Below are 144,179 nucleotides of genomic sequence, written 5' to 3'. Positions count from 1 at the left end.
TAACGGGTTGGACGGCGGCGGCGATGGCTCGGCGTTCTCAACAACGATAGCGGACAGGGTAGCCAACTGGACGGATGAACGTCACTAGTTGGTGGGAACAGTCTGTGGCATCACCGTATCTGCCGGTCATTAAATACCGGCCGGCTTCTGCAGACTGGAGGCAAGGCGCTGTTCTATTGTTTGGCGGAAGTTCCCGTGTCTACCGGTCACAAAGTACCGGCCGGTTTACTAACTCGCCGCACTCAGCGAAGGGGACGAAGGTTGCTGTTGCTGTGCTCGTTGGCCCATACTTATGTTAAGTCTGGCCGTAGCGATAGGGGTGGTGTTATGGTAGCGGTTTTGGTCTCTTTGGGTGGTCCGGTCGTACCTAAAACCACTTAAAATATCCTGGGAGATAGCTCTATTGGTCTGGATTCTGGATTACTTTCAACTTTGGTTTTAAGTTGAGGGGTTTTTATTTAATCAGTGATTTCCCGGAGGGCGGCAGGCGTCCGGAAATCGGGTACTGCATGGGCGCTATCTGTGGCTGTGCGGGGCGGTTGGGTTTGGGCGTTCGCCGATGTTTCGCCGACTCTGTAATCGCACGAGCGCGCGGTAGTCTTTGCAGGTGACGGTGGGGTAACGGGCCACGAGAGTGCGCCACCTAAATGGGCACTCCGTTTTATCCCGTTACAACTTAAATTATGTTTAGTTGAGTTGAGTTTGATATTTAACTATATTTAATTCCTGTAATATTATTTTTATTTTTATTGGATTATTATTAAAATTCCTTTAAAGTAAAATAAAATTAATGAATAATTTCTTATCAATATAAGTTTTGATAACTATAAAGTCATATTAATAATAAGTAATAACATTTACATTCCAATTTAAGTTTAAAATAAATTGTTATATAATTTGGTTTAATAAATTAGTAATAACCAACCATGTTTAAAAAATATGTTTATAGGTATATTTAATTAAACGACGAAAAAAGTTCAAAGTATAGCACAAAAAGTATCCCATTTTTTTTTAATTATTAATTTATTCAACTTCATACTGAATATAAAAATCCTAAAATTCCAACAATCTCAAACCCAAATTCATTCCAATACTCTATGTTTCACATTCATTAACGTATGAAATTAATTAAAACTCTTTTGAATAATATTAAAAAAGTTCATATCTTCTATTTTCTAAAAATATATAGTATGGATTTTGAATATCAATTTCCATTTATAATTAAAGGAAAAGGAAAATATGCAATTCATCGCAAATCGACTTGTACGGTAGATTATTTCGTGAATCGTGAGCACTTAAAATGTTTATATGGATAATGTGTCATGAAGTAAATTTCTAAGTTTTCTTCTGTCTGTATACTTTTATGATTAAATTCCCACCAAGTGCATTAAGTAAAATCCATTGTACTGTTTTACATTTATAATATTTTAATAAATAAAAGCCTCATCGTAATCCCTAAAAAAAAAAACACCGTCCGAGATCAGTGATAACAGCCATAACTCACAATCACGTCTGTGTCGTGTATTGTTTGAAGATAAAAATTAATCACTTGCCGTCACATTAATTCAGTAAAGCGGAATAGACCGAGCGCCCACGGAAAAGCAACAACTGTTCTGTAATGTTTCATTGTTTTAACTTATGAGTTTCGAGCATAATATTTTGGCCACTATCTGATGTCTGAATACCGTGACAGGATTAAAAGTATAAGTTATATTAGAATTTAAAAGCAAAGCATTTAAATGAAACAAAAGTGCGGTCAGCGGTCGCTTTGAGTATCCAGAACGATTGCGTTTTGAAATCACAATAACGAAGAGACGACGATACATTTTATTATTTGTGTCCACAGTTTGATTTTTAGACTTTTCACACTACCGTATAGTGTATACAGTACCTATATACGGTTAATACAAGAACGCGATGGTGAAATGGGTTTCTTAGGATATTTATTACATAATTTATTAACGTATGTTGTCAAAACGTATTTTTAGTTTTCTTTCTTTTCCACTTTACAAAAAAAAAAAGGGCCATGAAATAAAACAAAGCATTCCCAATAGAGTAGTTGCATAATCTGAGCATGTAAATAATGGCTACCTATATGATATGTATTATTTTATGAACAAATCTAAGAATACCAGTGATTTAATGTAGGTATATAATGCATACAACACGTGTTGTTTTTACTGTGACTTACTTTAAAAAAAATATTTAATAAAATCATTATGTTGACACTTTCTTATAGCCTAACGACATAGCTATATTTATAATTATTATTATCTTAAAATGCTTAACGTAAATTGTTAAATAATATGTATCATAATGTAAATTATTTACATCGTACCATAAGTAATAAAATATACGAAATATCCACCTGATAATTAATAAATAAAATAATAATGATAATACGATTACGTTTAGTGAAAAAAATGGAAACCAAAAACAAAACTATTTAAAAAATTAAACTATCCTATGTAGGTACCTACCTAATGTTAATTATGAAAAAGGATAATGGAAAAAAATGCACTTAAAATGTAAAAAAAATGGACTATTCAAAAAGAATGAGTGCATGAGAGGATTAGGATGGTACATTTATTCTACAACTTCCCACTTGGTTAATAATAACAATTCGTTTTGAATATTTAATATTGACCATTTACACTGCGAGCACAAATTATTAAATTAATGTCAAATAAAATCGAGTTAGTCTGTTGTTATAGTTATAAATTATAATTGTTCAATGTGTGTAAATGTAAAGGTGCACTGTACACTACCTTCGTTAGAATAGGTTGTATACTTTTTATAAGTAAATGCAACATCGTTTGATGTCAAACATAATATTATGTCGTTAATTTTGTTTTTCTATAGATGAAACACAATTTTATGTCCCAATAGCTTTCAATACACGATTATGCCTCTACGAAGTCCAATTCCAATATATGGCATGTATTGCAATCGTTCGGTGTTGTCAACACATTCACTTTTTAACATTTACCATTTGATGATTTTTTTTTATGGCAGCCTGACAAAGTTTATTTAAATTGTATAGTTTCTAGGGTTTCTATAGGAGTAGTCAAAAATCCAGATTATTATATAAAAACAAAATCATACGATCGTACTTAAAACTTATATAATATATAATAGTTTACAATGTAAAATTCACTTATATTTAAAAGTCAAATTAAATTATATGATTATTTCGTTGTAAACTCAAAAATTAAAATATGTATTCGTTGCACAGTGTACATTGTACGTACATAATGCAAAAGTTAAAATGACAAATATGTATTTTAGTTGCAGTGGCGTAGGTACCCAGCATTTTTCAATGCTGGTGGAGGGTAGACAGTTATAAGCTAATATTTTCCGAATAGTCGACATTGTCATGTCCGTCAAGTTGGCACCGGCACATAGTGCTAGAAAATTCGTAGCAAATTATTGATGTATGGTTTGAGGTTGTAGCACCAAGTGCCGGTGCCAACTTGACGGACGTGTTATTGTCTAGTAATAGGTAATCAAAACCAAAAATATATATAATATGTCGCTGTTGTTTATTTATTGTTTGGTATCCGACAAATAATTGGTTTATAGTCTCGGAAAAAAAATAATATGTATTTTTTAAAGACAATTATTATATATCTGCAATGATGTCAAACAAAAAGTTAATAGTATAAGGTTATGAGGTTAACTGAAAATAAAAAAATAAATACTCAAATACTTATATCCTACATTTTGTAATATTATTTATTAAACGTTATCTCTTAAATGTTTTCTTTCTAGTACTGTTCATGGTCCAGTGCATATTAAACTTGAAAAAAAGTTTATTTCGTGAACTTGTTTATGATTTAATAGATAAATTATTAACAGCGTGTTTCTAAAGTTTATTTCAAGACATTTATTCATATAAAATGTATACACTACACATATAATATATATAGGTATTATTAATATTTATTTTTATTCTTAAGCTTAGATAACTATCATATAATTTTGTTATCACCTTTACTATCAATGTCCCAACATAGTTTGACTTTTTTCTGTTATTTAAACTTTTCGTATACAACATATTTTTAAATTTTTTTAAATAATGTCGGTGACGTCTTTTGACTATCTAGTTTCTAGAAGCACGCGAGGAATTTTTATGTTATTATAAATCTTCATTAAATTAAAATACAGTGAACGAAAATATTGGACAATTATTGAGTAACATATAAATATATTATCTTGTCACAATTTATTTCGTAATGATTTTTTACATTATCGGTTCGGTAAGAACTTAACGGTTTTACACAATCAGAGTTCCTAAATGTTTTTTATTAAAACTCCAGAAAACGTTGTCTAACAAATCGATCTTTTCCACATATTTTCTTCAATTTTCTTTATGTAGTACTTACAACATACTTGGACCAAAGTTCATACGTCTACTAAAAACTTGCCGGCCAGAATTCAACAGTCTTCGAGATCGCAGACAACACGTTGGGCTGCTATCCTCTTTCATGATTTCATTTAGGTCTTATTTGAATACAATATATTGTGTATTAGTAGTTTCTACATCGACACAGTGGTGGCAGCTTGTTATAAATAGGCAGTGTTTCAACGGGTGTGGCATTCACTTGGTAGTCTGGTAAGACCTTTAATTTGATAACAACGTACACAGATATACACATTATACACAGATATTTTTTATTTATTTTTATAAGTAACCCGCGGCGACTTAGGTCATTGGGTGGTTTTTAACTGAGGGGAGGGTACTGTAGGTTTTCGCAAACACGTGTGTTTTTAGTTTGACAGAATTTTCAAGATGGCACCCGTAGGTATATGCAATGCCCGGGTGGGGGTTGGCAGCCTCTCTCACCACACATCGTGACTGCCCGGAGAGAAGTGACGCCCGAGACCTAGATTCGAACCAGCGACGGTGCGCTTCGCAACCGACGCCTTAGTCAGCTCGGCCACTCCGTTCCTCACACATATATTATTGAATCTACAAATTATATTTCTAAGGGTATCTAACGTTACATTTTCCGTTATTATTTTCGCCCATTGATGGTATTATATAGGTATCCACTATTCAATAAGGGATGTTTTAAATATCTTTTCACCATATCGCAGATGTCAATCTGAACTTATTATATTGCATTAATTGATCAATCATCAATCGATGTATTTTAAACATCACTGTTCAGTTATATTCTGTTTAACCTCATCGATTACCTGTATGGGAGCTAAGACATTTGCATCATTGAATAGATTAATTTTCCATTGATATCTTGAATAATTTTAATTTCCTATGACGCAAAACTACTTTTGAATACTAATATACTATACTAAACTAAATGGTTTAAAGTCCAAATAAATAAAACATTTTTTTAAAAAACGACATACCCAAGAACTTGCAGTATTCTAAATCGAAAATAATATTGGTGTGCTCCAATGTGTATGTGTATATGTGTATTGTGTATGCATATATTTTTTTAACTTGGACCCTGCACTAATACATGTTTTCTAGGATATCAGAAGGATTTCTTGTTCGTTTGATCGTATTATATCTGTGGTACTCCAATACTCGGTTACCACCAATGAAATCATTAAAATCGTCTATTTCGTTTGGAAGATTTTTTCTTAACTGTATTGGATTTTCACGGTACAATTTTAAGATGGTTATCCTGTGCTTATACCGTAAACATCCCTTTTGTCTTCCACATGGGTACACGTATATTCTTATTGTACCATCATCCCCAAATTATTGCTATCGATGCTTTAGTTCCTTTTGAATAACTTTCCATTGAATTAGTTTTAAGGTTTCTTTACTCTGTATAAACTTTCAAATTACTTTCAGTTGATTCAAATAATGTGTTTGATAAAATAACACGATAACTACAAAAATATTATTGTTTATGTTTACATTCATCCAAATAGGTACATATGAATTTAAAAAAAAAAAAATCTTTCACATACCTATTAATATGTTTAAAATTCGAATTGCTTTCTTTTATTTTTAAACATACTTCCATGCTATATAGGTAATTATATTAAATTATGATTATATATAAAACATAATACTATAGAACTTTATAGTAGGTATTTAGTAGGCTTTAAGTAGGCTATTTAGTTATAATATAGACTTGTTGAACGTATATTCTGCAGGTATATTGTTAATAAGCAAATATTCGTTGTGAATATGCAATATTTCAAACTACTTACCTAATTATTACTATTAATATAAAAATTTCCACGACCACATCGAAACCACGAGTGAAATATATTGCTTCCAATAATTAGTGAACTATTCTATTATGAGGTGCTTTGAAGCATTCAAACTTTACTAACCTATAAGGTTAGTTATCTATACCTATTCTAATAAAATTATTAGATTTGTTTCTGTCTTAAATGTATTAAAACTATGAAATGTAATTGACTATTGTTATTTTATTATTATAAATGACAACGCGTAGCATACCTATTTAATATTTTAACATGGTTAAAATGTAATGTTTTGGCAACATCGGATAACATTTAGGATAATTATATTAATATTTTGTAAAATGTGAAAATTATGTAATATTACAATATTTAGATAAACACGCACATGTGTACATAATGATTATTATTGATAATGTTATATAATATTATAAAAAAAAAAAAACATTTTTTAAATAGGTAGTATTATATAATTTTTAAAAATGAAAAATAGAACAGTTTTCATTGTCTGTGTGACTTATATACTGTACATAATGCATTAGTTGTTAACACCATGGTGAAATAATAAATCTTAGGCCCTCTCCACCTCGTGACGGAAATTTAACCAAGATATTTTACATGTCCAAGAAGGGTGTTGAAGTTGATGATAGAGGCTACAAATTAAATTTAAAATAGTTTGTGTTCTTTGGGGATAATCGTGGTCATAAGTGCTCATATTAATAACAACAGAGACACAATTGTGGACACACATTATAAACGAAAATTCCTACAAGAAGACTGTATCCCGGGTTGAAAATAGTTATCTTAGTTAAAGATCAGAGAATGGTTACATTTAAAGTCATATACAACCTCTACCGTGGAATAACACTATTTTTTAATTGTAATCAATATTTTCTTTTATCTTATATATTAAGTATGTTTTAAGCTGCATTAGGTACTACATAGAATGAATATAATTAGTGAAAAGCGATTTAAAATGAACGATCCTGTTAATAAAAAATAACTATTGTTATTTAGTAGGATTAAGAACAATTTGTATGTTAATACAATGTAAAAAGTTATAACTTATTAGAGTATGTTCCACATATTTTAAATCTGCATGTATAGGTACTAATTACTAATACATTAGGTATAATATAATATAATCTTCTAACTGTCGTAGAACATAATTGTTCGTGCATTTCCAAGTGGCGGTCAATATCGTAAAATATGTACTACAAATTAAGGTCGCCCAATATTATGAGAATATCTGAATATATTAATAGTTTTTTAGGAGATCGACAACATCAGTTTCCAACCTCAGTTTCCAATCTTGTTTAGGTATACTTTATAGCCAGTCATAGGTCTGATTAGGCAAGAAGAAAAATGTTGTTGATCTCCTAAAAAACTATTCATATATTCAGATATTCTCATAACATCTTCAATTTCACATAGCCGTGTGCAATGATATCACAAACAGAACAATCATTAACTTTGTTAGGTTGCAAAAGAGTTGCAATATTTTTTTTTCTGTAGTCAATACCATGCATTAAAATATATACAACACGACATTTATACCAATATTTTTGAAATGTATTGTGATAATAGTTGCTCTTATATAAAGATAGATAATGTGTAATTTGCACCATCTCAGGTAGTAAAAAATATTATGAATTGTAATAAATTTGCACCAAAATTCAAATCGATTATTCTTTAAATAGTACGTACTATTGTATGATAATTGTACTAAAAAGTACAAAATCTAAGAGTAATAAGTAATAACTAATAACACAGAATACTTAATTTTAATTTCTTATTTCACTAACCTATTCTCGCCGCCAGCATGATGTACGTGGAATACGTCAGTATTGAATTTAAAGCTCCCTAATAACAATAATTATATTATATTATATTACGATAAGCATAATATAATATAATATAATAATTATAAATATGGGTAAGAAATGCATTGTTTATGTCAAATATTAATAAATGTCATATGTACTGTGTAATAACGTGATTACGATGGATCGGACGTCAAACTTTGTAATGATTACCAGGTAAGGCCGTGGTGGATAGTTAAAAATCCCTAAAAAATATTTTTGTAATTTCTAGTCCGTCGAGACTCAACGTCAACGAAGGTGACGTCAAAATAATCGAATACACAGATATTCATTTTTGTACAAATTACAAACTGCCCATTTTTTTGAGTTATTGTAAATTTCAATCAAATTCTTCTATGCCTTCGTAAGAGATACATTTTAAGTTTGAAAACCCTTGTAACCCATCATGACTACAATTCGGGTATACCTACGGTTTAAATGGTATGACCGAAAATGTTTACACGTTATATACCTATTTGACGATACCTACCCTTAATTACACTAATTGTCAGTTCTCGATATTATCCCATAATTAAATTCCAATTAAATAAGTAAACCCTATCGTAACTCTGTTTATTAAACATACATGGTTCAGCGAGAGATATCGTGAATGTTATTTACAATATTCAAGGATATCGTTGGTTTATAACAATCCGAGATTATAAACGTAATATTAATATATGTAGGTACCAAGTACCTACCTATGATGTTGTACCACACACTGTTACACCGTATATATACTTTCATAACAGATATACCAAGGAACGGCGATGCATTAGTAATGGATATATTAAGTTCCTACATGAATAATTATTAGAGAATTATTCTTAAATTATAGTTAACAGGTAACTGTAGTATAAGATAACAATAGATTGAACCAAACGAAATGTCCGTTATTGTCGAAAACGTAATCAGCTAGTAGAATTACAGAAAAAGTGCAGGCACTGAATAGTGATAATATTACTATTTACTAATTAGTATTTAGTAGACATTCATAATGAAGTTTGCATTGTATTTTACACCAATAACACAGTGTTATGAGACTACAAAGAATGCATTGTATATAACAGCACATATCTTAATATTCTGATTATAACACTGGTTATAATGGTAGTAGGTAATCAATATTCAATCAATTTCTCGTTATTGTTGTACTGATAAAAACATTTTGTTATGTGAGCAGAATCACATAAGACATAACATGGATAAAAGTTGACAAAAATTGTTTTTTTTTGTAATATTAATGAATGTGAATTATTGGTACAAGACAACCAGATTACGGGGTTGAAACTTGTTAACATAGATTTTTAAAAATATATAACATACATTTGGTTATGAGGGTATATCGTATATGTTATATAATAAAAAAATTATATTATATTTAAGAATTTAGTTTTAAAAAAATCAGTTCAAATATAACATTAAAACTATTCAAAATATTTCATTTATATTTATGCTTGTAGTACTACAGTTGTACCTATTTCATTTTATCTTTAAATCGTTAATAACTTTGTCGGGTTTTTACTTGAATATAAGTACTATATATAAGTCGAGTTTAACTATTTTACTATACTAAAAAAGTTGATTTCTAACAACAAACTTTTTGAAAATTGTGATGAATTTTGTCAAAATTTGAACTTTAAATTAAAACAAAATTAAAAGAAGGCAAAAATAACTAACAATAATTTTGCAACATAAAAATTAATCACTGAGGAAAATCTAATTAATTGTAAATTTATTATAGTCACCATTCAATTAGTGATTTCGATGAGAACCATCATATATTTGGGTCTTAACGTTTAAATTCAGTTACCAGATTATCAACTAGATTTCAAATAAAAAAAAAACCACTCAAGTTTCCTTCTTGTTATAACATAAAAAGCTTTGTAATATTTAATCTGTCCTATATAGAAAAACGTTATTAACTTATTATCAATGCTGTGAATTTAATATTAGTGTATTAAAGTTTAAAAAGTGACAAAACGCTATGAAATATACATTATACATGCACTTATAAACTAAAAATGTGTGTACTGTACTACTGTGTATCCACTGCAAATTCGAAATCATGCTAAAGAAACTAAAACTAAACTAAACTAAACTTAAACGCATTGTTACCATCCAGGAACCAACATATGTTGTGTAATTATTAAATTCGTACTAATTAGGAAAGTGTAAGATATGAATATTAACGTTTTACCACACAACTGTTGCAGTGTGGCCTCCTTCATGACTTTTAATAATTTTTTTTTGTCAAGACTATATCATTTATCTTACTAAAAAATACATGCACCTACATATTAATGTAATGATTGATGAAAATCTTTGACATATAGGTAACAAGATGGAATGATAGTCCTTAAGAGTAATGACTATTAGATAAGTGTCTAATTAATTTTAAATGTATTTGTATCCTGTACCAAATAAATTATTAACTTTACTCATACTGACAGAAATTGGAAAGTTATCTATCACAATATAATTTTAATCGCTAATTAAAAGGTTAGAAAAATCTTCTATAATATACAATAATAAGTAGGTATCTATTTAAACGGATCACTGTGATGGATGTGTTAAATTTGAATTCCGCCATAAACCATTAGGTCATATACTTACGATAAACTATTATAAGCGGCGTTAAGTTCTTTATTGGGCTCTTTGAAAAATCAGATGTATTGGAATTAAAGTTTTTTTGGCAATGGATATTTAAGTATATACAAGTTTGACGAGTTGAGCAGCATTTGTAATCATCTGGTTGACTGTATTATTATTGCGAGACCTGAGTATCCAGTAATTTGAAACTTAAATGCAAAGTTTGGTTTCAAAAACATGGTATTTGTTTCATTTATCAGACACTAACAATCATGTATCTTGTCCATGTAGATAATGGATTATCACTTGTAATGAACGAACGGCTTTGGATAGTAGCCAAATAGCTTTCGATTTATAATCTAATTGGACTGAAACAAGTCACAAATGTGTCGTATTGTTCAAGAAAAGGCACACAGGCAATACAACTAGAACATTACCTAAATTAAAGGCATTGACATTTATTTGAATTTATTTTTTTAAAACAAAAGGAGCTATCGACATGGTCTTGATTTCTTGAATCTCGGTTAAAACAATTAGCTTTTTCCGTAATATTAAAACTTAAAACTAACTTTTTTGATGAACAGGTGATGTGATTACAATCAGTTTCTAGTCCTATAAATAGTATTATTCAGCGACGACAAAATGTTCTTATTATATTTAATCAATGGAGTATGAATAGTAAAGACAGCGAGTATCGTGATAACTATTTTTCGGTCATATGAGTCAGTATAAATAGGAAATAAATAGCCAGGATACCCATTATGTTATATAATTTGTGTGGAAACTGCACCTCTTTCTCCATTTACATGTACAGGAAAAGAATTGGACGCTGGAAATGTACCATTTGATCAGTTATTTAAATTTAAACCTTATTCGGTATATAGTTTAATATTAACGTGCTATTAATATAAAAATAAATTAATATATTAATAGCTTACAATACTTCCGAATAGGTATGGACTGATAAAATGGCTGAAAAAACAATACATTTTGTCAATTTCTCAACAAATAATAATTAATATTGAAATAAATATTGTTCAAGTAAAACAGTATACAGTGAAAAACGTATAAAAGGCATTTTATTACCATTGATACTTTAAACTAAACAATTTTTAATCATGGAAATAATAATAAAAATTGATACGATCAATAAATTAAAGAGTGCTATTTTATTAAATTTTATTTAGAGTTCATTATGGATAGAATAATCTGAGCAGCATGACTACATGGGCTTATAATATTTACATGATAATTTATCGTTAAAGTATAGGTACTTATTTTTAAAGTTTTTCATTACTTGAAAAAAATTTTAAGCCATCAAATATAATATTAATTGTTAGTGTATTTTATTAAATCATCAATTTAAAACATCTAATTTATAAATTAGGTACAGTATTTAGAAGGAGAAGTAACTAATATTAAGTAATTAATGTCTCTATAACTCGTGGTTATTTACATGTACACTTAATTGTTGATTTATTATTAGGCGATAATATCGATACGAATTCTAATCTAGGAATGACTATTTTATATCAGTATATAATTTTTGTAGATTTCGTAAATTAAATATGAATTACTGTATTGAATAATAATCATTGTATACGAAAAACGATTCTGAGCAGAGACAGTATCTATTTCAAAAAGATCAATATTAATATGCCAATACCTACGACTTACCGTAGAATTGTGTAAATAGATTCATGGTGTAAGAAGCTAAAAATTAGTCTAAATATTTTGAAAATTGTCAAACGAGCAGTTAGGTAGTTGGTAGTTTTCTTGTCATTTGATTCACCGAATAATAAGTAGCATGCGACACACTTTACTTACTATGTAAATATATAAACACGATTGATTTTCCTCTATCTTCGTTAATGTATTAGTATGTATATGTCTAACCTAGGTACATTTCGTTTGTTTAATTATAAATATTGTGTCACCTCCGTCCGCTCACTACAAGACCGCCTTGTTTCATGACGAACCCATAAAAATATTATCCCGATGAAGGCACAATTTATTGTTTTAATCTAATTATTTCAGATACAAAACGTTTAATTTCTCTACAATCAGAACTAATTAAGGCTTCAAACTGAAAGTTTTGAAAATAAAAAAAAACAATATAACATGAGTTGGTCGAACTGATACTTTTTAAAAATGTCTATAATCGAAGATTGATTAACTCCAAAATGGTCAAGATTATGTTGAAAACCTTTTTTTTTATAACATGGTATCGTGTCTTTCCAATTTATTACTATTTTATCAAAACCTGTACTGGGATATTTGAAAAATGTTCTCTCTAAAGTATAATTTGTGTTCATTCCCAAGGTATAATACAATTCTATAAAACATTTACTGGTATTTTTATAACCCTGAGAATTTTTTTCAGAAAACTGCAAAATAATTGTAAAATCAATAACTTCTTATAGTTTTTCTTATAATAATCATCATGTATACCTACCCAATATTAATATAAAAAATATGTTTAATAAATAAGATAAATAATATATTTCAAGTTTTGACAAAGTTAAGACTTATTGTAGTCCTAGTATAAATATTATCATAATGACCATGTCGTTTTAGCATGAGGATCGGGTAAAATGGCGTATGTAAGTATCTACTTTCATAAATAATATTTTTTTAACTATTATTTAATTTCATTAATTTTTTGTCAATCAAATAAATTAAAAACCTGTCACAATATTCAACCACAAATTTTGATCACTAATAAGTAAAAACACAATTTTCATTAATGTTACCTAGATTAAATACTACCGTGTCGTTTTGTCCAATATTATAAAAGTTTTATTTACTACCAGCAGGCAAGTTTATTGTAGAGTTAGATCATGGCTTATATTTTGTTAACCAACTTGAGCTCGTAAAAAAGTTGAATAAAAAAATTTTAATATAATTAAATTAATTTTATAATATGATAAAAAAAAACTGTATCATAAAAAACTCAATTTGTATTTATTATTTCTTTGAATGTTGCGTATGTTAACCTATCGATGTTTTTAAAAATATCTAAGAGCTTATAACTCATGTAGCCCACGTATTCAAATTTCTTTGGTCGTAAAATAACAATAGCTGTATTTTCTGTCAAAATACGAGTGTGTCATATTATTATATTAAGCTGGTCTTCCCTAGTTCTCTATACCTACATACCTATACGGCTATACCTATAAAGGCTAAAAGTATCACTTATAATTGAGTAAATTAATCTTAGTAATATTATTATTACAATGTCAATGATCGTAATTAGTAATAACCTTAAAATAAATTAATAGGTTATGCTTATGCAATCAACACAAAGCTAAAACTTAAGTAATTTAATGTCGTATACGACAATAATACTCAGGTATAATTTAGGTACAGCTGGGATAAAAAAAATTATACAGCACATCGTTTATTTTTAAAAAACATTTATAGAACTGAATATTTTTAACAAATAATTATAAATTGCCGTTGCTCGGGCGTTGCATTGAAAATTGCTTCATATTTACAGATAAAGCTAATATAATTTTAAGAGTCGTATAATAATATATTCCAATACTTACAAATAAATATTTTTAATAATTAATAATTCTCTATGTACTCATTAACCAGTCTATAAAAGTATAAAATCGATTCAAACTTAGAAATCACAAATTTAATACATTTTACAATGTCAAAATAACATTTTTTTAAATTCTTTGAACAATAAATAGGTACCAAATATATTTTCTTGTATCAGAAAATGTGAGAATAAATACTTTTTAACTGTAATTTTTTATTGTTTCAAAACAATCCTGATCATTTAATTGTGTTTATTTCGATAGAAGAAAAACTTTTAAAGGAATTAAGTTTTCAGCCAGGGTCAATGGGGGAATAGAAGTAATTTTGGTTTGAAAATTGCAGTACTATAATAATATAGTATATGGCTATACAAAATCCAGTTAAAATTTTGGCTTCCATCTTGTTTAGAACTTCGTTCAGGATAAAACAATTATTAACACTGAATACTACTGTAAAATAATAGTAATATATATACCTATATTTAATATTGTATATATAAAATAAAAAACATACCAATATGTATAAAATGTTATGCATCAGCATCACGGACTTATAATCAAATAGTATAGATAATAATAATATGTATTAGTTACTTTTTACCTATATAAGTATATCTATACATTGAGACTAACTTTATTTCTGTGCAAATACTTCGAAACAATCATAATAGTATTATTTTAGTAGAATAACAAGTCTGCTACAAATACCAATGGCATTACATTTTTCACAAATCAAACTTTAGATACTACTCACGTATCTTATGTCCCCTCTGGCGTATCTATATGTTATTTCGTATTAATAAACGTCACCTCATCCGATTTTTCTTTGTGCATATTGTTTGCGGTGCTCTTTGCAATAAACAATCTATTATTTTCCAGAATGCACTAATGCACATATTTTTTTCCATACGAATTCACGACGCATGACAACATTAATATGGATTCTAATACATTGGCGCGACCAGAAAATAATTTTGGGGGAGGCGGAGGTACATGTTGTTCAAATATATATTATAAATAAGATAAAATACTCGATAGTTTATTATATTATTGTATTACAATAATAATATATACACTTTACCTATACACTGATATGATCAATCTTTTATACTGTTTATGCTTTATTAACAGACATAGTTCATAGTTGGGTGGCTGCGATCGGTCGTGTTATAAGGAAATTAATAAAGGCAACATAATATAATGAAATTAAAGTGACTTATATTTGTGTGTAAAGTAAATTCATATAAATGTGTGTGAGTCAAATATATAATCATTTTTGGTCGATATTTCCCATAATACCGTTCGTTATAGGTCGGTCGTTATTCGCCGCGTTAATTAACTTACGCACACGCAGGCATTGACAATGGTATTAAATTAGATAAGCTTTTTTCAATTTAAAAATGTGGCTGTTAGACCAAAAAGCCAGACAAAACTAAAAGAATTCGTTTTGACAGATTTCAATTTTTAAAACTGATTTTAAGTGATTAACAAGTTTACAAGGTAAATATAAAGGTGATTTTGAATAGTTGTTTTTCAGCTGTGAATCATGATATCGATGAATACAAATATTTATTTATATTATTCATCATAACACTAACAATATTCAGAATATTAAAAATCGACCAGTTTCAAACCTATAGTAAATTTGTTAATCAATCACAATCCGTTTTCAAAATTAAAATCCATCAAACCAAATTACTTCAATTTGGTCGGACTTTTTGATATAAATGCCACTTTTTTTCATCAACTGCTGCAGCAGCCCCCTAAAATAGAATGTGTAATAATAAATTAATAATTCCTTTTTATATTATTATAAGTCATAAGAAAAAAAACTAATGTCACAATATAAAAAAAAACTAACAAAACAACTTAAAGACTAATATTGAGTCTTTGTTTTGAAGTGTTTGCCGTTCATCAATTATCATCATTGGATCAATATTAATATAGTGAAACTTCTGAATAGCGGATACTCTCGGTCACCAACATTTTGTCCGTTATTTAGAGGGGATTCATTTTTGAAATTAATTTTTACACAACATATAATAATGTATGTACTATGTATGTAGGTATGTATGTATGTATAATGTTATTACTTATTATTTATTGTAAATTATTACATTTTTATATTTCTAAATTATTAAGTCATCGCGTCGAAAACCGTCACTAACTGACATACTTTTGTCATAACATATAACCGTTTCACCCATAACCGAATTTGTCGTGATCTTATCGTCTCATCACGAGGTTGTCATCGTAATTACATTATTACGAGAGTACATACGAATGTCAATACGTATTATTATCAATAAAGATTAGGGATTTACCATTATTTTAAAAATTCCCTATTAAAATAATGTCCGTTATTTGGATAGTCCGCTATTCGGAGGTTTTCCTATTGAAAAGTAGTGAAAATGTCCCCGTTCCCCAAAAAACGTCCACTATTGGGAGGTGTCCGTTAGCGGAGGTTTCATTGTATTATGCCGATGTATAATGATGGTTGCCAAATCGTTTAGTCTCCATTGACCTGCAGTAGTATTTCGGAGATAAGTTATAAGTTGACACAAAGTGTACAAAGACCTCTCTCCAGTTATTGTCGTGACTATATAATATAAACATGATACTCAACTGCTGTCTACTGTCGATGAGAGAACAATAGTTTCGTGCTAGCCGGTAGGCCTAACTATACGGTTTTATCACGTAACGGACGCATTTTACTGATATTTGTGAAAGGTGAAAATATAGGTATAAACCACATGGTTATAGATACAGGGTACCCACCTATTTTTATTTTCGGATTATCATTTTTAAACAGTGATAAATGTTCACTAATTTAACTAGGTATTTTAACATTTTCAATATTAATCATACATATTACATAATATATATTAACTATTAATAGCAGTTCTAGATGGGGAAAAAATATTTCGTGGGGGGTGGTCCCCCCACTCCTCTGGTTGCACCACTGTTGTAATATGACGGACAACGGTATTCATTTGATATTTTCGTGTGGTATTGTTTGTGAATTTAACATGAAAAACAATATAAACACTACTTTCCTGCAGGCTGCAACAAAGAAATCGCATTTTTTCTATTCATTTTAAAGTTTTATTTTGCACGTCACTCACTCACAAAATATAATAATTGTGCATCGTCTTAGCAAGCTGTCACGTTTCATTCACGAGACGTGTATAACGGATGATGTTTCGTGTCACGTTGCTAGCGTATGCAGATTTTTGTCCACGCACATTTCACTATAGTCGGATGATTCAAAAACGACGAGTGGATTTAGTCAGGATACCACTGTGAGTATCAACAAATTAAACATGTGCCATTGAATGAAAAGTGGTTGATGTTGAACTGCAACCACTGAACCACCTGACTCTTGCAGAAACCTACAGCTGTAGGTACACGATACTAATACGGTAGGTACCTACTCTGTTTAGTATCGTTTGAATATTAACAATATTTAGTTATTAGTCTGTGTTCGATGTCAGAATTTATTTGCGATTATCACGGAACTTTACACTACTAAGCGCGTTGAAAGTCGTAAATCATGCGAATGTGGATACTATGAATATCATTTAAGTCGCAATGTTATACACATTACATAGTTCGTCACGTACCTCTGATGCATGTCATACCAATAATGTGAGGATCGAGAACATATTAACTCACAGTTCTTATTAGGTACGACTTGGTATCAAACTTTCATAATATTTTGACATCAATCGGGGCCAACCACTCAAACTTTAGCCTTGTCAGCGGGTAGAGTGACTAGACCAACACTACGACTTCCTTTATAGGAATACGGTTCCAACCGACTTATCGTCTTACACTTGTATTGTATCTGTTCGACAAGTAGTCGGTATTCTGAAATTAGAACTACGTTAAGACCAAAGCTATTTTTTTGTTACTGACACTTCTCCCGATTAATTGTATTTTTAATACGTTTTTTTTTGTGTTCGATTAGAATATACTTATACATTATTTAAACGTACATAATTTATTTTATTAACTATTAATAAATTAATAACGAATAACAAATTAACATTTAATAAGCTAAAATAATATTTATATGAGTCAACGAGTTAACCGAAATTATCTATATATAAGATTATATAAATCAATTAAACATTATTATTCTAAATTTTAACAAGAATAAATTAGGTATACTTTAAACGATTCTTAAAAACCTTACACTAAACGTAGTCGTTTTCATAACACTTTTAGAACTATTAAAATATTATTATATTTTAGGGTTTCACAAACTCTAACTTCTATAAGTGTATTTCATGTTATATGTGATAAATTGAAATGTTTGATAATATGCATATCAACTCTTGAATATTGTATTTGGTTGAAAAATACCAAGCATTATGAAACTTTCACATCGGCTAAAAATGTAAAATATAAAACAAAATGAAACAAAATACTAATAATAACCTACGTATATATTAATATGATGTCATTTGAAAAAATAAAATAAATACTTTTACAGAATGTTAATAGAAATACATACCATATTCAATATCGAAATAAAATAATACCTAACTATCAACAATCAATATAAATGTACAAAATTATATTAACATGACCAAATAACTTATTATATCGGCATTATTTTACTCGGTTATGTTATAATTATTTTGTACTTTTATATTTTTATGTTAATTAACAATTATTATTTTAATTTAATATTCAATAATATATTTTTTCATTTTGAAAAACTATTTAATTTAATATTAATGAAATTAAAATGTAATAGATATTACAATCAATGTAATCACTAATCAATATGAATTATAGTTATATTAACTCAAGAGATAACTAGAAAAACCCGATGATAAAAAAAATTGGGTAAAGCAATCTCAAATAAAGACACTTTAATTTTATAAATTTGAATATTAAAACGACTGTATAATATTTCAAGAACAGCAGGAACGGACTGAAAATAATTCAAAGTATACTGTATAACAATACAATTCTGAAATACTTTATAGTTCACAATAACTCCAAATTAATCAGTTTCAGTGTTCTGATTCATTTAAAAATAAATATCTGTCTAAAACATTTATAACTTATAATTACATCAATCATTAAAATTGAAAACTTCAGTAATAAATTTGAATATACCTATATATTATTTGCCAATGGATTTAATTTTATCAAACGTCAACTGTATCTTTGTTAATATTTCTTTCAGTTCAGTCGATTTTTTAAATATTAGGGTCGTAGGCGAGTTTGTACTTTTTTGTGTAAGGATAAAAAGTGTTTAATTATTTAAATATATTTATTATTATCATATTAATGCATACTATGTAGAATATCATAATATCAATGTAACAGTGAGATCAACATACCTCATATAAAATCAGGATACCTGGGGCATATTCTTAAAAATTAGTTTTATAATGTTTGTTACTTTTTCGTTTTCGTCAAAGGAAGTAAACATAAAAAGTTATGTTATTTTAAACACAGACAAAATTTATTATGTGGTAGATACCGTTTTATTTCATAGCTGCGTAAAGACTACAAAGTGAATGTTGAAACAATACGACTGGATGATTCTTAAGTTTATTACTTTTTTGAATGAAAGCATACATTTTCAATCTCATATTCCCGAACAGAATCTTTTTATATGAAATTGAATTTGTAACCAGTAGTTAAATAGTTTTAATTTATTTATGACACTTCATTGCGTAAAATAAAAAAAAAATGTACGATTACTTTAGGTATTTTATGCATATAATATAATATGGTGCCGTGTTCCTATATATTATTATTCAAAACCTATTATTTCATAGAAAATAAAAATGTTAATATTAATATATTTTAATATCATAAAATTAATATTGAAGACGTTCCATAATTATTTTATATTACAATTACTTAATTACCAGACCTTTTAGCTGACGCAAATTTGTTTTCTAAATATCATGTGACCCCAATTCTGACATAAATAAATAAGACTGTTAAATTAAATACATTTTTACAATCTTAATAATAATTTTCTCGAATTTACTTCAATAGGAGGATTCTTCACTCCGTGATTTATGTCATTTTTTCTTTCTATTTGTCATCACATTCGGTTATTGTTCTTTATGTGAACAGATTGTGATATAAAATGTAATAATTATCTTTTAGAAACTGTACTTAGGCCTCTCTCAAATCGTTATAGGTACTCTTATTATAGATGGATAATATTACAAATATTACAATGTATACACTGATACCGCAATGTTGTGTTTGGTAGTTTTTTTTTCAAACATTAAATCATGGATATTACATTTTCTTTCAACGGCTAGCAATAAAATAAGCTATTGTTGTATAAATGCATAATAATATAAGCCTTTAATCATTGGGCAAATTTATTTTTTACATTTACTTTACTACCTATAATCTATTTCAGTCTATGATAATCCGTAAAAAAGGCCAGGGGAAAAATCTAGCAAAAAAATTGTAACGGAAAAAATTTAACACATCCATTACAGTTACTCTCTAGACACCGAATGTACACTAGAGCGTTACTCACTCACCCAATTTTTATGATTATTTCTATAGTATTAAATATAAAATTGAAATAAATATTTAAAAAGAAAAAAAACAGGGTAGGGAACGTACGTAACATTTTTGCTGTACAGTAGGAATCGAGTAGGCACTATAATGGATGGGTTAAATTTGAATTAAATGATAAATTGTTGAATACAATTATGAACGAACACAGCAATTTTATAGTAACCAATGTTAGTAAACATTTACTTTAATAATATTATTAAGATTTTAACATTCGTATTAGATTCTGCAGAGCGGAAGGATGAATGTATTGACTATACAATGATGTGTGATTTTATTTTTTTATTTTTGTTCCATTCTCTGTACTTTTTAAATGATCTGTAAAACTAAAAAAAGAACGAACATTTGTTAAAATCGTAATATTGTAATTAAAATGATTGTTTGGTAACCTTGGTTACCACAAAGTTAGACCATATAATATGCTTTAAATCGGTTTTCATCGTAGGTCTAGGTACAATGATTTATCATTAAGTTCAAAATTAATACATCCATTACAGTGCATTTCCTCGACTCCTACAACTGTAATTTTTTTAAATTAATTTTTGTCTTCCTTACTATTTTAAAATGTCCTAAGAATTTTCAATTTTAAAAAGCCCACAATATAGTATACTTACTCAATCTTCTATAAGAAACCTCTACCTACTGAAGTTGATGATCACATAATTTTTTACTAAATGAATTGTCTTCAGATACATTTATAATTTAAAAAATTTAAAACACTGTAAAATCAATACATTCATCGCTCCGTTCAGTCCGCTCAGAATCTAAAATAGAAATATTAAAACACAAATTATCGGAAATTTCAATTTCGAATAATTGTCTGTAATGTACACATTGTACATATTCCAAACCTAAAATATTTGTATATATTTATAAACACTCAAATACTTGTTTTAGTGAATACACCAACTCATGCGGTGACGTAGAAGTGTGTGACGTAGTTACTTTTAAGAGGCTTAAATATAATATTTATATATTTATATTTATATTCATACACAATTTACAGCATTAAAATCCTGGTCTAGAGACCACGGGGATCACATTCACCCAATTAATTTAAATATATTGTAATAACTTGTAAGACATTTACGTTTTTTATTTTCTTTAACATAATAAAAGAAGCAACGTAATAACAGGTAATAACTAATAACCAATACAGATAACTAGATTATTTCACGAGGTAGCGCGTTTCACAATATGCATTCATAACTATGGTAGTCATTAATAAGGAATATAATATTTTCACGATTTATAGTAATTTATTAACATTAAAATAAGAAAATATCATACTTGATGAATATAATATTTTATGTGACTACAGATAATTTCAAATAGTAATTAGTATTTTGCATAATTTATTAACTATGATAGGTATTATTGATTTATAAAAATACATTTAAATTTGTTTTTATGAATAATGTTTAGTGTAAATAGATAACACAATGAGTAAAAGTTAGGTACAAGCCTTGATTTACGCGGTTGAATAACGTTTACATTCAATATTGACATCCCTTCACGGTCCAAACATTTTTCGAAATATCTTTGAATAAATAGGTATAAATGTTAACAACTTAATCAATTCTTATTGTTACCTATAACTTTTTAAATTTCGTAGAATGTTTAACACTCAACAGTATAATAAATTTAATATATTTGTATTGACGTTAAATTAAATAAACTCCAAAATGAAATACCCCAACGAAATAAACTCAATATGAACACTTAGCTTCGATTAATTTAAAAACGTACGGAATTTTGTTAATAAATCTTCATGATACACTTCAAATGAATTTACAAAAATTGTTGGTTATTAAATTAACTAAATTAATTGAATAAAAAATTAATCGATTAAAACGGTTAGCTAATTAAACATTTGTTTTTTGTCGTTTTTTTACAAAGGCCTCTAAAAAATATAAATTGTTTCATGCTTTTATTGGAATGTCGATTTTTTGACAAATGAGAATATAAATAAAATTATTTTAAAAGACATATTTTGCACGATGTGTTTTCGTAGTTTAATAAATGCTTTAAACGTTAATCAATAATAAATCTAAAAACTTGCTTTTGTAAGAGCATGATCGACCTGTTTTTCTGTTTTCCTATATTTTAAATCGTTGTTGACAGTTAAACGTCCCAAATTGATTTTTAAAATATATTATTAATACAGTTTAAAAAACAAATCGTGTTGTGAAAAGTTGTCATTGCACAATGCCGTTTATGCTCAGTGAAAAGTTATAAATAAACGTACAAATGGTAGAAACGATAAAAACATACGTAAAAACCAACACAATTACAACACGAAATGACAAATGTTCAAAACAATATTAAATATGATGGAACACAATTATATTATATTATTTTTATGAAACTATTAATTTTAAGGAAAAAAAAATAATTATTAATTTAATGTACATAATATTATCAAAATTATTATTTCTAGAACCTGTTTCCACTGGTCACATTGGCATAATATTTTCACTGTACTTGTAATTAGTGTTATTAGTTATTAAATATGACAATCACAAAAATAATAATAATAATAATAAAATACATAAAAAATTAATCATTGTTCGATATGCATCTGTAATATAACTACAGTACCTATAATACCAGGTACCATAGATAATATCAATCACCAGACCTGTTGGCCATACACCAACTAAATCGATATATCTGTATTTGTTTGAAAATTGATTTTCTTCGAAATTCACGACGTTAGAATAGAATAAATTACCACGCATATTAAAACATTATTTATGACGATTTAATATGATAATAAGTACCAAAGAGAGAACCAACCTTTAACAGTAAAATTAAATTAATTGCTATGCCTACCGTACAATACAATTTAAGTACAGTGTTCAGCAATGGTGTTGAACTAGTCATCTGAGGTAATATCGTTATATAATTAGTGTTGACGTTATTTACATAAATGTTTCATGTATCCTAACATGAGGATTTATGAATTTTTTTAGCAATATATAGTCGAAACGACCGACTAGCGACTGATACATGGCGATAACGTCAGAAATTAATAAACTGACCACGATTACATCCCAGAATAAATGAAATTTCGTCTATTCTGTGATAAAATGCAACGTAACTTCAAGTGTGGTCACATTCGGAGTTTTGATTTTATGATGGTGCATATTCGTTTTGTATACAACATAATGAAAACATATTTTCAAATATCAAATACGAAATAACTATAATTGTTTTACATATAGATATGCAAAAGTATACACAATATTTAATTCCTCCATTTTAATAGACACTATTAAAAAGACTATTATAGACGCTATTCATCTTCTAAATTAAAGTTCCTCAGTTCATATATCATACTAAAGAATACAATTTAAAAGTATTTTTTTCCATAAAAATACCGAATATAAATAATTTAGCACATTGTTCTATACGTAAATATCTTTATTTTATTTACATTTGGCCTTTAAATTTTCAAATAGATGCTTTTAAGTTTTTACTCGTTTTGTTGTTATTCTTGTCAGATGTCAATATTATTTATTTATTTTATTTTTCCTTTATTTATTTATAATTTATGACGACTTCACTTTATTTATTTCATGCAACACCGACCAATCTTTAAATCGATAAACTCGTTAAAAGTTGTATACACAAAAACCTATAGTAAACTTTTCTGATCGATTATTACAAGTAGGTATTTAAAACGTAGATATGTGGAAGAATAATGTGTTCGGTGTGACAACTTTGATTTAAAACTAAACAATAGTAATATGCACTGTGATGTCGTGGTTATACGAAATGGCATTCCCTCCTTCCTCCGTATATATATTATATATATAGTATAGTATAATATTATGTATTTATATAATATGCGATACTCTACATACTATTATTATATTATTTACCGTACCTAAGTCATAATAGACTATGTTGTGTAATTAAAATGGAATATTCATGAGAAATCGACATCGCTGAAGGTTTCAATGGATTAATAATATATAAGGGCAATGAATCCCGCGTATTAATACGCTCTGCCGGGTATACGGTAATAAGCGTATTAGATACATAGGTATAGCGCGTTACACCAGTGTTAGGTATAACCCCTATATATATTTATGGCTTTCGAACCACCGCGCTGCTGTGTACAAGTTTTAAAGGACCCGGACTGGCCGGGAAACGTAACAGAATATTTGGCAAACTAGAAATGATAATAATAGTAATAAATACACAGCACGCCTTGTTCATTATAATCAGCGTATTATAATATTTCATACTTAAATGATTTGCAATACACGGGATAACTTCCTGCAATAATATTGTTAGCGTGATCCTTGTCGAGTACAATATAAGAAGAAATGCGCGCAGTAAATAATGCGCTGGTAATGGTATGCTTATCGGGTTGTTTAACTTGTTTGATTCTGGTGAATCAACACGTAATAATTATTAAGTCGCACATTCACAGGATTTTTTCAAACAAATATTGTACTTTATATTCTCCCAGATTGTTAATGTAAAAGATGGGTAGCACAATATTATTATGTAAGAAGTTTTTTTTTTTCATCATAAAACAGTTTGACCTGAATCTCAGTAGTGGCACAAATGAAAATTCTTCTTAGTGCTTAAGCTCAATGAGTACTTTGTTCATAATAAATAATATAACCTTCCACGATTTTAATAGTCTTTATCCGTTTAAATAATCGTTATAAATTGAATAAATTATTCGATTAGGACAATTCTATCAATGATGACACGGCGTCTTGGATAGGCAAATTAGCTACACAACTACCTTGATTTCGTTTTCCAGTAGGTACTCAAAATAAAAAATATATTATAATTTATTACATATTATTATAACTTACATTTGTTTTAATAGGAAATTATACTTATAGATAGTAATTTATTTTTATTTTTTTATTAACTCACAATTCACATCAGTATTAATATTCACACAATATTATATTTTCTTACAATTGGACAATCACACAAAAATTACATTTAAAAAAAAACAAACAATTACTGTGAATATACTGAAATTATTACACTAACTACGTCATTAATAAACGGTTCACTTAAAACTGTGTTAGTTACGTTTGTATACATTAAAATTAACTACTGTTGCATATGTCGTTATCATAAGTTAATCGATTGCTTAATAGTTAAGATAAGGAAAAGTTGAATAAATAAATAAACCATGAATCATGATAGTTGTAACTTATAAGTTATAAATTTAAATAAATTGGAAATATTAATGTTGGTGAACTTTGTAATGTGATTGTCTAAATTGTGTTATAGTTTGGTATTATGAGTGATGACATAGTACCTTAGAGCTTAAGTTTCAAATTATATTATATATTATATTATTGTTATTTTTAGGGAATAATTTAATATTTTTTAATTTGCAAATAACATTATAATAATATTTCTACACAAAATTATATTTTAAATATTTGTTTTATTTACAATAATTCCTTCATGTAATATTCTTGTATTATTTTGGCTTTATGTATCTACGAATAATTAAAATAACATACCATTTATTTAACAATTCATGTACATTAGTTATTTTTATAAATATTTATATATATATATATATGTACATATATATAATAATCCTTAATTATTTTGGTAACAATATTAAAATATTCACAAATGTTCGTAATTTTTTTTGTATTTCTAGATTATTTTTAAAAGTATTGAAAACGTCCAATATTGACCTCATAAAAGTACCTACTAGATACAATTTCCTAACAGAAATCTCCATCAAAGTGGATGATCAGAGAAGATCGCTCCACTTATTCACTTATTAGAATTTATTACACGCATTTGTGGAAACCGTATTATTAAAATAATTATTTGGTGCCTTATATTTTAAGTCATTATTTAAAATAATTATTATTTTAAAATGTTTCTATGGTATTTACACACCTAATTTTATATACTTTGATGAAAAACCACAGAACATATTTTAAGGATCTTTTGAACCATAATGTACATCAGTGCTCACCTCAGCTTTGGGTAAACAAAACGTCAGACTGTAGTCTTCAGTATACTGAACGAAACCAAATTATTATTAATTTATTTTACATAATATTATAACATAAATGTTATGATCCAGAGAGCTATTAGATTCTAGATTCTAAATTCAAAATAATAAAATTATAATAACAAGACTTTTATTTTTTTATTTATCTTTAACAGTTTATGAAAACCAGAGCTGCCACGAGCAGTCTTCTCTAAAACTGTTACAGGATAAATAAATAAATAAATAAATGAGTTTCCAAATGGATAACTCGTATTGCACACACTACGAATATTATACGATTCAAATTCCAAAGTATAATAGTATTTTAATAGATGCTCACACATGACTGTTAAAAACACACAGAACGTGCCTCACGTGTTTTGTGGCCATGAAGTTTTCATCAACTTCCAGCCAGAGTCCAAACATATAAGTAGTTGTTCTTAATTCATATCCCTTTTTCTCTAAGCGTGTAGAAAAGTTACGCAATTCTACTTTGCAGCTAATTTGCGTCACTTTAAAAACAGTTCTACATGGATATTGTAATATAAAATTGTAATAATACCTATTCAAAAGTACTAGAATATTACTCATACCTAAATGTGCTGTTTTTCCATCATTATAATCAAGTAACTTTCAAATACTGTTAATCATTGTTTAATATAATATATTATTATTATAGTTTCAAAATTCAAATTGAATATAATATTCAAAAGGAATATTAGTAAAATTATAACTATTATAAATAGATTTCGATTTAAATTAGATAGAAAAAATAAATGTACAAACTATTTTTTTGGTTCGATTAAAAGTTCTACATATTTTTTATCGGAGAAAAGGAAACTTTGTTTTTTTAATGATCAAACATTTAGTTTCCAGTGATGGTATACCTAAATACGTGTTTATCTAAAATGTCTATATACCTAAAGTATACGAATATTAAAAAAAGAACTATACATTTTTAAATGTATTGTTTTTATATCATTATTATTATATTATGTACAATTACAACGAAAATAGTATTGATTACGTATAATAACAGCATTGATAAAAAAATAAAATAAACTCCTGTAGGACTAGCTTTTATGTACCGGAAGTTGCAAACTTTTTGGACCGGGAACAAATGGTAAAAACCGGATGTGAAACCCTCGAAGGCCATGAATCATTAATATCTCGTGGGATCCATTAGCGTCATCGGATATTTAAGGACAATTTTTTTTGTTTAATAAGAGCAGAGGACTCTACATTTTATAAATTTTTCAAAGGATATAATTCAATTTTACAATTCAATCCCCACTATTGTCTTAGCATAATGTGGTGTAAAAGCTTCCGGTAAAAATGAGCTTATATTATGTGTGATCCATTTTTTATAACTTACTACTAAATTGTAATTTTTTTTTAACCTGGCCTATCCTATATTTTAAATACAATTTCCCATATCCAGTTATAATAGTTTTATTTTTATCTTAAGTACGCATAATGTGGGAATCACTTATCCATGGTCCTTTAAGTTTATAAATAGCCCAAATACTCCAATGTTCATACTAGTCTTTTGTTACTGTTGTAGCACAACAGCATAAAATATAAAATCAATGATAATGATGATTGTGATACAACATTTATATACCGTGATTTATATATATATATTACAAATACTTAGCAGTTAAAAACAAGTTTTTTTCTACATTATTACTTACATTTAAATAATTTTATCATGATTTTAAATAAAAAGAAGCATTTAAAATATTGAAAATAATTGTTTACAATTACCTAAGTTTAACTTATTTTATTTAATAAAATTAACTTATCTTATTCTCACTTTATCCATATTTTTCTATTTTAAGTTTCTACCCAATCAAACTTATTTGAGGTTTTTACACCACGACTGACGGATTCAAATAGTATTTTTTATGGGAAAAAAATGGTTTTCTAAAATATTCTGTCGAATTGTAATTGAATATGTGTGTACTAATATCTTATAACATAAAATCTTAGACATTTTATTTGGCACCGAAATATTACTTATAAGAATAACGATTTCATTACTTTCTCGTTTGCCTTGCACCACTTGCCAAAGTGAAGTAGGTGCTTATCTAGATCACGTGATATACGTAGTTATTGCGTGCGTGTTATATAACTTATATATATATACATTTATATAAGAGAGCGTTTATACTATATTGTATACATATATATTTCTGTGTATAGAAATGTTTACACATATACAGTCACACTACAGCATCGTACTGTAATATAAGCAGTTTATTTTGAAACTGCTTTTAACATAACTTCAAGAAAACATCGACTGAGTACCTTCGTGTGCGTATAGCGCAGTGATCAACAACAAACCCCACTCGAGTTTGAACCCGGAACAGTAAACAGTGGGTAGAGTGGGTAGAGTGGGTTTAAAGTGAGTTTTCCGAACAAAAATATTTTTAAAAAAATTGACTCGGATAGTTACGTTTATGATAGTTATAACTTATTAGTTGTCAATAACCTGTAACCTGTTCTAATAGAAAATGAACGTAGAATTTAAAAATATATATTATACCGAACCGGTAAATGTACAACCAGTGTAAACGCTTACCCGGTTCTGGTCTTATGAATATCACGTTCTATTATACTATATTTGAAAACCAAAACACCCCATATAATTAACAAGTATGTCTAATTCTCAGGCCCAGTAGCGTTTTTTTTTCTCGGAGGGGGGATATCATTTTATCCTGTAGCCTTTAAATGTAGATTGTAGAGGCTTTAAGTAAGGGCTCCTAAAACTTTTGCATATTATACACAGCCTTGAACAAAATCTGAAAACTTGTAAAAAATTATATAGCACATTTACAACCCTAAAATGTGTTCACTGAACAAATAAAACGAATGATATTCTTACTTCATTCAGTAGGTAGATATCGCAGTATTGGAAATAATGAATACTGCGAGTTAGAAGGTGGTATTTTTGTTTTACTGTTAATTTAAAAAAAAAATATTTTGTATCTTTAACCTAAGTATTATTTAATATTTTACTATTTAAAAAAAAAGTTTATGTTCTTCAAGGAGGCTCATTATCTTCTTGAAGAATAAATAAAAGTAAAATATATATTTTAACAAAACCTAAATTATATTTATTAAACAATATTTATTTACTGACTATATTATAAGCTAATAAAATAAGTACTTACTTAATAGATTGACCCTTATATAGTTATATGTACCAATGAACGAAATATTAGAGAGCGTGATTCTTACTAATTATTGATTTGTAACTTTCGACTTTTGACTTACTTTTGTCTTTTTGAGTAAAAAGGAATATAACATATTTTAATCTATACCGAAAGTGAACAGGTTTTTATTTTGTATTATTTGGAAATAATTAATAAACAATAGGTACACGTATTTTTTATATACTGAAACTGCTCCTACGGGAATAACTATAACAGTTATAAACTTATAACTTATAAAACTGATACGCAATCATAATATTTATTAAGAGATGTATTTGTTATTCGACAAATATTCGCTATCATGTTCTAAAAAGTAAATTATATACAATTGGGTCTTATCTCAGGATTGATCCATCACGACTGAGGGTGATACAATTAATTACCAAAAAAACGTGGTTCCATTGTCAATAAATAATTATATTCAAAAATATTTTATTATATTCGAATTTTTATCTAAATACATATTAACTATCGGGAAAGAAAATTCTGAATTTACTATTTTTATATATTCATATTTTATCATGCATAATATCCTGTCTATTGGTTATGGGCACAAATCAATTTATCCGATCGACCTCCGGTGGTAATAAATTGATATTGATTAATTGCACCGATCGATGCAATATAATATAATAAAAATGAATATTGATCTTATACGGATAACATATTTTATATCGTTATAATATGACGTTTGAACATTATTGAAACATTATTTTTATTAGTATACCCCATTTTTCCAGTAAATGTGGGTTATATTATATTCAAATTCTTATTTTTCGAATTTTTAAGTAAACCATAATATTTTAAAGTACTTAAGTGTTGTAAAATATTAAAGTATTATATGTGACAGTGCAAACTTATTTTTTTTAATGAGAATATTGTCTTTTTAACTGTATATTGTTAAGCATTCAAATTTTTAAAAACTATGGTATATATGGATTGAAATTTTAATGATTAGTATCTCAGGACTCAGAGTAAATAAACTTTATTTACTAAGATTAATTATAATCTAGAATAATAAGTTTAGTAGATATAGGGTCCATGATAGTTTGAAAATTATAGTAGGTACCAAATTAATATTAATCTATATAGTATCATAATATAGTTCATTAATATTGTATAAGTAGAATAACTATTATAATTTATAACATAAATGTTATTTTTAATTTATAAATTATTTATTGAGGACTAATTATCCTCTGTACGTACACAAAAATACAAAATGTAATAACTCAGATAGGTACTACTGGTTCAAAATATGTTCTATATTCTTTTTGTGGGAAATTGATGCATACCTTTCTTAAATAATTTATATAACTCTTTATTGAATTGATACTGACGGAAAATATGTGTACAGTATTGGATTTTTTGGGTAGTCTATAATATTCAGTTCAACTGAAGTTCAGCTGTAGTGACTATCAGCTATATATATATTAAATATACATTTTAATGATTAGCGACGATTAACTCGTTTTGTTTTGTATACAATATACGTCTATACTCAATGTTAATTTCATATTATTTTGTTATCAAATTACAGCAATAATATTATGTACAAGAAAATAATAAAACGAAAATAATATCGCATATAGTATTTTCTGATTTAATTAATAAATAGCGTAAGTATCAATGTTTCGTTGATACATTTTTCTAACTTATTAAAACTGTTTACAACACACATTTTATTATTAAATTCCTAACAAACAGTTCATTATTATGAAACATGTTATGAATAATTTTACTATTATTATGTACAACGAAATATACATAATTTTATACAATTTTTGTTTAACTATTATTATTATTTTTTTTTGAATCCAACAGAAACTATGCTACCAATTTTCCTAGAACTAAAATATTCATTACATAATACAAGGATAAAATATTATTGATTACCAAGTCATACTATTTAATGAATAAACAAATAAATACTAACTTAAAGGATTTTCAACTAAAACGTAGATTAAAGTACCAAAAAAAAAATTAATTTACATGGAATCAATCGATATAATATAATATATTGGTTTGGCTTTTATGTATGTAAAATGCAATTATTCCACTTTTATGTTGATCTTGTCAAAAAATAATAAACTACATATTTTTATTTCAATGAGTCAATGTATAAAATCATGATTTATCGTTATTAAGTAGGTACCTATACTGAAGTACCTAGCTGTGTTTAAAAGTAATTTTTATCACAGTAGATGTTAATCCATGTTTTGTTGACAGAAAGATAAAGCCGATGCTAAATTAGCATGCCCTAACAAACGAGTTTCCACTCTATCAACTACAAAAATGTTAAAAAAAATATCGAGGTATTTTCGTTACCTATATAACACAGCGGTGTTATGATGATTACCATGAAATTTTAAACTCGATAAAACTTTCGTAAACGAACTTATTTTAATGTATAAATATTTTAAACGAATTCTAAAAGTTATAAAATGCAAATCGTCACGTTTATGTAAATAAATTATAATTGTAAAACAATACACCTTTGATATCATAATATCTATATAATATTATATGGCGTGCAAGAAGGTGCACATTATTATAATAAAACTAGTTTAAGATATACATCGCATGCACACATTATTATAATGCATATTGATCTGTTCCCGGAGCACCGAAGAGAGAACGCGTAGGCATCGCCTAATTTTCTAGTTGAATCGTATTCATAAAGTCATCGTCCCGATTTCCATATTACGGTTCGACGTACGTTTATACAATTTCACGCCATTGTCGGGTTTATTGGTGGTAACAAACGGGCGCCCGGTCGTAAATCGCAACTCGGCGACAGTCCGCGTCATCACACGAGTTTACAACTTGAGCGGCTGTAAATCGTATGACCGTATTAAAATAATATATTATTATAATGTAGGTACTAGGTAGGATATAACAGGTAGTAACACAAATTATCAATATTATACAACAGATATGAGTTGGTATTTTTCATATTACACACATTAATTTGTGGAATTTCGTATTTTAACAAAAAACCAACCGAAGTTGTCTTTATTCTCTGTCACTCTCCAGAAAATTTAATATTGTTAAACGATTTATTTAGTACTGATACGGGTTCGTTACAGTTTTCACACAATTACACTGAGGTATTATGGATCCTGGCTCGCCGGGTAAAATTGAGTTGAAAACGCACGTCCCATTCGTTAATATAATCGTTCGTAGTTTTCCTTCTCTGACAGTCCGCCGGGTTATCCTTTTTTTAATTTCTCCGAGTTTGTTGGAAATGTATGTCTTAATCCACCGAGTAAGGAGCATTGGCACAACCATAGAGTCCCAGCCTTCCAGGTCTACCCCACCCATTTTATCAGAATTTGAATATTATATTTATATCAAGCGGAAAATTGTGCAAACTATAATGCTAATGATCAACAACAATATTATAAATTATAATATTTACAAAAAATATATATATATTATGGATCCCTCCCGGGAAATTGTTGGTTGCGCTACAACAGATATAAGTGTCCGCTCTAATGATTTTGTCGTTGATCTATTATTTTTATAAGTTGTTCAGACATTTTTTTTTCCACCGCGTATACGCTAAATATTTATTTTTAGGTCGAAGAACTCAGGAAACGCGCGATTACGTTTCTAGATGATACTCGGTGATATTTTTGTTTGTACTGCCGCCGCTGTAGCTATTCACTACCCATCTCCCGTCCCGAGTATTACACTCGCACACGGTACACATATAGCATTATTTGCCGTACAGATATTATATCATGGGCCACTGACATCGTTTCCAAAAACCTTGACATCCTATTTTTATCTGGCAAAAAATAATACCATCACAATATATATAATACCGACGCACATCGGTATAGCGACAGAGATGCAGTTTATCGTACAGGGCTTTTCAGCGCTATTACGTTTTATATTTAATTGAAATGTCGTATCGCGTGACGATCCCGTAATATAATAACGTTATATTGTTATACCTATATATTTCCTGTAGGTACGTGTGTGTGTTTTTTTATTTGTTTGTGTTAGGTAGTCAACAAGTCGGTGAAAATACATTTTTTTTTTTAATTTTACAAGTACCTATTTTTTGCATACCGCGTAATCATACTTAGGAATGTAAGTAAATTTCCGATCGCAAAAAAAGTATTATTTCTTCTTTTTGGCCAGCTATGCGCAGCTCGTCTCTCTTGGGTATAATTATAGGTTCCTTTCAGAGCAGTAATGGTTGAACAGATCTTCTTTCGTTGTCATCACCTGACGGTTAGTTAAAAATGGAAAAAATATATAAAGGTACCTGTAATTCGTTTGAGCCAACGTTTAATAAATGGGAATTGTAAATCGGGTAAAATAATAATACCATAATAAATTAATCCCTGAGAATATTGGTCGTATAAGAATTATAAGATGTTATATTATGGTCAGCAAACTATCAAATTTTTACGAGAATTTAATATCGTTTAGAAAGTAATAACATTTCATGTATATACCTATATACAGACGAACATTTAAACTTCAATGGCCATTATATTGTGAATTATTACCTAGTTATTTTATAGTAAGTACAGACGATTGGACTGTCATGTTTTGTTTTTAATATTTTCAAAGATCAATAGACATTGTAAAACTTTTACGTCTTCAAAAATGTACTTACATTATATGTTATTTCTGATCTAATGATAAACATGTCATCGTTAAGTAATTGGATTCAAAGTTAACAATTATTATTATGAAAAAAAGAGGGTATTTTATTGTAAAATCAATAGTATACTTTACTTCTGAATAATTTTAAATTTTCTTCTTTTCCCAAAAATTATAACATAAAGTATTTGTATACATTACAATCAATAAACTAAAAATTACAATCATCAAAAATAACATTTTAATACAACATGGTTAATGGTGGTGAATTCATGAACTTGGGAAATAGTTATTTTATAGTGTATGTTTATAGTTTATATTACAGTTAGTTAATACAAACTCCATACCTTAAATCAGCCAGAGCTTAAAGGAGTTGATGATTGTTTTAATAATTAATAGGAACTTTTGTGTTTACACATTTTAGCAATTTATTGTCAAGGTACGTACTGATTTAACTAAACAAAAAAGGTACACACGAGTTTTTAATTAATTATATTATATAAAGTTGTTTTAGTATAATATTATGTAAAAAAAAATTGTCAGCTGAAATATCCACTCAACTCATTAAATGTATTCATTTATATAACATAACACACATAAAACCGTAGATAAGACAACGCATAAACAACGCACTTTATAAAAAAGTGTGCGTAATAATAGTTATAACCTTCTTGTCGATGCACATCAAAATATTAGCCTGTGCACGATAACAAGTGGTTGTTCGATAACGGGTAACGGCTAGCCATTACCCACAAATTATACATTTTAATTATAAGGTAAATACACAACACTAATTATAAATCACAAAATTAAAAATTATTAACGCAACAACATGGTTTACGTAAAACGATAATATTGTTAATGTCATTACATTCCTATAATTATAATACACGAAAATGATTATGGTAATTAATAATATATAATTAAACAAACAAATAAATGTTGTTAAAAAATTTTTAGTTACATTTATTTAAAAACATATACATATTTGAATAGCATGTTTTAAAAACATTCAGTAAAAATATTATCGAGACTCGAATAGAACTTAAAGTGAAAATCTACAGTAAGTTACAATTATTACAGATTATAATGAAAAATATATAAAAAAAAAACTACTGCAAATCGAGTCGTTGAAATAAAAATATACGTGAATTACGACTAGTAAAAAAAAATACAAAAAAAAAATGTTATTCATCAGAATAGAATATTTTCTTGGTACTATTCACCTTTAAGTCTTTGGCACTGCAAATTCCTCAAGAACGCCCACTCGTGTGACACAGCAATGTTGTGTAAATCTTACCAGATCAGTGAGTAGGTATGTAGTGCATACTCGGATCACTGGCTTTACATCTTTTTCTTTTTATTTCCCGAAACAATATTTAACTATAAGCAAAATATACATTTTCTTCTCAGCTGATTTTGATTTATTTTCATAATCCTTCATTTTATTCAAACTGCACATGAGGAACAAACGTTCGAATAAATTATTTTGAAGGCATGATGCGTTTTCGTAAAATAAAACTATTATAACGAACACGAATCAAGTGATAAAAATGTAGGCAAGTCGTACAGGGTCTGCTGTACAATAGGTGTCGAGTATACCTCGTCAATCGTCGTTGAATAAGTCACTATAATATTATATTATACCTATGTGTTAAATTCAATGATTACTGCAGACAAAAACAATTCTGAGCGAAGACGGTAGTTAGCCTATATTACTAATTATTTTGTATGCTATTATTGCTATTAAACTATTAAAGTAATTTATTTTACTAAAACCATAGGTTGAATTCATTTTTTCTGAATACATATAGCCTTCAAAATGTTATTACCTATTTACCTATGTGAATACAATATAATAATAAACTTTAAACGTCTCAAGTAAGTATACTGTATACCCACGAATAATATTTTTAAATTAAAACAACATAACGGACGATCATGATCAGTAGAGTTCGTCATCTTCTTGGAGAATACAAAAACGAATAAATAAAATAAAATACAAAATAACTAAAATTATTATTTTTAGTTTAAATTTTATCTAATTTCGTCCAAATTTGAACTTGTTTCTATAAAAAAAAACAGTTATTGTGTATTTTTATATTTTTAAAATTTTTGTTTACAATTTGGACTAGTTATAAGAAACCTTGTTTTAAATGTTAGTACTTGGCTATAATATTTGAATATCTTATACATTTTTGACTTCAAAATGATAAGCAAATTTTTGAGATTTTAATGGAAAAAATAGACTATTACTGTAACAGACCAATAAATCTTATACATATATGTTAAAATACTTAATAATAATTTGCAATAATCAATATATATATTTATTAATATATTGTAGACAAAATGTGTTTTATTTATTTAAAATAATTGTATATAAACTGTAAACAGACAACATCTTCTAAATCCTGTAAAATAAAGAAGGTCGATGTGTATTCCAAGTTGTAACTAATAATAGTAACTTCGTAACGGTTATATAATGCATTGTTCTAAGAATCTGCGCCATTATACATTTTTTTTATTATTTAATTCAATCATTTTATGTAACTTGCTTTAAATAGGTTACTAAAATGTAAATTATTCCTTTATGATAGAGTTATATTTTTAATATTATAGAGCGGAAAGAAAACAATTGAAAGTTAACCAAACACATTTCTATTAAATCTATAGTGTGACCTGGTTTTGGCGCGGTGGTTGGCCTCAGTCACTAATGTGTTCTGAGGTCAAGCATCAGCCGGTGTCGTTGGTTCTACGATGCGTGACCACTCAGGTTTTAGTGACAAATCATCGCCACATATGCACGTGTTCCGAACCAATAACCGTACCCCTTTACAGTAAAACAGGCTAGTAAGTAGTGACCATGCATGTTGATGTTTTAAAAATATATTATATTCTTCACCAAAAAAGTGTATGGAAGTTGACGTTTATTTTTAAAAGTAGCTATGTAGTTTTCTGTTGTTAAAATAAAGTAAAAGGATATTATTAATGTAATTAATATATACTATTTACTATTAATTCTTTAACTGCTCCTATTTTACAGTTGTGTAAATAATAATAAAAAAAAATACAATCTTTCTTTGTAAAATACAAGTAGGTACAGAGTAAAATTATTATCATTAAAAATATTAAACTTGTATATGCACTAATGAATTGTATAAAAAAATTTAATGATATGTTAAAACCACGATATCATGATATTTTTACTTGTATAATTATAAGATGATAATTATAATTATAAGATGAACCTATAAAATATCAAGATAAATAATATTCTTTTTATTTGTATTTTTTTAGATTCATATACCCTGCTTTTGCGCAAATAACCACATATTATTAAGTCCTCTTCAGACATTATCCATATTTAACTATGGATTTCATGAAATACATAGCTTAGTAAATATTATACTAATATTATGGTAATACAACGTCAATGAGAACGGGAAAAACATTCAAAAGTACCAGACTAATAGTGGATTTCACTATATATGAACACAAATACTTGAAATCCTGCAGTAACCGTATTCTAAATGTCATTTAGAACTCGAGAGCCCTCGTTCTGTATACTTTCGAGTACAAGGGGAATGCATACATATCTGTCTATAAAGCAGATCGCCAGTGTTAAATCGTCCAAAACATGTCTTTTTTTTCTCGTATCACGTCCTTTAGTAATCTCTCTCATGCCCTATTTATCTTAGAGAATAAAGCTGCGCGTTTCAATGGCTCAGTGTCACAGTACACTCCGAAAACTGACCTTAATAGAATCACTCGTAATTTACTGTCAAACACTTTTCATTAGAGATGTAACAGTTTTATTATGTAATTAAACCCATGTTTTATATGTGTAAGAGCTGTAATGTTCGCATTGTGAATATAATACACAAACTGATGATAAACGTACACGTAAATACGAAATTTTATCTAACTCTGTTAAATGTCAATAAACTTTCAGTTTTCAATGAACGAGATTTTATTTTGGCAGTAGTAACCGAAGAGTGTCTTCGACAACATCGTTGTTTGGCCATTTAATTAGATAGTGAATATAAAAACTAAAAAGGTAAACATTTTTATTTCTAAAGAACAGACTCTTAAAAATATAACGACTTCCTCGAAAATGTGAGCAATAATAAACTCCTGGACGGTTAAATAGAATTGAAGCGGAAAACTATTTAATGGCATGCTGGAATGCGTAAATTTTATTAATTTAAACTCTCTGTCGCGTTAAGCGGGGAAAGCATTACAAACTAATACATTTTTTTATTTATATTTAAAAATAGTAAATGTGTCTAGTACTTATATGATATTTTAACCAGCCTTTGAGAAGAGTCATAATTACTGTCAAACGCTTATATTTCGTGCTCGTTAAATCTGTGCTCCCAGGTCACAAAAAACACACAATGAAATAATGTCGTCGACCAATAATCGCAATGTGAATAAATATATTTAAATACCTAGGTACTTATTATTATTCCGCTCTGATTTGTAGACTTAATCTGTGGTTGATTGTACGATTTTGATTTTACTACCGCGGGGTTGACGTTGATAAAGTCCAATAATCGAACACTCACCGCAGTGTCGCAGTGAGAGTAAGTACATGACGAGTATTTTGCATGCATTATATTATTATAACAATTATTATAACGTTAAAGTAACACGTTTGACAGAACGAATTGCTGTTTTCCTTCGATATTTGATACGTGTTCACTCTTCACTGTGCGTATAATATTATAATTTACACTAGTGTATAGCTATATACAGTGTAAATATTATAGAGATTACAGCGAGATGGCTCATATAATTTTAATGCATTTCAAAATTATCTCTTATTATAAACGGATATGTTTCACTATGTTATATTTTAGATTTCCTCATCATGTATTCTTTGGTTATAATTTTTCATTACGCACAGTCTACTGGCGGTGAATCGCTATAAGGGGTAGGTAGGTAGGTAACTGGTACATATGGTGTGTATAGTGTATACTGAAGTTTCGGTAGGCCACTTATTATTAGAACTTAGAAATTATTGGTGTTATTTTAAATTCAAAACTACCGATATTAGTTACACTAATATAATATTTACACTTCGGTTACACTGACATTTTTGGTAGATATGGGTGTAATTATAAAATTCTGTGTGTTGTGTCACACTTTTATTTTTGTGATTTAGCCAATGGTACATCCAATAAGTTCTCTATAGTAAATATAATACAAGTAAATTAAATAATTAGGTAATTATACATTTTATATTTATAAAATTTGTTTTAATGAACACAACTATTATTAACAGAAACCGATTTCGAATTCTATCACTTTACTCCTATCATACTATTTCATAACCACTTATTGGTTTACTGCATTTATTCAAAATAAATAATATCCCACTAGCAACAGTCACTATCATAGATAGTATCAGTTATCGTGAGAAGCATATCTGCGTATGGAAAAATAATGTTTAACCTGTGAAAGTGAGCCCTATAGTTTCCATAAATATAATTGAAAATTTACAAAAAAAGCATGAAATTTTTTTAATTTGTTCGAGGGTATACAGGTTAATATATTATTTATGATAGGTAATTTATGTTAAGGACATTTTTTTACATATGTTGGTACTTTATATGCTATTCTACTTCCCTCGTCACGAAAATTATGTCTGACATAAACATAAATACACACAGTAACATTATCTAATAATAATATGTTTATGTTCAAAAATAATTATAATATATAATTTATTAAAATATAACAAATATATACAAACTAATAACACTATAATATTACTGTAAGAGTTTATCGGTTACATTTGTTACCAACTATATAACAGTCACCTAAACATTATTCGTTACAATGATGCCTATTATACCCAAATTCTTCCGGGTTTAATAATAATCATAGATAAGTACGTCTTATGAATTGTAACATGTAAAAACTAAAAGTATTTGTTATTTATATTCATATAAGTATATTTGCATATTAATAATTACGGACTTTTTGTATATATTAAGTAGGTGTACATGTACGTATATATTATATTTTATATATTATGCTCATACTATTAGGAAAAACTCGGCCATTAGTAATAAATATAAAAATGTAAATCATTGTTTAATAATCATAAAATAATTAATAATTATATTATAACAAATACAAAAGGTTAAAAAAATAATAATAATTAAAATTCAGTACTAAGGTAGTGTAATACACTTTTATATTTAATTGCTGTTTAATAATAGTGTTACAAATTAGATTTTTAAATATGTATGAATTTCATTGTACGATTCAACATATTTTGGCGTTATCGTATTTATGAGTAGTTTTGAAAATATTTAAAGAGAGTTAAATTAAACTTATAGTATGGAATTATTTAAAACTAATATATATCCAGTTTATTGGCATTCGAAATATATATTTTAAGACTGTTCCTTGCTTTAATCCTGGTATTTATTAATTTTTATTTTCAACTTTTTGAGTAGTTTCTGGGACTGGAACTAACCTTATTTAACTGGTTCCTTCTGTTTTTATATATATTTTGTATAAAATAATATATTATTAAGTACGTGTGGTTGAGAAGGGGGTTATTAATCATCACCAAATTTACATACCTTTCGTATGGTAATGAAAAAATTAGGTGGGTGAGAAATTAAGAATTTGAAAGTTCATAAATAAGGGCCACCTTAATGTTCATGTTATCAATTATGTATTTATCTATGTATTTTGTCTAACAATAAATAAATCATAAATTATAAGTCACACAAGTACTCATTGTAATTAACATTAAATTATTTGCTGATTTAATAATATACATTTTATGTAATAAGTCAAGTGTGTATAAAATTGTTTCAAATGCTTATGAGGACATTACATCTGCATATTCTATTGTACCAGATTTGTATTTAGTAGAATCAATTGAATATTGTAAGTTCAATAATATAACTTGCGTGGGAAAAATATTTAATACCTATAATACTATTTTAATACTATCCAAGCCTCGCACGCTGTATAGTAAGTTCACGATTATTAATTTTTTTTTTTCAAACTGCCAATCTCATAATAATAATGTATATTTTCCACTCGGGCGGTATCTCTTTTCAGTCGTTTGCACGAAAAGCAATAAACAGCGGAACAAAATAATAAACCCGGTCATGCAGAAACTGCAGCAAGTTCTCATCTTTAAAGTAATATTTACCCAACACACCGTTGACGAATATTTTTATTTTGCATAAATCCGTGTCCAAACAAATACTGGCGCCACCATCCAATAATTGATGTTATTGTATTGTAGTGTTTAAGGAACTTGTACGCATAAATTATAATGTAGTCCGAAGGGTCTGAAGAATATAATTATTTCAATAACGTATTTCGATCAAAAATCATGATGTGCTACAACACTATTACAATGTTTATTATTATTATTATTATTAATATTGGTACTTTTTAAAAGTAAAATATTAAATGTTCATTACATTAGGTAATCATATGATATTATAATAATCATTATTCATATTTCATCGTAAATTCGTAATAATATGATACTGTATAGTGTATACTGTGGTAATTGTATAAAGTAAAGTGTGTAGAATGTGAATAATAGGTATACGGTCCTAATGGATGATAAATAGTACCAGCGTACTGTTTCATGTTTGTTATAGAAAAATACTAAGTATTCAAGTTAAATAAATATCGTTGCTGTTATTATTTTTTCTATTGCTAAATAAAATATATTTATATGTTGAATAGAAAATACTTGTGAAAAATTGTTGATATATCATGTTTTATATATTACTATCGTCAACTATGGTACCAACAACTAACAAACCTACAACACAGAGCGATTATTATTTTAAAAAAAAACAAGGGGACTAGTAGCGTAAATAGTAAATACGTATATTTATGGTTAACACTTAACTGGGCTGTGGTAGCTTATTTTAAGCATATTGTATTTTAAAAATTCAAGTCTTTTTCTTTCTACTGTGCATCATCTATAGAACCTATATACAAATAATATTATGCTGTGTGTATCCGTAGATATGTGGAAAAATATTTGTTCTAAATTTGTTTTATAACTATCAATAAAAGGCTGACAAAGAACCGTTAAAATTATCTCAAGTATACCTATTTCTGTATACCTCTGATGTTTTGTCGGTGGTTTACTTATAAATGAGAATGTAAATTCAGGAGATGTGATGTGGACATTTATTAGAAAAAATATATCTAGTTCTAGTAGGTACCTATCAAATAATATAAATACAAAATAAAAATAGTACATAATTTTACTATCGTACTCACGGTGGTATGTTTCAGCGTGCCTACACGCGATAAAAAGTGAAAAATGTGCTTTTGATTAGACAGCTCTTTGTTTTACGATGTTCAAGGGACGGACAACACTGAATAAATTAAGGAAATTATCCAGTTCAGAGAAACTCTATTGTAATCATCAATCATATTTTTGGATTTTTTTGTTTGTGATGTAAATACAGATATAGAATCTATTTGAGGAGGAGGATAACTGAAGTAAAATGAAGAAGTTACAGTGTTACTTCTGTAATATAATTTCTACTACAACTGTTAAAACTTACTTTACATTGGAAACAACTATTTATCAAAGAAATATTTATTGTTTATAAGAACTTAAAAAATAAATAAAATAAAAAATATATAAGTATATAATAATATTAGTAATACAAAATGTAAAATATTACCGTACGTCCGTACCTATAGTTATATAATAATAATTATCATTAATCCTTTTGGCACTTGTATTACCTAGTTATAAACAATAATACTGACTACGGAGTATAAAAATTAAGTCACTATGTATTTGGTACCTATGTAACATTTTGCCGGTTTATAACGAGTATAATAGTCGAGCAAAATCCAAAACCTCTGAAAAATGCTTGAATGTACAAAATATTGAAAGTGTAAGGTACCTACTATAAATGCTAAACATATTATACTTACGCGTGATTAACTATCGTATATCGGTGTAGGTATACAATTTTTATTATTATATTACTGTATACAAATGCATGGATTCGAAACATTTAAATAATCGTAATATTATATATGTTAGGTACCTATGCGTAATATTATATGCGTCGTAAACTTCATACGTTTTCCACCAGAATTCCTCGTACTTAGGTAATTATTGGTGCTAAGTTTGGACTTGAGTCTCAAATATTATAACTATATAATTTTATTTTAAAAACACCGTAAATCCAATTATATATTGTGATCACGGTTATACCACGTTGTAACATATTACAGTGCTTAGACCAAAACATTTCAATTCTAGTCGATAGGGTTACAGTTGATATCAATATTATTCAAATACAATAATCAATTAATGCATTACCACTTACACAAGATATGGATTTAACAACAACTTTTACTAAACGATGCTCTTGAAATTGTGTACATTCATATCGCATGAAACGATGTAAGTATAAGCTTCAGTTCAAATCTGTACAAGTTATTGTTTTTAAATGTTAACACACAACAGAAAGATTAATTGCAGTGGACTAAAGTGAAAATACAAGACCCGCATTGTTGTTTAATGATCTGCAATAATGGAGGGGATTTATTATTCTTCTTCGTCCTCAATAAAAATGATTCTAAAACAAAATACACAAACATTTTTTTCTCCAAAACAGCGACGTTGTCTGAGTGTTTTCAATTCAATAAACTATAAAGCGTCTAATGGGTTTTGACAATATGACTACATGGTATATTGAATTAGACGTCGAAAATATTTAACCATTTGGTATAATTTCTATACCTAACAATTTTAGATTATAAAATAATATTTAATGTCCAAACAACAGCGAAAAATGTTTAATTGTTGACCTATGGCTAATGTGATAGAAATACTATTTCATTGTCGGAGCATAAATCAATTTTAGATTTTAATTTTGAATATTCTCCATTGATATTTATTTAGTTAGACACGTATGTTAAACAATATTGCTTAAGTGTAGACTGACATAGTAGGTACCTATTTAATTCATTAATTAAATAAATTGTGCTTGTCGTAAATTTTGATAAATTATAAGGGAACCATATTATTAAATTCTGGTTAGGTAAGGTTAAAATGGTCCTAAAACGTATAATTTCTTATTACCTATAACTGTAATTCTATTATTTTCCTGAATATTCAAAGGATAACATTTTATTATATTTGAATAATTTGTATAAAAATGCATTTTATTTTGGCAAAAAAAATTGGTTTAATTAAAATTATTTTGTAGATATTTCAACGAAATAAAACAATTAGGTATGTTATTATAGGATTATATACATCCTCTTACATTATTAAATGTAGTCACTAATCTGATACTTACGTGTATTAAAAGAACCAACTTGAATAATATTAATTGTGTAATTCTGTCATTGTTTAATGCAGTCTTTCAACATTTCTCCGCATTTAAAATTACCTCGTTTAAAATATGTTTGTATTATTGCTATTGAAACTTATAATGATATATTTTTTAAGAAAAGAGAAGATCTTATAAACAATACCTTTATAAATAATTAGTTGGTTGATTGATTTTTATTTTTATTTTTAAATTCTATAGATAGTGATCTCAAAATAATTGTTGATAGTAAAGTTATTGTTAAACATGATAAAGTCAATAAAACATAACAACATTTGAATGCGATGATATAGTCACAATTTATCCACATCTTAGGTTTTAAATTACCTTAACTGTAATACCTCAATTCTCAATAAGTTATAAAAACATAATATTATAGAAGTTTTGAGGTCATGGATTGCTTATGTGAGTCAACAGAAATTCGTTATAATCAACGTAAAAACAACATTATGTTTGTATTCTAGTAATATAACTGGTTGTAATATTAACAAGAAACTAATTTTGGATAAAATCCTTTAAAATGAAAAACAAATTTTTTATAGGTAGTATTTTCATAATTTATTTATGAGATAACACTGAATAACTTCGATTTAAATAATCACACTTAATAATAATAATATATGTTGTATAATATAATAAATTATCAAAACAATATTTATACACCAATATAGAAACATCAAACCAAAGAATTAGCTTATAAATAATAGTATTATATAATATAATATTGAATAGTCAAACATAAATAATTAATGTTTAACATATTTTATAACGATAATAATTATAATGATTATAGTTTGTAACAAATTTTAAATCCAATTGTTGATATAATTTATAATTATGCTATAACTTAATTTTTATAGAAAAAAATGGAATTTTACTGTAATAGACTTATAGACTATGATCAACAACAACTAGTATACCTAGTCCTATAGGTAGTTGAAAAAAACACACCATAAGATAATTTAATACCTAATTGTATGCAATTAATTATATATTATAATGGATTCTTCATAAATATTACACAATATATAATAATATATTATTATTACCTATGAATTGATTACTATTAAATAATATAACAATACTGATATACAGAGCCACGACTAAGGGTTATCTTTATCAACTTATTCACGAATCGCCAGTTCAGTACGATGTATTCATGGAATTGATCGTAGTGGCTATTAATTACACCTCCAACGATTTAAATATGATATGCATAAACCTAGTTGCAGCACTGATATGATGTGTCATTAAACACTGCGTTACCAAATACTTATAATTGTATTAATTAAAAGATAATAATTTAATAATTTACTATCTGTTAATTTTGAATTAAAATTATACAAAATCTAAGTACGTATATTTAGTATAGGTATTATGGAATAACTTAATCTTAAATTTAAGTTTCTGCTCACTACACACATATATTTAGTTTTAATACACAGAGACGAACGCGTTTTTATTATTTCGCGATTCAATAGTATCTAGGTAAATTTTTTACAAAAATGCCAGTCATAATTCTATGATATAAATATGAATACTTATAGGAATTAGATTAACTTAAAATATATATATATATATATATATTATTAATCATACAATTAGGTATACGAGGAACATATGGATTGTGCATGTTATTTTTCGGATATAAATACTGCATAGATTCAAAAAAAAAGTAATTGATGTATGTATTACATTGTTATTTAATAGATTTTTAATTAAATCTCAAAGTTACTATTTAGTATTTACACTGATAAATAAAAACATTAACTAAATCACCATATTTTTATTTTTTCCTGAATTTAAATATAAATATTGAGACCTGTTTGTGAATATTACTCAAAGTGATACATTTACTCAAGTATTTCGTTGTTCATTTTTTAATATAAATGAACAATTATTTTTAGACAAATAGAAAAAAATAGAAAAAAGTAAACATTTAAATTAGTATCTTGAACAATTCTAAAATATCACTTAAATGTTATAATTTATTCTAATTGGAAAACTTGTAGGTTAAATGTTGTTTGTTATAATATTATGTTCAAACGAAGACAAATTATATTTAAAATTCTGTAGAAATAAAAAATAATAATCATGGAATTGTTTTGGTGATTTTTAAAATATAAAAATGAAGGTCTGAGCGAGCAGAGTATTCACTATTCATATATTGTTTACAGAAAGGTGAGTTTTATTCATTGTTTACATTTTTCAATTTTTCTAAAGTAGGTAGAGTCTATAACAATAACAATATTATAGGATTATAGGTTATATTATGAGCAATACTTTTGAATCGCATTTAATTTACGGATGTTTAAGAAGTCTTAACACACACACACGCACACACACACACACACACACAAACACACAGAAAACACTTTAAAAACGTCACGCAATAATTAAGTGGTATAAATATATTACCTACCTATATAGCTATACAAGAGAATTGTGGGATTGTGGTGGTAAAAGTGACACGCATAGTTCTAAAGTAATGGGTTTACCGGTTAGGAACTTTTATACTAATAGCGAGTAGCTGCGGGGCAAAAAGACACTGTCTAGTTGTTTACTAACGACGGTGCCGTCGGACCTTTAAAACGTACCTAATACATATATTTTGGTTTTTTTTTTCTAGACGAGATTTTCGGGGGGAGCGTTCAACATGCGATTTTGACAGGCGTTCGATAGCAATACGCCGCCGGACCCGTTAGAGACGATGAACGTCATCGTCGTCGAACTGCTGACGGTCGAGGCCCTCTTGCCTTTGTTCATGACCGTATCGGCGATGATCGATGGTCGGGCCAACCTGAAAACATAAACACGGCCAAAAATCGATTAACAGTATACAATGACAAGTGACAACGGTGACAAAACAATAATTAACGACGTTCGCCGCAGACGACAATGACGCCGTAGAAGGATCAGATATAGGTGTTTCATAAGGGCATATAATGTATAGGGACCTAACCTACGCGTTGTTACTAATTGATTGTTTGTCGCAGTCAAATTTAAATCTCAATATTAATAATGCTGATTATCTAAGATTTTAATTCGTCCTATGTCTGTGATTTATATTGTATAGATATATAACTACCATATATTATAACATTATGTAGGTAGTTTATTGACTTGCATATATCTACATGTCTGTACAATATGTACATAAATTACCGTTTTAAGACGACTTACGACTTTGTTTTGGGGACACTTATATAATATTATATTACTTGATAACTGGTAGGTACGGAATAGTTCTTAGTTATAAACAGAGTGCCTATTATTAAAGACCTGTGTTCCAAAAATAATCCATTTTTAACAACGCGAAAAAATACCATACACACTGCACTGGAAAATCTTCGTTCACGAAATTAATGAAAAACAATATCAAATATAGTTCAGTTACTTATAAGAGGTATTGTGCTGAATAAAATACAAGCCATTTCCTTCAACGCTTTTACCACAGATTATTAGCGTTAGCTGAATATTAATATTTCTGGAAAATCTAAGCTATCGACTCGTATTGAAAATTACTTTGCAGATATTATTATATCAGACAAGAGATTATTGATCGAGTAGATTACAATAATTTAAAGTATTAAACACTTAAAACCAATAACCTTCCGAAAGATCTTTCGGCACCAATGGCGTGTTTACGGGAAAGGGGTCAAGGAGATCAATCCTCTCCTTAGGCTATATATTATAATATGCACACATTTTCGGAGTACTAACTTAAGGCCTCTAACTTTAAGGGTGGGGCTACTAGATAAAATCATATCCCCCCGAGACAAAAATCAAAATACGCCACTGTTCGGCACTGTCCTAAACGTATTGTATATACTCTGATGTTCTATTCATAGTCAACAATCATCATCAATAAAAAAAGGCCATGTGCACGATTTGATAACAAACAACCAGCACTTAATCAAAATGTGTTAACAACTTCTCACTCCCATTTATATATATATTTTCAACTACATAGATTCAATTTATCACCCATATACCTACCCATAGAGTAATAAAACCACACTAAAATAATAATAGTACATAATATATTATCTAAACAGCTTAAATCAAGTGTAATTTACTAGTTTGCTTATTGTGTTATACATTATTATTAATTATAATGTACCTAATAGAGGTTTAAAAATAAAGTATGAGTAAAATAAAAATAAGCAGGTGCAGTGAAGTGCCTAATGTTTTTATGATCATGTAGAATTTACAGTAAAATTAATTGTCCATCTCAAATAAATGTGAAAACTCAACTGTAGGTACCTATATTTTAATTACGTGGGTAGGTACTGCAGACCAGAGACGAGAGGCCATAATATTATTATGCATAAAATAATAAAGTGTATCGTAGGTATTTGTTACCACTTATCCTGTACGAAACTTTCTATTAAAGATAACTGATAATTTAAGAATAGATAAATTACATAAGAAACAATTATATTTAGTATACGTATTGCGTGCATTATGTACCTACCTACCGTTAAAATCCAGAATAACAATGTTGTAGAATTGTTTACACTACGTAATAATTAATTATTGCGATTATCAAGCAATGTAACGAATTCACAATAGGCAAGTCAAATATTAATAATACATTGGTACCTAATAAAACAAATTTTGCGACGTGAGGCGAGTCAAATTATTAAGTAAATATTTCAGGTATAAAGCAGAAAACAATAATACCGTCACTGAATGCAATTTACATTCTGAGCGGATGAATGTATTTATTAGGTACCTCTATAAAATGATTTGTTCTGTTTTTTTTCTATCTAAATAAAATTTTCACGTAAAATCACAACGATTTTTTTATGAGCGTTTGAAGTTATTCGAAATTATATAATTTTTTTCGTAGTTGAAAATTCTTAAAGTCTTTAATATTTATATTATTTGGAAATTTAATTGAAAGTTCCTCATATTTCATACTAAAACCAAAAAATAAAAAAATGTATAAACACAACTTTTTTAAATACATATTAATTTAAAATGTTGACGATATTATATAAATTATATATTTTTAAACAAAGAATAACGGTTTTAGTTATTTTTTTTTATAATTTAAAAATTGTATTCGTTGATACTTGAAACTTTTAACGTATACTTTTTTATATTTTATTCACTAAATGGCATATAAAATGTAATGTTTCGGCAACAATTAATTCAATATACTGCATAACTAATATTCAAATAAATTACTCTAATTGCAGTCTGTTTTATACTATCAATATAACCTATGTAATATGTGTATATTTATATATATATAAATTAATATTTCTGATTGTCTGTTGCTTGGTCTTCTACAGACTTAGGAACTACTGAGACTAATTTTAAATAAAAGTTATATCAATAGATTCCTAAGAGACTGGGAGTGTTTATACTTATTTTTTCAACAACTATTTGTTGTTACAAAGTAGCTCACATATTATAAATTTAATAATGGCTCACATAAATCGAATATTTATTAATGTTTTATGATTGGATATAATTTTTTGTGTCCGCCTTACCTATATAATATAAAAAATTAATGTTTTTTTTTGATTTTGCAAAATATTATAATGTGATGATGATAAAATGATAGCCTATAACTATCAATTCTTCAATGTTTTTCCTTAAAGCGGTTCACGTCCGTCAGTCATTCGTCAGTATACTGTCATTGTGACACATCGTAAGTTTTTCGTTTCGCTTATATAATTTACAATACCAACATTTTCAAGAAAATGATCCACGAGTTTCCTTAAAATTAAATTTTGTATAGTGGCGTAACAACACATGCAGGGTACTGCTAATAAGAATAATAATATGTATATGTAATTAATAATTAATAAAACTAAATAGTAAATACAATAATTTATATTAAACTTTCAAATAGGGTCCATTTAGTTATATCTCTCTATGTGTATACTGGCATCTAGAGCAATAGCGAAGCTAGTCTATAATATAAATTAAATGCGGTGAAAAAAAACGTTGAGAATAGCTGTACCGATTTGGCTCGTTTGTAAAAATAAAAATGTTGTGATAGTCCTAATGAGGTTTTTACGGAATGAATCAATGAAAACTTGGAAAAGTTGCCCGGAAGAGGTGCTCACGCAAGGATTTAGAGATTTCGTTGGAAATAAAACATTTTTTTTTTTTGTTTATAAATGGTTGCCGGTGGTTACCCAGGGACACGAGGCAAAAGCATACAATCAAATCGAAGCGTTTATGGCCTCAAATAAAGAAACTATATATTTTAAAACAAATATGAGAGTTGAATGTATACTATGTAGCTTATATACTCAAAAGCTACTTGACCGATATTGTGAACATTTCAAATTGTTCTTAGGGTCATCAGGGAAGTTTAGAGAGTAGTTTGAACCACGTCCGATTTATACAAAGCGCTATATCACCTATATCCAATCCACCACTGACGTATTGTCCATCTTGGTATAATTAGTTAACAAAGCGAGGTACGCCGACTGAGGTGCCTACACTAAAAGCGAGATACACATAAATATCGCTATATTTTATACTTTTTAATTTTTTACGGGCGAAGTTGGATAGTTGTACAGCTAAACATTGATATGATTTATTCGAAGTTAATAGACTCAAAATATAATGCCTGTTTTCAATAAAAGTTATATCAATAGATTCATTCCTTGAAACTTGGAGGGGTTTTCAGATTCGTTTTTCCATCAAGGTTGCTATAGGATAGTGGCTTACATATAAATGTTGTTTCAGCTCAAAAAAATCGAACATTTTTTGTTTGTTTGTATATAGGATTGCCATAAGTTACAGATAATAAAATAGTTATTATGACTGGATAATGGATATATTTTTGTCCTTTAGGATAATACAATTATTCCATATAAATTTAAAATTGAGTAACGATAAATTATAATAGATAGTCGGCTAATATATAGATATTAGTAGGATTGTATATTAGTGACATATATGCAAATATACCGTTTTTTACCAACTAGCACAAAATATTGCTCCCATGTTATCTGGAAGCCCGGACAGATCGTAATTTAGAGTATTAGAAATAAGAACATAAGTCATGAGTGACAGCTATTATGTATAAAAGGCAAAGTGTATTTCTCAGGCTTATAAAATAAAAAAATACTCGACCGACGTTGATGATTCAAAGGAGGTTGGGATAATAAGTTGAACATGTTATTTTAGGGTGGCTTACCTGATATTAATAATATTGAAAACCTAACCACGTATTATTTGATTATTAATGCTTGCAGTTACAGGTTTCCATAAGAATAAAAAGTTACTTATGGGTGTATTTCACATCTGGGATTCACGTATTTACAGGTAATATACTAATATACGGTAAACGGGTCATAAAATATAGGCCAAACGGACTTTGTTCAATTATAAGAATCGTTTTTCGTATGCAATGATTTATCATTATTGTGTTGAATCATTATTTGATTTTATTTACCTATAATTATTATTATAGGTATACAATTATTATTTATTTACAAATTTACAAATTTTACTAAACACTTAATAGATAGTATTATGTTAATTGATAATAATTCAAAACTGAAAAACCGAAAAACGGCAGCGTGGTCGTGTCAAGTTATCTGTCAATGACTGTATATTGTTACTCAGTTACCAAGACATTTAAGTATGCCATTACCGGGGATGCGTCATTCAGCGGAGGTCACGCGAAAATTTGCTTACGACATGTTATAAGCGCGATTGTTCTTTCGCTCACACGCGGGTCTCGTTGAAAACATGAAAACGATATAGATTTACATAATACGAATTTAAGCGATTTTCGTGGGCGTTAATATGTAAAGTCAGAGATGGTTTTAATGACCCAAATCCCGCATCCCTGCATTATAATATTGTAATAATATAGTGGCGCGATGGGTATAGGCTGAATCATTTGAACATCTTGCCAGACTGTCGTCATAATGTTCATTGCCGGAAGTTTTCGTCGCGAAGGACTGTGTGGCTGTATGTGTGGATAAGTAAACACATAGGTATTACTTATTAATGTACGGACAATGCGCACCGTAAATAATGCGAGTGGATATTATTATGGTCAAACGTCAAAGTGATATTACAATATTTATTATATATTACATACCTTTAACGATATTTTCGTTGAGGTGTGATACACATTTCCCGAATACACAACCATGCATAAACATAACAACTTACGCTGATGTTTTCAATTAAACATGTATACATTATATTATATAAATACATGAAGAAAAAAATGTAAAAACGTTAAAAAATAATATATTATACATTATACCTATATAATAGGCTATAGGCCACATCTGCCGATATTTGAAGGATCAATAAAAAAAATAGCTCCTCGGTAATTTGTGTTTTCATAACATTTATAATGTTACAATATAATATTACGTTGGCCTCGGCGAATGTGATGAAAGAAAATACGAACGTTATTATACGAATCTGATTGTTACAATTGGCTTGATAATTGGCACGGACATAAATTAGTCTTTGGACTTTTTTTGTGTCTCATTCCCCACGGTAAACGATTTATATCGACCAAAAATAATATAACATGTGATCAGGTTTTTTCCCTTAACGTACTTTTAATAATTTTCAACAGCGGTGACGACTGCCGGGTGAAAATTATAATATATATATTATACGGAGTGTTCAATATTTTTTTTTATTTCATAATCGGAAGCAGAATACTTTTATAAAAACTTTGATGCATAAATATCAAACATCAGGCTATTTTTTTTTTTTTATTAATAATCATTTAAAGTTTAAATTGTGGAGTAGTGGACCACAACTTTTAAAGGGTATCCAGTATACCCTTTGCTATTTTATTCCACTCATCCAAACTTTAAGCGATTATTGAAAAAAAACTTTTTGTTCAATTTAATTCGATATTTGTACATCAACATTTTTAGAAAAGTATTCTGCTTCCATGTAAAAAATATATAACACCTAAAAAAGTTACTATAATTAAAAATTAGATTTTTTTATAAATCTGTAAGGAAAACTATAAGTACATAAAAACTCGCAGAAATTGACTTGTATAATGTGTGTAGCCAGTCTAACGGAGATCACCACGTACACAGCAATATACGCGTGATATTTATGTAGACGTGGAATAGGTACCTTAGATCTGGTTTTCTGAACATAAATTATTGTGGTTGTAACGGACACGTAACAACGAACTAAAACTTTACTAAATATTACCCGCAAAAAGCTTTCAGGATCCAGTGACGTTAAAAACGACAAGTCGCGTATATATATTATAATTTATTTAAGGTCAGAATAATAGGTACGAATGCGTTTGCACTAGCTTCCTGATAAAGATGTCCAACACTATACCATCGCAGTGATTAACCGATTTACTGATCGGTAGATTCTTTTACCATCTGTTTTTATATATCTAACCTGACTCTATATTCTCTGGTCATGTGGTAAATTGGACCATTCCTGCGAAGGTAATAATTGTGAGTTTCGTTCTACACTATGATAATCGAACAACGCTGTTAAAACACACATTGCAATTACCGCGTTTATTTGACACGACCGATTTCGATTAAAAAATCAATTGAATGCAGATTTCAATAACAATAATATTCATTAAAAAAATACGACGAGACAAAACTACACTCGTAAAATGAAATAGGATAACACTCAGACATATTCCACTTATAGGTAAGTAGTGATTACAATTTATTATTATATGTACCTATAGTAATATTATTATTATTAGAATTATTACCTATTAGTATTATTAAGTACCTATCATATTCAGAGTAGAGGGGTAAAAGTGTAAAACCATATTTCCTATGATTTTCCATTTTAAGAGCACAATTCCGTATAATTATTTTTTGACTTGTAGTATAAAAAAAGTAATCCTCCAAGTACGTATGACGCAATTGCATAGATACTAATTTTGCTCCAAAACTGTATTTTATTTTAATTAAACAACTATCAAAATATATCAAATTAAAAGTTTTTTGCAGGTTTTAAAAAAAAATCTAACAATGTCATAAGGGTAGAATTTAAATTAATTTATATTTTACTCACTGAATAACCAGATACAAAAAATTCATAATACTATAATTTAACATCATTATACATCATTAAAATAATTATTTTTTAAAAAAAATGTACCTATTTCATTAAAAAATGGAAAATTAATAAGTTTTGTGCATAAATATATAATGTACAATATGGTTAAATTAAAGTTTTTATTAATAATTTAAAAAGAAAAATTCTTTGGAATATAATATAAATTGTAAATAAATATAACAAAATATTTTTGTGAATATTATATAATTTATTATATAATTTAATTGGAGTTTGAATACGTTTCAAATCAGATTATTGGAAAGAGCCTTTTTATAATCTTTTGAATCACAGTAGCGCTGAACTAAATTTTACTAGCAGACGCAAGGAATCCAAAAAGTATCCACCCACACAAACATTAAAAACAGGGTCGTGGTAGACTTCACCTTAAAATACATACCAAAATACTTGAATTATTAGCAATAATTAAAATTGGGAGTCCCTCTGATGTATGCATGTATAGTTGGTTTCGAGTGTATCACTTATTAATAGGTCACTGTAATATATGTGTTAAATCTGAATTCTATAATAAATCGGTAATCATGGCATACGAAAATCGATTTTGAGTGTCGATTTCTGCCTTTATTTCTATTCATTTATTTTTGTATTCATATTACTATTAGTTGATTTAATCTCAAATGTCATACGAAATATATTTGATCTGATTTTTATTTTTATTTGTTTAATTGTATATCCGTAACAAAGATATGTTTTTTACTTGAATATATTTGGAGCATTAATGAAAATTACTACTGTAAAATATTACAGTATGGTAAATTTCAGTGGGCTGTATTAGGTGGCATACTATCCGTATATGTAAATGATTTACTTGGATTAGATGTAAATGGAGAGTTATCAGCTATTAAAGATGATATAATTATATTCTTTGAAGATGACAATTAGAAAGATTTAGAAATTAAGGTTAATTAGTAATTTAAGTCTTTCAATTATTCAAAAACGGAATAAAAAAATAGTGTATCACTAAATTATATGGGAAGTCGGTAGAATGTTTATATTCATTTTTCATCAAATATAACTAACTATATCAAACATATGACACTTAAATTGTAAGCCAGTAAAATATGTGGTAAGTAAAGAACGATAAATATTTCAAGACCAATTATAGACCGTTATGCATAAACATAATATTATTATCAAACTTAAAACCATCGTAAAAATAACAAACTTAAAATAATATAATTGCTTATGACAAACACCACAATAAATCGATAATATAAATATTTATAATTATACCTAAGGGGATGTATTATTATAGACAAAATAATTGGAGGGATGAAAAAATATAAATCATAAAAATTGAAGGGATACACCCCTTTGTATCCCCCTCACTTCAATCGCTGACAATGTGATCAATTTTCAGTCTAACCAAAAGTCCACATAAAAGTTTTGGATAACTTGACTGTGCTAAAAAATGTAAAAAAAAACTTTACAAACCACATCATTGTAAAACCAATAGCTTTCAAGTTTTTCTCAAATCTAATCGTACACAACACTCAAAAATAATAGTTAATCGTAATCCATTAATAATTTGGAATGTTAATAGTAAGTGAGTTATTATAACTATTCGTAAGTCTACATAATAATATATTATTAACATTAGTTGGTTTTCAGAGTATTAGCTATTATTCTATTAATTACTTACTTAATATATTAAGTAGGTATAAAGTATTTGTTTTATTTACATAATTACCTAAATCAAACTAAAAAAATACTAATTTATATTGAAATCTGACAAAACCTTTAAGAAAGAATTAGTAACTAGAAAGTATAATCTGCTATTAGTATAATAGACTATTACACATTTTTGATGTTTTAATAATTAATACTAAGTTTTGCAATATTCTTACAATACGTCTGTAAGTATCTAACTTTAAATTTTAGTACTACAAATAATTTGATTTTAATTTTTTTATAATATAATGTGTCTATAATGTTTACGATTATACGAGTATTAATGTGTTATATATAAAAATTACAATAAAATCTACACGATTTAAGTTAAACGCAAAATCAATTATTGTTGTTATAATATTATAATCACAAATTGTATATTATTATAGACTGCCACACATTTTTCATAATCCTTAATAAATGTTTAATTTACTTTTTTAATTTGACTTTGAAATATCTAAAAATCGTAAATATTTAATATCTTAAATATTATCATCTAACTGTATGGGAATAAAACATAAAAAGTAATATAAGGATTGCAGTTATTACATTTCTTACTATTTTGTAAAATGCACATACAACTTTTTGATATGCATTAAATTAAACTATAAACAAAATATATTCAAACTCAACGTGCTATTTTTATTCATGAAATGTTTTTTGTACAATATGATGTATAAATATATATATTAAAAGCAAATCTCAGTTATATATAAAAACAACAAATAGTGCCACTAACGATCTCTGTATTATTTAAAATAACAAAACAAACTTCACACCAACGTCTACTTTTTTAATAATAATAATTAGTATCGTATTGCATTTTGTTTTTTAAACCATAAATTGTATTGAACAATAATTGTACAGAACCCTTAATACATTATAAGCACACAATCAATTTATGAACATTGTAGCTACCTAATTATAGGCTATAGCGATTTTTAGAAAGTAAAATACCCAACTTCATTATTATTTAGATAATACTAAGAATACTAATTGAACAACAATCTCAGTTCGAATCAACAGTGATCAAGTCTGTTTCAAGACAATTATTTAAATCAATTCAAATAAAGCATACTCATAAACTTCAAACACAAATTCACACGAATAAAATGTTATAATTTAAATCATATAATATTATTTCTCAAACAATAACCAACTTCAACACAAATTATACAGATATTATTTGTCAAGTATTTCATTCTAAATGCGCTGAAATGTGATAAAAAAAAATTAGCATTATCATAAGCTCTCTATGTACAAAGCGGTATGTATCAAAAGTGCATTCACTCTAGGCAAAAGCCTACCTTATATTCTAGGCGCATCCTGCAGTTTTCTGTTCGCCTATATGAACGCTGGGCCTAGAAAAATTAAAATGGAATGTTATTGCAACGTGCGCTCGATGTCTGACGGATCAAACTATAAAAATTACAATCAAATCTGAAGGTATATAATTATTTCTTCTCAAAACGTTCAACATTAAAATTATCTGTGAATTTTAATTGGTCAATAAACTGAAATTGATTTTTTTTGTTTTAATACGCATAGTATTATAATAACAATACATAGGTATTTAAGTATTTTAAACTAAATTCTTGATAAAGAAATGTACTATAGTTATTATGTACATTTATTTATGAAATAGGAAAATAATAAACATTTAAAGAATTATGAGTTATCTTATGACCATTGAAAATTAAACTATAATTTTAAACATACAATTCTAGTTTGTTTGTTTATAGGTGCAGCCTACTGCGTAGGTATATACATTTAAATTATAATGCTTATCTTTGACACATTTTAAATTAAAAACTTCATGTTTTACGGACTTTATTGTAATATGTATACATTTGGTTCACTACAACAAATACATTTTTATAATATTATAATATATTTATGACACGAAGTTTACTTGTAATTTCATAGATATTTATATTCAATTAAAATCAGTTAAGAAGTGGTCAATAATACAAAAAATGAGAAATAACATAATATAGCTTACATTTCATAATAATCACTAGGTTTTTTCATTATACAACTTTTAAATTAAAAAACTTAGTGAGGAAAAGCACACTCACTCACTAACTATATTGTACAGTGTGCAATGTGCATGCTAATTGTTTTTGGTTTATATACGTTAGGTATTATACCATTTTCTCGGCACATACAATTTCATTGAATCCGTGGCAATGAATTTTTTCAAAGTCTAACAACTGCAACGGTTACATTACTGTACAGTGTATCTACTCCATATACAGTTAGTGTATGAAAATATAAAAACTTTATTTTATATGAATGGTTTTCAACAGATATCGAATAATGTCGGTTGTTGTTCAGCGTACTCATTACCTACCATGTGCATATTCAATCATCCGGTGAACAATGATAGATTATAAATAATATATTACTCAAATAAATACCGTATATCACAATGTGATTTTATTAATTTGGATGGAATACTCAAACGTATTGTAATATATTCCTACAAGTTGCTGTAATATTTTATTTATATTTCAATACCAAGTGTAACCCAAAAATAAAAGGCAAACAGATGAAAATGGCAGTTGAGAACAACTCTCTCTACATTTTTTATAAATAATACTAAAGCATGGGAGAAAGGTTCTTTTTTTGTGGAACATAGGAATACACATGACTGACAACCGAACCGATAACGAACACTTCAAAAAATTGCTTACAGTCGCATAATGATTCTACAAAAAAATAAATATTTTAATACCATTACCTACCTATTTTCAAACGGCACCGATATTTTAAGAAGATGGGTCGGTTTGCGGACATAGTTCCTACACCAAATTTTTCAACAAGAAGATTAGGATGATTTATTTAGATCAGTGATTCCCAACTTTTTTTAATAAACGCCCATTTTGATTTTCCATAATCTCACCCCCCCCCCCCCCCCCCGAATTTTTATATACTTAATTCTTAAATCTAATAAAATTAAACGCCCCCTCAAAAATAAAAAAGCTTACAAGGGGGCGGTACCACCTACGTTGGAATCACTGATTTAGATATTGTCACATCGGCTGTTTCTTCTACATGACGCATATGCGTAGTACGCATTCATATACGCATTCGTATAGAGCATTAGTAATAAGATGGAGAGTTTTGAATTAAAAAACTTAAATGTTTAATAGATTTGATTTTATATAGCATACCACCCATTTGGATAATGAACAGCTATAATAATGATTTGAAAATATTTACAGGCGTTATGTCAATATTGACTGTTGAAGACTTGGACAGTAGTTTGTGAAGTAAAAATTTTCTACTGTTAAACAGTAATATTGTTTCGTATATTATATATTTATATGAGAACTTCAAGTTAATCCCCTGTAAAAAATAATGCCTAGATATTTGGTTTTTGTGAAATTAGGAATTTTTATGTCGTTAAAAGTAACATTAAAACTTTGTCTTAAAGAAAAGGTTATGTAGACAGATTTGGTCACTGTAATGCACCAGTTGGAGAATCAAATGGATAGTTTGTTTAGTTTTTGACAGCAATAAATGTATTTTCTGCGACAAGGGTATTATTAAGAGTTGGTTGGTCTGAAGATTAGATCGTAAAAAGAGAGAAAACAAAATTGCTCCACCAGGAACAATTATTTTACGAATTTTAAATTTGTAGAGGGAATGTAATTCACCTCAATATTTATAATTTAGTAAATATTTAATACACCAATAACCACTATAAAAATATATTTTTATTAAAAAATATAATCAACTCATACTCCCAAGTAAATAAAAATGTATAAAGTACAGGTATCAATGCAATTCAATATAATATGAACCAATATTCCTATAAGTAATCAATTATATTATGAGTTATAAGTTACAACATTATACATTTTACATATAACTATTACTGAACTTCACTAAAATTTTAATTTGGTTTAGTTTTTATCATTCAAAATTTCTTCCATCAGTTATAAGACATTAAAAAAATAAGATTTTTATATTTTTTAAAGTGAAAGAATGTTAACGAAAAAGGTATGTGTAGATCGGTACATCAAAAGAAAAATAGTTGGTCAGCTACAAATACATTTATCGAAAAATGTACAATTTATAAGTTAGAAAAAATATTACGAATTTATAGTATCTAATTTTAAAAATATGAAAAATCTGAGAAAAAATAAATTCATGATTTTAGGGCAAAACTATCGTACTAAACTTGAACACCAAAATAAATCGTTACATATTTGTATTCTATCTATTAAATATTATATTATATACATCAAAAGTAATAAATAACTACGAGTTTACGATAATTTAACATAAAAAGTTATGGAAACACGTGTAGTAATAGGTTTCGTCTGATACATAAAAATATTTATATATTGATACAAGAAAAAAATCCACCGTGGTAAAGAAAAAATGACCTTAAAATATATTATTGTAAAGATTTCTTTTACTTACTTAATTATTAGGGATTCTATTGGTTTTAAAGAAAAAAATAACATGGAAATCATGGGTATAATAATTACGTATATAAATTACGGTATAATAAATACTCTAAAATGTAGTTATTTAAAATTTAATGTTAGAAATAGATACATATTTTAATTTTCACCGTATATTTCATGCTCAGAAACCACATTTTTACATTATTTCCAGGCCCTAAGGGCAATAAACCTTAACTGATTTATTTTTCACACGGTTAAGATAGAATTTTGCTGATTTAAGAATTATCAAACTCTGTTACATGGCAAAGGTTAAATACATATTCACTTTTGATAATGTTTTTGAATTTAAGAAATGAATATGGAAATAATAATCGTATAAGACGATTTCATTCAAATTCAAAAGGAAATTTGAGTATAAATTAATTTTTAAAAATTAAAAACAATTCTAAGATCTATTCTGAAAAATAACACTATTTTTCATACTTTTTATACATTATCTGGTGAATGGCATATAACTACAATTATTTACATTGAGTAGTTTAATTATACTCTGATCCAAACCATCTGATAATTTTAGGAATTATAAGAGGGATTGGACGAATGATAAATATGGTTTAAATTTGATTAAATTTGATTAAGTGTAATATTAGTCACCTAGGTAATATTGACATTTTCAAATTAAACTCGGTAATTAGAATGTTGTTGACAACTTAAAAAAAAATATACAACTATATACCTCCAAACTTCTATGGGTTCGGGGAAAAAATTAAATATTTTTTGATAAATATATTAATTCAGTTTACATGGATATGAGCCATAGATTCTAAGGTGATGTTAGTTGTTTATGCAATTTATTGTTCTAAATATTACTAAATTAATACTTTTGTAAAAATATTCAATAACAAAAGAAATCGAAATTGAAATAAATTATCTATGTTATTTTTTTCATCATAATTTAAAACTGTGAAACCATGTGTCATGATTAATTATTCAAATATTTTTCAATATAAACACATGGTTTTATGTAATATACTACGTGTATAATAGATATATTTTAAAATATAATTTAATTTAAAGCTTATAACAATAACAAAATATATAAATGTTTTATTTTTTTGTGTGTTTAATTTAAGAATAAATGTCGATTCAACCAAATATATATTGTACAATTATATTGTAAAAATTCATAAAAATTGTAGAATTGTTTAAAATAGAAATCGTTATGATAAATTATTTATTTAATAAAAGTAATTTTCAAATCGTTATAAGACTTTAATTGATAAATGTGTGATAAAAAATGATAATATATACTTGGTACGTCAACAATATTCATCAGTAATTTATATTGTATGCGAGCTAGTATAGTGGTATACGATTGTAATAGCCAATAGGTAATAAGTAATAACTAAAACTTCTAAAATTACCGTTATACCCCTGCAGCTTTCTAATTTTATTTTATATTGTATTACAGGATTTCTGGTATTGGGTGGTTATACTCGATAACCAATTTGTGTCCAAGTAAACAATCTAAAATATATTTTTAATTAGTTGTGAATGATATTCAAAAATAAATAAATTGTTCGTTGAATTAATATTAGCTGATTACAAACATCATATCTCATAAATTATTATAAGTTTAATTTAAATTAAATATTTGCAAATATTGATACAAACTATGGCTTTTAAAAAATACATTTTTTGAAAATGAATTTTTTAATTTTTAATATTATGTGCAGATTAAAAACAGGAATAAAAAGTTCATTATTTTAGAAGTACTTATTTCAATTTTATATGACCCGTCACCCGCGTGTTGTCTTGCGAAAGTAAATCAACATAGGTAGGGTAGGACGTAGGACATAATAGCTTTCTGCATTCTTAACCCGATTAAAATTATATATCTATATGTACCTACCTCGTACAGTCGTACATAAATTCTGAAATTGAAAGTACCTATTTGTTTTTGACGTCATTGAAAGCTGACTACGACGTTTTCAATTATCTTAGATGATATAAATCAATATAATTTAAATTGAATTAACGTATTGTTGAAAAAAATCAATTGAAATCGATGAAAAATAGGTTTTCCAACCAATTTAAATTAAGTTTACAATAAAATATAGGTTGAGAGGTTAGTGCAAATCATACCAGTAATTATATAAATTAGTTAATAAAGCATTTGTTTAAAAAAAAAATTATTTTTTACTTAGATACGAAAATGTAGTATTAGACAATGCTTTAATTAATTTCATATTTGATGTGTTCTTTCAATTAATATGTTTATATTGTTCAATTATATTCACAGCTATTATTTTTTAATTAATCCATGGTTATCCAAACTCAATAATAAACGTGATATTAAAATGAATAGTTATCATGTTAATGTACGAAAATAGTAAACGTGAAATTTTTACAAAACTTCAACAATATGAACTCTTTAAAAATAAAATATAATCATTTCTTTAGTTGATCACATCAAAACTATGCATACCAATAAGTGCCTATATATTTAGATTATGAGCGGAGCAATGAATGCATGTATTGATTTTACAATTAAAATCAAATGTGGTTTTTTTAATTTTTTGTATCTTTATTCACGACAAGTAGTCAAAATAGTGCTTTAATTTTCAACTTCATTAATATTTCAGGTTTGAAAGTTAATCTGGTTGGTGCATTAGAGAATTCAAAGTAGGAAATTGTCAGTAATTTTCAATAGCGTTGATTAAAATCAAGAAAAAAAATTAAGAGAAAAACGGGGATTTTTACGCAAAATCAGTTTACGACAAAAATCGATTTCGGTGTATCTCTGTGTAACTCTAAAAAAAATAACCATAGAAACATGAAATTTCACCGAAAGTTTTTATTAACATTTTCTGTACACCACACAATTTTCAAAACTCTTTTTGAGTTATCACAGGCATAAGAAAATTTCGATTTTTTTAGTTTTTTTTAATATTATTTTCAATCAAAAATAATCTTTAGGTATACTTAATAATAATAAAAATCAGAATTCGGAGAAATTTATTATTAATGAGAAAAATAGGGGTGAGCATGTATGATATTTTCAAACTGCCATTTGATGAATTTACTGTTATTTTTATCATATTTATGATCCATTACAATAACTTATTGTGTTGCAGTTAATACAGATTTTCTATTGTTTTCAAAATATCAATTTAAAAAAAAAATCATACTTAACAATTTAAATCCTAGGTAAACGTAATCAACAATTACATTTTTAAAATGTTTAAATTACTATAGTCATGAATTAGTGATCCAAGTTTTTTAATACCCATCGATTTGAAAATACTAGATATATTTATGTGAAATAGCTTATAACCTAGAAAAATTGTATATATTTATTTGACTAGCTTTAAGACTCCAATATAAGTAACAATTATAGCTCGACAATAATTAGGTACCTAAATATAACATAATAATGATCATATATTAGAGCAATTAAGTAATAATTATAGTAAGTAGGTTTAAGTACTAATAATAGGTTAAAAATATATGAATACGAATAAATATGATGTTAATATTATAAATAAAATTACATATAAAAATAACTATAGATAGTATAAGTTAAACGAATGACCACAATAAGTTATATTAAGTGCTAAATAATTGATAGTTATACAATAATTAGGGAGTACCTAAGTATGATTGCAAGAAAATATTTATTCAAAACGGGCATTAATAATTTAATTAACAGATTAATGATACTTTTTAATTCGTTGATAATATATTATTATCTGATGAGATATGTGAAGGTCCCCGTTTTAGGCTTTTTGGATGTTGCAGTTAGCTTTATATATTTAGAAAAACCTTAGTAAGGTATGTGTGATCCCTTGCACAAAGAGAATATTTCGCTGGATAGTTGTATTCTTTTGAGCACTTATCTGACGAATCTGACTCGGTGAAGTTTTTAAAAATAGTATGATTTATTGGGACTTTAATAAGCCTAGAAGTTGTGACATTAATGTGGACCATGATTTGTTTAGAATGGGTTTTCAATAAAAACTGAAGTATAAAGAAGCTCAGAGACATTAAAAATATCTAAATTATTATTTTTGTACTGAGGTCCACAATAATTAATTCTGATGGCAGATTGTTCTTTTTGATACTTTAGACATGATTAACCGAGTGACCCAGTTCTGTTAGAGCATCCAAACTAAATAATAACTTTTAACTTTTTGACCAAAATATATTTCAAATTTAAAAAAAAACCTATAATTTGAAAGACTTTAGGAGAGTTTATAAAGATTGGCCAGTGATAAGAATAAATATATAAGTATTTAATATAGTAACACTTATCTTAAATTTAAATTTATATTATAAAAAAGGTGGGTAAGTGGATGTCGTTCTGCTATACAGTAGGTTACAAGTGGGTCACTGTAATGGATGGTGTTGAATTTGAATTCAATGACATACTATCATTGTATAAGAAAAACGATTCTGAGCAAAAACGTCAGTCAGCCTATGATATTACCAAGTATATTTGATGATATTATTGTGAATAAAGTAATTTATATATAACATATTTATGTGGAGCCTAAGAGCCTTATTTTCAATTTTCAATCCTTAGCTATAAAAATTTAACATTTTATACATTTTTAACTACAAAATAATTGTTAAATTATAAATTTGATACATTTTGTCAAAATTTGAACTTTAAATGCTTACCAAAAAAAATTGTACCTATGTATTTTTAATATTTTTCAACAGCTATTAGAACGATATATCAGGAGCCTTATATTAAATTTCCACGCTTCTTTACCCAACCAATAAAATTGTATTGATATTTATAGAAAAAAAAACTAAAAAAATTGAAAACTGACTATGTCCATAAACGGCTCAAAAAGAGTCAAATTATTTTCAAAATTTTATTGTGTATAGAAAATGCTAATACAAACATTGAGTGAAATTTTCAAGTATCTACAGTCATACGTTTTTTAATTACAACAAAATAAGAAAATCGTTACATGAGTTATCGAGTGAATATCAAATGTTGTAAAAACATGAATTTCAAACGCTCATAAAAATTTAATTTTTTGCTTTCTTGTAGACATTTTTTTTTTTTGATAAAGGTAGACAATTTTATGGATAATCTTATATTACATTTCTAAATCTTAGATTTAAAAGAAAAATTTTTATGAATTCTCAACTCAAAATAATTTGCTAATTTTCGTGATTTTTCCGTATTTTGTCAATATATGAACTTTAAATGCTTATAAATAAAAACTGTGACTAAGGATTTTTAATTTTTTTCATTTGCTTTTGAATCAATAACCTAGGATCCTTCTATTAAATGTTCAAGCTCTTTTACCCAACAGATAACATTTTATTGATATTTATACAAAACAAAACTAAAAAAAATGGAAACTGAAAATGTCCGTAAACAGCTCAAAATATTTGGAAAATGATATGGTGTATAGAAAATGCTAATATTAACATTCAGTCAAAATTTCATGTACCTACGGTCATTTGTTTTAGAGCTGCACCAAAAACAAAAATCGATTTTCTCGAAAACAGATTTTGCGTTAAAATTCCCGTTTTCCCTTAATTTTTCTTTTGTTTTTCACGTTGCGTTTGAAAACTACTGAGAAATTTTTACTTTTGACCCCCCAAAGTACCAACTAGATTCACTATCCTATCAGAAAAGTTACTGTTGAAGAAAATTCAAGCCATTTTACTGTCCTAAAACATGATAAGTTCTCACTGATAACAGACACAAAAAAAAATAAAATATAAAAAAAAAAAAAACACACATCATTGTAAAATCAATACATTCAACGCTTCGCTCAGAATCTAAAATAAATAAATATCATTAATTCAATAATATGTTAACGACTTAAAATGTGTGTACGTCTACATATTTTGAACGATATAATACCATAAGTTTTTTTAATACATTTAGTTTATGTTTGAAAGGACAAATGCACATAATATGCACAATTGTAATATGTGACCAGCTGGTTCTAAGTGAAATATGTACGAGTCGTAAACTTCATCAATTTAATGTTTAAATGTTTAAAGTTATCGAAAAGGAAATAAAACAGCTAGACTTATACAGTCAATAAGAACAATATTTGATCAGTAGTTGATTTATTTACTGTAAGTACCACCTACCCTCCGATCTACAAAAAGTGGTTAAAGACTACACACGTTCTCCGTCAATTCAATTTAAAAACTAAGTTTTAAATTTCAATTAGTAAACACACGATATTTCATTAAATATTTAAAGGCTGAGAGTACTTATAATATAATATAATAGTACGATCTAACACCTACATTTTTTTATCTATTAACTGAACACAAAAACCAAAAAAATGCAAAGGGATTTTTTCGAAAAATATAAAATGTTTTATCCAAATAAAATATATATTAAGCTATTAATTTTAATGTGCCAATTTACAGAAATTTATTTTTATACCTTTAATCATTAAAATATATTGAGTTTTAATTTACAATGTTTAAATGTGATTTCAGTTTAAAAAACAACAAGAAATAAATCTTATTTGATAATATATGCTCGTGATTTGAAATATTGTTGTACGATATCTTAAACGATGTGACATTTTTTATTTGAATATTTCTTAAAGCAGAATTTTAAATGTTATGAATTATTATTTTAAAGACACGCTATTTTTATCCATCTGAACATTAAAAATAATCGGTAAATATTATATGAAAGTTAAAAAAGCTGGTAAGTGGGTGTCGCTTTACTGTACAGTAGGCTACAAGTGGGTCAATGTAAACTGGATTGTATCAAACTTGAATTCAATGTTAAAATATCATTGCATAAGAAAAACGATTCTGAGTGGAGACGGTTTGTCAATCTGAATATTTTATATTGTTATTATTTATAAGTAAGTTGAATTAATATTATAATATTATTATTTTATATTCGTTTCTATGGAGATAAACAAAACGATAAAAATTAAAATCCCGTTTTTAGTGGTTTTTTGGAATTTGTCGGTGGTTTTTCTCATGGCGTTAAATAACTATTGAGGAAATCGAAAAATGGCCCATTTAAAGTACCATTTTGATCCAATTTGCTAAAAGATAAGATACTATATTATGTTGAAATCGGGGCACTCCTTCTGGTAGAAATGTCGTATACAGGATAAAAAAAATAAATAAATATATAAACACCATTGTTAAACCACTAGCTTCCTCGCTACGCTCAGAATATAAAATGTACAAGAAAATGTGGCAAATATATCATTAAATTGTCGTTAAGTTTTATTCGAATAAAAATGACTATATTTGATTTTAAATTATGTTTAGGTTAAAGTTTCTTACAAAACTCTAAAAGCAATTGTAACTTAATGCAATCGGGTTGCAATAAAACCTAATAGGCAGAAACCAACCTTTGTATACTTTTGCTTAACTTGCACCTATCACACAACTCAAAATGTTGTGGTTTTGTACAAAAATAAATGGTATTTGATAATTCTATGCATAATATTGGCTTGAACAAATTATATATATTTTTTTTTATAAAATATGACGTTCCAAACATGGGGAAGTTTCCGGTTGTCAGATAATATGGCACACACAAAACCATCGGATGGATATTTTATGCTGTCCGACTGTGGTTATGAATGTACACGGGGCCATATATATATGTAAAGAATATTATAATACTATATAATATGTTCTACACTTGCACAACAATGGTATGTCTGCGATAGCTGAGTGATGTTTGACCACGAAATGTAATATTTTTTCAATCCCATCAAGTTTTTAGAAAATGTTGGACGCTGATTTGTCGTTAAGTTAACGGTGCATAAAAATACACATAAAATAAACCAAGATCGAATAAATGTTAGTATCATGCCACCATTGTCCAACAACACTATGGAAAATGTTGGATTGTTTTTGAAGGGTTGGCTGTTGGTGTGAACTTTGGAAAATAAATTGAAAATTATTTTTTAACGATTGTCTAACAATTTGTAAAACATTCATACGATGTCTAACAAATTACTAACACAATTCTCGAATAAGTTTTCGGAGGTTTGCCAAAGTGAATTCTGTTACATGCGTATCACTAAGTTCTTGGACGCAAATTGAATTCTAATAAATTAAAAATATTTGGTGAGCATAAGAGCATATTTAGAGTTATTTGTTTTTAATTCACAACAAAGATTTCCACAAAAATTAGTATTGCGTGAATATTCCTATTATTACGTATATTTTTTAGATTTTCCCAAATAATTAAATTAAAGGTTGAAATACCTATGCATTTTACTGCTCCAAAAAAATGAAAATGAAAAAACTCACATTATTGCAAAACTTATATACTTATATACTTATATTTTGAGTGTAGCGACAAAATATAAAATTATTCTAAAAGTTATTTTCGGTCGGCACAATATTTTATTATGCATAATAATATGTGTGTTAGGAATAACGTTATCCCAATAATGAAAATTTCCGTGGTATTTCACCTATACTGAATAAGGAAGAAAACCGTGTTTCCTGTAAAAATGTGTCATACTTATTATTTAAATTCCACATTAAATAACTCGAATAATTGAAATACAATTTATGGTTCCATGAATATTCACTGCGCATTATTGTCTTATTATTTATACTAAAGTCGACACGAACAGTTAGTAATATTGTATGTTTTGTTTTAGTAAAATTATAATTATTATTCTAGTTGCTTTTTCAGTCACTGTCTATCAATTTACCATTTGCAATAGAAATTTACAACCACAGAATGTGCATTGTTACGAATTAAATGAAATACTATAATATGGTCCACGTACCTACTTACTAATTTCCTGAAAACCACATACCACCACCTAACCTAACCAAAATTGAAAACTGTATAATATTATTATACAAACAAAAAGAAAATATTATGTTGGACAATATCAGCTGTTTCTATGTCAGGTTCAATATTATAATTAATGTATAAGTGTAAACATGGATTAGAATAAGTAATGCAAAACTTGAACCGTCATAAGTCATAAACAATGTAGCACGTAGAAAATAAAAATCTAAACAATTCCTCTCAAAGTGTTTACACTAGAAATGTTAAAATTAAACTTTCAAGCAGTATTGCTCATATAAAAAATTGACAATAGAAAACCTATAGGTACTAATTCACCTCTTGAAAATCAAGGAAATTTCAACTTTTAAAAACTAGAATCTAGATGACTAACGACAATCAACTATGTCTAAACAAAATCATACAACAATATTTTAATTAACCAGACATCATAATTAAAACATATCAACTGACTAGTACTATTTTTCGATATTGCACTAACATTTGATTCAAATCTGGTACAATGATCAACTTATTTTCTGTATGCATACAAAATATTAATATACTTAATAATAAAGGCTAACAACCGTCTTTGCTTAGAACCATTGTTTGCATGCAATAGTTATCATTGAATTCAAATGCAACACATAATTTACAGTGCCTACGCAATGACGAGGTACACTCACTCAGTCACACCAACATACAGCAGAGTATACCTACTTTCCCCTTTTTTTACTTAAATTTTTATCTCAGAAAAAAAAATCATTTGCTTTAACTTTTATTTTAAACTATTAGCAACATACACCTTCAACAGTACAACCCACCTTCTTATTCATATTTCACTAACCCGTCCAATATTTTTTTAAACTACAATTTGAGATCGGGCCACCCTATTACTTTCAAATATAAAATCATCGAAAAAGGTTAGTCTTCGTTAGAAGTGCTCAAATCCCCAAGAGCAGGTGGGGGGAGGGAAATTTGCTCCAACAAAATAATTTGGAGGTAAATGGTATTTGTGTATAAGGTGATCCCTAGTAGAGGTTATATATTTGTATTATTGTAAATGTAATATTGTATGATTAACTCGTTAAACAGTCAACAGTCATGTTTGGAATTCTAGATGATGAATGATGGTGGGCGGGTACTGGCTAGTAAATTTCTAGATTTGTTCCCGTAAAAAAAATGAACTGCGAGACTGTTTGTTAGCAACGCCAATTAAATTGCATATTCGAGCTGTGCGTGAACATTATTATATTATAATAAAAATTTATCCATAGAACTTTTTCTTAATTTAACATATATTATTGAACAAAAATGTATATTTACAATCTGTAAGTTAGACAATAAGTAAATGGAAAGTGGTTTGATTGACGGGAGGGGGAAGTCACCCAATGGCAGCACCCCGTGGAAATAACATAATATATTATACTCAATTTTTAAAAATAATTATAAAATACATATAATAGACCATATTATTGTATATAACTAGTATAAACTAATTTCAAACTGCTAATACCGTTAATAGATTATTAAATGTTTACGAGTAGCAGAAACTATTTTATTCAATTTTACACGTACATTTTAAGTAAATTTGCTATTATTACCTACGAACATTTAAGTAACTAATCTTTCACAAAAATGCGACAAATCATTAAGTAAAATTAATTTATGAACATTAAATTACTAATGGATATTTAATCCATTTTATGCACGAATAACTGTAATTTTTTTGTTACGTTATCATAAAATTAGTTTAAAATCATGTTATATTAATGATAGTTTTAATGTTTGTAAAAATTAAGATAGTAATATTTTCAACATTTAATGAAGATCTCAATGATTTATTTTTTTGAACAAATTACCTACGTTTCTGTGATGACCAAGGCCAGTACACAGTTAAAAATACGTTTATATGTTATTTTTCATTGTACCTAGTGCATATTATAATAGCTCAATACGCGCCAATCAACTATGAATATATTCAGATTGATTGATAATTCACCCACCGGTTAACAATTAGTCAAGCGTATGATTTAGCCAGTGGATTTCACCAATGATCGAACTGGGATATCTCAATGCGGTATACCATATAATATGATGAATAAACTTAAACAAAATTAATGGGCTATTCGAGTAAATAACAAAAAAACCTATTAATTTATCAACATTTCAATACTCAAAAAACTTTAAAAAAAAATTAGTAAACAAACAATACATTTTAAGCATACAATTGTATAACATAATATGGCGCTGTATAAAGTATTTATTTTTTGTATATATAGGTAACCAATCGTAATAATAATGTAATAAACTATGGTACGATAGTTGTAATTTTATACTTTATTTATCTATATACAGGGTGATTACTGATTCACCAACATTTTACGTTTAATAATGTATTTAATCAAATGTTGATAACTGACATTTTCAATTACGCTTAAAGACAATAGTTAAAAAATAATTAGATTTTTTTTATATAATTTAAGGATTTTTCAGTGGCGATATAAAATTAAAATATGTATGTTTTAAATATAGTAAGTTAGTTTTTTTTTATGGTATAAGTTTAATATATTAATGTATATTTTCAAACCTAACCTTTTTTTCTGTTAACTGTTTAGCAGATGAATTTTTTAGTAATTATTATGTATCTAAATCAAAATTTCAACAAATGTTTTCTGAGTTATTAAAATGTATATATTAAAGATAATATTAGTCCTTAAAAATTGCTTTACAAAAATTTAAAATACACGTAAGCAAATATAAAATGTATATTTATTATATTTAGTAAATTTTTACAAATTAGAGTGATTCTAATTAGAAAAATAAGAATTTAAGTATCGCTACAGGACACTCCTTATAATATGGTATAAGTAAGTTAAGCATTTGAAAATATGGTATACTTAAATTAGTATATAAACAAACATTTTTTTTTAGAGAAATTATATTAAAATATAGAGAAAATTAGATATTTTAATAAAGAATAACCACTTTAGTTATTTTAATTTAATAAAAATACTTTTCGTGGGGACTTGAAACTTTTACGTATATTATTATATTTTATGTACCCAATAACATTATCAAATTATTTATATTATTTTTTGATATTGACAATGAATCTATTGGCATCATTCAACGGTAGGTATATCTGTACTGACTCAAAAATCAATAACAATAATATATGATACAATGGTATACTATTTTAATAACTATACATTAATAGTATAATAAATTCAATTTTTTCGTCAAAAAATAATTCAAACCACTGTATTACTTATAATAAAATAAATTACTATAGTAGTATTAGTTGATCCCGCGCACTTTGTTGCCCGTAAAAAGAATTGTGATTGTTCAACTCCTTTTGGGTGCCTCCCTGGAAGGAAATCTGATTACGTCGGATCGCGGACAACGTGTGACAGTATATAAGTAGGAAATGTGTGAAAATTTGATTGTATGCATGCTTGCACCTGATCTGCCCTATTAACCAATGGCAACCAAATAATAAATACTAATTTCTATTAATTATTTCTCCTATAACCAATAGCAACTATTTATAAACAAAAATATCCACCATAAATCTCAAAATCCCCGTATGAGCACCTCCCAGGGTTGGGGTAGGAGGGTGGAAAATACATTACGATCTTACAAAAAATTTCATTAAAATCGGTCGAAACGTTTCGGAAGAGTGTGACCACAAACACCGTGGCACGAGATTTTCTATATTAGATAGTAGCAATATAATATATGTATCATAAAATATACTTAGCAATAAAGGCTGACAGTCTACCTTCGCTCACAATTATTTTTCTTATGCAATGATTTATCATTGAATTCAAATTTAAAGCATACATTACAGTGACTACTATGTAGTCATGTATATACTATAAAGTACCTATGTACTTTCTCTTTATTTTGTACTTATGTTTGGTAGGCGATAGCTTTATTTTTATAACTAAGAAACAATTTAAGCAATATAAAAATGAAAATAATTATTTTACATATGTAAGCTGAAAACATTAGACATAATAATAATATTATTTACAACGGAATATATAAATAAGTAAAGTAAGTAAACTGAAAAAAAATAAAATAAATAACAATCTTGTAATTAAAATGGTTTATTAAGTGTTATACGCTTGACCAGAAAACCTAATTTATATTAGTTTATTTAAATTTAGGGTAGATTTATTATAATAATGTGTATAAAGTATTAAAGAACATGAACACCTCTTTACGTCCATTCAACAGCTTTTATCGATATAAAAAAATTACAGAAAATGGTAAATATAAATAAATATATAATACCTAATACTAAATTAATATTAATAAACTAATTTATTACCGTGTTCATTAAGTTCATTTATATTTGTTGATTTTCCAAGAATAATTAAGTCTAAAAATAAACGATGCAATAATATTTCAAAACTGAATAAAATACAACAATAAACTACATATTTATCGTCTTAAAAGTTTATATACCAGCTATTACCTATTACCTATACATCCTACCAAACAAAGTAAAGGAAAAACCTTGTAATATATTTTCAATCATTTTTAATCACAGACAAAAACGTTATCATATATATTATATACATCTAAAAAATGTCTAAAATGTCCAATGTCTATTTATACCACAAAAAAGCCAATCTATTTTTAAATTTCTATTTTTTCAAAAACTGATTTTTAGTGAAAATTTTTATTTTTCCCGATTATTTTGAAAAGTACTGGACATTTTTACTTTTAATCCCCTAAAGTACCAACCAGATCAAATTGTCCACTATAAACTACCCTGCTGGTGTAAAACAGAAGCATTTTTACTGCTCCGAAAGGTTAGACACAATAAAAATTAATAATAAATAAATGAAAACACACATCACATCGTAAAACCAATATATTCATCGTTCCACTCAGAATCTAAAATTATCCAATTTTTCAGGTAGGTAGACTAATAAAATAGCAATATTCTGAATTTCTGAATTTTGACGAGTGGGATCAAACGAATTTAAAATTAATTTAGTTGTTAATGGGGTAAAGGAATTGTAATGATTTAAATGTTGATGGGACTTTGGCACGGTTTTACCAGGAACGCACAAGACAAGGAAACAGAAATTATAGCTTTTATAAACACATAATAAATTAATACAGTCCGTTGATCCATTAATTTATTTTATTGGCGATTACACTATAAGTACACAAAATACATTACAAAAATCCTTACCATAATACAAAATAAAGAAGTCAATTATTACAATAGAAAAAAAACAAATTTATTTAAAGAAGTTATTTGGTACCGTTAAGGTAAAACCTTTTTACCGACGTACGGAAATTCTTCGTACAAGTAAAATATTTACAGAGATTAAAAATGAAATTAATTACAAAGAATTGCGTATAGATATAACAATGGTGAACAATAAGAGCTTAAGGCGTATTATAACAAAATTAATGTAACTAGGGTTTTCATACGTACATGGTACATAATATAGTTATGATTAAAATATTTATTGTTTTCAGACAACTTTTTTAAAGTCTGTTATACTTTTCTTAAATGATAACAGAAGTTTTGTTGTTTTATGAATATTGAATAGTAAACCGTAATAATACGGTTTTTAAATTGTAACAAAACAGAATATTATTTTAAGTTTTCGTTGTGTTGTGCGTGTATTAAAATTCAAATGTTTTGTGTTATGGTGTGATTGTTATGCAACATGTAACTGCTTGTCTATCAAATTTATTTTTCATTCGTTGTTATAAACCGATGTTGGTCGGTACCAAAATTGAGAATAGATAGGTACCTAACTAAAATTTCATCTAGATAAGATACGGATATCCGGCGCATCCGAGTCGGGTCCCGGGTTATTTTAGGAACTACACTAGTTGGATCATGAATTTGTTTAGGTAAGTAATACAAATATACAATACAAATGAAAAAATATTGAAAATATTAAAAATATATAATATATATTATAAAATACGATTCATAAAATAATATAATTTTTATGTAACTAATTCAAAATGAATATAATTGTTTCCAAAATTATTGATACATCATCAAAATATTAAAGTTCGTGTTACCTATTATAGGTTATACTTAATTTATAGTAAATATCTGCAGAAAAAATTAGTTGACTCGATTTTGTAAAATTAATATTTTATAGATTAAAACACAAAAATGATTTTTTAAATCGTATTTTATATTATAATAAAATAAATAAATAAATAATAATTAGTGTATTATTAAATATTAAATTTTTATATTATTCTTAATATTATTTTGTTTGTATTATTATTTATTTGTATTACCCACTTATATACTTATGTCAGAATTTGGAAAATTCTACTAATTTATATTTTTACTGTCAAAAAAATATTTTTAACCATACCTGTGGTCAAAAATAGATCATGACAGTCCTGTGTGGCTAAGCCTGTTAAAATGAAAATGAAAAATTTAGTAGTACTTATCGTAAAAAATCGGGATCCAACTAGCATGAGAATTTTAATTTCGGGACCCAGCTATGCAGCTGGATAAAAGTATATTGAATATAAATTAATTTAAATACAGATTAAATATAAATACATTTAATTTTTATTTAGATAAGATAACGATAATCTCACTATCTAAATAATAAAGTATATAAAATTATTTTTTTATTAGATTTAAATATTATATTTTAATAAGTGATGTAAATAAATAAATATAATATTTCTGGACAAAATATAACTTTGACGTTTTGAGCTTATATAAATAGGTAAACAAAATTTTGAGATTATTTAAATAAATATAGTGTTGTACTTGTTTAACCTTATATTAAATGCAACTTTGTATTAATAAACTTAAATACCTCAAAACCGTAATTTTTCTTTAAAACTACCAAAATTAGAAAAAATTATGAAAAATGTATTATTATCAGTATAGCAATACTTAAATCACGCAATTCGTATTTGTATTGATTTTTAAGAATCGTTAGATTTGAGAAAACGAAGAAATAAGAAAATTTTAATTGGACGAAATCGTAATATTGATATTTTTTATTAATTATTCCTTAGTTTTTCCCTTACGCGTTTATCCAAAAGTCTAAAATGTGTAAAACAACGGCTTGGAATTACCAACTAATAACTATACAACATTCGATAGTAGAAAATAGGTTTACACACACCAAATGGAAAAGTTTTCTGATAAAATAATTTTAATTAAAAAAATTAATATTATTGATAAGAAATTAATTTTTACTGAGGGTCATTTAAATTGGATTTATCTAGATAAGGAAATATCAAATGTTCTTCAAGATAATCATTAGTTAATGTGTCACAATATTTATTTAGATAATATAATTATATATAAGCATTTTTTTATATAAATAAGTCTCAACACTGGTTGGTGGTAGTTGGTACATTGCGCTACATGTCGATAATATTATGTACCTAGTTTAGATAATTGTTTTGGTTTTTTATTATATATAATATTAGCGTACTTATTTGTTTTTCAAAACTAACCGTTTATTAACAAATATGTGAGAAGCGTCAATACAACCCATGATTTATATATAGAACTATTATTTTATTTTAGAGTAAATTAAAGCAGTTTAGAAAAAAGCAGTTAAAAAATGTAAATTGAAAAAAATATCACTATATTATATTGTAGAGTGGATAATGGAATATTTTATTTTTATTTTTTAGGCAGAACATAAAATCTTTAAAAAATATCATCCATATTATAGAAAATTGCATAGTATCCAACGATCAATATTCTTTGCGTGATCACAAATTGGGTTTACAAGTCTAAGTTCTACTGTTTTTAATATTAAAATATTAAACAAATGTGCGTGTATGTCTGTGTATACGAATACCTACTTAATTGAGCCAATTCAATACATTTTTAATATTTCAACCATAAGATATTAATTTAGTTATTTACTTCAATGCAAAAAAAAAATAAATATAATTTTAATTATTCAGGCAATGTAATGATTAAAATGCGTGTCACAGATCCAAACGTTATCCAAACAAAACGGCGCATTATATTCGTCAATTATATTATTCTTAGTTCTCTACTTTGTTCTTTACAATATCATATTATTTTATCGAATTTTTATATTAAATGAGCCAGGCTAATTTAATAAACCTATCTAAACGTATTGTAATATAGTAATATTTGATAGATATAATTTAATTTTGACTAATAATACAATTAAGAATTTCAAAAGCAGCACGTACATAACACCATTCATTAATTATTAACGAGTAGATAGATACCTACTATAAACATATTTTGCATAGGAACCTATCAATATAATATTTTAGTGTTAATATTATACCCCATATTCAGTTCCCATAGAGGAACGTTTATTAAACACACATTTTGACGGAGGTATATAATGTAATAAGTACAATGTACATTTCACATTATATTATGGATTCAGTGGGTACGTTATATTATGTAAATTTAATGACTTTACATTAATAACATTTAAATTATACACAATCATATTTTAGACGTATTATTGTATAGGTAGTATTAGGTACGTTACTACGCTTAAGGTTCAAGAAAAATATAACGTACTTAATTATTTTTTGTACTTTTGGAGTAATAAGTGTTAATAATATTTTACTAAACAATTGTTGATCAAACACATTTACAGAATACGTAATTGTAGTATTCCCCGTCTAGATAATCTCTGTTGTTCACAGATCATTGTTAAATTCATAAATTGTGTTTTATTCAATAATTACGATCCATATTTTTTGTCTTCATCACCAATAATATTCTACCCTTTTCTCACACGTCATGTAATGTTTTGTATAACAATAGAAAATAAGTTAAAGGATTCGTTTAATACAAATATCCTATATTATACAAAAAGATTTATATTATACCATAGGTATTACCATATAGTATAGCTCTTTTCATTAAAATAATTTAATGAAATATAATAATATTGATGTATTATATTATATTACTAGCTGTACATTCTGATTTTTCTAGGGGGAAAATTAATAAATATAAAATCGGTGAATATTTGTTTTAGTGTATCTACCTAAATTCACCGGCAAATGGGCGTCGGTGTACCTGCTTCGGTTTGTGAAGAAATTTTACCAGTATGGACAATCTGACTGTTGCAGATTTTATACAGCACTCGCCACTTAGTATACCTATTGTAAAACGCGATTTCAACTAGGTACTCTATAAATTATTCTGATATCTCTAAGAACAATCACTGAAACTTTAGTCAAATTCGGTCAAATAGTTTTTGAATCTCTAACCTACAAACATAAGAACATTGTCTTTTGTTGTATATTTGAATGGTAACAAATAATAAATTTAATATTATTTTATTAATTTTGAAAAAAATCTTATAGCAACTGGACCGGTTAGACTACCTATATCAATTTGTTTGTTATTATTTTTTTTTTTACCAATGACAAATATATACATGAATCAACAGTTATTCAATTTTCGTGAGTTGAAACAAAAATCATGTTTGAGTCACTTATAGGGGTTTAAACATAATCTAAAAACACCCTCTCGTCATCAATGAATCTATTGTTATAAATTTTTTATATTTCATTGAATCGGTACAGTAGTCGGTAGTTTTTGAGATTAACACATTCAAACACACAAACTCTTCAGCTCTATAATAATATAGTATAGGTACCAATCTAGACATACATTATATACAATCTGTAAGTATAGGTACATTGTTGTTGTTTTAATATAGTGGATTTATATTTGGGGGTTAATTAGTAACATAACTGTGTATTATATTATAATCATCGACGTCAAGTTAATTTCCAACACTTTTGTCTATATAATGATGACTTTAAAAATAATAATGTAAAAATACATATTATGCAAATACTGACAATATAAAATATTTTATAAACACAAACGTCGGTTTAATATAATATACAATTAACGACTTACGATTACGTGTCTGCACTTAGTCGCATACAAATATTTATATAGGTATCCAAATTTGTGAATTTATTTGGATTAAGAGTGTTTATTGGAATAATATTTTAAAACTAATATAAACATTTAATCAAATTACCAGATTGAATAATATATCGATATTTATGTAAATTGTAAAAAACTGCAATGCATATTAAAATGTAAAGCCAATTGACCCACAAAATGTATTGTGGCTAAATATACTAAAAGGTTTTTAGCATATTCAAATTCGAAATGCAAATAATATATCCATTAAATATGCCATTATGTATATCTAAGAATAATACACACACACACATACATACACACATATCATAATGTAGAACAAACACCGAATAATACCAGATAATATCGTATCGATTATGTATCGAACATTTAGTAATTATTAAAATGTCTTAATATATCTAAACTGGTATCACGGAGTTACCTTCTGGCGAAATACAATTAATTTTGCATAGACGCATAGTACACAATAAAAAAATTAAAATAGATTAAATATTAAAAGGGATTTATAATTAAAATATTAATTTGATTAAAATGACATCACGTTAATTTTCTATTCACTATAGAATTCAGTATTATAAAATGGAATACTAAATTAATAATTTAAAAATATTATGACAACTAAAACTTCAAACTCAATTCTTTTACACTTCATTAAATATTTAACAACGTCTAAGTATAAAAAGTTGACCACATACTTTAATTGAAAGTAGAGCAAATAAGCTATAAAGTTACAGTTACTATATAATATTATATAGACTACACTGTAAAATAAGACGACGATAGTCGATAAAATAAAGTTCATGAAGCAGGTATAGTTATATTTATAAAACAGGAGCATTTTTACTATTTCTTCAAAAACATGTTCAACATACAATTTCAGAAATGAATTACATGCCCAATTTTAGATACTCAAGTTTTGTATGAAGTCACTCATAACTAAAATTTAAGTTGTCGGTCGATTGAAAAGTATATATACGTATAGTTACTAACTTATTAGTTTGTTTTAAAATCGTTATTTTACGATTATTATTAGTAAATAAATAAATGTATAGTACATTTTTTTTTTCTATATTAAATATATTACACGGTAAATACTAAATAGTTCGATAAATATAAATAATATGTTAAAAATTTAAAATGTTAATAAGCATACATTTTGTAATGCATTCAAATTTTTTAATAACTTTACATTAGTAAAAATTATAATCCAAACAGATAATTATCCTTACAAACAAAAAATAATTGTACGTAGATTATTAACTTTTTTATGATAAAAATTGTCTAATTTAGTAAAGGGTACCTACTAAAGTTTGTCTGAATAAAAGTTATAAAAGTGATTATATACAACTATTCGTTCTCACAATTTTTTTTAAACACTTATTATTATTTAATAACCTGGAAAGGACTTTGGAAATGATCCAAAATAGAACTCGACCTTTAAAAAAAGGTATGAGTTTTTTTCATAAATGTCATCTATTTCTTTGTATTTATCTCCATACGATAAGATAAAATAAATAATTCAACACTAAGCACAAAAGTTACAACATTTTAATTGAACCTTAACAGTAAAAACGTAGTTCAAAGTATTACCAAATTATACCCGACGATGCACAAATCGATACGACGAAACGTATACTTTAAATTAAATCGTTTTAATAATTATTTATGCTATATGATAATATTGTCTCATCTACAAATTTACAACAAGGTTTATCAGCGTGACTCATAAAATAAAATGAAAGCTAAAGATTATAATAAAATAAATTTAAAAATAAAAGTGAAATTCTCATTAGTCTATTTTAACAACCACCAAATATTCGTTTATGTACAAGTATTGTGTTTATTTTAAAATATATAACGTAGCAATGGACAATGGTTGTAATTGTAACGTTTTTCTATGATGGAGCATATTTATGCTTGTTTCAGTGTATGTGTATATTAAATAGCTTTGGCCAAGACTTAGGAGTGAAGAACATAATATATTTTAATGTTGACCACTGGAAACTGAGCAGGAGTCAACGTTGGTCGAGAGTGAAGCAGGAGACCAAGATAAAAGAACGGCAGCCTCAGCTTTACCCACAGTCCATAATAATATCAGCAATATTAATATAATGAGTATCTTTAAAATTAAGTTGTATATTAGTTCAAAAATAAGGAACATATATGTATAACAAATTTTAGTTGATTATCTATATAATATTATATAAGTCAAAGGTAATTCAAATCTATAGTTACTGAGCTACTGTACCACCCCTATTACTCTTAGCCCTTAATAATAAATGAAACTTCGTATGTACTACACACCACTAGTCATTACAATAATTAAAAAATTAGTAAATTTGTATTAATGATATTTATGATAGTCAAAAACATTTGAGAATTGGTTCATAAAAACAAAATCGGCAAAATGTAATCACAATAACCAATAATATCATACCTTGCATTTTTTTTTTATTATTACGGACAATTGTAAGATATTAATAAATCCGAATTACAAACTGTATATTAAAAACGCCAAGTAGGTATTTAATTTGATACACAATCCCTATATTGTATTGTAAGTGGTAACCACGGTAGATCATCGTTATTACCATACTTGTAAACTAAATAACACGGACATTTTTCACTCGTACGTTAGACAAGATAAATTATTATACGTAAACATATTTATTATATTGCTATAATATACAGCAGGCAAAATCAAAACCTGCCATGAAGGTATGAAATATAACAGTTGAAAACCTATTAATCGCCACAAAAGTTGTATTCATCAATACCTACGCTTTTCTAACGTAGCTAGGGTATGAAATTGAAATTTTTCAGACACTTTTTTACCTACCGGCTTCAATTAAATAAATTGATTCAGAATATTATCGGTTTTGATATCTCGAGTCGATTTATTTATTCGTCTCATTTTCAACATAATTATTTCCATTATTATTATTATTATAATTTTTTTTTTTTGTGAATGAATTTAAGATAGCTTGCTGTGAATATTATTTGAAATGAACGGAAATTGTTTACATAAAATGAATATATATCTATATCTCTATAATATTACCAATAGAGTGTTATATTTTTCATTATTCTTAAAAACTTCATAAGTATAATTTGTATGTGAACACGTTATTGATTAAAAAAATGTACCAAATGAATATAACTGAAGTGATGCTTGGTAAAAAAAAAATCTTTGAAATAAAGTACCTACTCAAAAAATTTGAAATTAAAGCCCGAGAACGTCGCGTCGTACAGTAGGAAATCGTCAAATTATATCAGATGATTGCATCTATATACTATAGCTATACGTATAACATATGCCCCTATTTCGTAATAGTGAAAATAATGATATAATCATAAAACATAAATCAATGCCTAAAATGGTGTGAAGTTCAGTGCATTCAAAAAATGTAAAAGCATAACTTCAATGGATACACTATTATACACACAGCAAATAATGTTATTTTAATTATATCATAATATTCATAGGTGCAGTGCGAAATTTGATCAATTTTAGCTTTTAGGAATAAATGCTTCAATATAAATCACCGTATTTTACCACACCCTCACATATAACGTATTAATAGTATATGCTATATATTATATATTATAATATATTATCATACGTGATTAGTGATTACTGATTTCCGATACGGGTCTACCGTCTCGAACGTATCGTTAAATACTAGATGAATAATATTATTATATTTATTTCTCTTGCATCTTGAATTTTGATAGTAAATTATTTAGCGTAGGTTTCTATATAAGCTCAGTTTGAGTTCAAACAAAAGCCGTGGTTTTCGCAACTTGTAATGTATATAATAACTTACTAGAACAGAAAAGGAGAACCTTTACGCACCGTAAACGTTCAAAGGCCCCAGCGATTTGGCTGACCTGTTGTCTGTTGGTGTATATTAAGCGTTAACTACCGTTCCAGTACGTCCATGGGCGATTGTTATAGTGTTTGTAGGTACTATAAATTATACATCGACAATAGCGCCTCCATTTATTAAAAAACCAAATATATTATATTATGAACGTCGCGTCGTTAAAAAAAAACTTCAAACTTAATTAAAACGTGTTTGACTTTTAAATGATATAATTGTGACTTAATATTATAATTTAATTTAAATATTAGTAAGCACAGTGTTAATTATTATACAGTTAGTCGTTTTGTTGCAAAATTAAATAAGTCAAATAGATTAGATACGACGTCGAAATTAATATTATTAAATTTTAATTGGATTTAGAAACATTAATAATCGAATAACTTCGAAAATAATATGTTTAATATGTCACATCCTCACTTCAAAGAGTAATGAAAAAAAGCGGGTAAGTGGATGTCGCTCTGCTGTACAGTAGCTTACAAGTGGGTCGTTGTATAATGGATTGTATTAAACTTGAATTCAATGATATAATATCATTGTATAAGAAAAACGATTCTGAACGGAGACGGTTTGTCAGTCTGAATATTTTATATTGTTATTATTTATTATGTAAGTTGAATTAATATTATAATATTATTATTTTTTATTCGTTTCTATGGTGATAACTGATAAACAAAGCGTTAGAAATTAAAAACCCATTTTTAGCAGTTTTTTGGAACTTGTCGGTAGTTTTTCCCGTGGCGTTATATAACTATTGAGAAAATCGAAAAATGACCTTTTTAAAGTACCATTTTGATCCAATTTGCTAAAAGATAAGATACTATATTATGTCGAAATCGAAGCACCCCTTCTGGTAGAAATTGTGTGTACAGGATAAAAAAAATAAATAAATAAATAAACACCAATGTAAAACCACTAGGTTCCTCGCTCCGCTCAGAATCTAAAAATGTACACGAGTTCGACTATTATTCAATCAATTTTTATATCCAAACCAAACTTCCAACTTTACTGAATATAAACTAGTTAACTGTTTAAATATTTTCCAAAAAAAGGCCTATAATTTAAAGTTTAATACGTTTCTCATGACATATCAAACATAAAATATTTTCAATGCGTATTATATTAAATATAAACAAGTTAGGAAAGCTCACTCTGCAAATGTGCTAAATTCCCGGTTTTGAAAAATATTTTAAATTTTAATAAAATGAAATAAATTATAATTTCAATTTAATTTATTAATTTATGTACAGTAACATTACTACGGACAATAAATAAATAAAAATCAACAGTCGTAAATATGTACCTACAGGTAACTAACAGACAGACGAATGGACACACCGGGGATATAAGGGGTTCTAAACATGTGTTTAGAAACCTAAAAGTAAACTATATACTTTAATTAGTTCTTCATTTTATATATAAAACAATAATATTCTCGACTAGTTACTAACAAAAAAAAGAGAGTATAAAGAAACTTATACGCCTTCGTTCCAATCGTAGGATAAACATCGGTCAATCGCGGTCACTGATCATTGATCAACAACCCTATGGGAAATGCGTCAAGTGTAGGAATATCCTAAAGGTTAGTGGATTTGACAAGTGAAGAAACTAGTTTAAATAATATAACTGAGTTCAGTAAGTTGATATGGTTAGATAATGTAAAAATAAAATAAAATATAATATAATTTATAACATAATAAAAAAGATCAATATTTGTTCACTGCACTCGTTCATAATATATTATATTATTTAATATTAAACCAATTTTCCGAAACATGTTATACTTGCGGGATAAAACATATCTAACCTAGGTACTTGAAAAAATATTTTTTTTCGTTACAACTACAAACAAGCACCTATAACAGTATTTAAAGTTGTAAAAATAATACCCAAGTTGTTTTTCGAATTCGTTACTGACTTCGAATATCGAATATCAATAATACATATGATACGCGTCTTAACTGGCCAAATAAAGAAAAATATAGCATTTACAACTAACTGAACCATAATAATTCCCGTGAATTTCTACATTAGCCATCCATCTCAATTTTTGTATTATTTTTGCAAATATTTATTGCGTCATAAATGGGAAATTGCGTAACTGAAAATTAGATTTGTGCAACACACATCATTGTAAAATTAATATATCCTTTTCCCCCCCACTTAGAATCTAATAAAAGTAAGGATATAGTTATTGTTTGTATTTAAAGTTGCAAAGTTGTAAGCATTTAAAGTACAAATTTTAGCAAAAGGCGTAAAAATCACGAAAATTTGCAAACTATTTAATTTAGATATTCATAAAAATTTTTCTTTTTAAACCCAAGATTTTAAAGTGTAATACAAGGTCCCTTATAAGATTATCTACCTTTAAAAAAAAAATGTCTATAAGAAAGTCAAGTTAAATTTTTATGAGCGTTTGATGTTCAAATTTTTACGAAATTAGATATTTACTTAATTTCTCAAGTAGCGATTTTCTTATTTTGTTGTAATTCAAAAACGAATAACTGTTGACACTTGAAATTCATATCATATGTTTATTTTATCTATTTCTATACTTGATACACTGTTCAAAATAATTTAACTATTTTCGAACTGTTTAGAATTTTTTTATTTATTTTCTATAAATGTCAATACAATTTTATTTGTTGGGTCAAAAAGCATAAAAATGTAATACAAAGCTCAGATATATTGTTACAGCAGTAGTTGAAAAATACTAAAAATACATAAGCACTATTTTTTTTTTTATAAGCATTTAAAGTTTGATTTTTGACAACATTTGTCAATTTTAAAATTTAAAAATGATTTTGTAGTTAAAAATATATAAAATATTAAAATTTTCAATATTTATAGCCAAGGAGTGAAAATTTAAAACATGGTTCCACGTAAGTAGGTTATTTTGTAACCAAAAAATATAAAACACAGTTTATTTATAGTTATTTTATGTTTAAATTTGGACGAAATTACATATTATTAAATAGCCAAGAATAAGAATTTTAGTTATTTTGTTGTAATTCTATAATATTAATAATAAGTAATAACAATATAAATATAATATAAAATATCCACACTGACAAACCGTCTCCACTCAGAATCGTTTTTCGTATACAATGATATTATATCATCGAATTCAAATTTAATACTACCCATTATTATATTTAATTAAATATTTTTTTATGAATTTCAATGTAATGATTATCTTTATATTTATTATGTCACAGGAGCTTTTAACCTGTGTGCCACGGCTCCCAAAAGCGTCACGGATTATTGTCAAGGGAGCCGCAGTACAAAATACAAATTTGTTTATCTTATTGCTATCATTATTTGTATGGGAGCTGTTTAAATTTTTTTCAAAATCAGAATGGATTTTCCAAATGGATCTAAAAAGGCGGAAATCCTCTGTATTATAATATATACAACATCAAAGTTTCTCTGTTTGTTCTCAATAGATTTAAAAACTACTGGATCATTTTCATTAAAAATTAAATCAATAGATTTTTTGAGACTCAGAGGGTATTTAAAGTTGTTTTTTTCAACCCCTATAGAGTGAATCACTTATGAATTTAGTTTTTAAATAAAATTAAATATTATTTTCATTATTTAAATAGTTGCTATTGGTCCCCATTATAATTAATAGAAACATATGTGTCTTACCAATTTACCATCAAAATATTAAATATCTAAAATTCAAATTCTTCTAAAATCTTACCTTCCTATAATATTTATAATCGTAATTGATTTTTGAAAAAGTAAAACAAATCGTCGATATTTTAACACTACCCGGAAATTAATTACACAGATTTCAACGTTAAGTTTCCAGTGTTGTAAACTCTCATTGCCAAAATGTGAAAACTTGCAAAACAAATAAAACGATGATAAACTTCACGCAGTTTTCATGTCTTAAAGTTCCGATCGAGCATCACAACATTTTGACAACATTTGTTTATTCGACAGGTAATTTAAAAGTTTTCTTTTGAAAAAAAACTAATCTTAATCTAAAAACTTAATATACTTTGTGGTTTTAACTACAGATATTTAAAAATATTCTTCCATTTTTTTTTATTTTTCATGAAATAATTACTATTTTGGTACTATTTTACATTTTTATCAAGCAGATTCCCCAAAATAAAACTAAAATATTAAGTCTAAATAAACTAGATTACACTAGTATTGAAACATCGATTCTGTTCTGTTAAAATGAGTTTAGCATCTTGATTTATTTCTTCAAATTTAATAAACTTTATTGTTATTTAAGTCTTAAATATTTAAATTAATATATTATTAATAAAGCTAGGTAGAATATTGAATAATTTATTATGGTTCACCCTTTTCATCAAAGTATCCAATGTTCAATATATTCCTGTTGAAAATACCCCAATTAATATATAGTATAGAAATAATCGCTTTTAGTAGTATATATATATATATATCTAAAATGTACAACTAACGCCAAAATATTTTCATTACATTTTACTGTCAATTAAATTGTATCAAGTATTTCACTAGATCCGGTCAATTAAAACAATTACATTGTTTCTGAATCTAAATTAAAACCTACAAATTCAAAAACTCTTATTCGATATTTTTGATACGAACGCACTTTTGAAATTCTTATAACTAAGTAGGTTCGGTTGATACAATGTTTAGTGGTAATAAATAATAATAATAAAAGCCTGACTACCTGAGTTATCTGGTTAGCGGCCCGTGGCAATTTTTGATTGATATGCATTATGCGTTGTCATGTATTTTTGTCAAAAAATATTTTTTCTTATCAATTGTTATCAAATAAACATTTTAAAATTAAAAATTAAAAAATAAACTTTTGAAAATAGCCAAATAGGTAAAACGCTACTTGCAAATGGTGAATATTTACATAGTTTATACAGGCCCAAGGAAATAACATAAACAAAGCAAATAATTGTATTTGGCTTTATGTTGAGTAGGTATGGGTACCTAACCTATTCGTGTACAAATTATAAATGTAAAGTTTGCTGTTATACTCCTAAATCCTAATAATAAAGATAGGTACGCCAACTATACAATTGTTTTCAAAATAAAAAATATATATCAATTGTTTTAATTTAAAAGCATTTATAGCTTTACCCTAAGAATAACTTTTAAACGTATTCTTCTGTTATTTTAAACAAAAATAACTAGTATATTATTAAAAAACTAAAGGATATTTATTATTGCATTTTTATTTCTTACTATTTTGTGTATGTTATTCAAAATATGTTGATCAAAATCATTTGTTTTATAGAATAGCCTAAAAATAATTGTTTGAAAAATAAATAACTGATAAATGAAAATGCATACTTATGATTATTATAATATTATACAATTCATAATATTCTGTTAGGAATGTATGTTAATCTAACTGTTTTGGTATAATTAAAAGTAAGTTTATACTAAATAACTAAGAAGGAATAGTTGTAATAGGGACTATTTTGTATTAGGGATAATTTCATAGGGGATATTTTAAGCGCGGGATATTTTGAGGATACGCCATTTATTTTTACTTTTTCAAACGTGGAAGTGATATATTAAATAAATTATCAGTTCAATGAAATGCGATAAAACATTGAAGAAGTAGGAATACGACTATTGATCAACGCCGTTTTATTAGGTTCGATGTAACTGGCTTCGGATGGTCAGTGTTTGTTTGACACTAGAGCTACGTAGGTCAGTGGAGTCGGGTGCATGAACGTCTAGTGGTCAGTCGTTTAGACTCAAATCCTCTATATCAACATTTCATCATTATAATATGTAGTGTCATCATTTATTTTGAGATACCGGAAAAGTGAATTCACTATTCCAATGTAGCTAAATTGCCTATTCAACTCGCCGTGTTACAATAATTTTGTTATTGAAATACCTAAAACAAAAACTGGGAAATCGCGTCTGCTGTATATTAGTTTTGAGTGTACCTTTTTATTGAGCAGGTTAAGTTGTATTTTATTTTAAATTTAAGACAAACTTTTGACTCCAATGTAATTATATACGGTTTGACGTGATTACACGATATAGTAGATACTTAATTTTTAATAAAATATAATCTTTATTCAATATTATACAATAAGACAATTAATTATATAAGAATACATCAGAACGTTATCGTGGTGGCGTGAGTGATAGGAGTGTCAAGTTTTACTATTTCAAAATATTTTATTTTAAATAATAACGGGAAACTTGCATTACTCTTTAGTAGGTTTGGAATGTACCTCGTCATTAAGTAGGTCACTACTGTGACACAGTGGTCTACAACTTATTGGTCACGACTCAATTTTGGGTCACATGAGCTTTGAAATTAGGTCGTAAATTCGCAATAATATACTTTTAAATTTAATAAAAACTTATGGTAAAAATATATTTTATTAAATTGTACGAAGCAAATAGAATGAACGTAATAATACTAAATTAATTTACTGCAATAGATATGTTAAATTTAAATTTAAATTCAATGATAAATCATGCCATAAGAAAAGTGATTCTGAACGAATAATAGGTAACGGTTGAATCAGCATATATTTCCAAGGATAGTTAATGTTATAATATATTTATATTAGGTACTAATTGCATTTTTTTTAATTCAGTTGGTTGAACTAATTTTTTCCAAAAATACTTCATATACGATATATCTAACATTAAATGTCAAGAGTATAGATCAGCATTCACTTAAATTTTAATTAAATGCTGATCTATACTCCGTAAAACTCCTATAAACCAGGGATCCACAGTAAAACCACATTCTCCACGGAACGAGTGTCAGCTGAACGTCCCAGTATTAGCTCAGAATCCCTATGTCACTGTGTGCGAAATGGTCAGTTGGTTAGTTGGTCGTCCGTCAGTCTCACTTAAGTCAGGTACGATTAGCTACCATATCCACACATATGTCATACCAATAACGAATTATAATTGAGAGATCGACCACACATCGGTGCAAGCAAGTGCTCGCGGGGGCTTTCTCACACTGTTTCAGCGATGGGGTGAGACCGTCAATCAGACATTTGATTTTTCTTGGTTTTCAAACAGTCGGAATGACTGGAACCAGTCGCCCTTTGTGCGAAATAGTACGTGGGAAACGGCCAACGGATTTTTCGTGGTCCAATGACGACGCACGACTGTTTATCTGTCAGATTCACCCATGGGAAATAATGATGATGGAGGCCGTGAACCTCCGCATCTCTCAACTAACTCTTAGAGCTAATGTGAAGTTCACCTAGATCGTAGTCGTAAGGCCTGGGATAACTAGTGACTCACTGTAAAATAATATGCAGAACTTTGTGGTAAAATAATCTCAGGATCACTCTAATCATTTTAAAAATTAATTGTGTACAGAAAATAAAAATATATGTTATGGTGAAACTTTTTAAATTTCTTCGATTAATATTATTATATTTGAAAATCATCAAAATAACTAAAATCGATTGAGGAATAATCGTTATAGGTATTAAATAATAACAGATTTTGTTAGTATTTGAACAAGGCACAAACATTTATAAAATAAACCTAGCCTGTCTAACCTAACTGCTATAATAACAACTCATGAGGAACCTTGCATTAAGTTTTCAAGACTTTTGATATTTTAGTAACAAAAATTTAAAATGTTCAAACATTTATAAGTTGAAATAACATTTTCTGAAAATTATATTACATTAATATCCATATTACAAAAAATAATTAACATTTCTTCTCACCGGTTTTCAAAGAAAACAAAAATTATAACAACGAATTGGCTTTGTTTTGTGTATTATTCCAAGCTATTAGCCATTATAAATTGATTATACTTATTAGTTATTAGTTATTACTTTATATTTACTAACCCCGACACAAAGACAAGTATCAGAAATTGCAAGTGTGCAGTATGGTTTTAAAAAGTGCATTATAGTTACATAAGAATACAATGTTGGAGTCCATCCACGTGCATTAAAATTACAATGAAGTTGTTTTACTGGAAACAAGTACTAGGAAGAAGAATTATAAAGAATTAAATATTAATTAATTTTGAACTCAAATATGCTACATAAAATCAAGGTAGATATTAGCTTAGCTGTTTTTTATTTCAAGCGTATAATATATTATATATGCAAAATAAAAATAAAGTAACTACAATACTACATTGTAATGGAAAAAAAACTTTATTTCTTTAAAAATGTAGACATTTTTTTCTATTTTTAATGATTTGGAAGTGGTACAAAGAAGTATTATGGATACCTCATACGTATATTATATAGGTATCATCTCAAAAAATGTTCAAAAAATATGTAGTACAATTTCTTTTTTGAAAAAAAATCTATAGGTACAAGGCGGCCGAAATTTCACTTATAACAATATAACGCAATCATAATTTTCTAGTCTGCGGAAACATCTCGACTTGACAACGTGACTGAAATTATAATTTCTAAGACGTATCACAATCCATGTGTACTTACGATCGGTGGTTGGCATAGAATAGACTGATTTCTTACAGTATTTTATCATAAAGTATTGAACTTTGTTTTAAAAGTAATTGTAAAATCTAGTATAGTCGATGCTATTTGGTCATTATATTGTTCTTTTGATATTGGGCCTTAGCCTCTTTTGTAATAAATGTAAGTAAATTAAACAAAATAATTTGCACATTTTCGGGATTTTGACGTGACCTTCAAACATGTTTCTTACAAATATTTAATATTTTTAAATTGCTATAAGATTAACTTATGAGAAATATCTATTATTATTAAAAACTTTTTAATTTTGAATAAAAAAAATTATCAACATAAATCTTAAATTAAAATTAAAAACTAAATCTATAAAAATGCAATCATACCATAGGTCTATAATTTAATCAACCCCCCCTCCAAAAAAAAAAATTTAATAAAGTACCAACTAGATCCAATTTTTTACCACTAACCACCCTCTAAGTAGTGGAAGGTTAAAGAATTTGTTCTACTATAAACTGTGTCATTACTCATTAGACTCAATAGAAAAATAATCGCACATTCACAACACTCAAAATCTAAAAATAATTGCGTTAAAATATTCCGTTATCATCGCACTTAAAAATTTAAATTTAATATCCTTTAATTTTGTGATTATTATAGTCAAAATGTAGTAAGTGATAGTTATACTACTCAATATTTATCTATCGAAACGCTGCATTGTATTAAGATTCATGACGTGTATAATTCATTGAGTTTAATTTTCAATAATTGATTGTTCACAAAAACATGTAGATAAAAAAATATATCAATATGTAGTTAGTTTATCTTCAAATCAACGTTCTGGCCTAATTCAAGTCAGTATAATATTCTTTATTTTTTTTGTTTTCAAAATCAAATGTTTTTTTATTTTTCTTACAATTTATTAAAATAACAATCCCTCTAACGATTAGGTAACACTTATTATTGTTAAATAACTAATAATAAATTACTAAAAAAATAATTGAATACTTAACTTTTATGATATAAATAATCAAATTAACATCGTAAGAAAATACATCAAACTTATTAAGTTGTTTATTTATAACATTTTTTAATTTAATTTATTTACCAAAATTATTCCACATTTTATATTTTATTTCACTCGTTCACATTCAATACTAGCTAAAATGTTATTTAAATTTAAGAACTATTATTATTGTTAACGCAAGTTTTAATACATTTTATAGTCAATATTATTGTTATCAAACGTTTTTATAATTTTTAATAAGGAGTGGTTTGTTATTATAATGTAATTATTACCATTCTCATGGAACGTTTTACATTAACACTACACCAAACAAGAATAAAGAAGAACTCAAATATCGTAAATAATTATTATTTTCTAAATGAAAAATAAATTAAAAAAATTGTTTAATTAAAATGTCAACGCGTTTTATCAAAATTGCCCGAATAATTAAAAACTAAAAATTAGTATAATATGAAGTCATATGTTTATAGTATATATTATATGTAATTTTCAATATGTTTCATATATTCTTCCAATGCTTCTAAAATTATTTTAAATTTAATTATTGGAAATCTATATCCTACATGCCTATTATAATTTAATATACATTAACTCAAATTTCTAAAAAATGGAAAGTATTGAATATTGATAAAATATTTTATATGTATATTTAATAAAACTAAAAAATAATAAATAAAACTATTATTAATAAAGTGTCTAGTGAAGTAGGTATGATTGTATAATTGAACTGTTCTTCGCAGTATATGTGTTCATTGGTGTGTAATACATATATTACCTAAACGAAAATACTATTTAAGTATATAACAGCTTTTACAAAGTTTTAAATATATAGTTAAAACACTAAACCAGATAAATTTTTTTTAGGTATAATTGATGGTAAAATATTATGAATTTGTTAAAAATCTAAAAAAAATCGTTATTACACTTGAGAGGGTAATCTTCTAGACATCGACCACCTATAAAAACATTTGATCACCATCCACAAACAAAAATGATTGCTTGAGTTTAAATTTATATCAAGACATCAAGTAGATTAAAATAATACCTGACACTATCGGACCTTGTGTTCGGTGACCAATCCTTTGAATAAGTAAATCTTCGGCTACCACCGGTTCTCAGATTCCTTGCGTCATTCCATCGGATGAAATGATGTTTGAACGTGTTCTTAACTTCAGAATTGACAAAGCAGTAAAATATTGCCACCATAAAGCCCTGTACAAATAAAAATGAATCACAAAAATGTAAATTTAAACTGGCATTAAAACATAGTAAAACACTGCATTGCATAGCATGTATCAAGGATAAAAAGAAAATACATTTGTTTTTTCTTTTGTTAATATTAATTAAAAAATATTCTCTGTGAATATTCATTATTTTATAATTTTAAATAATCAAGATTCAACTTAAGCACTATTTATTAAATATTATATAACGTGCATTATACATTATTTTATACTATGCTCTAACTCAGATTATATTATATTAAGTGAATCGTGTGAATATCAGTCAGGTGTAATCCCAGACACCTGAGATACCTGACTGATTTTTTCTAAAAAATAATAATAATATCTTTATCAACATTTCTAAGCTTACCTGCATAGACAAAAGTGTAGCTCTACCATAAGAATAATAGTTAGCGTAAGTACCGGATTCCGTAGGCCCGACCATGGTTAGTATGTAGGTAACGCCTAACAATGGTATGAGAACTAACAAAGCTTTACTGGCTTTTCGGTATTGTTGGGTTTCAGCCGAATTCGCTGACCTTAGCTTTGTTATTAGTACCTACAAATGTAATATAATGTTAACTAAAAAAAAATGTAAGTTCAAGTAAATTGTTAGAAACACATTTTCTTTAAAATATAATACTTTATTTACCGCCAAAATCTGGCATACCGACGTAACTATACACCTGGTTGTGTTAGCAACTGAGTATTTTATTATAATAATGTCTACAAAAATACACTTATTTAAATCATTATAAAAATATGATACTCAGTAAAAATAATACTACAATAATATTCAATATGTTATTCCAAAAAATAAATTAGTAAATCTTATTACCATCATCATAACCAAAATTACGAGAATATTTATTGATTAATACATATAATAGCTGACTAATACATATAAGCATATAGATATAACAGTAAAAAAGTGATCAAGTGGGTACCACTCTGCTAAACATTAGACATCACGTGAGTCACTGTAATGGACGAGTTAAATATGAATTATCCATAGGACAATGATATATAAAATAATTGTAATATACGAAAAATGATTTTAAACAAAGACAGTCTGGTAACCTATATTACTAAGTATAATTAATGATATCATTGCTATTAAAGTAATTTATTACCGAAAACATTGCCTTTAAATATGTCGTTGTGTGTATAAAATACAATAATATACTTTAAAAGATTCAAGTACTCACAAATAATATTTTTTAAATAACAAAAAATTAACTAAAATTGTTATTCTTCGTTTAAATATCTATTTTCATCCAAACTTGAACTTAGTTTTTCCCTAAAATTTAGGCTTTTAAAAATTACTTGGATTTTTTTGATTTTCACCCTCTCTCATGCCAAACTATCAACTTGGTTCACTATCCTACTAGAAAAGATGCTCAGAATCTAAAATGAGAGTTAATATTCACGTAGGTATAGTTTATTTATATACACTAAGTCACTAAAAGATTATATTTAAGTACAGAATTATCTGAAATTATTTATTTTATGATACCTTATAAAAACAGTAATAACATAAAATACGGAACAATTGGTATAAATAGTTGACTTAAACTATACATATTGTTTTAAGCTGAGTTAACTTTAACTTTATAAGTATTTTACATAGCAATTTCTAAAGCCATAAGTACTGTCCCTACTTAATATGCTGAGTCCTGAGTGATTATTTGATTTCATGAATTTAAAACATATTCAACTTATATTTGTATATTTGTATTATATAAATGTTTGCAAAATACTATTACTTTTAAGATATTTCTTATTATATTTATTCCCCGTAAATTAAAAAATAAACGTAGACTGCTTTATCATTTAAAGGCTCAGTAAACTGTACAGTAAAAATAAAAACCATTGATTTACATTTTCATTTATACCTAACTTTTCTATAATATGTTAATATGTTGTAGCCCGTAAGTAGGTATTTAAATTTTAATTTTAATTATAAATTATAATAATTCTACAATTATTGTTGAAATATCACATAAACAAGAAATGGTCAAACTATATTATACAAGCTTATGACACTATCTACCTAGAACTACTTGCATTTATAATTTATTGGTATCACCACAAATTAAGATAATATCTTAGTTCGTAAGTATTACACTATTGCCTACCTACAAATCTACGAAATGGTTCATGGTATTATTATTAGATAAGGTATAATATGACAACCATACTTTCTTTTGCAAAAGCTTATTTATATTATGTGACAAAGGTGTGTTATAATTTAAGAATGTGTCTAGTGTCACTAGAGAAAAATACTCAGGTGACCATAAGTTTTATATAAATTCTATTAACTATTAAAGATTACCAAAAGAGTTAGTCTGAGAACCAGTCTAAGAACGTTAAATTATGACCGATGTCATAGTTTCTGGCGTTAATATTTTTGAATATAATACAGTAGGTACTAGGTTTTTTTTCAGGTACGTTACATTCACTTTTTAGTTATTTGTCATATAGGTACGTTACTTCCCAATTACCTGGCAACATACTACAGGTTTCACAGAATACACTCACGCACACACAAATTTAAGCGAAAAATTTTGTGATCGCACACACATATATTGTGTTGCTTGGAATAAGGTAAATGTTAAGTAATTCAACTGCGTAAAATCATACTTTTTTACAAATTATTGCGTCAGTTTATTTGCTTCGTTGATTGTAAAAATATTCTTATGCCCATACGATAGTTTAAATTGTACACAGTATTATTTAGTAAACTATTTTTAATAGTCCAATACATTGCGCTTATATTATATCATAAAGTATAATACATCTATACCAGAAAAATGCACCAATAATCTGAAATTATTTATTTACTTCTTAGTATAAGATTTAGTAAAACTAAAATCGTCAAATAAAAACAAAATATATTTAATAATTAATTTACTTATTTATATTTTGGAATTTAAAATTTAAATACGTGAAGTGGTTCACCTTAATTTCAAAGATTATCCCATGCCTCTTCGCACCTCTTAACTTAACTTTGATTTTAAGAAATTGAGTCTTGTTTATATTTTTATCGTATATATATCACACAAATATTTTTTTATACTTTAAAAATGAAAACAAATGTCAACTTACCCACATTATTTTTGATAGAAAAACTAAGTTTACTATCAACACTATTATCGCCGGCCCTTGGTAGATCCAATCATGCACAGGATGTGGTGTCATCCAACTACAAGAATCGCTTCTTTCCTGTAACAGAAACATAAATATGTGCTGTATGTTTTTTGCTGATGCTATTTAACTTTTCGACTAGATAACAACAAATAATTTAATTTAAGAATGGATTAGTATAAAAAATATAAGCCATAATAAACATTAAATAGAGCATATTGATAAAATTTTTTAAAAAATGTTCAAAATGTTAAATTATTGTAAAAAAAAAAAAATATTAATAAGCAGAGTTATTACATTTTTATATTGAAATAGGTTTATAAATTCTAAACAGCATAAGCACGACATTCAGTTAGCCTGCATTTTATCATCACCATAATCGTACTGCTTGTTGTATTAATTATTATTGGAGTTTTGCAAAAGTGTATTAATCTTGATGTGGTTTATTCAAGACATAATACAACTAATATTTATACAATTTTTTTATTATAAAAATTCAAAATAGTGTGTATACTTTATAGTGTATATAATAAATTACTTATTATAATTAGGTAGGTACAGTGTACATGCATACTGCTTATTGACATAAAAAATGAAATACTTAAGTAGCTGTTAAAAAAAATTAAATAACCATAATTTGTAATTTGTATATTGACTGCTGCACATTACACTCAAATGATTTGTACAAAATAGGCAACAAAAGTAAAGTATAACACTAACAATCAATTGGGTGCTACACACAACAGCTGATATGCAGTCCAAAACTGATTGAACTAGATATCTGATAAGATGTTTGAAGAAGTTGGCTCAATAGCTCATGCTTAAGTTTGTATTGGATCACAAGAAAACCATTTAATGTTTGATACGTATCGAAACGAGAAATGTAATACTTTTAGCATTTCTAGCAACTCTGCAACTATATAATACGAAACAGCAAGCATTCCAATACACCCCCTTAAATTCCATTTTATCTACGTGAAATAGAACATTTCTGCCATCTTGACATTAAGGGATTTTGATAAACTTTTGAACATCAAGATATTTTTATTTCATTGAAAAATAAAAATTAAATATTTGAGATACATAAAAACTTATGTAAAATTAATTTTAAATGTTTATTTGTTACACATTTATACATTGCAATTTGCGATTTCTCACTCATTTTTGCATTATTTTTAAAATACTACATTCTACAAGTTTATAATAATTTATATAACCTAGAAGTATATATAAAGGTACAGCAAATGAGATTATTTTCATAAGATCATATAATATATGAACACAACTAATATTATTTTCTTACATTATGCTAAACTTAAATTATGTAATTTGAAAAAATTAGAAAATTTGATAAATATGAATAGACATGGAATTATTATTATTAAAGCCTGTTTGCATTAAATATTATTACCTATCTTATTTTGGACCTTATATATCTCAAATATATGTAGGTGTAATTCATATAAAATAATTTAGCAGCCCGTTAGTTACTAACGTGTTCTGAGGTCAAGCATCGGCCGGCGTCTCTAGTTCCCGGATGGGTAACCACCAGGGTTAGGTTAGGTTAGACGAATACGCGTGATTCTCAACTAACCGCAATCCCCCTACAAATATTATATCTAATACAGATATTACATCTAAGCATTCTGAACTAGCATTCTTCCGGTCATGCAAATTCTGAACCACGGTGTACAAATTCATACAAATAGCGTTCTAAAGGATAGAAATTAAAATATACTATTTTGAAAATGGTGGGCTGGTGTGACATATGTTTCGTGACAATGTGGCATGGGTACTGGGTAAGCTGCAGTATGTACAGTTTGTACTTTGTATATCTTGAGAAGAGCTTATATGAAAAATGTTTACTCGTTGCGTAAATCCTCGGCTTGCTCCACTTATTCTGAGCTTTATTTCGTTATATGAGTTGTTTTTATAGTTAATGATAATGCCTATAAGTATTTTAAATTCTCAACCTATTCAAAGGATAACTAACCAATTAATTTTCATTTATTTTAAAACCCATAGTTTGACATTCCTGGATAAGTTTTCTAGCACTTCTTTCTATTTCGATTTTAAATTATCCAAATATCACAATGTCATCAGCATAATATTATTATGTTAATAGAATTATATTCCTACTACATAAATTTCCTGAATTTCCTGCATATCTCACATAACTTCTCAAGACATAGTTTTTATGATTTTTCCAAGATTTCGTGTCTATAATATTACCTCTGGGCTAATATTATCTTATCCGGGTTTTTTTTCTTCCAAACTTAGTTCTGATAATTCTTTCACCACAGTTCTTAAAATTAATAAGAGTTTCCATCTGTACTACTAATGTTATCATGATCTGAATGATTATTTTCTCGAAAAAAGTTAAAATTTGTCTAAATCAATATGGAGTCTATTAAAAGGTAACAATCATTATCTGTCATAATGCAGGTACCGAGATGCATAACTTATAACAATCTTTTATTGATTTTTAGTGCTTCTTATAGATCTCAATGTTCTCCAGAATTATTTTTTCTAATGTTCTCTTTTACTGTCTAATTGTTTTATTTGTCATGCGCTTCGTTGAAGGTACTTTTCTTTAATTAGATGTTGTATCATGTTTTCTTATCACTTCTTGGCATTCATTATTAAATAAGTGGTTCTTCTTTTTTATTTTATTTATTTCGAGGGTTTCTTCTGCCTTATTTATTGATTATTTTATACTGTATACCTACATATAATTATTATATATACCTATATTAATAAAATAATATTACACATACATTATTAACTATAGGTAGTTAAAATAAATGTAAATGTATTGACACAATATAAAGATCTGTTTATCACAAATAAATTCGATATATTGTATACACTGGATGTTTATTTAAAAACTTCTTGATAAAAATATTTAATTTTTAATTTTATAATAATATGACTTGTAATACAAAAAAGTGATTCCCATTAATTTGATTTCCACATAATGTTACGAATAATAAATAACCTACTAAAACATTTTTTTATTTAGTTAATCTCTTTAACACATTTTTAAATTATTTAAATTCCACGAGACCCCCTTTTAAGCCACTCAAATACTTAGTATTGACTGATTATTTAAATACAGCAGCTAGGTACCTATCGAAGAAAATGCACTGCGAATTTAATCAGTCCGAAATGACCAAACATGTATTACAAGAGGGTAAATACCATGTAAGTACCTAAAACAACAGTCAATGATTCGTTATTATGTTTCCACTCTTTGATTAATTCGTACACTAAACAAAAACTGAAAAATTAGATTTTCCTAGTTTATATCAAGCCTGTCAAACCATTTTTATCAGTATGGGGCACGCGTGCATTTGTGCAGCCATCAGCGAACACAGTTCTTTGCTTTTTTGACAGATATAAATATGTGCTCAACTTTCCGAATGCCAATTCATCCTAATCAAAATCTATCCAAAATAATCGACGGTTAAAAAAAAATCTTTAGGTCAATTGAAACAAAATAAAAATGAGATGGAAGTTATAATTGAATTGATACGAACACCTAATAAAAAAAATATCAAATGTATTTGATTATCTAATTATTCTAATTTAATGCTCCTGAAGGCGACAAAAAAACCAGTTGAAAAGAGGAGGTGATATCACTCTGCTGTATAGTAGGTTCAAGTTTACCTCGTGATTGAGTAAGTCACTGTAACGAATGCGTTAAATTTGAATTCATTGAATACCTACGAAAAACAATTTTGAGCGTAGATGGTGTGTTAGCCTCTATGTTGAAAGATATTTCATAAATTATTTATAAAACTATAAGTAATTTACTTTAGATTCTAAGTGGAGTAGGTAATTAATATATTGGTTTTACAGTGATGCGTGTGTTGTCACCTTTTAAAGCAGTAATAATTATACCATCTTGAACTTTTAAGGTGGTTTCTAGTAGAAAATTGGATATAGTTGTTATTTGGGTAATCTCTACGACTCTACTATTCTTTAGTACTTTTAAAAATGATTTATTGGGAAAAATCATTGTTTATTTTGCAAAACCAGTTTTTGACAAAATGCATTGTTAAGTTATATACTTGAACAAAATACTTTAAAAGTAGTAATTAAAGTAGGTACCTGATAAAAGTATAGATGTGGCAATATGTAAGTATCCCTTAGAAAATTATTTATAGGCAGCTGTGAAAACAATTTTGATAAATTTTTTTGCTTATTACTTATTAATTTGTTTAGGTGGTCTACCTTAATCATTCGAAATTCTATGAAATAATATCTAAATTAAATTATCTTGTTACATTTTAAATCTACAGTGTATTAAATAAATTGCAATTATATTTATTATAGTATACCATTTCTTGTTATGACTCATTCGTGTATCATCAACTAGGTTAAATATTATTTTGGAACAGTATTCTATAAGATCTAGTTTCTTAAAAAACATTCTGTTGTTTTTAAATTTGAATTAAAACTAATATAAAAAAAGGTGGATAAGTGGATGTCGCTCTGCTGTACGGTAGGTTACAAGTGGGTCACTGTAATGGATGGTGTTAAATTTGAATTCAATGATATAATATCATTGTATAAGAAAAACGATTCTGAGCGAAAACGGTCAGTCAGCCTATGATTTTACCAAGTATATTTGATGATATTATTGTGAATAAAGTAATTTATATATAACCTATTTACGTGGAGCCTTGTTTTAAATTTTCAATCCTTAGCCATAAAAGTTAAAAATTTATAAATTTTTAACTACAAAATAATTATTAAATTATAAATTTGATAAATGTTGTCAAAATTTGAACTTTAAATGATTATAAATAAAAATTGAGCCTATGTATTTTTAATAATTTTTAACTGCTATTAAAACGATATATCAGCAGCCTTATATTAAATTTTCACGCTTTTTTACCCAACAAATAAAATATTATTGATATTTATAGAAAAAAAACTAAAAAAATTGAAAACTGACAATGTCCGTAAACAGCTCAAAAAGAGTCAAAATATTTTCAAAATTTTATCGTGTATAGAAAATGCTAATATAAACATTCAGTGAAATTTTCAAGTATCTACAGTCATTCGTTTTTTAATTACAATAAAATAAGAAAATTGTTACATGAGAAATCGAGTAAATATCAAATGTTGTAAAAATATAAATTTCCGACGCTCATAAAAATTTAATTTAAGTTTCTTGTAGACATTTTTTTTTTGATAAAGGTAGACAAACTTATGAGTAATCTTATATTACATTTTCAAATCTTAGATTTAAAAAGAAAAATTTTTATGAATTATCAACTCAAAATAATTTGCTAATTTTCGTGATTTTTCCGTATTTTGTCAAAATTTGAACTTTAAATGCTTATAAATAAAAACTGTGACTAAGGATTTTTAATTTTTTTCATCTGCCTTTGAAACAATAACCTAGGAGCCTTCTATTAAATTTTCAAACTTTTTTACTCAACAGATAAAATTTTATTGATATTTATAGAAAAAAAAACTAAAAAAAATTGAAAACTGACAATGGCCGTAAACAGCTCAAAAAGAGTCAAAATATTTTGTAAATTTTATGGTGTATAGAAAATGCTAATATAAACATTCAGTTAAAATTTCATGTCCCTACGGTCATTTTTTTTAGAGTTACACCAAAAACCAAAATCGATTTTCTCGAAAACAGATTTTGCGTAAAATTTCCGTTTTTCCTTAATTTTTCTTTTGTTTTTCACGTCGATTGTGAAAACTACTGAGAAATTTTTACTTTTGACCCCCCAAAGTACCAACTAGATTCACTTTCCTATCAGAAAAGTTACTATTGAAGAAAATCCAAGCACTTTTACTGTCCTAAAAGGTGATGACAGACACAAAAATAAAAAAAAAAATAAAAAAAAAAAACACACATCATTGTAGAATCAATACATTCATCGCTTCGCTCAGAATCTAAAATATAATATGCTACGTACTTAAAAAATTATACTTCAAATAATTATAAGTGGTGTAGGTACATTGTGCAACTTAAATTAAATGTATCGTTAACGATGTTTTTCCATCACAATGATTTAAAAGTTACTTAAGATAAAAATAATAAGATTATCAATAAACTTTTCAAAACTTAACTGTTAAACTTCGAGAGAACAAAAATATATTAATTAATTTTTCGTTCTTATAATATTTATTATTAAATATTATTTAAACATTTAGCTTACCTCTACTTCAATTGGTGTGATGATCTTAGAAACACCCCAAACAATCATAATTACAAGCGGGAAACCTGTAACATAATAATTATGATTGGTCACAGACCACAGTATTATATTAATATTTAAACGGTTGTAATGACATTTTTAAAGTATTAAATTTTAAATTTAAATTTATAAATTGTAATTTTTCATACATAAATGTATATCATCTAGCTAGTTTGAAATGTAGAGAACATATCTTTCAAGTCCGTTACATATCAATTTTACGCTTAGCAAATAGCAGATCACGTTTAGCTTCGTTAGTTTAAAAATTAGAGTGAATCGTCATTCGACCTATTATAAAAATTGATGGTAAGAACACTATCTGTGTTACGATGGTTCAATTTTTTAGCAAGTTTTACTTATATAATATGGTGTAAATTAAAAATGGTCATAACTCACTTAAAACTAAATTATAGTAAAAACCCACTTACAAACACAGGTCATGTTCTTACCATCAAGTTGTATTAATTAGGTCAATTCACTCTAATTTTTAAACTAACAAAGCTAAACGTGATCTTCTGAGCGTACATTTTAAATTGTACGCACTTATAAGACTGAGACAACAAATGCCAATGTTATGTCTTTTTAAGAGTAAGACAGAAGTAACATTCCACCAATATTAGGAGGGAAATTGATATTTCTATATAATATTATAAAATAATTTAATAATAAATAACAATGTTGTACATCTTACATGAAAACTAAATAAACATTTTTGCTAATGATTCAATATAAAATAATTTACCTAGGTATATTATAGTACATATAATACAATTGTAGTATCCTTTAAAATAAATTCCTAATTGATATTTGTCTATCATTCGTATTTCAAAAAAACATTTAAATTATCAAACTTTATGTGTCAAGCATTGCATAAAAATAAAATAATAATACGTTTCAAAATACCTATGTAGAATATCAATACCTATATGGCTTTATTATATAATAAATCTGTTTATTAAAAATATAGCTATGTAACAATAATTTAAACGTTTTACATAATTTCAATTTTAAAAAAATAAAATAAAAAACATAACATAACCTAATTACACAAACACCTAAAATCTTGTCGAGTTCAATCTAAATTGTAAATTTAAACTTCTATATTTTGGCCTATATTGTTTATTCAAAATAATTTAACACATTTACATTAAACTAAATAAAAACTTTTTCAGAAGAGACGTGTATAAAAATATACATTGCACAGTAAAAAATATAGGTTATTCTTTTATTGAGAGTTTAAAATATAAACTGTGTATAAGAATTAAACATAATCAAAAACTTTAGTTTATTATACGCGTTCAAATATTTGTTTAAGGATGTGGTTCCCAAACTTTTTTCCGTTGCGTCATATTATTATTAGTTATTATAAGACATAAGTCACAGAATACTTTGGATAAACTTGTCTGCTTGCCAAAAATAAGTACTTGGACCGGTAGACACATAAAAACGCGGTCAAAATCAGTTTTATAGGTTTATCAGATATACCTAATAGAATATACAGTAAAAATAAATTTTATTGTATCTAGTAATATTATATTATTTTCTTACATTAACAAACAATATTTTATTTTTAAAAAAAAAACTAAGAAATATTTATAATTGCCTGTTGAGGAGTATGATAGGGTGCCCAATCCTTTTTTAGTTACACCAGATATACTATATCTTATCTAGAATTATTAATTGAACATGAACAACTTAAATAAATTCAGTTATTATCCCGGTCATTAACTCCATTTTCGGAGTTTAATTCATACCGAGTATCCGATAATTATAGAAAAAAGCTATAAATACATTATAACCATTTTCTAAAATCGACCTATCTGCGAGCTTGCTTTTTTCACACTAACCCATATTAAAAAAAAAGAAACTTTAACAACTTTTATCAGGTAAACAACTAACAAAAAATTTGAACCTATCAATGTTTATACTTTTATAGTCGATCCCTCTTCGAATTGAACTATTATGCAAACAACATCAAGGTAGCACACGTTTCACACTAAAATTGTATAAATTTAGAGTCAAGACTTAAGATAAACTTTTAAACTTTAAAGTATACTGGCTATATTAACATACGAGATTATACTTCATAAACGTTCTTTCTATAGTAATGTACTATACAATTTTAATGTTCTATTGTGATCGACGTCTCTAGTCACAACGCCTTAATTCTGCACATCATATTATATAATTTGGTAACCAACAATTATAGTAATCATCCCCGTCTTCGATTATCTGTCAATGGTTTGAAATGTAATTTGATTTTGAAAAATTGAAAATAAAACATAGCTACTTAATTACATAGGATCTGAAAATTTAAATTTGATAGTTAGGTGTCAGAAATTCTGAATATTGAAAAATTTTAATGGCATTTAAAATTAATTGAAGTTTTATTTTAGATAAAATAACAATCTATTTCAAAATTATTATTTTTTAAATCAGTTTTTTATGCGTTACCCAAAAGATCACACTTTAACTAAATTTTTATTAAAAAGAGCATACATAACAATACTAGCAATATGGATACAAACATTTTTTTTTTCGTACATACAATATATCCCTTTACAATGATAATAGTCCAAAAGATTAGACTGATATAAATAAATTTTGAAAATTGTAAATTGAAAATAATTTGGTATAAATATTATAACATGATTTTGTTTATAATAACTTAAAAATTAACTAAATGAAAAATACGAAATACTGCCGAAAACAAAAAAGAGTCGTCTGGGTCAGAGGTTCACTGTGAGCGGTAAAAACGCAACGGACATACCTAGTTATCTATCAAGTTTAGACTTATCAGTTATTTTAATTATTTAATTATCTATCCAACTATACCATAACACAATATCATAAAAATATAAATTATGCTAATTATAATTTTTAAAGTAAAAAATTTTGTAACTAAACTAAGAAAAAGTGATAACTCAGTTATTCTGATTATTCTAAATCCGTAAATAAGTAAGTAAATAATTTAATAATATAGTCTTCACTCTTCAGAACTTGTTTTTATGAATTGATTAGATTTTTAGTTGAAAATAATATTTACAATAATACAAATTATCTTATAATTTATAAATAACTAATGAGTAATAATAGTATTTTTTGTTTTGTCATGAAATATTTATACATTTATATTGTCTTTGAAATATTACACCCATTGAATATTTAAAAATTATAAGCTCTGGCGTTTATTTAAATTTTTTCAAGAGTAATTTATTAATGTCTAAAATATTTACCTGAAAGTGACAAAGGAGTATTAATACAATAATACACTGTAAAGCAATATGAATAATTAACAAAAATTACGATAATTTGATGTGACCAGAATATCCTACTGCTAGTAAATAATGCATATTACTTTAATATCATCAATACTAACTCAATATAATAATATTATAATATTTACATTTTAAAGTCTCTAAAGTTATTTTTTGTTTTTAAGTACAAAATAAAAAGGTGGGTAAGTGGATGTCGCTCTGCTGTACAGTATGTTACTAGTGGGTCACTGTAACGTATGGTGTTAAATTTGAATTCAATGATATAATATAATTGTACAAGAAAAACGATTCTGAGCGAAAACGGTCAGTCAGCTTATGATATTACTAAGTATATTTGATGATATTATTGTGAATAAACTAATTTATATATAACCTATTTACGTGGTACCTTGTTTTAAATTTTAAATCCTTAGCTTGCTATAAAAGTTGAACATTTTATAAATTTTTAACTACAAAATAATTATTAAATTATAAATTTGATATATTTTGTCAAAATTCGAACTTTAAATGCTTATAAAAAAAAATCGTACCTATGTATTTTTAATATTTTTCAACTGCTATTCTAATAATATATAAGGAGCCTTGCATTCAATTTTCACGCTTTTATACCCAACAAATAAAATTTTATTGATATTTATAGAAAAAAAAACTAAAAAAATTGAAAACTGACAATGTCCGTTAACAGCTCAAAAAGAGTCAAAATATTTTCAAAATTTTATCGTGTATAGAAAATGCTAATATAAACATTCAGTGAAATTTTCAAGTATCTACAGTCATTCGTCTTTTAATTACAATAAAATAAGAAAATTGTTACATGAGAAATCGAGTAAATATCAAATGTTGTAAAAATATAAATTTCAGACACTCATAAAAATGTAATTTTAGTTTCTTGTAGACATTTTTTTTTTTTGATAAAGGTAGATAAACTTATGAGTAATCTTATAATACATTTTCAAATCTTAGATTTAAAAGAAAAATTTTTATGAATTCTCAACTCAATATAGTTTGCTAATTTTCGTGATTTTTCCGTATTTTGTCAAGATTTGAACTATAAATGCTTATAAATAAAAAAGTGACAAAGGGTTTTTAATATTTTTAAATGCCATTTTAACCATATAGTAGAAGCCTTGTATTAAATAAAAAAGCTTTTTTACCCAACAAATAAAGTTTTATTGACATCCATAGAAAAAAATACTAATAAAATTAGAAACTAAAAATGTTCCTAAACATTTCAAAACAAATCAAAGTATTTTTAAAAAATTATCGTTTATAGAAACATAAAACATAAACAACCAGTGAAAATTTCATGTATATACGTTCATTTGATTTAGAGTTACACCAAAAACCAAAATCGATTTTCTCGAAAACAGATTTTGCTTAAAAATTCCCGTTTTTCCTTAATTTGTCTATTGTTTTTCATGGCGTTTTTGAAAACTACTGGGAAATTTTTACTATTGACGCCCCGAAGTACTAATTAGATTCACTTTCCTATCAGAAAAGATAATGTTGAAGAAAATCGAATCATTTTTACTGTCCTAAAATGTGATGACAGACACAAATATAAAAAAACAATCATTGTAAAATCAATACATTTATCGTCTAACTAAAATTTATCAGGGTCGATCCCTATTTTTTTAAAAAAATGTTCAGAATTTTTTTTTTCTGCTTAAAGAATTTAATGAGAGAATAAATAAATATGATCTATTTTAACTTCCCACTAGACTCAATAAAATATGACGCTATATATTGTTGTTTAAACTAATAAAATGTGTTGTTTTGAATAAATCATAGGTAATTTATATCTATTACACTCGTTAAGTCCTGACTCATGCAGAATAATATTATTAAAAAATTCATTAAATATGTAATAACTGATCCATGCGTATATTGTATGTTTTGAACATTGAAATTATACAAAAATAAGAACTAAAATTCGATTGCTTAAATGTAAAAATTAGATGTTATATCCTTTCTCATAAACATTCTCGATTTTAATTCAAAAAATTCAAACTTTTATACCTCTTAGAATAAAATAATATGTAATAACAATACGTGAACACTAAATTATTTAATAAACTTGATTTTTACAACAGCAAAAAAATAATAATAACCCATGTATATTGTATACACTACAAAAGCACCAGCGTTGAAATACACTACAAAATTTCCAGATCGTTATTCAAATATGAGGAGCTGATGAAAATATGAAATGAAGGATTAACTCTATAATACTACACCACAATATCCATACCTACTTAAAAACCCAGGTTGTTTCAATACTTTCAAACAATCAACCAACCTACACAATTTATACATAAATGCTACAACATATTGTTGATTGTATGAAGATACTTCCAATAATTTTACAAACAGGTAAATACAATACGTTCAGCAACTCCCTCAAATATTTTGAGAATAAATATGTTTTAAACTATAAATACTCAATACACCAAAAATCGTTTTAGTTGCTTTTTAAAATTATAAGAAAAACCCGTATAGGTATTTAGGTACTTCAGTTTATTATACCAGTTAATAATATTTATTATAACGGAAACTGATGAAATATTTTTGTTTGAAAAATATACAAACTGCATAATATCAAATCATAGAAAATCATAGAAAATCATCTATTATCTATATATCTGACAATGACAATTATAATATTATATTTACGATTTATACAGTTTTATGAATAATCCTTAAAATAACAATTTTATAATAACGTGATTTGTTACATATTACGCTTATTTTAATTATTGAATAAATAACATAAATCCCTAAAGGTATGTAAATTTAAATTGAGTAAAATATGCAACAAAATTATTTTTTTTGTTTTTGGAAAATAGTTCTATAGGATTCACTGGGAAACTCGTATAATGACCCAGGTCCCAGAAAATACCATTATTCAAGCTAAATCATGATTTCAATGAACCACTATTGTGATAAATAATTTAGAATGTAAATTTATAACAATCTTATGTTGATTTTATGTTTATCAATTAATTCCAGTAGGATTCAATAGAAGCTTTCAATGAGATTGTCCTCCTTAGTATTATGTTTTATTTTCCATAAATTGTTTCACTTCACTACATTGAAATAAACTGTTGATGACTGATGAGACCGATTGTGAATAAATGTTTAAAGACAAAAAGTATTAAAAATCAATTTACCGTACAACAAACACTAATATAGTAGACAAAAACATGTAAATAACTGAAAGTTTTTCAAATAAAACAAGTTAAAATGGAATGTTTTTTTTTTTTTTATGAAAAATGTTTAGTCAAATATTTAAGGTGGTAAATTTAAAAGTAACGATTAATATTTCGTGTAATTTATATATTACCTTCTAAAGTTTATACTAAAACTGTAAGAATGTGCATACTGTTATTAACTTTGAGCCTTTATAGTATGGTTTTTCTCAATTTCTCAGAAGTTTTGAAATGATAACAACAACGGTCAGTAATACAAAAGTATTTTTTTCAAACAAAAATATGTGCATTTTTAATGAACTTTATTTACTAATTATAATATTTTATATACATAGAATTCCTATTATTTATAATTGTAATAAACGTAATATTATTTATAATATTTCAATTTCTATGATATTTTATGAGGACTAAAAGTAATTAAAAAGTCTACAAACAATTTTATATATTAAGTTGAAATTTTATACTCTAGAAATATAATTTAATATAAAATCGATTTTTAAGATCTAGAAATTTATAAAACTAAACATGTTTATTTTATTATTCTTATACCTTTACATAATAAAATAGACTGTATCATTATATCATATTAAATAAATGTAAAAAACATGTAAAATTTGTATTAATGTCTTTGAAACGGTTTATATTTTGTTTCAATAAAAAAATGTGGTTTGGAAGTCAAGGCCTCTTATAATTATTCATTATTTTATTCATATACAGAATGTAAAAAAATTATACAAATGCGGAATAATTCTAATTCTTGAAATACATTCCCATATAAAAAATATGTATATTTTACAAAATCATACATCATTTAATTACATAATATAATTGCTAATGGATTTTTGAAAACATGCTGTTCAAAAAACTATTAGGTGCCAACCTAAATTGATGAAATTCAAAAGATAACTGAAACTCTATTATTGGATATTATATTATATGAGATTGAATTTTATAAATTAATAAGCTCGATACTTGATAGTAATTTTCAACCTCGTCTGTGTTATAATTAGAAGTGCAATTATATTAATATGAAACTTAATTTAATTACAGCTCAAAATTATAGTGAAGGTATATCAAAAATTGGTTAATATAATAAGTAGTGATAAAAAATTGCACTTAACAAAATTGATACATTTTATAAAAAAAAAAAGAAAGATGTAATAATGGAATTATTATTTATTATTATTATTAAATGCGCAATTAAATAATATGAAAAACTTACCCCAGCCAATAAACATGTAAACGCGGAGCTTGATATTTTCTCTGGTGAAAGTTTCTACGACCAAAATATACAGATACAAGCCTAAACGAATGTTCAAACAAAAAAGCATTAATAAATGGATTAATTTTTTCAATCAACGGTTTTAAGCAATCCTTACCTTCGACAAACATCCAAAAGAAATTTGTTAAAACAAAGTAATGTAACGAAAATGTAAATAACACACAAGCGTTATTACTAGCTGAAAGCCATTCCTGAAACAATTGTATAATTGTTTTTTTATTTAAAAAACAACATATTATTTAAAGATTATTTTTTTATATTTAGTATACATTTAATTGATCTTGGATCTGGTAAGATAATATAAAGGTTATTCGTTCAATATCCATTAGGATATACGGCAAAATGAACTGTATGATTAATATCACTACATTTTACAAACAGGTACAAATATTTAAAAAAAATAAAACATAAAAATATTATGCATACAACATGATAGCTATACTAAAAGACAAGATTTTTTTTTGTTGTTCTGTATACAACTTTAGCTTCTAAGTTCATTATTTTTCTTAACAGTTTTTAAATTTAAATATTGTTACAGTTACGTTTTTTTATTAATTTTGGGTACATTGATAGTACATTATATAAATTATAGTTTAATTCAATATTTAAACACTTTTGTGTATTGTAGCACCGTCGTAATACTGTAATTCAGTCCTGTTAAACTTTTTTAAGTTGTTAAATTATAAATTATAAATAACTGTACAAAATATCAAAAACACAACTGTTGTTAATTTTTTTAAATAAATTGTTCACATACCTGTAGTGTTGATGTCAATATCCATGTAAAATCAGATAGTATATAAGTGCACATCAAATTTGTGTGTATTGTGTTTCTCAAGCATCGCAAATCTCTGAAAACATTTAAGTATTTGATATTTATACATGTTCACCATTCTATAAGTCACTAAATTAATTTAACTATAGTGTAAATACTATATATATGTAATATGTATATATTATATAATTTAAGGTATCATGACTGACTGGCTGATTTCCACAGTACCTTCGTGCCACTGCAATAGAGCGGTGCGTTAAGAAAGGATTTTTAAAAATTCACATTTTAAAAATAATCTCACACAGGGATTTTGTTTACAATATATAGGGTATGTATGTTGTGTCCATTGGTTACAGAAATAAAGACCTTTTTTATATATATAAAAAATAATGTTTGTAGCTTATATACTCAAAAACTATTCGACCGATTTTGACAACAATTGCATATGGTTCTTAGAGATATCAGGAAAGTTTAGACTTTTATAGAGTAACTTGTTCTCTTTGAACCACGTTCGAAAATATACCAAGTGCTATATCTAACCCATCACAGATATGGATTGCCCATCTCGGTCGAATTAGTGCTCAAAGCGAGGTACACCTATTCCGATTTTCCCGTGAACTGAGGTATTTACGATGGCTAAAACCAAAATACACCCAATAATAGCACCGTATTTTATATTTGGTAATTTGTTCACCGTTGAAGTCGGGTTATACACCTAGTCTATATGTATAAAAATTAATGTTTGTCTGTCTATATGTCTATATGTCTGTCTGTCTGACTGTCCGTCCGTCCGTCCGTCTGTCTGTCTGCCTATATGTCTATATGTCCGTCTGTCTGACTGTCCGTCCGTCCGTCCGTCCGTCCGTCTGTCTGTCTGTCTGTCTGTCCGTCAGTGTGTCCTTTATGCATTCCTAAACGGCTGGACCGATGTTGATGAAATTTGGTACAGAGATAGATTAGACCTCTGAGCAGAAGATAAGCTAATTTAAAAAGGGAGAGGACCAACTCCAGGAGGTGCTCAAACGGGGATTTTGAGATTTTTGTTTATAAATGGTTGTCACGGGCTTTAAAGCTATTATTATTATTTTTAACATAGGTACTATTCATTTAGAGTTGACATTTTTAATGGGTAACAAATTGCACGGGATCAGCTAGTATTATATCGACTATCCAGTATTATTATAAATTAATATATGATATGAAAATGGGCATATTAATAGGACAAATAAAAAATGAACCGTCGTGGGACGCCTGGCAGATGTGAAACATTGAAATTATTTTGTAATTTTGTATTGAAAATATGCATGAAAATTGAAAGGATGGTTTATAAAAGGAAATAAACATGGCTTAATAAAAGCACCTAAAATATTCGAATAAAAAAGTTTAAAAACTAACGTATTTATTCAACTTCCAATCTAAAGTGTAAACCTCTAGAGTGGAAAGATGCCACAAAACGTGCATATCCCCCCCAAAAAAGGACGATTTATTGTAAAACCAATACATTACTTCTCAGGATCTAAAATAGACAAAATTGACACGCACTCTACTTTAATAGTTAGGTAGGTATCTAAACAACACATATTTTAGATTCAGGCCATTTTATTGTGTCCCGTGCAGCTATCAGTTTTACAATGTCTTTTTTTTTAATAAGAACTTTTGGAGCAGTAAGTAAAATAAAAATATATAGTTTATTACCACCTATATATTATTATATCAGATATATACCTACTATATGATAATGCAATTTTTAAAATGTACTATTAGCAGGCCATAATTTCCACCACAACAGTCCTTTGCTGAAGTAAGTTAACTCTTGCAACTGATGAATTAAAATATATATTATACAGTACCAAATTAAACATTTTAATTTTAATTTCTTTCTAACTGTGAGCCATAATATTTCAGTGATTATTTGAGCCAACATTATCCCATACCAGCCATACCTATTTAGTTTCAGTGTACTTATTTAAATTTTTTCATATTTAAAATTTTAATACATTTTTCTTTAATTACTTAAATGAAACATATTCACATAATTATCAACGCAAATAATTATTCTGTATACATATAGATATAAGACTTACTTAAAGTAAACAAATATGGATACAGCTGCCACCAATGCCACTAATGATATAGTATAACCGCCATAGTAAAAGTATGATGTGTATACAATTGATGGATCTGGATACAATGGATTGTTTGTATCCAAAGGTCGGCAATTCATATAATCAGAAGAATTTTCCCAAACACCATTCGATTTGCAACGACGACTAGCATTTTCTGTAAAAAAATAATAGCATTTGATAAACAATACTCCAACTAACTGTACATAACCCAATAAATCATAAAATATCTTATTATGGGTATACTTTTGTGAAGAGAAAATAATATTATATTTAAAATAAGATAATTAAAATAAAGATTTTTTTTATGATATGTAGTTTATACATAAAAAAAATATGCTTATTTATGCAGCTATTAAAAACTGTAATAAGTATAGTTTTTTAATCACAGAACTTTTCTTAAAAAATAACAGCAAATCAAATGGAAATAAAGCAATGATTTTAATAATTATATTGTAAATTTTAATTCGAAAAAAATATTAATCGTAAAAACTTGATACTTTTCACCGTTATTTAGGTATAATAGGTACATTATTATATTCTATACACAATACAATTTTAAAAATATGTAAACAAACACCATTCTATGCTACTATGCTACTGCTAACTTGGTATTGACTTATAAGTTAATAATAATAATGTATGAATGTGCCTCATCATCATCGATGAAAAGGTTTACAGTAATTTAAATACAGTAGAAATCGTTTATATTGTTTATAATGATATTTAAGGGACGAAGGAAAATAGGTCGTAATAACCGATAGTCATAATTACCGATAAAATTTTACATATAAAACTTACCTATGCATTTTCCAGGCCCTTTACTTTAAGCTCATAAAACCTGATACGTCACTACAGCTCGTGTCATTATAAACGATTTCTACTGTATATATTATAAAATATCCTTAGAAATACAGGAAGACACAACGTCTCCGCTCAGAATCATTTTTCGTTTACAATTATTATTAATCATTAAGTTTAATTTTAACACAATCATTATTCATTACAGTGACTTACTCAATGACGAGGTAAATTCAAAACCTAGGTACTATACAGCAGAGCAACTATAACAGTTTTGGATTCTGAGCGGAGCGAAAGAATGCATTGATTTTACAATGCGATGTGTTTTTTTCCGTCTGTCATCATCACCTTTTGTAGACGTAAAAATGCTCCGATTTCCTTCTACATCAGCATCTTTTCAGGTAGAAAAGTGAATCTAGTTGATTCATTGGGGGTAGGGGGTTACTAGTTCACAATAGTTTTTTAATGCGTCGTGGAAAACAACAAAAAAAAATAAGGCAAAATTAATATTTTTTGACTAAATCGATTTGGTTTTTGTAACTTAAAAACTAAATAACTAAAAGCCTTAGATACTTTAACTTTTTACTAAATATTTATATGACAATTTTCGATACATGGTAAGTGATAACATTTCAAACATATTTTGACTCTTTTTTAGCTATTATTATAGTCATGATAAATTCTTAATTTTTTTTCAATTATTGTCGATGAATGATTTTTTATCGCTTTATAAAAAACTTGAGGGTTTTATATAAGGGTCCTCATAAGTTGTTTTAATAGTAGTCAAAAAATATTAAAAAGTAAAGACACATGGGCAAGATTTTTTTGAAAAGCATTTAATGTTAAAATGTTGACAAAATTAATGAATACCTATCAATAAAATTTACAAATTATTTTGTATAGTTAAAACTTTATAAAATATTTAACTTTGTTAGCTAATGCTTGGAAATGTAATACAAGGTTGCAAATAAGTAGGGCATACAACTCATACATATAGGAACAACAAAATATATGGGCACAATTTTATACCCCCACTTGCCCGCCCTTTTGGTTTTTGTATTCAGACAATTATTTAACGAAAAGACTATGGAATATTCATTTAGGATTTAAACTATTTATGTATTATACGCCAAAACTAACAAGGTATTTACGCCATACTTAGGCACTAATAATATTTGCACAAACATTAATGATATGATAATATTTGTCATCAGACGTAAGACTATGTCACCACGTAAGACGACTGACGATAATTGAGCAGCCACAAAAATGATTTAAACCACCTACCATATTTATAGATATACTGAATTTTTGTATAGTTTATATTATAACGAAACTACGAAAAGCCTACTATATCTAATATAAAAATAATACCTAATCAACCACTTCTTTATCCTTATGTCATCAGACCATATTTTTATAAACCGACAAATCTTAACAAAAATAACATTTTAAGAAAATCCTGCAGCACCTGTAAATGGAAATTAATATCTAAGCCCAACCACCAAATTATATTAGTATAGACATGTGCCAATGTAGGCTATACTTCTAAATTTCATCTTTATTTAAACGCTCAATAATAATATTTCTATCCATTTTCTACTTATATGGTCATTGTTCTTACTAACAAAGTTAAAAATTAAGTACTTTTACAACAAAAAAATAGAAATAAATAAAAATGTTATAAGCTAAGGCTATAAAATAAGTTATTTTTAATATTAAATTATTATTAATAGGATATATATTTTTCATAACAATTTCAATTTTTTAATAATACATAATAATATACAGGTACAATGCAGTAAGTACATGCAGCGCATGCACTACAGCGAATATATGTGATGAGATGACTGTGTACCGCAGTCTGTGTAGTATTCAGTCTGAATAAAAACAATATCATTCTTATTAAACCGAAATTGATATCATTAAGGTTTTTAATAATTCAAAGTAATGCAATTTTATACTTAATAATATTTACAGTTTATATTTATTTCTTATATTAATATAAGTAATAATTAGCTGTAACTGTAAGTAAATAAATATTATGTATAGAGGTACTTACAACTACAATATATGTAAATGCATACTGCCTACATAATACAAGCAAGATTTATTATTTTAATATTATTTGTGATAGGTACCTACAACCTATTCAATTTCTTATTATTTTATATTTTGCCATTTTAACATTTTCACTGTCTTGCAGGTTATTATGCAAAACTTCAACATATTAGAACTAGAAGTTAAGATAAACAATTTGCAGGTTACGTATTTATATTATTGAACAACTAATTACATAAATGCAACAGCTAGTAATATTATAATAGTACAATGTTGGAACAACCACAGAGCAACACACAATCTAGGTTACGTATCCAGGAATCCTTATATAAATTATGATATTCTTCTTTATGTTTATGTTATGTACAATCTACATTTCAACCACTTAAGTTCAAAGGGACAAGAAACTTACAACTTACTTATCATCTTATTTAAAACAAATTTAGGTTATCAAATGGCTTAATTTTAGCTATAAAATATTATTTAAAGTCCTTTATAAATTCAAAACTAAACAAAATGTTATAAGTTATTATATAAATCAGGAAAAATAATTTCTCAAATACATAAATCCTAATAGAGGTACCTACCTACATAATATATTATTTTAATGGCAACATAGATTAAAGGTCTTTAAAAGATAAAATGTCTTTAAAGTTCTTGCCAATATTTCTCCCATCTCTACATGACCTCTATTTTACTATAATAATATTTGGTTGATGCTAATTTTATTCTTTATAAATCATACTATTTGCAATTTACCTAATACTTAATGATTATTATTTATGACTAGTATATACAATTTACCGAAATTCCATCCACTATATTTACGTATTAAGTGTTTAATTAATATAATATACTAGCTGATCCCGTGCACATCGTTGCCCGTTAAATGTACCAACTCTATATGACTCAAACTTTGTTCAATTCGTTATTTAATATTCGGTGTATGGTGTTCAAAATTTATCTTAGCTTTTCCGTTGCCCGGAATAAAAATTCTGATTCACAGCAGTATATTATCAGGTAGGCAATCTACCTGCGGTAGATCGCGGACCCTGTGCTGTTTGTACGTAAGTGTATGATTTAACTCTAAAGTATCAAAGTTATACCAAGTTTGTCGTATTCCACCTATGATAGTGGATTAATATAATCAATTAATACAAAATCCTAACCTAACCTAACCATATTAATATCAGATGAATAAAAAAACCTGCACATTTAACCATTTTTAAATTAGCCTGTCTTCTTCCCAGAGGTCTAATCTACACACAAACATTCATTTACATATCTTTATTTTATATAAATATGAAAATGAAAACCTTTGAGGCTTATGTTCTCGGAAACTAATGAACCGATCGTTATGATTTTTTTTTTAAATTAAAGAGCTCATTGCAGAGGTTTATGGTATTTGATCGATTCTCTAACTTAATAAACAAAGGAGTTATAAATTATTATAAATAATGGCCTGTTACGTAATAATAAAAAATCAGTATTATTCTCAACTCCTATAACCCATAGGCAACCATTAATAAACAACAATTTCTATCGTATAAAATTCCTGTTTGAGAACCTACCAGGGGTGATCAATTCCCTTTTTAAATTAGTCTATGACACTCACAAAGAATGTGGCTTTCTATTGGTGAAAGAATTTCCGAAATCGGTTGAGTAGTTCCAGAGATAACCCTCAACAATGGTAACTAACAACTCCTCTTTATATAATAGTATAGACTAGCTGATCCCGTGCACATCGTTGCCCGTTAAATGTACCAACTCTATATGACTCAAACTTTGTTCAATTCATTATTTAATATTCGGTGTATAGTATTCAAAATTTATCTTAACTTTTCCATTTCCCGGAATAAAAATTCTGATACGCAGCAGTACATTATCAGGTATGTATGTATGTATGTATGCTGTTTGTACGTATGATATAACTCTAAAGTATCAAAGTTATACCAAGTTTGTCGTTTTTACTTAATATAATTAATATATACAAAATCCTATCCTAACCTAACCATACTAAAATCCGATGAATGAAATAAAAAAACAAATTTAACCCTTTGTAAATATTAACCTATCTTCTTCCCAGAGGTCTAATCTACCAACTAACTATATAAATACACAGACTATAACTATACAGACTAAACTCTGGATCTACTTATCAGATCTTATTTGTATATTTACAAAAGACAATAAAACAAATCAACAAACAAACCCATTAACCAATAGCAACCAATATATTATACACAATTGGATTTTCCTAAAATTTTCTTTTATATAAACCTTCTCCGTGAAATACTCTTCTATTTAAAAAAAAAAATCAAGACATTTATAATATGTACAAGAAGATCTGATAAGTAGTTCCAGAGTTTAGTCTATATACTTATAGTCTGTGTATTGATATAGTTAGATATATATATAAATTAATGTTTGTGCGTAGATTGGACCTCTAGGAAGAAGATAGGTTAATTTACAAAGGGTTAAATTTGTTTTTTTTTTATTCATCGGATTTTAGTACGGTTAGGTTAGAATAGGATTTTGTATAAATTGATTATATTAATCCACTGTAGGTGGAATTAAGTAAAAACGACAAACTTGGTATAACTTTAATACTTTAGAGTTATACACTATAATCATACACTTACGCACAAACAGCATGGGGTCCGCGATCTACCGCAGGTAGATTGCCTACCTGATAATGTACTGCTGTGAATCAGAATTTTTATTCCGGGCAACGGAAAAGTTAAGATAAATATTGAACACCCTACACCGAATATTAAATAACGAATTGAACAAAGTTTGAGTCATAAATAGTTGATACATTTAACGGGCAACGTAGTGGTAAATATATATATATATATATAAAAAAAGACTTGTCCTGGGTGATTCATCATCGCCTAGCCGGAACTGCTGAAGCTATGGATATGAAATTTTCAGTAAATGTATTTATTACTATGTATAGGCGCACTAAGAAAGGATTTTTCGAAATTCGCATTTTAAATAGCTGCTCAAACAGGGACATTGAGGTTCAAGATGGAAATTGGAAATTTTATTTTTATTTGTTAATAGTTGCCATTGGTTACACTCTACAGTAGAAATTAGTAATTATTTATTATTGGTTGCCATTGGTTATTCGGGCGGATCAGGTACAATAGCTGGCATCAATTCGAATTATATTATAATATCAAAATTAACTTGGTATAACTTCGATAATTTAGAGTTAAATCCTACACTTACGTACAAACAGCACTGGGTCCGCGACCTACCACAGATAAATTGCCTACCTGATATTGCTTACCCTATTGCCTATACTGCTGCGAATCAGAATTTTTATTCCAGGAAACAGAAAAGTTAAGATACATTTCGAACACCATACACCGAATATTAAATAACGAATTGAACAAAGTTTGAGTCATATAGAGTTGGTACATTTAACGGGCAAATTCGCATTTTAAAGGGTAAAAAGAGCATAAAATAGTTAATTTAACGGTGGTTGAGGTTCGCGGTGGCTAGACGTGGCCGCCCAAATTTCCCCTTCCGTGTCACCGCCGCGCCACCGACCTGCTTAATACCGAACCGAAAATAAACCGAACGACGAGCAGATATATAGATATGTCTCGGATACTCAACACTATCGATAACACATATTATTAATTTCGATTTTAAAATAACACGGTGGCATGTATCATTTATGATTCTATTATAATTTATAACGCTTGCCATAATCGACGATGCACACAGGCTTTTCCAGCAGGAGTAGTAGAGGGGGGGGGGTAGGCATGCTGAGAGTTGTTGGTATAGATAATAATGAATAGTTGTGTGTAGATTAGACCTCTGGGAAGAACATAGACTAATTTAAAAAGTGTTAGATTTGTTTTTTTTTATATTGATCGGATTTTAGTTCGGTTGCATTAGGCTTTTGTATTAATTGATTATATTAATCCTCCGTGGGTGGAATTAAGTAAAAATGACAAACTTGGTACAATTTGTATACTTTAGAGTTAAATCATACACTTACGTACAAACAGCACGGGGTCCGCGATCTACCGCAGGTAGATTGCCTACCTGATAAAATGCTGCTGCGAATCAGAATTTTTATTCCGGGCAACAGAAAAGTTAGGATAAATTGTGAACACCATACACCGAATATTAAATAACGAATTGAACAAAGTTTGAGTCTTATAGAATTGGTACATTTAACGGGCAACGAAGTGCCAGCGGGATCAGCTAGTATATGTATATTGACAAAAAATAATAATACAAATTAACAAACATACCCGATTAACCAATAGCAACCAATATAACATAATACACTGTTGCGCCACTGTTGTATTTTTTACATCCAGATTTCCTACTTTTCCGGTGGATTTTCCTAAAATTTTCTTTCATAAAAACCTTCTCCTGGCAATTACGAACATCTTAAAAAAAAATTGAGCCAAATCGGACCAGCCGTTCTCGATTGATGAGGTAACCCTATTTTTCACGCTCCATTTTTATATATATACTAGCTGATTCCGCTGGCACTTCGTTGCCCGTTAAATGTACCAATTCTATATGACTCAAACTTTGTTCAATTCGTTATTTAATATTCGGTGTATGGTGTATGGTGTTCAAAATTTATCTTAACTTTTCTGTTGCCCGGAATAAAAATTCTGATTCACAGCAGTATATTATCAGGTAGGCAATCTACCTGCGGTAGATCGCAGACCCCGTGCTGTTTGTACGTAAGTGTATGATTTAACTCTAAAGTATCAAAATTGTACAAAGTTTGTCATTTTTAATTAATTCCACCTTCGGAGGATTAATATGATCAATTAATACAAAAGCCTAACGCAACCGTACTAAAATCCGATGAATAAAAAAAAAACAAATTTAACACTTTTTAACCTTCAGTAGGTCGCGCGGTTATGAGTACCTATTCCGTCGCTCGGGGTAAAAGTTTTTCTTGATTAAACATAATATACTTTTCTAACATTTATTTATTTGAAATTAAATTTTTATTGCATATAACAAAAGAAGAATACGAAATATAATAATACTTTTAATTTTACATTTTTTTTTCTTATTAGACAAATAAATAATAGATATAATATTTTTAACTAATTTAAGAATTATTAACATTATTATTTTTCACATCTCACTAAAACACTCTGGACATACTTCTACTAAGTGGTCTCTGCATATAAGTTTCACACAATTAGTGCATACTTTTGTTGTTTTTCTATCACGTTGACGGTCACAAAATTGACATCTTCCTGACGCTCTTACCCGTTGCTCACCTACTTGTAATGTTGGTTTATAACCATAAATATTTCGCGTTTTAATATTTTTTGGAAGTGAAAGTATTGTTGCACGATATTGTAACTGTTCATCCATTAGTTGTTTTGCTAATATTTTTAAAAATTGAAGACGAGTATATTTAGTTTGACTGTTTTCGTGATATATAATTTGAGCATTTACCGCACCGATATATAAAATTGAATAAAATACTGTAAGTAGCCATCTATTACTCCGCCTTGCAACTGTATAGTTTTCTGTCATCCTGTCCATATTATCAACTGCTCCTTTTGTGGCATTATAAAATGTTATAATTTCTGGTTTCTTTGCTAAGCCTGTACAAATTACATATACTAAACGCATTATCTACAAAATTATATTCTGCCAATTCTGAGTTTTCTTCATCAGAAATATCGGATTTTTCAGTATCAGTGTTATGATCTTTTTGTAAAATTTCAACATTATCCTCTTCTTCGTCACTTGAGTTCCCTCCCCAAATATCTTCATTATCATCGAAATCGTCAATGAACGCTTCAATTCTTCAACGTTCTAATTCTTCCATTGCCAAATATAATATAATAGTACGGAAAAAAAAATACTTATTTCGTCGCGCGGGGTAAAAATTTGCCAAACTCGTACACACACACTTCAAACGCTGGTATTGAACGTACTAACTGATAAAACGTTAAACAAACTTAATATTATCTACTTATAAATAGAAGCTAGATAAAATCCCAACACTCTCATACCAACCTAAATAATATTAAAACATAGTTTAAAATTAGTGGGGTAATAAATTACCCCACGCGACCTACTGAAGGTTAAATTAGCCTATCTTCATCCCAGAGGTCTAATCTACACACAAATATTCATTTTTATCTATACTATAAAATGATAGCGTTTGTTTGTATGTTCGGGATAAACTCCGAAACTACTGAACCGATTTCGAAAATTCTTTCACCAATACAAAGCCACATTCTTTGTGAGTGTCATAGGCTAATTTAAAAAGGGAAGTGATCACCCCCGGTAGGTGCTCAAACAGGAATTTTGAGATTTACGATAGACATTTTATCACTCATTGGCAGTGAATAATTATAATCGTTAATTACTCCACTAAAACGCAACATTTTTGAAAATCCTTTCTTATTGCACGGTTAAAATATGAGAAGAACCTCTATTCCAAATTTCAAGTCCGTACGTTGAGTAGTTTTTGAGATACAGCGATCAGTGAGTCAGTGGTATTTGGATTTTATATGTATAGATAACTAATTATTGACTAACATTATCGGACTTTATTTCTGCCTAAAACCTGCTCCGTGATATCCTCTTTCATTTAAAAAAAACTGCACGACAATTGGATAAGAAGTTTCGAAGCCAAACCGTAACAAAGATTTCCTCTTTTGCTTGATTTCGGTTTTATATATAATATATATATAGTTTTCAAAAAACATATGCCTAAATTTATAGTAACATTGTGTTACTTTCTTTCAATTTCACTTTATTATTATATCATTACGTGTGACGTTTATTAAAAAGATAGAAACATAAATTCTCCATATTTTAATATGGTATTTTTATTTTTTACAACTACAGTTAAAATATTTAACCAACCAAGTGTATTTTTAATTTTTTACCCTAATTTAAAATGTCTTTAAAAATTAATATATTTTTTGGATATGGAGGCAGCTCTTGGATACGCCTTTGCTACATCATATTTCACACAACATATCGAAACGTTATACATGACTGTTGACTAATTTTTATTGGACTTTAGGCCCTTCAGACCAAAGAAAAGTTTGATTCGTATTTATATTATATTCGTATTCGAAACTCAACATACAGGAATACAGAATAGATTCACTCTGCCAAACATCTACAATAGTAAGGATATAAGACTAAAACTGAAAACGAAATGTTTGCAAATTATTTTTGCTTTCAAAACCAAAGGCCAATATCATAAATAAATATGGGGGTGAGCATGCTTGGTAAATCACCTTGTATACCCCAGCATTTAATTATTTTGCCAGTTTTATTTACTTGCAAAATTTGAATTGGAATGTATTCCATACATAGTAACCATAATGTTCAAATATATATAGTTTCCATGAGAACGGTCAACTATACTGTTAAAATAACATTTGTCTTTCACTTCACAATTTATTGTTTAAAGATTGCGCTTACAGTTATTACAATTTATAACTCGCCTTCGTCTCTTAAAAGTTAAAACAGATATATCTTCAAATATGTCAAACCAGTTTGTGTTGGATAATGTCAATACCATGAGCCGTGCAATGGTGGTCGCCGGAAAAACGGTTTGACGTAGACGCCGAGCGTACATCATGCCTTTGATTTCGTTAAGTCAGCCCATGGATTTATACGGGGGATTCTCGAACCATGCAAAATATTACGGTTCCATGGCCTACAAACTATGTATTATGCCAACATTGCAGCGGCGATCGAGGCGGAAAAGAAAGCACCAACCGATTTGGTGGAAAAAATAACGGGGTCGATAATCCGGAAGCTGATCGCGGCTGGTGTGCAGGACTTGCCGCTGGTCACTTGTGTACGGGACTTGCCGCATCAGAATTCGGCTTTTAAAATAGTGGACCCGATAGTCACCGAAATAACGGCACAACATGGACGCCGATCAATGCCTTCTATGTCAAGTCGATCCGTGGATTCAGACGACGAGGGCTGCACGAGCCGTTCAGACTTTAACGGCGTCGAGGCCATGAATCAAATCGAGACATATTATCATTCCATGCCGAATATTGCGGTGACGTTCATCGAAATTGAAAGCGATGTGCCGTCCGGTTCGAGGGGTCGAATGACGGAGTCCGGAATCCGGCAGCACCTAGTCGATGAGGAGGTGCCACCATCCGCTTGTATGGAACTGACGGATTCGGTGCAGGTCACCGGAAAAAAGGTAAAACAAAGACGCCGAACAATTTGGTCCCGCAGCAAAAAATTTTTTGGGCGTATGTTTTGCTGTAGTACAGCTACTGCAGATTAGATAGTTATTGTAAATTATAATTATTAAAAATTAGATTACCTATTGTTTATGTATTATTAATAATGTAAATGTAAATTGTAAATTTGTATAAAAATTAGATTACCTATGTATTATGTTTATGTATTATACCTACACGAAATTGCATTGTTACAAATAATACATGTTTATGTTGAATAATTCAATATCGGTTTCTATTTTATGGTATTATTAATGATGAACACCAAAATACAATTGAAAAAAAAAGTGGGCAAGTGACCCAGTCTCTGTGATTGATGTGTTAAATTTGAATTCAATAATATAAAAACATTGAATACGAAAAACGGTTCTGACTTCTGAGCGAAGACGATCTGCCATCCTAATGACAATATTACTAAGTATATTTTATGATATTACTGCTGTTAAGATAATTTATTTTACTATTAGACAATAGTACAATACGTAAAGTAGATTACAGTAATTTTTTCCAAAAAAATTGCATTTGAAAATGTTTTTGTGTATATACAACAAAATAATATATACATTAATATTTTCAAGTGGGTACCCACACTAAAATGTTTAAATTATAACAAAACTAGCCGACCCGCCACAGCTTCGCCTGTGATTGGTTGTTTATTTTGCCTCCGAAGGATGATATGTATAATTTGTTATTCAAATTTTATCGTTTAATCGGTTCAGTAGTTTCGGAGTTCATCCCGGACAAAAAAAACCGACTTCATTTTATATAGTAGTATAGATATAGATTTGACACATATTTTAAACGTCCTTTAAAATTAGTAATACCTGCGGGCTGCGATCTAATACATAATAAATCAATAAAATATTCGTAATAAATTAAATTAATGGAAATTAAAAATATTTAATCTAGCGAGTGGTGGTTTTCATATTTTAAGTGAGTCGATTCAAGTCTTACTGTATATCTAAAAATGCTATATTGTTGACTTGAGGACCGCCGATCAATACGCACACGCCGCATAGCATTAAATTTACAAAAAGGTATAGCACTAATGCACTATAGTATAGTGTATACAAAAAATAATTCGAAAATCAAGTGCTTGACATTAAATAACATAATATATATTATATTCTACAAACATTATATCATACACATAATTGTGAGTGCGTTGTGCGCTGTACGGTGGAAACAACTAAAATGACGTTGTGTGGACTACGTTCTATGGATGAGGAACGTAACTAAATTAATTTTTGGTTTATAGAAGGTTGCTTCCCATGCATTTGTTATAAGTATCCGTTTTACAGATATACGACATAGCATTATAGGAAATTCGCGTTCACTAGTTTCTTCAATTGTGTGTATCTAATTTTTGTTCAATTATTGAAACTAATGAACGAAAATTTGATATGCCGTACGTTTGTAAGACGAAGACAACAAACGCATGGATAACGTAGGTACTAGTGTGCTCTTTAGCTAAACCACAAAAAAAAGTCAATGATTAACAAAGATAACGTATGGACGTTAAGTTGTTGAGATGCAATAGACTTCATAAGGAAGAAATGTTGTAGGTATCCATCCTAAAAATATACCCGAATTAAATCCAATACATATTTAATTTTTAAAACTTAACATCAGAAGATTTAAGAATTAGGATTGGTACACACGTGAGTTATTTTGACGTGTCAGCGGTGCTACAAAATATAGATAAAATAATATATATTTATCAGGATAATAAAAATGTACCTATATAATAATAAATAATATAAGTGTTTTAAAATGTAACCCAACTTTTACTATACCTAGTGTACAAGTTATTTTATTATCATTATAATTGTTGCGTTATAATATGTGTTTGTGTATAAAATTATACGTACCTATTTAGGAAATATAGTTAATTTATTATTTTAACAATATTACTGTCGATTAATAGGAAAACTAAAAAATGTAATTTAAAATTAATTAAGAGAATTAAAAGAAACTAAATATTTCTCAAATATTAACATTTTAATAAATTAAAAAGTCCATTAACACCATCATGATATTATCAAACAAATAATAAAATTACATTACATTATAAGGCAAATACAGAATTTCTCAAATAATTAATTTTACTTGTAAATATTTAATAAGATAAATCTGAATAAAGTTACTTACGTGATGTATCATAACGCATTCCGTTCAGTTCATCAAAACAAGCTTGGTAAACCACAGCACCCGGTTTTGAAGTTCTCCAACATAACAATAGATCCCAGTGACTAGGACACCAACCAGGATTTAGTACTTTTTCGGGCAGACAAGTCTAAATAGGTATTTCCCAAAAATTATATAAGTACATAAAAATAAGTATAAATATATTTTGTAGAAATAAAGGTATAATGTCTTACGTGAGTAATTGAAATATTTATATAAAAATGAATGAACAGAATTTATATGCCCTACTTATTATTACAATTATTTTGTAAACATTAAAGTATTAAATGATAAAACTTAAAATTAAAATATTGCATTGTCTCCCAGTGTCAGTATCACGACCTTCAAGTGAGTACATACATGAATGATATACTAATTTATTGATTTAAAAATACCTTATTCATTATAATTTATATTTTTTTTTAATAAAACAAGATACCTGAAATTGAATTTTTTATTTAAAAGAAAACTATGCAAAATACAACTATGTATAGGCTATAATTTTGTCAAAATGAAGTAACTTAAATAACGTGGATCACGATTTCAACCATTTCTAGTACCTAAATAGAGCAAAAATGTTATGAATAAGCAAATGCATATCTATGGAGTGGTTTTCGGTAATTTGTAAAAACATTCAGTTAAATACTGAATTCACAAAATTAGTTTTAAACAACGAATCAAAATGTATGAAGATATATCATAGGTATTTTAATATTTGTATGTAGTGAATCTAGTAATAGACTGCATACTTACACAACGTTAAATATAAGTATTCCTGACATTTTCAAATGCATATGATAACTAAAATACTGAATACAAATGTAATTAAAGTCATTAAATTATTAAGTGTTGACGGTTTTTTATTGTTACCTATCATTCGTTTCTAATTTTTACCATCACAAAATAAGAAGTAGGCTCTTTTTATTTCACTGTCCACATAAATAAATTAAGTAGGAACACATGTACATATAAAAATGAGTCTTAATTTTTAGTGTGAATTTCAGTTTTATCCAAGGGTGCACAGAATACAAACCTAGAAGGAGGGGGCAAAGAAATCAATATAACTCTAATATAAATAATATAAATCTCTATTTATTTATAAGCTACAACTATTCAAATTTTAAGTTTATTTATACTCACGTTATTTATAGAAGTGATATTCATTGTAAATTTGATTTTAAATTATTTCTGAAACAAAGTAAATTAAAAACAATACATTAAAACTTCTAATAATATTTTAGTGCCATCAACTAATCAAAATGTATTATAATTTATAAAACTGTTACTAGAAAAATAACTAGGTATTTAATATAACTATTTATATATAATTATATTGATATTTATATTAATGGATAGATAATATATTAAAAGCTAAAAACCTTGTACAAATATTTTCCGTATAACTGTATAATTAAATATATACCAATAATGTATCCAAGAAAGGTATTTTTTTACATTTTCTCGTTTTGAAACAATTTAAATCGATAACAATTACGGTAAAGATGTGCAAGGGTAGTGTTAACTATATCTTAACTATTTTTAACATACACCAAATTTTAAATATTAATACATTTTTTTTTTTAAATTGTTTGTGAAGCTCGGAAACTATGGCCATTAGCTGTTTGTTTTTTGTTTGTAGGAGAGGAGAACTGTATGTTAGTAAACACGTGTGTTTTTGGTTTGGCAGAATTTTTAGTGGGCACCTGTGGGTATCTGCCCGGGTGGGGGATGACGGCACTTCTCTCCGGACACCGTGACTTGCCCGAAGAAAAATGCCACCCGTGAGTGAACCGAGGTTTGGATCAGCGCATATTAATAAATTATGAACAAATAAAGTTTTTACTATTAATATAATATCGTTTAAAAAATATGAAACAATTCTAATTTATTTATTTATCAAATAAAAATAAAATTTGTAGGTACAGAAACGGATATGTAAATAAAATATAAAAGTAAAGAATCAATACAAGAAAAGAACATAATATTATGGGTGTATACTAAAACTGATAATTGATAATTTCTCAGAAGGTATAAAAGCTTTAAAATTGTATGCAATATGCATGGTTTCTCACTAATTGTTTTTATACCGAATAATTTAATAAAATAAACACAGGCACAAGTTTTTTTAATAAGCGTTTGAAGTTAAAATGTCGACAAAATGTAAACAAAAGTACACGGTTTATGTTATTTAGTCATCCCCTACACCTAGAACCGAAGCCAGTTTTTTTTCTATAATATAGCATATATTATGCTTAAAAGTTAAAATATACAACCATAATTCTTATGTAATATAAGTAAAATACCAGAGGCGGATCGTCATTGAAAAAAATGATTTAATTAATGTAAATATTTTATTATTAAATATTCTTAGAAATAGAAGATGATACATTGTCTCCGCTCAATATCATTTTTTTTATTCAATTATAATTTTAAAGATACCTATAATTTATCATTGAATTAAATTTTAACACATCCATTGCAGTGAACCTCTCAATGATGCCGTAGTACGTACACCCGAAAACTTCTATAAGTAGAGCAAAGCCAGTTCACCGATTTTTTTTTTTTTTTATTATATTTCAAATTCAATATTTTGATATTGTGTGAGAATGCTCATAGTAGGTACGCTCCCTAGATGCTTCCATCACTCACGCCACAACAACCACGTCCTATTATATTCTTGTACAAGTAATTTGTTTATTGGATAAAGATTATCAATCGTAATAAATATATATAAATATGTATATTATTATACATCAGCTACATCCGATTTTCGATTGAAATTATAACATGAAACATAGGTATTACATAAAAACTCAAAATATTTTGATAAGACTGATATGAAAACAACTGAACAAAATTAATAATTAATGAGTATTCTATAGCTTATAGTTAACAATTAAAATGTTATTTTAATTAAAGTACATAGAACAATGCATTTTACAAGTTATACATATATAATATATAACCAAACAATGAAGTTGACAGCTACATAATTTAATAATCATTACAAATTATAATGCTCTCGTGATCATATATTTTAATAAATGATGTAACTCAAACCGTAGACAATGAGTATAAATTGGATGTACCAAACATTTATGGAACTTATTTTTCAATACCTATTTAATAGCTCATAAATCATAATAGTACCTATATTAATTATAGAAAAATAGATTTTATATTTTCAATTTAATTATAGAACAGGGAGAAACAAATGTTGTATAAAACTAAAAACCGATCGTGCAGTGAGTAATAATCAATCGTGTAATATATTATTCAAGTAATTTAGTAATATCTGGCAAGGCGTTATAATATGTATACCTAATGTATTAATAAATACAAGTTCAAAAAGTAACATTGGTCATTGGATACGTAGGTACCTAAGTATATTAGTTCAAACATAAAATTTCAATAAAAAAATCCATACCATTGTCGTATACTTGGCTTGGCGTATATAATAGATATATTTACAATACAATACATAGCATTGGTTTAGTAAATAATGTTTTCAAAACAATATTTTTTATCAGTGGCTATGGGAATAAGCTACCTACGCGGCTACGCTACTCATTTATAATACAGTCGAGTCTCGGTAACTCGAACCTCGATAACTCTATTTTTTTCTACAAATCTAATAATCTATAAATTACTACTTTTCCTCATTAAATTTATCTTCTTTATGATGAATTATTATTGCATTTCTAGAAGCTAAAATTAATTTTTTTATTCAAAGTACTTAGTAGTTATATTTGTATATGTATATTGTATATATGTATTATATATTATTTAAATTATGATAATAATTAAATATATGAAGTACCTATGTCCTATGTCCTAGGATTTTTTTAATTAATATTTTTATTAAATACATGATAAATGTTTTCTTTTACAATAAATATCAATATAATATTCTCCAATACAAAATGAGCAACAATGTGTGGAGTCTAAAAAATCATAAATTAATGTTCAGCATTTTATCAAACTTACAGATAAACCTAGGTAGTGAATAAATATAAATTGGGTACATCATTTACATAAAAATAACTAGTAAATTGTTTTGTTACAAAAATAAATAAACATATTCATGGTATTTAGAAATTATTTATTGATTACTATAAAATATTAAAACTATAGTCTATTATGTCGTGATAAGGGAAACACTTCAACGTATTGAATGTTTCGTTTGAACAGAAGGGGTCAGAACTTAGAATAGAACAGAAGTTAGAGGTAATAAAATAGCTCTTTCCTTAAAGTGGTGGATCAAATCCGCCACTTCAATAATACACTGAATTAATCAGTGGCACGAATTTACTAGTCTTGAGCATTAAAAAAAATCTGCAGCCTTTTAGGCTTTAATTTTTAGCGAAACTTTGAAAAGATAGTAGTCACCTATCTAGTAACTAATCTATTATTGATTATGTTTTTGTCAATAACATTGTACAAATAATCGAATAGTTAACAAACTGCATAATTTAAAACGTTCGTCATTCATGTCAGATTGTCACCAAAATATAACAATATCAACATAAATAAATGACACTGCCACTGTAGTCTATAGTTTTGTACATTGTTGAACATATTTTGTAATAGACATGTGGTGTTGAGTTTTGAACAGTATATTTAAATAAAGAATATCTAAACTTTTGTGCTCTAGACATTTTGCACGACTTACAAGGAAGTTATTCCGTTGTACTCTGATACATTTAAACATTGAACTATAATAATTATGCTATGCGAATGCAAAATTCACACATATTAGTATTTATGTACATTTCAATTAATGAAGCAGCGTCCAATTAAACATTAAACAGTATCAAAATAAAGCATCCGTTACGCAATAACAAATACATATTGGTAGGTATAATGAAATCAGGTAAAATGTTCTTTTTATGTGCAAAATTAATATTATAAAGTACCTACCTATACACAATTTTAACATTGGTAAATTCAAAGATAATACATATGCAAGTTATAGGGTTGTAAATTGAAGTTGTAATTTTACACTATAATTGAGTTGATTTTAAATTGTGTGTTGCCACTAATATTTTTAATTTTAAGTTATAAGTTATAATCAAATATTTCACGATGCAGTTTTCGTTGGAAAAGGATTTTTTTAAAATCTAACACTGTCATTTAATGAACTCACTAAAAACTTTTTTTTTAATTTTAAACTATGAGACGTATGATTGCGGTTCGTGGAAAACTTGAAATACAAGCCAATTTTAACATACCTAGTAAATTACTTATACTTATAGATATTATAATAAGTGAATAATTTTGTAACTATCTACAATATGAATAATATCAAATCAAATTACAAATAAAACTGTAATTGATAAATTACACACTTAATTTTGCATTGGTACTTAAATTTAAAATAATTTGACTATTTTTACCTACCTATAAAATATAATCGTACATATTTTTTGTGAAATTAACTTTTTTAGTTGGTAGCTTTTAAAATAATAAAATACCAACTCAATAGATGACTATAATAATAAATAAATAGTAATAAATGTACAAGTAATTAAAATTATTGTATATTTTTGTGTATTTTTGTGTATTTAAACAATAAAAGAATAATAGAAAATGAGAGCCGATGTAAATAGCACCCTATGAAAGGAAAAATGTGTAAATTGCGCCCATGATTTCTTATAATAGGTTTTAATAAGTACATAAGGTTACAATATATAATTACATATTAAGCCACATAATAACATAACTGTACAGTGTATACGGCCGTATCCATTTTCCTCCAAAAACGAGGAACCGTTTTCCTCCACTATCCATGTTCCTCCAATAAATAATAAATAAAACAATAAAATAGTTAATAGAAATAATTTATGCATAGCAAAAAAAATTTTGTCAGGTTATTATGTTTAATACAAATAAAATAATAAAATAGTTAATACCTATAAATAATTTATACATAGCAAAAAAAAAATAAATTGATTCAAATATTATATTTTTTTATAATTATTGGACATTTCAGCAATAAGTGAATACCTGTTTAAAGCAATATATGTTATAAATACGTATCTTTATTAGGCTAATTAATCGATAGCTGATATAGATAGCCGATACCAGAATGTATAATCATCAACCGATAAGCGCAAAATGTGGTCCTAGCTTCACTCTATCTTTATAAAACGGAACGTAATACTACAACAACAATATTTGCTAATATATTGGAGGAAAATAGATATAACTTTAGTCGAAAATTATTTGGAGGAAAATGAAAACCAACCTTTTTTTTTTTGTGGTGGAAAACGGACAGTGGAAGAAAACGGTATCTCGTTTTTGTAGGAAAATGAAACCGCCCGTGTATACAGCGTAATATGGTCATGTTTGTGAGGGAGATTGAAACATTTACTCCCCCCTCCCACCACTATGGAAAAAAAAAATTTGGTTTATATTATGAGCACCATTTAGTACCTATAACCATTGTGATCTGTATAATATAAGTACATGTATAAATGCATCATAAATAAATAATAATTTTATATACATTCTATGTAGATTCGTGCAGTATCTGCGCAGGCGTAAAATAGGTATACCTACCTACTCAAAATAACGTCAAAAGGTTACAACTTTGAAATATAGTCAAGTGAAACTAAGTCTGACTGACAAAATCTGGTTTTTTCTTTCCGAAAAAAAAAATTCCAAAAATAGCTTGGAAGATACCTGCAAATTGCAATGCCGTATTTCAATATATAATTTGTGCATAGTGATTATTACGAAATAATATTATCTTAGTTATGAATAGCTAGCATAGGGAGTCGGACTTTCATGTATTATTTCTATAAAATATATTACTAATACTATAGCTATAGACTATAGTACCTAATACCTATAAATAAATAGTAATAATATTTATAGGGGGACGGAGTGGCCGAGCGGACTAAGGCGTCGGCTGCGACACAGCCGACCCGAGTTCGATACCTCGGTCGCGGGCTACATTTTTCTTCGGAAAGTCACGGTGTCCGGAGAACAAGTGCTGCCATCCCCCACCCGGGCATGGCAGATACCTACGGGTGCCCAAATTAAAAACTCTGCCAAAACAAACACACACGTGTAAACTAATCATAGTACCCTCCCCTACAGTACCACAAGCTAATGACCTAGTAGTCAAAGCCTTAACCCTAATAAAAAAAAAAATAAATTAAATAAGTACTTAAATATGGTTTGCCAGTTTTTAAAAAAAGTCATAAAAGGGAGTCATAAGGTGTTTACTGTTTTAAAATAATAATTTTAATTTTATATTTAACTAGCTGTCCCGGAGTTGCCCTTGCCAAGAATAGTGAAAGCTACATCCTTGTAGAGTCCTCAGTCGGCAAACTGCAAAGCAAGGGGGATTTATATAAATCCACCATGCGGCAAAACTAAATTGAATTTAGTATCTCGTAAATAGTATCTCTAAGGTATTGTTAGGATCTATGGTATTGCGTGAGTGATCAACCAGCCGAGAGCCTCTCGGTATATAAGTAAGTAGGTAGGTGCCTACCCGTAAACATTTTAATTCAATATCAGACTAGTAGTTACATCGTACATTTGAACATGACCATTGACCAATACTATGTATTATAGGCTATAATGCTATATGCCTAATGACTATAGGTGTATATACTGTATACTATAGTACGATAATAATAATAATGAAGACCAAAAACATATAGGTACCTACACAATACAGTATGTATAGGAAGAATATTATCGATATAATTAAGATAAATAACCATTGGATTATAAAAGTACGATGTAATATATTGTCACATAACTAGGTATTCACCAAAGACAATTATGATAAAATAAAAATGTACCACAATTCAAAAGTTAAAATAATACAATCATTGAATAATCATCAATTCCTAACTTTCAGTGATATGTGAAATAACTACGCTGTTTTTATGTCTACTAAAATATTTGAAAATGTCTTCTACAGTTCTACAATAAGTTATTATTTATATTTCATTATTTGTATCAATATATAAATAATGATAAGATTAAATGTACTTATTATTTGAAAAATAAATGGTTAGAACTAGATAACAATGTAATGAGTAACATGACAAGCAAATAAAACAAAAGACAATGTCACTTGCGGAGAAAATTAAAGAAAAACTATTAGATATTGGGAAAAAAGATCCAGATGTAAAAATTAAAATAATAGTTACTGAGATGTATTAAAAAAGTCAGACGAACATATTATAAATCATGCATGGACAGCGGTTTTTTTTCCCCATAAATTGATCTCAATGCCACAGATTGGTTGATTTGATATTTGTGTTATCTTGTATCAGTGCAAAACCCAAGTATTTGGATTTGGACCAATCGTATAGTAGTGTAGTACCATAGATACAGCTAGTGGGGTAATTGGGACTTGGGAGTGCTTCAGCACCCCCAAGCTCTAATTCAACACCCTTTGGCCTGTGTTATAAAACACTAAAATAATGTGAGAAAATAGAGGTTTCTTTATTTTATGTACATTTTATTTTATTTAAAAACCAATTCAAATCGAGGTTTTTCCTAACTTGAACAAAATATTTCAAATTGCCATTACAATTCCAATAAGTTCTGCAACATGTGAATGCAATTTTTCAATTACCTTTATGCCTTTACTAAGCCACACATATACGCAAACCATCAAAACATTTGGTATAATCTCCACTTTTGGAGGTTCAACTCCATGAACAATGGTATATTATATATTAATGTAGGTATTATATTAATAAGAAAATAAATATTAATATAATATATCTACCTTGATTTTTAATTTTTAATTTTAACTAGTAGAGGCTTTATTGTCCAAACCATGATATTTTTTAAATGTATATTAAATGCCTACATTTTTACTTATATTTAAATTTTTTTTAAATAATTGTTGACAGTTAATTATTTTTATAAAATATAAATTAAGTGTGTAACTAACCAAAATTATTTAACTTGTACTAATAAAATAATAATTATGATAAATAATATAAATATAAGATAGAAAATATTAGGTGGATCATACATATTCATTGCTATAAGTAGCAACGAAACACGTTAGTTGTAGATCATACGTAATATGAAAATCGAAAGGTAGATCACACGTTATAATAGACCACTATATCTAGTTACTTTGACTATAGTTTAACAACAATGGGCATGGTATCAAAAATAGATCAAAATAATTATGTAGTAAAATTTCTATGAAAATATTTTGATCTGATCAGTGATGAATGCAATTTAGGATTAAATATTTTGCATATTATAAAATAATTTACAATTACCAAAAGCGATTACCACTATTTTAAAATTAAAATTAAACCAAACATTTTATTATATAGGATAATTTCAAAAATGATTGACAGTTTTTGTATTCAAATATCACTTTTTGTGACAGGATATAATATGTAAATAGATTTGTAAGCAATATTAAATGCTATTTAAAAAAAAATATATGTATAGGTAAATAATTTTAAGTTACGTACTTACGTATCCAACAAAACCCTTTTAAATCATGTTTAACATATTAATATATTATAGCATTTTAATTAATTTTTCGTCGATGTTTATATTTTAGTTAGAAAAAATATACTCCAAATTTTAATGTTTAAAATATATATTATATTATGTAAGTACCTACTTTTTCAATGTGCTATGCCATATGGTTATTAGCTACCTACCTAATACAAAAAGTAAAACAATTTAATTTATTTACGTGTAGGTATACTGTAAATTCCATTATTTTACATGTTTTTGATTGAAATATTTTTATTTAATAAAATATTAAAACATGTGAGTACCTATATAGGTATTATATTATACAATATAAAATAATAATTATTAACACATTTATCAAATAACTTTTAATCTGTTGTAAAATAAAACAATTAAAAACGTTTCTACGAAAAATGTTTTTAAAAAACATGAATTTTGGTTTACATAATAATTAAAATATACATGCATATTTTTTTACAAAATAGAAATATATACTTTCATTTTATCCCCTAAAATATAAAACATGGCTAATTACTAAGTAAATAATAGAGTTTTTTATTACACTTAATATTTATGAAATATGTATACACACCATTTTATATAACATGTATATAGAATATGCAAAATAAAAAAACTAAATTACGATAAACTTGAAATTCACGAACTACGCACACGCGATACTCGAAAATCGGGCGACCGAGTCGAAAACACCGAGCACACTGAAACCATGGATATTTCAAAGTACCGCGCGCGATAGTGTACAGCTTCGGTAGTCAACGAAGAGTCTGGCGTGCTGCGTCGACGAAACTCCCGCCCATTTTTGCAACCCCGGATCAATTTGAAACGTAATTATGAATTAGTATGATTGTATGGAAAATAAAATAATAATAACAATTTACATTTTAATCGCTTTTCATTTATTTTTAATTTTTAAAATTTAAAAAAGTAACAAAATCTTAAAGTATCTACACTTCATGTTAAAATATTTAGCTTAACAGTTATAATCAACAATTGTTGAATATTATACTCTCCGCACCAACGTCTAAGCTACCACGTACAACAATCGTATACGTATATATATGTATAGGTAAATTATTATTATTATTATTACACAATTATTCTCGCCTGGAGAACGTCATTTATATGAACGAGTATTATGACGCGTGACCGCGGCCGCTCGGATAAAGGTACATAACAATATTTTTTTTTATTTTGAAAAGTTGCAATTTTTAAATTTACAAGTCCTTAGCGTCATAGCTGTTATTATTTTTCTTAGCTACTGACAAAATATTTTATTTACCTTTTTAAAGAACTAAAATGTTCAATAGGCAGGTACATAAGTTACGTTAGACACCTACCTAAGACATTTGGTCTTTGGAGTTATTTTACCACTTCAGAAAGTGTTCCCAAAAATAGCCTACTGTAAGTGTATGTAACGTTTTCAAGTACCTAGTTATTAATAATTAGTATTAATAACTAGGTAATTATGATTTGTTAATGACATGTAGAGTATATTATTACTAATAATTTATTACTCGCATTAGTCATTAGTTATAATATTTTAGTAGGTATTAAAACATTTTACAGAAAAATTAGACTTAATTATTTAATTGTCTTTTTATTATTTAAATAATACATGATTATGTTGCTATAATTTTAACTCAAAACCTATAGGAAATTTAATGATAACCTATATAGAAATATTGTACTGTGGGTAAAATATGCGAAAAAAAAACCCTCACCCGCATACTCCAGTAACATTATCCAATGGTAAGAGTTGACTACCACACCTAGCTGGGTCTGAAAGTGTAAGAGAACAAGCCTTGCACGACTCAACTATAGCCTTTACCTACCTAAGTGGCTAAGTTTCCGGTAACATAAAACGATTCCAATATAACGAAGCATCGTTGCTTCAAGTGGTATAAAATTAAAATCCAGAGTCAATTCAGTATTCAATGTAGGACCTTACCTATATTTTAACATATTTTATTTTGTTCAAATAAATCACAGTTTCATTTAAATATAAATATAGTGGTGAGTAGTGACGATGATTTTAGACATTGTACAGCATATACGACGGGGCACAAAATTACGAGAAAAAAAATTAAGGAAAAACGGGAATTTTTACTCAAAATTAATAATTTACAGTTTAATTCTAAAACAAATGACCATAGATAACATTTTCACTGAATGTTTATATATCAGCATTTTCTATACCCAATACAATGTTCAAAATATTTTAACAAATTTTGAGTTGTTTACGGACATTTTCAGTTTTCAATTTTGTTAGGTATTTTTCTAAGATATCAATTAAATTGTATTTGTTAAGTCAAAAAGCTTGAAAATTTAATACAAGACTCTATAATATATTGTAACAGTAGATAACAGTAGATATAACCAACATGCAACTAATCAATATTCAATGTATGAGCAATGTAATTTGTCGGTGGTTATAAAAAATATGAAAATATTATGATCGTAGGCCTTGTAATTTGGTTTGGAAGGGAGAAATTTGAAAATCAAATAAAACACACAAGTTGTATACGACAGCGCCATCTGTGAAGTGCAGTGGGAGGCGGTAATTGAAAAGTTTCTAAACGGCTATTACCGTCCGGACACCTCTAAAAAAGATAATAATACGCAATGGCCTAGCCCACGATGTAGAAAAGAGAAGGTGATAACTGATAACACTCGGCGAAAAAAATGGCACAATTTTTGACGGCACAAATTTAGTTAACATGAATACCACTATAGGCACCGTCACATTACTCGAAGGCCGGTTATATTATTAATTATTTGTTATTATGGTGCATTAAATATAGACCATACTAATGTATAGTATAAATATAGTCACGAATTCAATAAAATGAACATAATATAGAGGTAGACTTCCAGTCATAACAAATAGTATTCAAAGCATAAATCCCTTCCCAATATTGTTCCAAATTTATTAGAATTATTGTAAGAACTACGACTATCTATTTAAATGTCTACTATTGACTGTTGAGTTACCGAACAATACATATTATATTAAGTTTTAAAATATTATTTTAAAAGTTTAATAGGTAAATTAAATAATTAAAAATGCCAAAATAAATGCTATTATCTAGGCTGTAAGACAGGATACGCTAGTGGAAGTGAAGGAAAAAATATTTCATTGTTTAGAGCTCCAAAGGTACTGTGACTATACTATAGACAAACAAATATTTACATGATTTTTTATAAATTTTAAGTAGGTAATTACTAAATAGCATTGCTCCACGATAATATATTATTATTTGGTACCTACTAATAATGTATACACTTCGATAAATTATTTGTACATAAAATCATTTTAAGTAATTTTCAAGATGCTGATACTGATACTAATACTTTACAATTAAATATTATAATTTAATATGATAATTATTAGGTAATAAACAATATTTTTATAAATAATTTTTTTAACCTTTCGTAAAAATGTATTATACATATTATATTAATTTATCTTTATTACAATATTCCTATAGGCTATAACATATTTAATTTTAAGTTTCATGTTTTTATAATCTGATTGGGATATAATTATAATTTTAATTAAATAACACATTTGTTTATGTTAGTAAATCTAGTTTCTATATATATTAACATAATTTGTAAAAAATACTACCCAAGTCAAGATATTATTTATAAGTCACCACACAGAAGTTAAAGTGTGAGGGGTTATTTTTTGATATTATGTAATAACTACCTACTTCTATGCATATTATTTTATGTATTATACTTAGGCACATTACCTATTATTATTAATGTAATAGTGTTTTAGATATAATTAAATATTTTTAAGAGAAGGTACCAAATACCAATATTAGGTAAATATTGAATCAAAAGTAAATATAAAGAAGGAAGTATATATAAATAGATTTGAGTTACTTACAATATATAGAAATTATTAAATTTGTAATGGTCTGTATTCTGTTATTTGCAATTTTGCTATAATTTTCAATTGTCAACTTCTAGGCAATTGAATAAAGTATTTCATAAGGCAATAAATGATTTAAAATATGAATACCATACGTTAAAATTATCTTAATGAAATACCAATAAATAAACGTAGGTACACACAGGTACTTTCCATCATAAATACAATATTTATTAATTTATTAATTTATTTATTCATTGCAATAAAACACAATGCACATGTGTCTAAAATATATAGTGTCTATAATGCAATTATTCAAACACCCGGCCTTCAAAGCTTGTAGTGCTCCCGGTGGATATTATTTAAACTACAAATTTGCCGTCGAAAACTAAGCCACTTTTTTTCTCCTTGCCAAACCGAGTGTATCACCTTCTCTTCAATACATCGTGGCCTAGCCCGACCATACTGAGGAGCGTGGGCCACGAGAGAATGCACCATACACGCGCATCCAAATGACGGCGCTCCGTCGTGTCGAGGCCCAATTTCCCCCTCCATGTGGTCACTGGTCTATGGTACACACCTGCCGCCGAAACCGGCGCACTCCGACGAGTGGCGATCTGGCCGGTAAAATGGTGGGAATGCGCGAAAACAGACGAGTTTTGGTCCGCCGCCGGGTGCATTCTCTTATGGCCCAGAGCTATAACGAAAACGAATATACATAACTATTAATTAAAACTGTATTATTATATTAATATATTATTACTTATTCTATATTTTGAAAATATCCGTGTCAACACAAATTGATACACAAGCAAACAATAATATTATATGTGAGTGAGCAAAATGTGGGTGAAAGATAAAACGTTCTGTGCCAATAGACGATGGAAACGATGGAAATGTACCTATTGACTTTATGGCACCAGGCCAACTTAAAACATACGGAATTTTAGTTAAGTCAAAATCTCGAATATTGGGTTACATTTAGTTACAAAAGAGTTACATTTTGTGCAATTTCAAGTCAAAAAATGAGGGTTAGTAGATAACGGTAACCGCTTTGCTGTTTAGAAGGTGTCTTGTCGAATGTATAGGTACCTCGTCATCGAGTAAGTCACTACAGTAGTGTAGACGTGTAGTCTGTAATGTGTGAGTTAAATTTTAATTAAAATATATAACTAGCAGACATTTAGACGGTTACGAGACTTATGAGTTATACACTTATACCCGTATACGATAGTATTATAGATGAGTATCTTAATCTCAATTATAATATTATTTATTATTTATTTTATTTAATATTTAATGTATATTATTTTATCATCTATTTATATTATTATTTATGTATTTTGTTTATACACACCAACAATAATTAAGAGGACGCTACACCCGCATGTATTGTCTCCATCTTATAAATGTAGGTACCTAAAAGTCTAGTGTTGTAAAAAATACTTTTAAAATATAGTATTTAAAATACCGCCCAGATACTATAAATTAATATTTATTTAAAATTTAGAAGTATTTGAAATATAATAAAAAAAAAAAATTCTATTTGTTATAATCAAAAATTTGTTTATTGCATTTTAAAACCATGATCCGTTCAATAATCAAAATGCTGATCAGTCATGTTAGTTCTTTTTCAATGATAGTTGCACCACAACAATGAACTTTTCTCTACAGAGAGTTATATTAGTTTAAAGCTATATTATGTATTTGGAATTTGGATATCCCATAAACGTGATAATATGATAATATCTTCATATTTTCTAGGTTAGGTTAGGTAGTAGTGTAGTAATAATATTTTCGTATTGTTAAATTATAAAGTATAATAGGTGTTATTTAATCAAAAGTTTAATGCATAATATATATTTTGTTATTGACTTAGGCGCCCGGTGCCGATGCCATTTTGTCCTCAAAAATACACTCTGCGGGAATAACGATACCACCTTGTAGAATCAACCAAATTTCATAATTTTTTTTTTTAATTGCTAGAGGGGAATATTTTACAGCCCGCATCAATCTCTGTTTTTCAATATTTTATTCTCAAACTTTATAATATGTCTGAAAAAATAGAAGATAAAAAGCATTTTTTTACAATTTTTTTAATACAACTATTTGAAATAAAATACAAAATCAGAGATCGATGCGGGCTGTAGGAAGTCTTCTTCTTTCAGATAAAAAAATATTCATCAAAAACCGACAATTCTACAAAGCTTGAGAGTTATTCCCATAAAGTCATTTTTTCGGTATAATACACCCTATCAACCCCTCCCCCCCACCCCTAAATAGGTGTCGGGTAGTAGAAAAGTGGAAAAGTCTTATAATTGGAAAGGCAACTAAAATATAAAATTTTATTTTCAAATTTTATTGAATTTTGAAAAACTTGAAAAACTGGGACCCTTAATAAGCAATTTCTGGTACCTACCGACGTACCTTTTCGATCGTCATCGACGATAAACTGGTTCCTGGTGAAAAACATTTATTTAAGCTATAATCGACGAAAACTTGTCCATAAATGATAAATATAATATCATATAAATAATTTTGTTGTAACTTTGAAGGATAACCACGACAGCACTGTAGTTTTTATTTAACAAGGATTATAAATAGAAACAAATTAAGAATTAAACGAATAAAAAAAGTATTCAATAGTAAAAAAAGTATTTAAAATACATTTAAAATACTTAAAAATAAAAAGTATTTAAAAAAGTATTTGAATATTGTAGATTTCTCATGTAACGATTTTCTTATTTTGTTGTAATTTAAAAACGAATAACTGTAGATACTTGAATTTACACCATATGTTTATTTTATTAATTCCCATATTTGATCAAATTTTCAAAATATAGTGATTCGTTTTGAGCTGTTTAAAGACATTTTTGGTTTTCAATTTTTTTTGTTTTTTTTTCTATAATTTTCAATAACATTTTATTCGTAGGGTCAAAAGGTGTCAAAAGGCTTTTTTACAAGCTTTAAAGTTAGAATTTTTATAAAATTTACAATTCAAAAATGATTTT

The 144,179-nt window shown here is 27.1% G+C and overlaps 1 protein-coding gene across 4 annotated transcripts; it reads right to left on the bottom strand.

The window, feature by feature from the left end:
• Nucleotides 1–45,530: 45,530 nt before the first annotated feature.
• LOC132941882 (diuretic hormone receptor-like) lies at nucleotides 45,531–137,976 on the bottom strand. Of its 4 annotated transcripts, none has more exons than XM_061010103.1 (13): nucleotides 137,860–137,976; nucleotides 128,925–128,972; nucleotides 127,749–127,893; nucleotides 114,454–114,649; nucleotides 112,352–112,445; nucleotides 111,692–111,785; nucleotides 111,535–111,615; nucleotides 103,784–103,848; nucleotides 97,554–97,670; nucleotides 94,816–95,004; nucleotides 94,268–94,434; nucleotides 58,047–58,100; nucleotides 47,642–47,779 (listed from the first exon to the last, which is right to left on the bottom strand). In XM_061010103.1, exons 2-12 carry the CDS (start codon nucleotides 128,946–128,948, stop codon nucleotides 58,055–58,057), a joined length of 1,218 nt encoding a protein of 405 aa, XP_060866086.1. In that variant the 5' UTR covers nucleotides 128,949–128,972; nucleotides 137,860–137,976; the 3' UTR covers nucleotides 47,642–47,779; nucleotides 58,047–58,054. The 4 variants fall into 4 exon arrangements, with proteins under 4 accessions (XP_060866084.1, XP_060866085.1, XP_060866086.1 ...); XM_061010104.1 differs by having other exon boundaries at nucleotides 94,283–94,434; XM_061010101.1 differs by lacking the exon at nucleotides 58,047–58,100 and having other exon boundaries at nucleotides 45,531–47,779.
• Between the last annotated feature and the right edge of the window lie 6,203 nt (nucleotides 137,977–144,179).

This window comes from Metopolophium dirhodum, chromosome 3 (genome assembly GCF_019925205.1).
Source record: "Metopolophium dirhodum isolate CAU chromosome 3, ASM1992520v1, whole genome shotgun sequence".
NCBI classification, from domain to species: domain Eukaryota; kingdom Metazoa; phylum Arthropoda; class Insecta; order Hemiptera; family Aphididae; genus Metopolophium; species Metopolophium dirhodum.
The sequence above is the reverse complement of the archived record's forward strand: the minus strand, read 5'-3'. Positions and strand labels throughout refer to the sequence as shown.

Excerpts from the sequence above, each read along its gene's own strand:
- LOC132941882 (XM_061010101.1), bottom strand. The coding sequence starts at position 128,948 with ATGAATATCACTTCTATAAATAAC. Across the intron at positions 111,786-112,351 it reads TATTGACATCAACACTACAG|GAATGGCTTTCAGCTAGTAA; the intron begins GTATGTGAACAA and ends CAATTGTTTCAG. Across the intron at positions 47,780-94,267 it reads ACAAGGTCCGATAGTGTCAG|GTTGGCCCGACCATCGATCA; the intron begins GTATTATTTTAA and ends TTATGTTTTCAG.